Genomic DNA, 124,640 nt, shown 5'->3' with positions numbered 1-124,640 from the left:
AAATAAATAAATAAATAAATAAATAAATAAATAAATAAATAAATAAATAAAGTCTTAGGAAAAAAACATTTGTTGTATGTATGGATGAATGCAATGGAGCTAGAGAGAGAGGGAGAGAGAGAGAGAGAAACTGGAACCTTGAAAGAATGGGATTTGTGGGATGGTGATGACTATAAAACCATTTTATTTTGTCTTCCACTCTTTAAACCCACTCCAATGGACTTTGTACTTCATGAATTTTCTGGTCATTTTTAGGTAGCAACCAGTACTTATCAATTTGTTTTACTTTAATAATTAAACTGTCCAGATGATGAAATATTTTTTTAAACTTCAAACTTTAAAATTACGGTTTTTCCTATCTCTGAGCTTGGCCCTACTATAGGTGCCCATGTTTAGTGGGAAAAGGGGGTGAGGCTTAGTAGATGTCTATCTTTTCTCCCTTCCCCCACTTGCTAACCTTCTTTCTTTAGAGGTTGAGCAGGGTAGAAGGGGAAGAGATGAGGAAGGTTTTTTCCTTGACTAATACTACCACAAACTAGTTTTAGTGTTTGGCAGGTATCTAAATCTGACTCTCAAGGAGCTCTTTTGTAGGTTCTTCAGAGGTTCCTTCTCTACTGGTGGAGATATTTCTCCTATGCCTAGTTACTTTTTTTTTTTTTTTTAAGATTTTATTTATTTGACAGAGGGAAAACAAGCAGAGGGAGAGAGAGGGAGAAGCAGGCTCCCTGCTGAGGAGGGAGGCCGATGTGGGACTCGATCCCAGGACTCTGGGATCATGACCCGGGCCGAAGGCAGCCGCTTAACCAACTGAGCCACCCAGGCGTCCCTATGCTTAGTTACTTTAACGTTGGTGAATTCAGCTCTAGTTGGTCACTTACGACTCCTTTAGAAATCTCTAAGAATTAGGGGTGCCTGGGTGGCTCAATCGGTTGAGCGTCAGAGTCTTGATTTCTTCTCAGGTCATGACCTCAGGATCATGGGATCATTGGGCTCCACGCTCAGGGGGGTTAGTCTTCTTCTCTCCCTCTCCCTCTGCCCATCTCCCTGCTTGCACGAGTCTCTCTAAAATAAATACATGAATCTTTAAAAAAAATCTCTAAGAATAAAAAAAAAACTTACTGAAGTATAATTTATATACAATAAAATTCAGAGATACTAACTGTACAGTTTGATGAGTTTTGACAAATATATACACCCATGTAAATACTTCCAAAATCAAGATATAGAAAATTTACCTCATGCCTCTTCACAGGTAGTCAATCCCACCTTCAGGCAACCTTTTATCTAATCAGAAATCTCTAAGCATTTGACAGAGGATCTATTGCTTCCTTCTGCTGTGATCTCCTCAACTTTTCAGATGGTCTCTCTGACAGGATAAAGAAACCCTAACTAGGTGTGTTACACGGCCCATATATGGTCTATGGGGAGTTCCCATGCATCCTTTTGTCCTGAAACACAATGGGAATGTAGGCCAATCTCACCACAACCACCTCTTCTAGTTCTGCCATAAAAGGGATAGCTAATTGTTCTCCTGCTTTTTAGTTTTCCAGGTATGAGTTAGGTATGCATTCTCTGTATCCTCCAAACACATCATATCAGTCTCTCCAAATAATTTACTTAAAACCCTCTCAATTTGAACTGAACAGCAGGTGGGACTCAAAGCCCACTAGCGGGCGCCTGGGTGGCTCAGTCGTTAAGCGTCTGCCTTCGGCTCAGGTCATGATCCCAGGGTCCTGGGATCGAGCCCCACATCGGGTTCCCTGCTCCGCGGGGAGCCTGCTTCTCCCTCTCCCACTCCCCCTGCTTGTGTTCCCTCTCTCGCTGTGTCTCTCTCTGTCAAATAAATAAATAAAATCTTAAAAAAAAAAAAAACCAAAAAACTTCCTTTAAAAAAAAAAAAGCCCACTAGCAATTCTCTCCAAAGATCCGTTATCAATGTCTGAATTTCTGGCCCTTTTCTCAAGGTGGGTGAGGTGATTTAAAGTTGCATACTTGATATTACACTCCCGTTTTTCAAGTCTTGTGTGGTCATCTCACCCCTCAGTTTGGAATGTGGCATGTGCTGTCTTGGATCCTCAGCAGAGATAGAGACTCATATCTCCCAAGATGTACATAAACCACTAGGAGAGGATGCTGATTGTTCAGGAGCTTTGGGGGATACCATAGGTCCAAATTATTTTCTTACAAATGCCTTATAAGGGAGACCATGAGTGGCCATGTTTCATAAAAACAGACCCCGAAAGTATAACTGAGCATTAGATACCAAAGGATAAGATTCATTTTGAAAGGACAGGGTAAGAGGCAAGTTTAGGACAAATGAAAAGTAGTAGATTATATTAATTTACTCATTCACTGAAAAACATTAACAATCTAAGTGCTAGTACTTAATACAATAATGGAACAAAATTCTTCTCCTCAAGGAGATCACCATGGCCTAGTAGAGAAGACAGAGAAGTAAATCACAACTAAAATAGGCATGTGAGTGATAATACATTCAAATCTTGGGAACTGAAAATAAGAGAAATGTACAGGTGGTCTAATATAAGGAAGGTCTGGTGCAAGGAAGAGGCACCCAACTCAGAATAGGAGGTTGGGTGTCAGTGAAGGCTCGCAGAGGAATTGACCAAAGCTGAGAGTGAAGAGCAGTTAGACATTCACTAGACAAAGGAGGGAAGTTTATTCTAAGAGGAGAAAATACAAAGAGCCTAAGCATAGAGGCTTCTGAAGACAATGGAATCTTTGAGGAATTACAAATAGGTTGATATGGCAGAAATGAGAACATACAATGCAGAAAGTGGTGATAAAGCTGGAGAGGTAGGTAGCACCCAGGTAGAAAAGCTACAATGAGTCATTAAAGGATTTTAAACTGGCAAATGACATGATCTGATTTGTATTTGGAAAGGTCATTCTCTGTGGTATGGATAAAGGATTGGAAAGAAGCAGAGTCAGAGGCAGGGAGACCAAAGAGGCAGACGTTGCCATAATCTAGACAAGAAATGATGAAAGCAGTGGGACTGGGGATGAATAGTAAGGGACAGATTTGAAGACATTACTAAGATAGAGTATATGTAACTTGGTAAAGAATGGACTGGATAAGAAGGAAAGGGAGGAGTCCAGAAAGACTTCCAGGTTTCTGGTTTGAGCTAGTGGGTGGTGATGCTGTTCAGGAAAGAAGAAAACCAGGCAGAGAAGCAGATATGCTTTCATTTGTTCATTCATTCAACAGACATTTACTAAAGTCCTATTATATGCTGTGAATAGACAAGTATATCAATGGAATCAAGTATATTCCAATGCCTTGTGATTAAGTGTCACTGAGAGAGTTATGCACAGGGAAGCAAGTAAATAAATAGGACAGGTATATAAGTCACACTGAGGAATTAGGGGAAGCTCTTGGAAGAGACTGCCTAATCTGATCTTTCAAAAAAAAAAAAAATCGAGGGGAAATTCACATAAATACAATTCACCATTTTAAAGTATACAATTCAGTGGCATTTAGTACATTCATAATGTTTTTCAAGCATCACCTCTATCTAGTTCCAACTATTCTGAATTTTGAAGGGTGCCTAGGAGTTTGCTAGATGTAGAAAGGGGTGAGGGAAAACACTGTAGGATATAAGAGGGAAAACATTGTAGGATATAAACATAACATGTTTGATGACATGAAGACCAGAAGTGGCATGGCTGGAGTGAATACAGATAGGGCAGTAGTGGAAGGCAAGGCTAGAGAGGGTCCAATAATAAGATGTCCAAATTTTAAGTTTATACAGAAGGCATGGAAAGCCACTAAAGAGTGCAAAGCTGGGGTTTGACATGATCAATTCTGCTATTTACAAAGATTACTCTGGAAGTAGTATTGGTGATGCTTTAGATAGGGGAAAACGAGGAACGTGAGTTGGGAGATTTTATGCAGTAATTCAGATGAGAAATGATCAAAGTCTGAACAAGAGTAGTAATAATGGAGGGAACCAAAAACAAGAAATAATAAAGAGGGGCGCCTGGGTGGCTCAGTCGTTGAGCGTCTCCCTTCGGCTCAGGTCATGATCCCAGGTCCTGGGATCGAGTCCCGCATCGGGCTCCCTGCTCTGCGGGAAGCCTGCTTCTCCCTCTCCCACTCCCCCTGCTTGTGTTCCTGCTCTCACTATCTTTCTCTCTGTCAAATTAATAAATAAAATCTTTAAAAAAATAATAATAATAAAGAGGCAGAGTTTACATTACTTGATGACCTACTAGACATCAAACTAGAGGAAGAGTATAGGATGATTTCCATCACTGCCTTGGGTGACTGGGATGATGGTGACAGCATCCTGTGTGAAGTTTTGGGGGGAAATGATTAATACAGGTTGGTGGATTGAGTATGAATTTCCTAGGATTGAACTAAATGAAGGATTTCAAAATCAGTTTAATAAATGGATCTGGTTCTAAGAAAGATCTAAGAGAGTTTAGAATCTTCTTTCTGTTGGTAAATGAAGTCGTGCATTTGGATGAAGTCACTCAGGAAAATCATACTAAGAAAGATAAGTAGAGAACCTAGTACTAATCTTTGGGAACCAATATTTAAGGTGTGTAAAGGGGATAAAGCTATATGGTTAAAGGACGTGGTCATACTGAGGCCAAGATAGAGTTTAGCAACAAAGGGCAGAAAAGTGCAATGGAGCTGAAGAAGAAGAGAAAGAGGGTGGGGAGGGCAGTGGGGATCTGTGGGCCAACGATACTGCTTGGACGTTATTGTCACTGGGATCCAACAGATCATACACATCTCTCCACTCCAAAATAAGCAATTTATTACTCCATAAACTTCTCAAAAACAACTTCCCGAGTACATACAATTTCTTCTCAAAGTAATTTTATGGAATGAAGACAAATGTTCATCAATTGTGGCTTATACCCCCTCAAGAAAAGATTTTTAAACATCCCCGGCAGTCTCCCTCTCCCAGTTCTGAAGCCTGAAAAGGTGTCAGTTCTTGGGTAAAAGGGGTCAACGAGAGGGGAAGAAGGCAAAATCTTGAGCTGTCTTATCAAGGCAGGAACCAGCTCTCTTTTTTTTTTGTTCCAGAAACTCTCCTTCAGCTTTTTATGACCAATTTTTCATAGCTGCCTCCTTCTTTTGAGACACAGGGCCAGCAAAAGACTTACCCTGAATCCCCCAGATAAACCTGAGAAGGGTGTCTGGGTGGGATATGTTTGTGTGGGGCCCTGGCAAGGTTTATGGTTGCTCTGGGTGTGGGAAATAGGGCCCAAAGTAAGATTCTTAGGTCATATATTTTTTTTTCTCTTTCCCACATTGCCCCTCTTCACTCACCACTTCCATATTTGCTTGTCTGGATTAAAACTTGGAAGGGTTGGTGGAAGGGAGGCCTGACGTCACTTTTTCTTGAAATGCTGCAACTCTGACAGATATCTGGAGGCTCTTTCTTTACCTTTCCTTGCCTTACCTGGGCACAACCTTCTAGGGAACGAAGAGGCTGAGCCCCTGGAGTGATCGCAGAAGGGCAGGTTTATGTTAGTTTCCCCGGGGCTCTAAATCCATCCTTATTCAGTTGTGTAATACAAGGGAGGAAGAGCAATGACTGATTCCTTTGGGGTTTCCCTAAGGGCCTCTACTTTTTAAAAGGAAAGCTGTTTTTCTTGAATACCCTGTCCTTCATTGTTTTTCCTGAAGTGATGAGGGCCCCAAAGCCCTGTTTGTGGGAGAATGCATAGGCAGAACGACGAGCACTTGTGTGTTTCAGTTTGGTCCGGGTAGGGGGTGGCAGTGGAGGTCTTGTGCAAAGATGAATTCTGTCCATAATCTATAGTCAGAGCATGGAGGACAGGGTTTTTATCCACAGAGGCAAAGGCAAAGAGGGCCATGAATTATATCTGGGTAGATTCCTTGTTCCACTCACCTTGTCCACGTTGACAGGCCAGAATAGTGGCTTGAGAAATTGGTACCCAATCACAGGCAAAATACAGAGGACCACGCTGAGGATAATAATCAGCCACATTTGTGGCAGGTTCAGAGTGTTCCTGGCCACACCTGTAAACAATGAGGTGGGAGAGGGCGGCTGAACCAGAGCCTAGAGGAAGGGGACAGTCATCTAGAACTTAGATACCTCTCCATTCCAAAGAAGGAAATTATTGGTTTGGAGACCATTAAGTTTCCTAATAATATAAATGCAGGGGCACCTGGGTGGCTCAGGTGGTTGAGCGTCTGCCTTTGGCTCAGGTCCTGATCCCAGGGTCCTGGGATCGAGCCCCACATTGGGCTCCTGGATCAGCGGGGAGCCTGCTTCTCCCTCTCCCTTGTCTTGCCCCCTGCTTATGCTCTCTCTCTCTCTATTTCTGTGTCTCAAATGAATAAATAAAATCTTAAAAAAAAAAAATGAGGGAGAATTACAGTGAGGTCCTTTGTACCGCTAAAGTCACGGGGAATTCACATGCCTTTAAAGGCTGGGCTGGGCAGGAGAGTGTGGGTAGGTTATAGGAATCCTGGAACATTGGCCTGGACACAAAAATGGGATACAGCGTTTTGGAGGGGAAAAATGAGTGACTTGATGAGAGGTGAGAGGCAGCTACATCTATTATCTATCCTCTCTGTATTTTGTTCCCATCAAAGTAGAATGAAAGGTAGGGAAATTAATATGGGAGACAATAAGGCAGTATGCCACAGTAGAAAGGATACTAGACTGGGAACCAGGAGAGCTAGATTTTTTAATTTTAATTTTAATTTTTTTAAAGATTTTATTTATTTATTTGAGAGAGAGAGAATGAGAGAGAGCACATGAGAGAGGGGAGGGTCAGAGGGAGAAGGAGACTCCCTGCCGAGCAGGAAGCCCGATGCCGGACTCGATCCAGGGACTCCAGGATCATGACCTGAGCCGAAGGCAGTCGCTTAACCAACTGAGCCACCCAGGCGCCCTGGGAGAGCTAGATTTGAGTAATTTAATTTTTAAAAACCTTCAGTCTCTAAAATGGTGCTAATAATTCTTGCCCTTTCTACCTCATAGGATGCTTGCAAAGATTAAGTTAGATAAGAAATTTGAAAATATCTTAGAAAATCTAATAGGGTAAAATATTTCCCTAGCTACATTTTTTTTATTTATTTGAGAGAGAGAATGAGATAGAGAGAACATGAGAGGGGGGAGGGTCAGAGGTAGAAGAAGACTCCCTGCTGAGCAGGGAGCCCGATGCGGGACTCGATCCCGGGACTACAGGATCATGACCTGAGCCGAAGGCAGTCGCTTAACCAACTGAGCCACCCAGGCGCCCCTCTAGTTAGATTTTGAGTCCTTTTAGGGCAGAGACCATGTCTTATTCCTCTCTATATTCACAGAGCCTAGTACATAGTAATAACTGCTTAGTGAACATTTATTAAACAAATGTACTTGGTTCACACTTCCAACCCTATCCCCACCTCCTTGCCACACACTGGGTGGGCATAGCCTTACCTAGGAATTGGAAGACGTTGGGGAACGTTAGGCACAAGCCATCACTGTACAGGAAGATTAAGATGCAAAAGTAGAAACCCAGGCTACCCCAGGTGAAGATGTGGCTTATCACCGTCCAGTAGGTTGTATCCAGGGCAATCTGAAAAGCACTCTTTTATGTGCAATACTCTACAACCTCGGACGTATCAGCCACCTCCCTTCTCCAGTCCGCAGTGGAGAATGATCCCTTCCCGCTTTCCCTCCCACCTTCTTTCCCTTTCTTCCAGACAGGCTCCCCACCCAATCCTCCCCCCCACCCCCTCCCCCCGCTCCCCCAGCCACACCTGCGTTGTGACCACGCACAGCAAGGCAGTCTGAACTATCAGGGAGAAGGACTGGTAGTCGGAGATCTCTTTCCCATCACTGCGCACTGAGTTGTGAATGGTCCTCATAGGGATAAAGAACAGCACGAAGGAACTATAGATCCCACGCACTAAACACTTCACAAATTCCTTCTTGTTGAAATAGAGGTTGTGCTGGCCTGGATCATACAGCTCTGGGAAGCGTAGACTCCATGTTTCATTCACATCCTGGAAGTACCAGAGGGTAAGGAGGAAGGCTCAGGGTCTCTCCATAGAAGGTCCCATCTCCATCAGAGTAGAAGTTTCTCTCCTCACTGTATCTGCTGACAGGCTGCCTAGGAGCTTCCTCATGGATTACTTCAGAAGTAGAACCAGAGAACAGAGCAGTGACCACAGACCCTTCCTGAAGTCCTATATATACTCTAGGCAAGGGATCTAGGTAGTGGAAGAAAGCTAGGAGAAGGTCAAGGTGATGGTAAGGACCTGGAAGCAGTTAGGATAGGGGAGATGGGGGTAATTAGGGTTGGAGGTAGCTGGAAGGGAGGATGGGAGCTTGGGATGGGGGGCAGTTGGTACATGAGTCCCCAGTTTTAAGTGTTCCTTTAGTTGAATATTTTTTGTGTGTCAAAAGCCAATAAAAGGAGAGGGGGAAGCCAATGGGGACCAGCTAGTCACATGGAGGTTTCCATGTTCTGTGATGCTCTTCCCATTCCCATAGCTACCGGTGAACTCAGGTGACAGGATTCTCTGTGTGAGTGCCACTGGATCATCTTCATCTCCTAAATCTGAAACTTTGGATAACAAAGCTTGGGGCTTGTTTTTGAGAGGTTGTGGATCCCTAGAATTAGCCAGTTGAAGCTTCACAGGACACAACTCATCTCTCTTGTTGCTCTGTGGCTAGCAGCTACCTTGTGGAGAATTTTACTTCCCACCCTGATGGAGACCAGGAGCCATGATCCCATGATGTCCTCTTTCGGCTATTTTATTCCTTTTTGGAGGCTTCTTTCCCATTTATTGTCCCCAAGACTAGAGGCTGGGATAGAAGAGGAGGAGAGGTGTACTAGGATCCCCAATGCCCAGGAAATTTCTGACAGGGACAGATGATATCCCATAGGCTGACCTCCTATGACTCAAAACACTATACCCACATTCTCGTGCTCGGCATTCAGGACTCTCAACGAGGCCACCCTGCACTGGATCATTATCTCTGTACGGGTCTCTCCTTTCTTGAAGCCCCTTGCTTTACCTAGTCTTTCTCCAATAACTCTATTTCCTTTCCTTTTACCTTTTATACACACTCAATTTACTATAAAGCACAATTTCTATGTTTCTCTCTATAAAAATAAAATTGACACAGGAAAACTTGGATTTCTAAAACTGATGATTATTCCCTGTAGAGGAAGATTCTTTACTTCATCCATGATACCTCTCCAGGTGATGAGCTCCCTTCCTTGTTCTAGACATTATTCCATTTACAACTGACTTAGTAGAACTCAGGTCTTGTCCTCCCCACTCTTGGGAATACTCCTCAAGGGCCCAGGGGCTTTAGCCCTGACTAAGAGGCTTGCTGCTGGTCTTACCTGGTCAAACAGACTCAAGCCCAGGACAGGGAGGGAGGTGTAGACCAGGTTGTAGAAAGTGATAAACCAGGTATCATAAACAGTCTAGGAGAATACCAAGGAGATTTCTTAGATTCCTCTCTTTTCTAAAGTCCCAGCTCTACCTCCCAGGTTCAGGAGAGGCCCTTCTGGCCCCCACCTACCCATCACTACACTAACCTAGGGCAGGATTTGGATTTCAGAAATTTGACAGAGAAGGCTGACCCCCATCTCTATTTGGTCCTATTCTAGTTAGAACCCTGGGTCCCAGGCTGGGGCAAGGCCACATCAAGCTTGTTTGTGGCCAACCCTACAAGGTTGATTTGGACCAACCCTACCATGACCTGCACTGCTCATCCTTGCACAGAAAAGATCCAGAGTGCCTGCTAGGGAATGCTAGCTGTAGCCCTGCACTCTCAGGCGTGTAAGCCTCTGGGTTCTTTTATCTGATTTATGGCATTTAGTAGCTTCTATAACACTGGACATTTTCTAACATTGGTAAGTAGAATAGACTCAATGACCCTTTCCTAGCTGGGTGCTCCATCCTGGGGCCCACAGAGGGCTCCTTTACTAGCCACAAGGGGTCAGCAAAACACACACATATGCATACACCTCTCACAAACTAAAATGGCTTTGTTACACACTGGGGGTATATCAGTCTACTACTTTCCGCTGCACAGTCTGTTTCCCCCAGAGCCCAAGGCAACAAAAGTAGTAGGTATTTCCCAATATAATCATTCCTGAGGTTGTTTTTCTTGGGAATCTGAGAACCCTGAAAAACTTCTCATAGGAAAAGGGATTCCTCGTAGAACATCAAAATCCAGGTGCCACTTTTTCCCACTACTGTCGGGGAGATTTCATACTCAAATGTGGAATTAATTCATTAGAGCAACAACAGTGTATGTTTGGGGCAGGGAGAAGGGGTGTTGGGGTGGGGAAGTAGAAGTAAGGAAAACTGTGTCTGAAGTATGGCTACAGGTAAACACCATAGCTAGCCTGTCTGGCAAAACTCAGAGGCCCCTTGAGGCTTAGCCTGCTCCATAAAAATTGTTTTGGATGCTAAAAAAACCTCCCAGGTCCAAGCATTTCCCCATATTATTTATGTTTGGAAACTAGGTCTCCATGTCAGGTAAAAAGTGAAAATAATCTTATGGGAGAGTTTTGGAGGTAGGAGTCAAGTTCAAGTCAGAGCCAAGGCAGAAAAGTTAGGGTTTGGAAATCTAAGGTTAAATGTAAGGTTAGGAGATGGGATCAGCATGGGTGAGGACCTTTATGCTTAACCGACTGAGCAACCCAGGTGCCCCCATGTGAGGAGCTTTATGGATGGATGGCAATATGTCATACACTGGTCTCTAGAAAAGAAAAAGGGTCTGAGATGGCTGAAGTGGGGGTGAGTAAAGAAGACCCAGCTGACCAGAGTGCGGAATACCACCTGATCTCCTACCTGTGCAGAGAACCCACTGAAGAAGGCATACCAGAAATGCACCAGGGTGAAGGCAAAGTTTTTGTAAAAGAAGTAGCTGAGAAACTTGCACATGCGATTATAGGACCAGCGGCCATGGACCAAGAGTAGACGCTGAAGATAGTGGAACTGGGAGAAGGCGTAGTCACTGTTGAGCATGGCCTGCATTCCCTCCTGGCCGCTGATGCCAACCCCAATGTGGGCAGCTGCAAAGAAATCCCAGAAGCTTCTCAACCACAGAGCTTGTCTGCTGGGCTCCCAGCCTGGGAAGTGTAAAAGAAAGGCTGAGATCAGGTTGTACAAACCCCTTATTCTACATTGGGAAACACTGCCCAGCTCAAAATGGCATACACTTAGTGGAGCCTTTTCTCTTTAGTGGATTGCCCTTTTCCTTAGTGGATTGTCAGAAAACAGCTCCTTCATCTGCACTTTTTTTTGGATGCTGCCACTCTGGAATGCCTGTCATGGCTAGTACTAGAAAGCTATCCTGGATGGTCTTTGTACCTACTATAGCCATCTAGGCTCTTTCCTGCTCTCTAGATGCTGAGGTAAAAATTTCTTGTTATCTTTTGAAGCCACTTACATCAATTAAAGATGCAGGATGGATGTCAATCTAACATAATATTTAATTACCGAAGTTTATCTAAAGAGCTAAAATCCAACTGTTTAGGAGGAAATAAGTGATGTACATACTTTGTTAGTGAGAAGCAAGTTCTTCAAGAGGCCTAACATGACTTTTTCTGGATAAAACAAGGATTATACTTGATGGAAAGTAAGACCGAAGTTCCTAAATGTTTTAATTAGTCTGTTGTAGTATACGGTAAATTCATTGATCTTCTGGTATATACCTATTGCAATGCTTAATGGAATAGTTGAAACGTCTAAGGCCCTAAAAACCAGAGAAGTTCTAGAAAGTGAGGAAAAGAGCAAGAACACTTTCTACTATTAAAGCCGAGGGTAGAATGTCTGCTAGTGTTTCCTGGATGGGGAGAGAGGTTGGACTACAGGACCTCTAGATGTTGTCCATATTTCATAGAACCACAAGTTGCTGGAAGCTAACAACATTCAGCTGAAATTAAAACTAGTTTCAGCCATTTGCTTCTATTGGTCCAAAGCATTAGTAAGTTGGCTATTCTCCTCCAGCCAGGGGAGTCAGGGCAAGTTCTCATGAACACTGCCTCAGGGGAGAAGAGATCCTTACATTGTGCCTCACAGCTAATTCCCCGGTTGAGCAGTCCTGTCTTCTGCCTAACATTGCTCAGGCATACAGTCTTCAAAAAAGGAAGAGACTATGACTCTTGCCCAGGGGTTTTTTACGTAGGCTTCGATACCATCTTGGAAAGATGGTATGGTAGTTGCATGGCCTGTTCTGTGAATATATGCATATGTTCTTATTCCCATAAGAATAAGGCATATTTGTGTGTGTGTGTGTGTTAAGTGCATGAAGTTGAATTGTGTGTCTGCATAGGGACTGATGTACACAGGTGTAAATAAGTGGGAATGCAGGTATAGAGGAGCATGAATGAGGTTGTAAAACATTATAAATGTACAATACATATGATATGCAGGAGTGTGAACCAACAACACAGTGCCACCCAGGTTGGTTTTTGCCCATGGAGGAAGGAAAGGGCAAGCCTTTGGTTGGAGGTTACTGTCCCCCATCCCTCACATGCCTTTGATCATGCTGACGTCATTGGCCCCATCCCCGATGGCCAATGTCACCACCTTCTTGTACCTCTTCACCAGCTCTACCACTTGGGCCTTCTGAAGGGGTGTCATTCGGCAGCAGATTACCCCCTTGCACATGCACGCTGTTCGCAGCAGTTCCAACTCCAGGTTCCCTTCTAGAGCATAGGCCTGCAGTACCAGGACACACCCACATTTCAGGTTGCCCAAAAAGGCTCTCAGGACAGGATCTTCCTAGGCCCTTCCCCATATCCATACTCTCCTGTACTATATAGGTCAGGCAGTGGCTCCCAGGTGCTCCACTCCCAAGGGAGGCTAAGTCCCCAAGTCAGTGCTAGGCATCCTCATATCTGATCCAGCCTCCAATGGGAAACTGGTCAGCCTCTCTCACTGGGTCAAATAAGTTAACTGGGCTATAACGCCAAGTGACTTTTTAGAGGACCCGGTTCTGTTTGCTTTCCCTCTTCCCCTAACTGATAGGCCACATCAGTAGTGAAGAATTTGGATAAGGAAGGAACATGCCCTTGGCTTCTCTTTCCTCGTTATTCCTGCCTAGAGAAAGGTAGGGAGAAGTGTCTGTCAGGAAAGGGCACCAGAAGAGAGGGGGAAAAGGTGACTCATGAAATAGACAAGGGGTCTTAAAATTTCCCTGAAGCGGGCTGGACCTAGGAAAAAAATTCCTTGGGAGAAAAGAATAGAGTTGTAGCTCTGTGTTGCCCACCAGACTGTAGCCATTGATGATCAAGCCATAGTTGCCATTGGGCACCTCCTCAGGCACTCTGAAGGGCATATGGGGCTTCGTGGTGAGGTAAGTGTTTACTGGGTCTGATTCCAGTAGAGACTCAGGTTTCATCTTGACCCTTGCTGACCTGAAAGCCAAGAGTAGTAGTTAGCGTCTGACTGAAAGCCCCAGAGCTTAGGAAAGTAAAAGTGTCCCAGAATGAAAGTGGGCAAGGTAGACACAGAGCCTCTACAAAGCCCCAGCCAGCATCTCAAACTCGGCTGCCTCCTGAGAAATGCCATTGTCTCAGGTCCCTGACCGTCCACACACCACACTTCTCCAACTCCTTGAGCCCTAAAGCTTCTTCACAAAATTATCTCAAATATTTTAGGTTTTTTTGTTTTCCCCTTCTGCATTTCTTCTTTGTTCCTTCTGACAGTGTGGGGGTCATACTAAATGAAGAGCTGTGGCAGTTCTTCCATCTGTACCTGAGTTCTTGCCGAACAGTCTCATCATTCTTGCCTTCCACGATGAACATCCCATCCATTTCATCCTCAAATATGTTGCAGGCATAGGCAATGTTTACAGCAGTCTCTGCAGGGAAGGGGGAACACTGGCCACATTTTGGCTGGGACAGGGTCTTTACAAAAGTGTATACATACATAGGCACTAAGGGTGGGCGGCAGAGCCCATCTGTCCACACTGGCCATGGATGCGGTCAAAGTATGTTTTTCATGAGTCAGTGGAGACCATATTCAAACACACAGGAACGGTCAGCCTAGTACAGACTTGTGAGTTACTTATCAATAACTAGGATCATTCTGGCTTCGTCTTTCTTTTTCTTTCATTTTTTAACATGGAACACTTCACGAATTTGCATGGCATCCTTGTGCAGGGGCCATGCTAACCTTCTGCGTATCATTCCAATTTTACTATATGTGCCGCTGAAGCCCGCACCATTCTGCTGTAGCCTTCCAACAGGGCCTTCCCCTATTTCCTAAAACAACTCCACTCTGTATCCACTTCTCCAAACAGTCAGCATGTATTTCCCTGTGCCTGCTTTTATGCCAGATTTTATGGGGGACTGGGATATGTTTTGGTCATGGTCTTTTCTTTACCTCAAGAACTCTGGAATTTGGACTAAATTCATACTAAGGAAAAAAAATTTACAAAAATTAAATCCTGAACCCTACTGCAAGTGGTATCAAAATTCAGAGGAGAGATTGCATAGAAAGTCATAGAAACTTTCTTGGGAGAAGACTCTGAAGGATGAGTAAGACTCGTTTAGGGGAAGGAAAAAACATTGCAAATGGGTAAACAACCCAAACAGAGGCCCTAGAGTAGGAACTGGATTGTTTGGGACACTAAAGATAACGGTCACATCAGGATGCTATATGTAGGTAGCAACAGATTATCAAGAACTCAGACAGTGGAGTCTGACTTTACCACATAAAGTGTCTGAAGGTTTCTGAGCAGAGGAATAACATATAAAAGTAGTATATTTTAGTAAGATTAAGCTGATGGTTGTAAGTAGGCTATACTGAAATCAATAAGGACAAGAGACAGCGATCAGAAGTTTTTTGCAGAAGTACAATCAACAGGGGACAAAGGTTGAACTAGGGTGGTGGCATAGTCAAGGGCATCTTCAGAAGACTTGGTGGGACATGGTGAGATATGAATCTTTGGGACAACAGAGAGGGTATAGTCAAAGGTAATTCCAAAGTTTTTAGCTTGTGGGTTCCTGGATGACAGGGGTCATGTCTGATTGAATCATCTCTGTGTCCCCACTGCCTAATATAGAATCCAGCATAAAGTATACTCTTAGAAAACTGTGTACAAGACTAGGAGTGAAGGTGTCCTGTAAGGACTTGACCTGGATTATAGGTATTTGTCAAATAAATGGCTAAGGAAAAAAGAAGATGCAAAATAAAAGAAATGGCTAAGGTGGACAGAGAAGAGGACTGGTCAAGTGAGGAGCTCCCCCTTACCTTGCTTATCTCCAGTTAAGACCCACATCTTAATTTTGGCTTTGTTCAGGGTGGTGATTGTCTCAGGTACACCATCCTGCAGCTTGTCTTCTATGGCTGTGGCCCCTAACAGCTTTGAACAGAGAGAGCAGTGAGTGAGGAACAAGGGGAATGTCACAGCATTTAGTGCTACCCAACAGCTCAATGGGCACCTCATCAGCCTCTTTAGCAAGCTGGCTCTGTCCTGACATGAGGATCCAACTGGTATAAAATTCAGCACCCTCTGCCTCTCAACAGATGCAGGTTTTCAACCACATAAATCAAATTTAGACACAGAATGTTAGGGATCAAAGAGGGAAAAGACTTGCCCAAGTCATACATGAAGCTGTGTGCCACTTCTAAACCATCTGTTTCTCAACATACTTTCACTGCTCTTTTGCTTCACAGCACACTTCCTGGCTTTCCAGTGCTGACCATAGGGATGGGCACCAGGACTCAGTCTGAGGAACTGACAGATGGACAAACAATTGGCTGATTTCTGCTAGGCCTCCAGAAGGACAGACTAGAAATACTAACCACAGAACTGATGATGGAAGGAGATGTGTGACCTTTGGAATCTCTGTTTTCCCATTTGGTATCAGCAATGTCTCTTTTAATAGCGGAGCCAGCCTGTGTCAGTCTGATCAAAAACTTTGGGGTCATTCTTAACTTCTCTTTCTCTCATATCCTATAATCTAATATATTAGCAAATTCTGTTGGCTCTACCTTTAAAAAATGTACAGAATTTGACGACTCCTCACCACTTCCACTACTTCTATCTGGTCCAAGCCATCATCATCTCTCACCGGCACTATTACAACTATCTTCTAATTTGTCTCCCTGGGTCTGTCCTTGCTCCCCTATAGTATAATCTCAACACAGCAGCCGGAGTGATTGTTTTAAAAGCCATCACATCAGGGTGCCTGGGTGGCCCAGTCGGTTGGGCGTCTGACTCTTGATTTTGGCTCAGGTCGTGATCACAGGGTCCTGGGATCGAGCCCCACATCTGGCTTTGCACTCAGAGCAGAGTCTGCTTGTCCTTCTCCCTCTGCTCCTTCCCCTACTCGCACTCTCTCTCTCTCAAATAAATAAATAATAAACAAACAAACAAGTAAGGCTTTTTTAAAAGAGCTATCATATCACTTCTTTGGTTGAATTCTTCAATGGCTTTCCATATCTCATTGTAAGTACTTATACTGGCTTATGAGGGCACTCTACTACTTCTCTGTCTCATGTCCTTTTATTCTCTCCTCCTCACTTACACTGTATCAGCCACACTAGCTGACTTGCTGTTCAACTAACAAGTTAGGCCTACTCCTGTTTCAGGGCTTCCACTCATGCCATTCCCTCTGTCTGGAAAGTTAATTCCCCAGAGATCTGTTTGGCTTGCCACCTTCTTCAGGTTTCTGCTCAGACTAAGTGAAGACTAAGTACCCTATGTAAAATAGTAACTATACTCTGCCCTCTCCAAAACATTCATGCATATGCTGGTAACTCCTTAGCTTTCTCCCTGGCTTTATTTTCTCCCATAGCACTTTCATTATCTAACATACTATATATGTTACTTTTTTGTCTGTTTTGTCTGCTGCTACATGCTCAGGGCTTAATACATGCCTGGCACATAGAAGGCACTTAATAAATATGTTGAATAAATGAGTGAATATTTCCATCAATTAGTTCTGGATTATCTAATCTGTGTATTATTCAGATCCTCATTTTTCCCAGATTACTTAGCTTCTGTGAGAGCTTTGGGATAAAATTTATAACTAGTGCATTCCCCCCCGCCCCCCATGATTTATGGATTTCAAAGATCCAGGACATCCTGAATCAGCTTGGATTCCAGTATCCTGTATCCGGAGAGCCTGAACCTATTGATTTGCTGGAAGCCACTTTCAGAGACCTTGCTCAGTCTGCTGACTGCAACCCCCAATCCTGCCCCCAGTCTGTTCCTGGCTTCCTCACACTAACCATCAAGTCTTTTTCTATCTCTTCATAGACATCTGACATTTTATCTTCCCGATTTTCCAAAGACAGGCAGGCTTCACTGTGCTTCTTGCTCCAGGCCTGGTAGAATGCATTATCCAGTTCTCGGTAGGCCACCATGAGGGTGCGGAGGCCTTCAACAGCAAAATCCTGGAAGACATGTGTGTACACTGAGTAGGCCTGGGCTGGGTGAGGGCTGAGTTTAGGAAGGGGCAGACTGACCCCACCGACCCATTTGCCTGCAAAATAGGATTTAATGATTAGTACCATGGGGCTAGTACCTAGCTTAACCACAAAACAACCATCGAGCTTTCTCAGCAAAATGTCCTAAAGGTGGGGCCAGCATAGCTGAGGACACAGTTTGAAAGTACTTCTGAAATATAGAAAGTTCTAGCTTTTACCTGTAGTTAGATAATTTGCTGTGTGACCCTGGGAAAAATTAAGGCTTCTAGATTTCTTTGTTGTAAAATTGGGATAATAATTCACTGCTTACAGAGAGGATAATGATGTCTGTAATATGAGAATGGAATACTAAAGTAAAAAGGAGTTGTTATAAAACATAATCAAAGGACTTCCCATTTTCTACAAGCATACATTCATTTTTTAAAAAAGATTTTATTTATTTATTTGATAGAGAGAGAGATAGCAAGAGCAGGAACACAAGCAGGGGGAGCAGGAGAGGGAGAAGCAGACTCCCCCGCTGAACAGGGAGCCTGACCAGGACCCTGGGATCATGACCAGAGCCGAAGGCAGACACTTAACTGACTGAGCCACCCAGGCGCCCCATATATTCATTTTATTTTCCTCTTTCCCTACCTTCCTTCAAGCAACCAACAGGCCCCTCAAAAGCACACACACTTGTATATTTGTCTACAGCTGATTGGCTCAGTTGATTAGCCACAGCCAACTGTGTTAGTGAGGCACTGCGGAAATGCTCTCTGGATGAGCTAGCATCTTTTTGCTCTGTGACCACCAGTATATCCCAACTAACCACAGTTAACTATCTTGTAAAGTATACTCTTGGTCATAAGGAGAGCTGGGTGAGAGTGTGGGTAGTTTAGGGCAGAACTCATATCCAACTGAGGGTGAGTTAGAAGATTTTATGTCCTGAGAACTGCACATGAATAAATATTCTACATGATCACTGTTATAGTGAGCTTCAAAATAATTCACTTTGGCATTATAAGAGCAAAGAGAAAAAGAATTTTATCATCCTGATATTCTGCTCTTAGCTCCCTGTGAAACTCCTCAGTGTTTGACATTAGTTGTCAGGTGAAATGAAAATAAAACAATATATGTATGGAATGCCATCTCTTAAAACTCTGTACTGTTAGCAGATGAAGCTATGAAAAGAAGCCTGAGAGACGATCTCAGAGACTTCTTTTTTTTTTTTTAAAGATTTTATTTATTTATTTGAGAGAGAGAGAATGAGAGAGAGCACATGAGAGGGGGGAGGGTCAGAGGGAGAAGCAGACTCCCTGCCGAGCAGGGAGCCCGATGCGGGACTCAATCCAGGGACCCCAGGATCACGACCTGAGCCGAAGGCAGTCGCTTAACCGACTGAGCCACCCAGGCGCCCGATCTCAGAGACTTCTTAGAAAGAAGAGATATGACAGAAACTGATCTTGCATAGGATATTAAACAAGGTTTAACACACTGACAGATTCTTAATTCATTCAACAAATAATTTAGCAGTCTGTGGTTGAAGTTATTTCTTACTTACCCCTTACTTGTGTTTTTTTCTTTTCTATTGTGGTGAGCAAATCCTGACTGCTGCTTGTTTTTATATGACCTGTTTGCTGATTCCTGTCTTAGAGGGCCCGGAGCTGTGCTTTTGTAAGAGTTTTTGAATCTTGACTCCTGAGTGTAAGTTTCACTCTTACAAGTTTATCATCTGTGGTTAACAGATTGTAGTGTAGTCAGGCTTTATTATGGGTGGCTGTTAAGGTGGGTAGCAGGACACAGGTCAAAAGATCTGAAACAATTTTATGACCCCTTTGGAGCCAGCCTGTGGAAATGCTCTCTGAGAAGATACCCTAATTCATGTGTTCTGGAAGGTTAAAAGGTAAGTTTTTCAGGGGCGCCTAGGTGGCTCAGTCGTTAAGTGTCTGTCTTTGGCTCAGGTCATGGTCCCAGGGTCCTGGGATGGAGCCCCACATCGGGCTCCCTGCTCAGCGGAAAGCCTGCTTCTCCCTCTCCCACTCCCCTTGCTTGTGTTCCCTCTCTCACTGTATCTCTCTGTCAAATAAATAAATAATATCTTAAAAAAAAAAGATAAGTTTTTCAGACTAACCCATAAAAAATACCGTGGCCTCTGGGAAACACTATAGGACATAAGAACTGTCCTGTGTGGGATACTTCACGGATTTTTTTTTGAAAACCTGAAATATAATGTATAGATCATAAAATTCACACTTTTACAGTATACAAATCAGTGGTTAAAAAAATTATACTCTTAAAGTTGTGCATCCATCACTACTAATTCCAGAACATTTTCATCACTCCCAAAGGAAACCCTGTACCCATTAGCAGTCATTCCCATTCTCTTTTCCCCTAGCCCTTGGCAACCACTAACCTACTTGTTTCTACTGATTTGCTTATTCTGGATATTTCACATAAATGAAATTATACAATATGTGGCCTTTTGTGACTGGCTTCTTTCACTTAACATAATGTTTTCAAGGCTCATCTGCATGTATCAGTATGTCATTCCTTTTTGGGACTGAATAATATTTGTTGTTTAGATATACCACACTTTATTTATCTATTCATCTATGCCATTCTTGATGGGCATTTGGGTTTTGCTACTTTTTCACTATTATAGATAATGTTGCTATAAACATTTGTGTACAAGTTTTTGTGAGGATGTATATTTTCATTTCTCTTGGGAATATACCTAGGAGTGGAATTGCTGGGTCATATGATAGCTCTACACTTAACTTTTTCAGGAACTGCCAGACTGTTTTCTAAAATGACTGCATCAGGGGGTGCCTGGGTGGCTCAATCCCTTAGACTGACTGCATCATTTTACATTTCTATCAGCAATGTATGAAGGTTACAATTTCTCTATACCTTTGCCATTACTTATTATTATCTGATCACCTAGCTATCCTGGTGGTGTGAAGTAGTATCTTGAAGTTTTGATTTGCATTTTCCTAAAAGCTAATGAAACTGAATATCTTTTCATGTGCTTATTGACTATCTGTTCTCTGACGTGATTATGTGTTAATGTGGGTCAAACCAAAATGGCTTAATAAAATAGCATTTTCTCCAACCTATTTCTTCTTTAAAATATTTTTTTCTGATCTGCCCCTCTCCCATCCCATCTTCTGTCCTATTCCCTCAACCCTTTATATATCTAGGTTTATGAGTAGAAATCCTGGGGAGCATAGATTTGGTTTTCCTTTTCAGCGCCAGAAGGCTGGATCCATTCTCTTTCAGATCCATCTCAAATCCTAGAGGGTAGAAGTAGGGTGGGTAGGCAGGGAGGAAGGTACCCCTGGGGATTCTAATCTTGTGATAACAGAGGATGGTAACATACAACAGTCTCATAAATATCCCAAGCCTGGTGCTTTCTCCTCCATACCTTCAAAGCTGCACGGTCTCATCATGGCTGGTGAAGTAGCGCCTCCCATACCAGCAGGCCCAATGCTGAAGCAAATTCTAGGTCTGACATGGGACCTCCTGAGCCAGGAATCACAGAGAGAACCATTTTGATTGTGGTAAGGCTCCCACAGACACAACCCTCATTATGCTTTTGGGATCCTTTGCCATCTAGCTTCTTGCCACAGAAGTTGGCAACGCAGTCAGTAGGAATGCCACACAATGAGGTAGTTTCTATTCTTCCATCAATTAAAGAGACACAGACACTAATATACACCCATACAGAAACACATGGACACAAAGACATATGTGTGGATCCTAATCCGTGTACAAAGACCACCCACAGCTTCCCTGCCCTGCAACCTATACACTTACATCTAAATGTTCCATGGTCACATCTCTGAGGGATCTACAGGACGGATGGAGCCGCCGACAGAGGACGGTGTCTGCACCTTTGCAGAATAACATTACTCGATCTTCAGGTGTCCTCACTAAGGATAAACAAATTGGGCAGAGTAACCATATAGGCGCATTGTTACAAGAACTTGTCTGGGCCACTGAGGGATGGCATGAGGCTGTTCCCGTGACATTTGTTTCCGATGCTCTTGGGGGCAAAGCACTCATTGAGTGGTCACAGAGGATAAATGATGCAGTTAGTAAAGGCTGGTGGAAGTGGGAGGAGACCTTATGCAACCAGTTCTTCCACGGGTTCAATCTCATCTTGGAAGACTCTGATGCGGAATCACATTTAGCTCCCCAAGTCCAAGTTCCAGACCAAGGCCCATACCTAGTAAGGACCAAGAATGAAGAATGACCTTCTTCCTCTTCAGTCTGAGGCTTAAACTAATTGAGAATAAGATAGTACGAATTTCCCTTGTCTGCCCCTATCTCTTACTCCAGGTTCAGGCTTTATGGGTTTATTCTCTGTTCTTATCTTGGCTCTGGGGGTTCAGACAAGCCACTATCCAGGAACACTAAAGAAGTATATGGTAGCAAGCTCCCAAAGAGAAAATATATAGGGTATGTGAGGGAGAAAGTAGGAATGGCTATGTATTGTATTTGAGGTACGACACCTTTGAGAAGGCATGTGAGTGGGAGAAAACATTTGTGTGTATATAAAAGAGAAAGTCAATGTGTGAATGTGTATGAAAGACAAATAAGGGGAGAGGACTGACTAAGAGGGGCACCTACCAATAACAGACATCCTCTTGCGTACATTGTTGAAGTCCAAAATAGCCAGCAGTTGGTAGACTTTGGTCTCACCCATTTCAACTACCACGATCGTCTCAGATGTGCGGGATCGGAACACAAAGCCGAAGTTCCTGGCAGCAGTGACGAGGGCACCTTCATCCGGGGACTGAGCCTGGTACATCAGCTTACCTGGCAGGAGAGAGGAGCACACAGAGATGTGCAGCTGAAGTCAACCGGGCTTATGTGAAGATAGAGCCCAAGAGGGAACATTTTTCTTCAAACTTCCTCACAAGTTTGGCTCTAAAAAGCTAGGTTGCATACGGGTCAGTTTTTTTTTTTCCTTTCCAATATTTCCAACTTATTTCACAGACCTGAGTTACTATTATAGAGGCACATGGTACAGGCAATATACACAAATGAACAAAACATAGTTCACTCTCTGATTTTGGTGGGTAAAGATGGGTCAGAGGGCTTGTTAAAAATGCAGGTTCCTGGGCCCCACTCAAACTTACTGAATCCAGAATCACAAAATACTGGAGGAGGGCTCAGGAAATTGAATTTTTAACAAATCTCCTGGGTGAGTTTCATGCAGGTTGTTCTGGGTAAACTGCTCCTATATAAGATGGGCTATACTTTTTTTTTTATTTTTAAGATTTTATTTATTTATTTGACAGAGAGAGACAGAGCAAGAGAAGGAACACAAGCAGGGGGAGTGGGAGAGGGAGAAGCAGGCTTCCCGCTGAGCAGGGAGCCCGATATGGGGCTCGATCCCGGGACCCTGGGATCATGACCCGAGTCAAAGGCAGACGCTTAACGACTGAGCCACCCAGGCATCCCAAGACTGGCTATACTTTGATGAACACTCCTATAAGATAGGACAATAAGGATAGGACATATAGAACAGGATAATAGGATTGATGATAATAAGACTGATGATTTAATAAACAATTAAAAAAATATATATATATAAATGAATATTGTCACCTTTGAAACTCTCATCCTGGGAAGCTTAATGATTCACTCTGTTGAATCAGTCTGTCAATCTTACATTACTCAAGACATTTCTGTAACTCCTCTTGAATTTTTTTTACAGCAGAGTAAAATAAAATTTATTCTTTTCCATTTTGCCATTATAAGATAATTTTAACTCATAGTTTTCAGTGTCCACTATTGAAAAAATACTTTCCTAGATTGTGAAGAAACACTTCAGAAAGTTAACAACAAAAACCTTTGAGGGGGGGCGCCTGGGTGGCTCAGTTGGTTAAGCGACTGCCTTCGGCTCAGGTCATGATCCTGGAGTCCCAGGATTGAGTCCCGCATCAGGCTCCCTGCTCAGCGGGGAGTCTGCTTCTCCCTCTGGCCCTCCCCCTCTCATGTGCTCTCTCTCTCTCTCTCTCTCAAATAAATAAATAAAATCTTTAAAAAAAAAAACAAAAAACCTTTGAGGGGTGCCTGGGTGGCTCAGTCCGTTAAGCATCTGCCTTTGGCTCAGGTCATAATCTCAGGGTGCTGGGACTGAGCCCCGCGTTGGGCTTCCTGCTCAGTGTGGCGTCTGCTTCTCCCTCTCCCTCTACCCCTCTCCCTGCTTGTGTGCCCACGCTCTCTCTCAAATAAATAAAACCTTAAAAAAAGAAAAACCTTGAATTCAATCCTCAGTTGTGACATCTATTATTTTTTTCTCATCATGAACTACTGTATTCTAATAACTGCTTGAAATTATTTTGGTCATAAAGAGAATGGAACAAAAAACTGCACTGATGAATGCAAACACTGTAGCACTGAAAAATGCATAACTCCTCTTTTACAATATCACCACAACCTGAGGTATATTTTGGATTATTTCTCTTTTGAAGGTCAATTTGATTTTTAAAAACAGTTATGCATCATCAGAGTCTTATACTTGTGAATAAGGCACATGGGACATATAATTTTAGGTCAGATTAAAGTTGTATCTATGGGACAGTAAGACTATTTTCTTGTTTCCTACCTTGTCACTTAAGGCAATAAACAAAGACAATTCCAAATATGCTTCAAATAATAGCAACTTGTTAGAATGTCAGGTCTGGAGACACCTGTGGTGGCGTAGGATCTCACGGCACCAGGAGACATGAGATTTGGGTTCTTTTTATTATTTTTATTACTATTATTATTATTATTATTTATTTATTTTTTTGTGGTGGGCAGCAAAGTAAAGTTTGTTCAGAGTAATACAAAGCTCCCGAAGAGAGAGGGGACCTGAGATGGGTTCTTATCTCTGCTTTCTTAACTATAAGATTTTAGGCAAGTCATTTAATCTCTTTTAGCTTCAGTTTCCCTTTCTATAAAACTGGGGTCATTTTTCTTGTTCTGCTTACTTAAGAGGGCTGTTGTGAAGATTGTGGGAGATGATATAAATGTAAGCAATTTGGGGTGCATGGGTGGCTCAGTCAGTTAAGTGGCAGCCTTTGGCTCAGGTTGTGATCTTGGGGTCTTGGGATGGAGCTCTGCGTCTGGCTCCCTGCTCAGCGGGGAGTCTGCTTCTCCCTCTTCCTCTGACCCTCCCCCCTCCTCATGCTCTCACTCTCTCAAATGAATAAATTTTTAAAAATCTTAAAAAAAATAAATGCGGGCGCCTGGGTGGCTCAGTTGGTTAAGCGACTGCCTTCGGCTCAGGTCATGATCCTGGAGTCCCTGGATCGAGTCCCGCATCGGGCTCCCTGCTTGGCAGGGAGTCTGCTTCTCCCTCTAACCCTCCCCCCTCTCATGCTCTCTCTATCTCATTCTCTCTCAAATGAATAAATAAAATCTTTAAAAAAAAAATAAACGCAAGCAATTTGTAAAACTGTAAAGTGATATACAAATACAAGGTGCTATTAAGGGTAGTATTATATTAAAGGTACATTAATTTTAAAGGATATGATTTATTTGGTTGCCTAAACTCTTGTTACCAAAAAAAAAAAAACCAAAACCTTCTTAATATTTTTTTAAAGTAGGGTCCATGCCTAGCGTGGAGCCCAACGTGGGGCCTGAACCCACGACCCTGAGATCAATACCAGAGCTGAGACCAAGAATCAGATGCTCAACCGACTGAGTCACCCAAATGCTCCAAAAGCCTTCTTAATTTTTAATCAGTCATTTCTCATTCATTGTTTCTAAAAGAGGTTTAAGTAAATTCATGGATGTCCCAGTCGTATTTGGTTACTAAAGAAACTAGGATATGTGGGGATACCATGAAATTGTGAAGCAACAAGAGGACAACTCAACTCATCCTTCAGGAAGTCTTGTCAGAGATAATGGGGCTGATCTTGGGGACAATTCAGATAGACTCTGCGACCAAACATTGCTGAATCTCAGTATCAGAAGCCCCCTAGATAGCATCAAGTTTGACCCCTTTCCAATGACTGAATCTTCTTTAAGACTAAGAGGTTGTCTTCTACTTGAGTATCTCCAGTGACTATCCATCACACAGGATACTTGCCCATCCATCCCACTGCTGGACAACGCTCCCTATTAGAAAGCTCTTAGATTAAGCCATTACAAATGATACCAAACCAACCCCACCTGTAGCCATCCTAGATTCTATGACATATTCTCAGTCAATGAGTCCTCGGGCCCCTCCTCACCTTCCACTTTCTCTTCTGACATCACAGTATGACACAATGAGAGTGAGAGGAAAAACAAGTGCACCCAGTGATCTCCCTTTTTCACTGCTTCCACCAAAGTCTCGTCATAAAATGAAAACTTAGGATCAGCCAGTTTGTTGTAGGAGAAGTCGACCTTTTCTGTTTCCTGGAACACATAAACCAGAACAAACTTCTCAGTGGCAGCCTGACACTTTACAGAAGGTCTATTTGGGGACAACTTCTGGAATGTGATGAGAACTCTTAGGAGGACGATGGGAAGAGAAAATCAAGATAAATGGAGGAGACTCTGGCTGGTTTCTAAGGCCTCTGTAGCTCTGGACCATCCATTCACTTGGGCCAGAAAAGATCTATCCCACAGGAGACAAGCTGAGCACTGGCTGGCAGACCCTTCTTGCCCCCTTTCTTCCCCAGCTACCCTGAATTATCAATGGCCATCTTCAGGCTCTACTCTTCCAAGTCCCAAATCCATGGTAATCAAACTTGAGGATATGAGGGGGTAATTGCTCCATAATAGTAAATGGTGTCTGGAAAAAATTTTGTCTCTGGCCGTCCTCTGTCTGATTTGGGGGCTGGGAAGGGAACTGAGCCCTAAGTACAGTGATATCACTGTGTTGCACTACTTCTATTTAACCCCACAGGTGTCTAGAGAGGAATACTGCCAGATAGAGGCAAGGCTGTATAACAAGGAAGCTTCAGTACATACCTGTTGATCACAGACTTAATTTTGAGCCATTTTACTTGACCTGTCAGCATACCTGGTTCCTTCCTGCCTCTAACCTTCATGGACCTAATATTCACTAACATTTTCCTGGCTCCTTCAGATATTGACTCTCATTCTCCATTTCAGCTAGGTTTTTAGTGACCATCTTGGGTAAACATGACTCAATTTGGCCCTGAGACTCTATTGTCCCCATTCTGGAGTGTCATGTTAATAACAGACTTCTCCAATCCATACCAGAACTCTCAAGGATATTTCTCCAGCTCTTTGTAGTTGTGGTGCTACGTGTGCTGGGTGCCAGTATGTCAAGTATAGACATAACTCTCCTGGTTGGTGCTATGTCTGGAAAAGGTAAGTTTGTAGTGAGTTATATTGGCTCTTCTCTTTTTTTAAGATTTTATTTATTTACTTGAGAGAGAGAGTGAGAGAGAGAGAAGAAGCAGGAGGAGAGGGAGAAGCAGACTCCCCGCTGAGTGGAGAGCCCAATGCAGGGCTTGATCCTGGGACGCTGGGATCATGACCTGAGCCAAAGGCAGATGCTTAACCGACTGAGCTACCCAGGTGCCCCTATATTGGCTCTTTTCTATATCCCATCTAGAAGGAGTTTTGTCATAGCAGTGAGGAAGTATGGTTGGGTCCAGAACCAAGCCCCAGACCTGGCCAACCACAGAACTGTGGGCTCTGGAAAGTTTGTGGGTTCAGTAATTTAAGAGAATTCATTATGTAGCATCTCCTGAGGCTTTTCTAGAACTGGGCTCTTACACTGGCACAGTCTTTGAAATTGGAAGCTGGTGAGTGATGAGAGAAAAGTTGGAGAGGTAGGCATGAGGTGGATCCTGCGTTACCATCTTTTTTTTTTTTTTTTTTGCGAAGATACTTGAAATATGTTTAATAATAAAAGGCCACCAACATTCTCTTTTTATTTTTATTTGCATTTATTCTGCAGAATTTACTCCTGGGCCATAAGTTTTTGTTTCTTCAGTTTCTTCTGGGATATCTTTTTCTTCTGTGCAACCTCCTCTTCTGGTTTAGGAACAATCTGCTCTTTTTCAGTCAGGGTCATCTCAATGTGGCAGGGAGAGCTCATGTATGGATTAATCCGACCCTGAGCCCTGTACATTCTACGCCGCATCTTGGGGGTTTGTTCACCTGGATGTGCTCAATGACCAGAGAATCAACATCTAAACCCTTAAGTTCAGCATTACTCTCTGCATTTTTAAGCATGTGCAGTAAAAATTCAGCACTCTTCTTGGGCCACCGACCCTGTGTCCAGCCCCACTGTTTGGCCTGGGCACACCTACCAACTCCACCATTGTAGCAATGGAATGGCACACACTGCTTCTGTAAAGTGACGTCTTTCAGATACTTGGTGGCTTTTCGGATATGCATACGCTTGATGGCCTGGGCAGTTTCTTAAGTTCTTAAAGTGAACACGAAGATTTGAACCTCTTGATTTACATGATTTCGTAGGGTTTTCTGGGTCAAGCGAATAGCGAACCATTTTCAGAGGTCACTTCAGGCTGCTTAGGGGAAGAGAGCCCTGCGTTACCATCTTATATGCAATAGGGAGTCATAGCAATTTTTTTGCTGGAAGTGATGTGTAAATAGATTTGTGTCAGAGAAAGTCCTCTGGTAGCAGCAGAATATACTAGAACTAGCAAGATGAGAAGCACAGAGACCAGTTAGGAGGCTATTCAGTAATTCACAAGAGAAATGATGTAGTGACAATAAATATTAAATTAAGGGAATGGTTTGAAAATATAGGGAGCTAGGGGGCGCCTGGGTGGCACAGATGGTTAGGCGTCTGCCTTCGGCTCAGGTCATGATCCCAGATCCCAGGGTCCTGGGATCGAGCCCTGCATCGGGCTTCCTGCTCGGCAGGAAGTCTGCTTCTCCCTCTCCCAATCCCCCTGCTTGTGTTCCTGCTCTCACTATCTCTCTCTCTGTCAAATAAATAAATAAAATCTTTAAAAAAAAAAAAAAAAAAAAAAGAAAATATAGGGAGCCAGAATTGATACATGATATGAGGGGTGACAGAGGGAAAGAGTTAAGAATAATTTTATATTTCCTAACTGGGGCCCTGGATAGATGGTAAGATCATTCACTGAGATAAGATACCTGTCAGGAGGAAGTTTTTAACCGGCTGAATTGGAGATACTTGAAGGACTTACAGGTAGTAATGAAAGCAGGCATATATAGTTTTGAGTAAGAGATCTGAGCTATGTTCTAATCTCCCCTTCCAGACAAGTAATGTTTGAGAACATTGGACCTGGCTGCATACAGGAGTGAGGCAGGGCAGGCTTGGAGCTGCAGTACAGCATTATCTGAGAGGCAGCATTCATGGAAAATTCTGAAACCGAAAGCCAAACAACCAGTTAAGTAAGGTTGAAAGGCAAACCCAGGTACTAGACAAAAGGATGGAAACTGGGGATATCAGGTGAGAGGAAGGGGATTCAGAATGGAGGGTAGAGGTGGTAACTGAGGAAACTCCTTGAGATGCTATGACATAGCTATAGATAGTTTTTATAAAATATCTTTATTCTTGGCCAAGGGTGGGAGGGAGCTACAAAGGATTCCTTGGATAGATGGATTCGGAGGTCATCGGTAAGTAGGTGGTAGTTAAAGCCATGTAAATACATGAGATTATTCAGGGAGACTATTCAGATGGGGAAGAGTTCAATAAGAGAGCCTTGAAGAACATCAGCCCCTATGGCCAAGTTGATGAGAAAAAGCAATTAGACAGGAAGAAAAAACAAGAAGAGAGTTATTTAAAAGAAGCCAACAGACAAGAAAACTTTAAGAAAAAGTGGAGTTTACGTGTTGAAATCTGCAGAGAAGTTGGGTAAGGACTTAACAGCAAGTAGTCATTAATGACCTTGGCTAGGATAGTTTCAGTGGATATGACAGGACAGAGTCTGATTACTACTAGTCTGATTACTACAGTAGACTGAAGAATGAAAGAAAGGTGAGGAGTTAGAGACCTCTGTAATTGCCTGTTTACTTAACAGGACTTAACAGCAAATAGTCATTAATGACCTTGGCTAGGTTAGTTTCCGTGGATATGATAGGACAGAGTCTGATTACAGAGAGTAGACCGAAGAATGAAAGAAAGGTGAGGAGTTAGAGACCTCTGTAATCACCTGTTTACTTATGTCTGCCAACTCTTTGAAGGTAGGGAACATGTCTCTCTTGTTTTTCTCCAACCTTTAGCATTTACTCAAAGTCTGACATATGGTTGATACTCAGTATTTTGGACTGATGGAGACAGATAATGGCTAGAGGGTAATGCAAGAGTGGTTCTAAGTGCTTTTAAAAAAAATAAAAATAAAATATAAAAATTTATTATTAGTGGTTACGTCTGGTTAATGGGCTAAGGGTTATTTTACTATTTTATTTATTCTAACTATGTATTTTATTTTATTTTAAATTAATGCTCTTTTTTTAGAATAGTCTTAGGTTTACAGAAAAATTGAGCAGAAGTACAGGAAGTCCCCATATGCTCTCTCTCTCTCCTTTCTACTCTGGTTTCTTCTATTAACAAACATCTTACATTAGTGTAGTTCATTTGTTATAATCGAGGATCCAATATTGATACATTATTATGAACAAAAGTCTGTAGTTTACATTAGAATTCAGTCTGCATTGTACAGTTCTATGGGTTTTGAAACATGCATATTGTAATGAATCCACCATGACAGCATCACACAGAATAGTTGCACTGCCCTAAAAATCTCCTGTGCTCCACTCTTCATCTCTCTCTCCACCTCTTCCCAAACCCCTGGCAACCACTGATCTTTTTACCGTCTTTACTGTTTTGCCTTTTCCAGAATGTCATATAGTTGGAATCATACAGTATATGCCTTTTCAGATTGGCTTCTTTCACTTAGCAATATGCATTTAAAGTTCTTCCCTGGGGCACCTGGGTGGCTCAGTCAGTTAAGCAGCTGCCTTCAGCTCAGGTCATGATCTCAGGGTCCTGGGATCAGCCTTGCATCTGGCTCCCTGCTCAGTGGGGAGTCTGTTTCTCCCTCTCCCTTCACCCGCTTGTGCGCTCTCTCTCTCTCACAAATAAATAAATAAAATATTTTTAAGAAGTTTTTCTTTGTGTGTGTGTGGCTTGACAGCTCATGTCTTTTTACTGCTGTATAACATTCCATTGTATGGATGTATTAAGTATTTTTTTAAAGAAAAGGAAAACTTGAGTTGAGGGGAAAGAATCACATAAGATAAGTTTCAGATATTAAGAGAGAACACAGGATTGACTGAGGTTCCTGAAGTAGGAAGGATATGGGAAAAAAATAATTCCCATATACTTTGGTGGGATTATAAATTGATACAATCTATCTAGAGAGCAATATGGCAATATTAAATTCATTAAAAATGTGGCTACCCTTTGACCAGACAATTTCATTTCTAGGACTTTATTCTAAGGAAATAATTATCAGAAGAAGAGACAAAAATGTATGTACCAGGGTGCTTACCACAATGCTATTTATAATAGCAAAAGAAAATGGAATAAAAATAGGGGATTGGTTAAATAAATTAAGGTATACCAATACAACTGGATATGCCACTAATTCAAAATGATCATGTAGACCTAAATTTACTGACATGGAAAGAAGCCAACAATGTATGTCAAGTGAATAAAAAGGAAGCTGAAAATAGCATACATGCTATAATGCTTCCTCTTTCCTTCCTTTTCTTTCTTTCTTTCCTTATTTTCTTTCTTCTCCTTCCTCCCTCCCTCCCTTCCATCCATCCATTCATATGTCTATCATCAGATCTTGATGTATATGTGTGTGCATATACACACATGAAAAACATCTGAAAGAGTATACCCCTAAATTTTACACTGGTTTTCTACAAGGGATTGAGTGGTTTTAACTTTCTTCTTCATGTATTTCTGTATTGTTTGGATTTTTTTTTATAGTGAGTGTAGATTATTTTTTAAACAGAAAGAAACAAGAAAGGTATTTTCATTTTAAAATACAGATTTAAAAAAAGAATTAATCAACAAATGGGAGTTGAGCTATAAAATATGAATATTTAAAATGTGAGGAATTCATGGGGTGCCTGGGTGGCTCAGTCAGGTAAGCGTCTGCCTTCAGCTCAGGTCAGGACCCCAGGGTCCTGGGATCGACCCCTGCATCAGGCTCCTTGCTCAGCAGGGAGTCTGCGTCTCCCTCTGTCCCCTGCTTGTGTTCTCTCTCTCTCTGACAAATAAATAAAATCTTTTTATAAAAAAAAAAATAAAACACAAACCCAAATCCCCTCAAATAAACGTAGGCCATTTCTATAATGCTTTCTGATATTATAAGGCCAATAGAAGCTTTACTATTTCAGGAGCTAAGGGACTCCCAATTTGTGTCAAAGATGCTGCTGTGCAGCACAGCTTCAGCGCCCACATGCATTTCACAGGGAGCTGTAATCACTCACCTCAGAGACGTCTACCCTCTGTCCATGCTTGTCATAGACACCACCTGTTGGTAAGGGAACAGAGCAGAGACTTGGCAAGGGTTTTAAAGAAAGGTTTAAATTTTTTTGTTGTAGTAAAATACATGTAACATAAAATGTTAACCATTATTGAGTGTACAATTCAGTGGCATTAATTACATTCCTTTGATGACTTCTCTCAAGACTGCTTATTGGTCTGAAGGGGAACCAGGAGATTAGCAGCTTCAACAACATGCTGGTTTCTCTGTTTGATTTAATATGAGAGTGAACTGACACTCTCAAGACATCGGGAATTCCTCGAGGACAGAGATTAAGTCTTGTACATCTAGGTATTTCCAATGTCCAACACAATGGATTACCTCTATAAGGTGTTAAATAAATGCTTTTTGGTAAGCAACTAAATGGAGTAGGGGACCTTTGCCTAGTGAATAGAGAAGGCTGGAAAATAAGAGGTAAATGTGAATTTCAGAGGCATATAGATTTAGAGGGAGATTACTCTCGAAAACAATCTGCAAGGTAGAATTTCCCTAGGACTCAGGGAAAGCAGGAAAGCATGCATACCATAGAATATCCCATTAATAGAACACTTGTTGAAAATCATGATGTTCTGAGTCAGGGTTCCTGTTTTGTCAGAGAACACATATTTGACCTGGCCGAGCTCCTCATTAAGGGTGGTGGTTCGAGCCTGTGCTGGCGTGTTCTTTGGTGCACAAAACATCTTCCGATCCCAGTTGATATAGTAACTGTTGCCCAATCTTATTATCTCAACACTATGAAGAAAGCAAGAAAAGAAGGGTCCTGGGTCAGAACAGATCAAATACATCATCGTGGTTTCCTTCTTAACAGTCCTGTGATAGGTCAGAGTGAGCACCTGAAAATCAGAATATCTTCCTTGGGAACCTACCATGGATTTTGAAGGACGCTTCCCACCAGCCAACCCTATGTAATTCTGATTTTGACCATTATCATTCAGGGCTTTACCACCTGAGACATACTTGATTAATTTTGCTGAGGCATAGCCCCCTTTCATTCTTTCTTCTTCCAAAACATACCCAGAAAAAGTAAAATATTTTGAATTTCTGTAGTAATGCAAGGCCTGACAGAATTAAGAACTAACTAATAAAAGGCTGCCCAGGTTTAATTAGAGGATTACTGTGGCTGTCATGTAAATCCACTGGTGAGGAAGAGAGAAATTTGAAACACTCAGAAGCTTCTTTGTTTCAGAAAAGGGAAAGATGTGTGAAAATCAGAAACAGCTTATAGAAGCTGACCTGATAAATGTCCTGGCAGACCCAATCTGCCTGTGGGGTAGCTTCTCCCTCACCCCCACCCCCAATAGTGTCCTCTTCACTTTATCTGAATTTTCCCTATTGCCTTTGTCACATTCCTCTTCTGTTACAAGTAAGATACATTATAGATTCTTTATGGTTAACAAGCATCTTCATGTTAACACGGTAAGATTTTTAAGGGGCCTCCTTCCTATCATCATTCATGCTTAATGTGTGTTAGTTTAGGTTGCTTCTAAGAGACCGCTGCATTGAGCAACATGGATTTTTTTATTTCAGGTAAGGTCGGAGGGCTCTAGCCCACATTAATTTTTTTTTTTAAAGATTTTATTTATCCATCTGAGAGAGAGAATGAGATAGAGAGAGCATGAGAGGGGGGAGGGTCAGAGGGAGAAGCAGACTCCCTGCCGAGCAGGGAGCCCCATGCGGGACTCGATCCCGGGACTTCAGGATCATGACCTGAGCCGAAGGCAGTCGCTTAACCAACTGAGCCACCCAGGTGCCCCTCTAGCCCACATTATTGACTACTAGACCTCATGCATTGAATCTTGATCCCTCCCTTCCTTTGCCATACTAACCAACATAGCAATTTCTCTAAACCCAAACATTTAGTCATATTATTTCTATCCTTAGGAAGGTCTTTCCTGCTTTTAGGATAAAATCCAAACTGCTTGGCCTGGCATTTAAGGCTCTACTGGATCTGATGCTAAATTACCATCCAACACTTTGCCCTAGGCTACTCACTGTTCTCTGACCAGATCAAGCTTTTAAAAAACACCAAACCTTCATACATGCTGATCTTTCTGTTTGCAATATTGTTTTGCTATTTTGTACTTGGTGAATTTTACTCTTTTCTCAAATACCAGTTTGATTATTACTTTTTCTGTAAATCCCCAAGGCGCTTCAGGTAGAATCAACCCATTCTTTTTCTAGTCTCCCATAGCATTCCCATATATATTCCTATTACATCATTTTCCATATTGTACCATAATTATTTAAGTATCTGTTTCCATGGCATGTTATAAGCTTATCTAGAGAAACAGCTGTCTTGTTATTCATGTTTCTATTTCTAGCACCTAATATAGTGCTTGGCACATAGTAGGTGCCCAATAAATATTAAATTAATAAAATAATTTAGTCACTTAGGGTGCTTTTCAAGTTGGACTGTCTCAGTGCAGGGTTTAGGAAACTTGGGAAGAAGGATGCGAAAATGTGTCTGGGTGTGCATGTGTGAAAGGGAATGATGAAAACAAAAAGGAGAGCAAAGATTTATTTTACCTATTTCAAATTTTTGTCCATGCAAAGAGGAGGAAACATCTTTTTCTTCGCCAACTTTTAGAAACCAGAACTTAGGTCATAATTATACCTACCTACCATTTGCCACATTGTTTCTATGGGAAAACAAATTGTGAGTTCTGATTAACTGATTTACAAATGAATGTTTGGAACCTATCTGTTTAATTAACTAGGGGCTGCCTGGCTTGAGCTTCAGCATCACCAAATTTGTGTGCATTTTTTCTAATTATTGCATGTGTTTAATATGTCTTATTTAGTCATTTACATTAAAAGCCATTTGAGGGAAGGGATGATTTTCTTTTTGTATAACTCACATAGTATCTAGCACAGTATTCTGGATATGGAAAGCACTTACACAATCTCTAGGCATTTCTTTTTTTTTGTTTTTAAACACTTGGACAAGAAGTTTGGCAGTTTCTTATCCTTTTTTTTTTTTTTTAAGATTTATTTATTTATTTGAGAGAGAGAGAACGCACAAGAGCAAGAACAAGTGGGAGGGTCAGAGGGAGAGGGAAAGAGAGAATCCCAAGTGTACTCTGCGCTGAGTGCAGAGCCAGATGCAGGGCTCAATCTTGGGACCGTGAGATCATGACCTGAGCTGAAACCAAGAGTTGGACACTTAACTGACTGCATCACCCAGGCACCCCTATCTCTAGACATTTCTCAGAGTGTTTTGTACACTGGGCACTGTGGGAAGTAAAGAGTTGAAGAGCACACAATCTATGCTTTCTAAACATTCACACTCTATTTGGGGAGTTAAGCAGGAAGTATAAAGTCAGTTCCTCCCCCTATAACACAAAGTGGTCAAAAAAGCCTACCTGACATAAAGGGAAATGGGCACCATAGTGTTGAGAATAATGAAGTAGGACCAGAATACGAGGATAGCAGAGACAACTGATGAAGACACATATTCTTTCCATGGCAGAAAATCCTGGAAGTAGTAGCCTTTCTTGTTCTCCCAAATGCCATGCCCAATTGCTAGGATAAAACACATGCTGCCTAAAAACAGGAAAATCTGAAAATCAAAAAAAGAATTAAATTAACATTTCATCCAAGGCATGTGCTGCTTCAGATCTACCTTTTGGAGACTTATCTCTCAACAAACTTCTCTCTGTTCTTGGAGGTCAGGGGGGCCCTATAGTTCATAGGCTCTAAACAGTACTACACAGACAGGAAAAAAAAAAAAGCCCAGCAGGAGCCATCCTTGGGATTTTGAAGGAAAATAAAAGTAACTAAACTATATTAAATACTAATTATCAGGAACTGTGCTAAGTACTTTACATATGTTATTTAATTTAATAGTTATAAAACCTCTCTTTTAGTAATAGATGAGGAAATTGATATTAAGAGTAGAAAAGTATTTTGCCTCAAGTCACTTAGCTACTAACTAGCATGGAGCCCAATGTGGGGCTCAATCTCATGACCGTGAGATCATGACCTGAGCCAAAACCAAGTTAGGTGCTTAACTGACTGTACCACCCAGTTGCCCCTAAAGATACCTTCTTACTCAAGATGATGGTTCCAGATAATCTCAACCTGCCATCAGGTTGAGAGAGAAAAGGACATAGAGGGACAAGGAAGCAAAAAAGACAAATTTGAGAATGATGTTTAGAAAAGAAGTTTGGGAAGAGGAGATAATCTTCCTGAACTCATTTTACAAGGCCAACATCACCCTGGTAGCAAAGCCAGACAAGGACACTACAAGAAAAGAAAACAATAAGCCAATATCCTTGATGAATATAGATGCAAAACTTCTCAACAAAATACTAGCAAACCAAATTCAACAACACATTGAAAGGATTATACACTGTGATCAGTTGGGATTTAGATATTAATGAAAGAAAGTGGAGACACAAATAAATGGAAAGATGTTCTATGTTCATGGATTGGAGCAGTAAACATTGTTAAATGCCTATACTACCCAAAGCTATCTATAGATTCAATGTAATCCCTATCAAGATTCCAATGGCATTTTATTTTTTTTTGCAGAAATAGAAAGAATAATCCTAAAATTTCTATGGAACCCTGAAAAACCTTGAATAGCCAAAGTAATCTTGAGAAAGGAAACAAAGCTGGATGCATCACATGTCCTCATTTCAAACTATATTACAAAGCTATACTAATCAAAACAGTATGGGGGCGCCTGGGTGGCTCAGTCAGTAAAGCGGCTGCCTTTGGCTCAGGTCATGATCCCAGGGTCCTGGGATTGAGCCCCACATCGGGCTCCTTGCTCAGTGGGGAGCCTGCTTCTCTCCTGCCTGTCACTTGCCCTGCTTGTGCTTGCTCTCTCCCTCTCTCTCTCTGTGTCAAATAAATAAAATCTTAAAACAAAAACAGTATGATACTGTCATAAACACAGACATATACACCAGTGGAACAGAATCAAGAGTCCAGAGATAAACCCATGCACATATGGCCAACTGATACTGGGCAAGGGAGGCAAGAATACTCAATGGAGAAAAGACAGACTCTTCAATAAATGGTGCTGGAAAAACTAGATACTCATATGCAAAAGAATGAAACTGGATCCCTATCTTATACCTCTCACAAAAATTTATTCAAAATGGATTAAAGACTTAAATGTAAAACCTGAAACCATAAAACTCCTAGGAAAAAAAAAACAGAGAAAAAGCTCTTTGACAACAGTTTGGCAATGATTTTATGGATGTGACAACCAAAAAGCACAAGCAACAAAAGCAAAAATAAACAAGTGGGATTACATCAAATTAAAGGCTTCTGCACAACAAAAGAAATAATCAACAAATAAAAAGGCAACCTATGGAGTGAGAGAAGATATTTGCAAACCATTTATCTGACAAGAGGTTAATATCTAAAATACATATGGGGCGCCTGGGTGGCTCAGTCGTTAAGCGTCTGCCTTTGGCTCAGGTCATGATCCCAGGGTCCTGGGATCAAGTCCCACATCGGGCTCCCTGCTCGGCAGGAAGCCTGCTTCTCGCTCTCCCACTCCCCCTGCTTGTGTTCCTGCTCTCGCTATCTCTCTCTCTGTCAAATAAATAAATAAAATCTTAAAAAAAAAAATACATATGGAAGTCATGCAACTCAATAGCAAATAGCAAAAAAGCAAATAATTTGATTAAAAAATGGGCAAAGGACCTAAAGAGATAATAGGATTTTTTTAAATTAAAAAAAATTTTTTTTAAAGATTTTATTTATCTATGTGAGAGAGACAGTGCACACTCACAAGTGGCAGGGGGTGAGGAGCAGAGGGAGAGGGAGAAGCAGACTTCCCACTGAGCAGAGAGCCTGAAGCAGGGCTCCATCCCAGAACCCTGAGATCATGACCTGTGCTGAAGGTAGCCACTTAACTGACTGAGCCATCCAGGCACCCTGATAATAGGTTTCAAATATTTATTTCATATTTAGATTTCAAATGCCCAAAAGGTGCGTGAAAAGATACTCAACATCACTAATTATCAGGGAAATGCAAATCAAAACCACAATGAGATGTCACCTTAGAAAGGCTATAATTGGCACATACACACACGTACTGCACAGATTTCCAGTATCAACGCGTCTTGATAGAAATGAAGGACTCCAAGAAATGAGAGAAGAGTGTGAGTCATGGACAACAGGTCTTTAATAGATTATTGAAACTACAAACTCACATCCACAGTGGTTTCATGTTGACATTTCATATTTTGAAAGCTTGAGATATTTTATAATGAAACATGCCATGTGGAAACTTTGAAGCACAGAATTCTGCCAAACACCTGAATAAAGAATTCCTCACCTGGTATGTACCACCATGACAAACCAGGAGAAGTGGGCCCACCTTAGTCCCTCAGAATTTTCCCAACTTCAGAAATACGCTGAGTGTTTAATCTAGCCTTCAAGCTCTGTCACACAGGGATCTGTCACACTATTTGGTTAAGAAGTAAATTATACTGAACGGGGGGCGGAGCAAGATGGCGGAGGAGTAGGAGACCTGGATTTCGTCTGGTCCCAGGAATTCAGCTGGATAGGGATCAAACCATTCTGAACACCTATGAACTCAACAGGAGATCGAAGAAAAGAATAGCAACAACTCTCTGAACAGAAAAGTGACCACTTTCTGGAAGGTAGGACGTGCGGAGAAGTGAATCGGAGGCGATATTCGGGAGGATAGATGGCGGGGGAGGGGCCTCCGTCAGCCACTTACCGACAAGTGATAGAGCTGCGGAGCACAAAATCGGAACTTTTAGAAGTCGGCTCCACTGAGGGACGTCGCTCCAGTGGCTAAGCGGGGCGTGGAACCCTCGTGGGACAGTGTGGTCTCAGGACCCTCGGGGTCACAGAAAGACCGGGGGTGCCTGAGTGCAGCAGAGCTCCCAGGTATCGGAGCAGGGAAGCCGGCTGCAGAGGCGGAGCCCAGGCGCGGGCTCTCAGCTCAGGGTTGCCATAAACCGTGATCCGCGGCACAGTCGGGCCCCTCCTCCTCCAGCAGGGACCCAACAAGCAGCAGATCCGGGGAGACTCACCTTCCTCCCCCAGGAGGAGCAGCACCAGAGCACACCGCAGGGATCTGCTGGGTTTGGAGACTCCACACCGAGTCAGGTGCCAGAGATAGAAACGCTCGGTCACAGGCCGGATGAGCAAGGAGTGCGGCCGGAGACCAGGGAGATGGGAGTGATTGACTGCTTTACTCTGGGGGCTCACTGAGGAGTGGGACCCCGAGTTCTTGGCTCCTCCGGGGCAGAGATTGGGAGGCTGCCATTTTCACTCTCGTCCTCCAAAGCTGTATGGAAAGCTTGCAGGGAACAAAAGCTCCCGAGAGCAAACCTGAGCAGATTACTTAGCCTGGAGCCGGCAAGTGCGGGACAATTCCGCCTCCGGCAAAGACATTTGGGAACCACGGCAACAGGACCCTCCCCCAGAAGATCAGCAAGAACAGCCAGCCAAGACCAAGTTTACCCATCAATGAGAACGGCAGAACTCCAGCGCTAGGGGAATACTGCACACAGAATTCATGGCTTTTTTACCATGATTCTTTAGTCTTTCAAAGTTCATTTTTTTTTTGAATTTTTCTTTTTCCCTTTTTCAACCAACATCTTATCAATCCCCTTTTTTAAAAAAACATTTTTATTTTTCATTTTTAGAGTCATATTCTATCCCTTCATAGTAGTTACCCTTACTTTTGGCATATATATATAAGTTGTTCTCTCTTTAAAATTTTGAGATACAGTTTCTTCTAACAGATCCAAATATACCCTAAATCTCTAGTGTATGGCTTTGTTCTAGTCTCCTGCCTGATCACATTCTCTCCCTTTTTTTAAAAAATCCTCTTCTTTCTTTTTTCAAACAACTTATCAATTCCTTTTATAAAATCTTTTATAATTTTCATCTTTACAGTCATATTCCATCCCTTCATCGTATTAACCCTTATTTTTGTACATATATAAGTTTATCTTTCTTTAAAATTTTGGGAGGCACTTCTAACAGACCAAAATACACCCAAAATCTAGTGTGTGGCACTGATCTATGCACCAGCCTGATCATATTTGATCATATTCTTTTTGTTTTGTTTTGTTCTGTTTTTGTTTCTTTTTATCTTTTTCTTTTTGTTTTTTCTTTCTTTCCTTCTTTTCCCCCGGTTTCAGGTCTTTTCTGATTTGTTTAGAGTATATTTTCTGGGGACGTTGTTACCCTGTTAGCATTTTTTTTTGTGTGTGTGTGTGTCCTGTTAGCATTTTGTTCTCTCATTCATCTATTCTCCTCTGGACAAAATGACAAGATGGAAAAAATCACCTCAACAGAAAGAACAAGAGGCAGTACTGACTGCCAGGGACCTACTCAATATGGACATTAATACGATGTCGGAACTAGAGTTCAGAATGATGATTTTAAAGATACTAGCTGGGCTTGAAAAAAACATGGAAGTTATTAGAGAAACCCTTCCTGGAGAAATAAAAGAACTAAAATTTAACCAAGTTGAAATCAAAAAGGCTATTAATGAGGTGCAATCAAATATGGGGGCACTAACTGCTAGGATAAATGAGGCAGAAGAGAGAATCAGTGATATAGAAGACCAAATGGTGGAAAATAAAGAAGCTGGGAAAAAGAGAGATAAACAACTACTGGGTCATGAGGGCAGAATTCGAGAGACAAGCGATACCATAAGACAAAACAACATGAGAATAATTGGGATCCCAGAAGAAGAAGAAAGAGAGAGGGGGGCAGAAGGTATATTGGAGCAAATTATAGCAGAGAATTTCCCTAATTTGGGGAAGGAAACAAGCATCAAAATCCAGGAGGCACAGAGAACCCCTCTCAAAACCAATAAAAATAGGTCAACACCCCAACATCTAATAGTAAAACTTACGAGTCTCAGAGACAAAGAGAAAATTCTGAAAGCAGCTCAGGAGAAGAGATATGTAACCTACAATGGTAGAAACATTAGATTGGCAACAGACCTATCCACAGAGACCTGGCAGGTCAGAAAGGACTGGCATGATACATTCAGAGCACTAAATGAGAAAAATATGCAGGCAAGAATACTATATCCAGGTAGGCTGTCATTGAAAATAGAAGGAGAGATAAAAAGCTTCCAGGACAAACAAAAACTAAAGGAATTTGCAAACACAAAACCAGCCCTACAAGAAATATTGAAAGGGGTCCTCTAAGCAAAGAGAGAGCCTAAAAGCAACATAGACCAGAAAGGAACACAGACAATATACAGTAACAGTCACCTTACAGGCAATACAATGGCACTCAATTCGTATCTTTCAATAGTTACCCTGAATGTAAACGGACTAAATGCCCCAATCAAAAGACACAGGCTATCGGATTGGATAAAAAAAACAGAGCCATCAATATGCTGTCTGCAAGAGACTCATTTTAGACCCAAAGACATCCCCAGATTGAAAGTGAAGGGGTGGAAAACCATTTACCATGCTAATGGACACCAAAAGAAACCTGGGGTGGCAATCCTTATATCAGACAAATTAGATTTTAAACCAAAGACTGTAATAAGAGATGAGGAAGGACACTATATCATACTTAAAGGGTCTAGCCAACAAGAAGATCTAACAATTGTAAATATCTATGCCCCTAACATGGGAGTGGCCAATTATATAAGCAATTAATAACAAAAGCAAAGAAACACATCGACAACAATACAATAATAGTAGGGGACTTTAACACCCCCCTCACTGAAATGGACAGATCATCTAAGCAAAAGATCAATAAGGAAATAAAGACTTTAAATAACATACTGGACCAAATGAACCTCACAGATCTATTCAGAACATTCCATCCCAAAGCAACAGAATACACATTCTTCTCTAGTGTCCATGGAACATTCTCCAGAATAGATCACATCCTAGGTCACAAATCAGGTCTCAACTGGTACCAAAAGATTGGGATCACTCCCTGCATATTTTCAGACCATAGTGCTTTGAAACTAGAACTCAATCACAAGAGGAAAGTTGGAAAGAACTCAAATACATGGAGGCTAAAGAGCATCCTACTAAAGAATGAATGGGTCAACCAGGAAATTAAAGAAGAATTTAAAAAATTCAAGGAAACAAATAAAAATGAAAACACAACTGTTCAAAATCTTTGGGATACAGCAAAGGCAGTCCTAAGAAGAAAGTATATAGCAATATAAGCCTTTCTCAAGAAACAAGAAAGGTCTCAAATACACAACCTAACCCTAAACCTAAAGGAGCTGGAGAAAGAACAGCAAATAAAGCCTAAACCCAGCAGGAGAAGAGAAATAATAAAGACCAGAGCAGAAATCAATGAAATAGAAACCAAAAGAACAGTAGAACAGATCAACGAAAGTAGGAGCTGGTTCTTTGAAAGAATTAACAAGAGGGATAAACCCCTGGCCAGACTTATCAAAAAGAAAAGAGAAATGGCCCAAATCAACAAAATCATGAATGAAAGAGGAGAGATCACAAGCAACACCAAAGAAATACAAACAATTTTAAGAACATATTATGAGCAACTATATGCCAGCAAATTAGATAATCTGGAAGAAATGGATGCATTCCTAGAGATGTATCAACTACCAAAACTGAACCAGGAAGAAATAGAAAACCCGAACAGACCTATAACCACTAAGGAAATTGAAGCAGTAATAAAAAATCTCCCAACAAACAAAAGCCCAGGGCCAGATGGCTTCAAGGGGAATTTTACCAAACATTTAAAGAAGAATTAATACCTATTCCTCTGAAACTGTTCCAAAAAATAGAAATGGAAGGAAAACTTCCAAACTCGTTTTATGAGGCCACCATTACCTTGATCCCCAAACCAAACAAAGACCCCATCAAAAAGGGGAATTACAGACCAATATCCTTGATGAACACAGATGGAAAAATTCTCACCAAAATACTAGCCAATAGGATCCAACAGTACATTAAAAGGATTATTCACCATGACCAAGTGGATTTATCCCTGGGCTGCAAGTTTGGTTCAACATCTGCAAATCAATCAATGTAATACAATACATTAATAAAAGAATGAACAATAACCATATGATCCTCTCAATAGATGCAGGAAAAGCATTTGACAAAAGTACAGCAACCTTTCTTGATCAAAACTCTTCAGAGTATAGGCATAGAGGGTACATACCTCAATAACATAAAAGCCATCTATGAAAAACCCACAGCGAATATCATTCTCAATGGGGAAAACCTGAGAGCTTTCCCCCTAAGGTCAGGAACATGGCAGGGACGTCCACTATCACCACTGCTATTCAACATAGTATTAGAAGTCCTAGCCACAGCAATAAGAGAACAAAAAGAAATAAAAGGCATCCAAACTGGCAAAGAAGAAGGTCAAACTCTCACTGTTTGCAGATGATATGATACTTTATGTGGAAAACCCAAAAGACTCCACCCCAAAACTGCTAGAACTCATACAGGAATTGAGTAAAGTGGCAGGATATAAAATCAAGGCACAGAAATCAGTGGCATTCCTATACACCAACAAGAAGACAGACAAAAGAGAAATTAAGGAGTTGATCCCATTTACAATTGCACCCAAAACCATAAGATACCTAGGAATAAATCTAAACAAAGAGGCAAAGAATCTGTACTCAGGAAACTATAAAATACTCATGAAAGAAACTGAGGAAGACACAAAGACATGGAAAAACGTTCCATGCTCATGGATTGGAAGAACAAATATTGTGAAAATGTCTATGCTACCTAGAGCAATCTACACATTCAATGCAATCCCCATCAAAACACCATCCACTTTTTTCAAAGAAATGGAACAAAGAATCCTAAAATTTGTATGGAACCAGAAAAGACCTCAAATAGCCAGAGGAATGTTGAAAAAGAAAAGCAAAGTTGGCGGCATCACAATTCCGGACTTCAAGCTCTATTACAAAGCTGTCATCATCAAGACAGTATGGTACTGGCACAAAAACAGACACATAGATCAATGGAACAGAATAGAGAGCCCAGAAATGGACCCTCAGCTCTATGGTCAACTCATCTTCGACAAAGCAGGAAAGAATGTCCAGTGGAAAAAAGACAGTCTCTTCAACAAATGGTGTTGGGAAAATTGGACAGCCACATGCAGAAGAATGAAACTGAACCATTTCCTTACACCACACACAAAAATAGACTCAAAATGGTTGAAAGATCTAAATGTGAGACAGGAGTCCATCAACATCCTAAAGGAGAACACAGGCAGCAACCTCTTTGACCTCAGCCACAGCAACTTCCTCCTAGAAACATTGCCAAAAGCAAGGGAAGCAAGGGCAAAAATGAACTATTGGGACCTCATCAAGATAAAAAGCTTTTGCACAGCAAAAGAAACAGTCAACAAAACCAAAAGACAACCGACAGAATGGGAGAAGATATTTGCAAATGACATATCAGATAATGGGCTAGTATCCAAAATCTATAAAGAACTTCTTAAACTCAACACCCAAAGAACAAATGATCCAATCAAGAAATGGGCAGAAGACATGAACAGACATTTTTCCAAAGAAGACATCCAAACGGCCAACAGACACATGAAAAAGTGCTCAACATCGCTCGGCATCAGGTAAATCCAAATCAAAACCTCAGTGAGATATCACCTCACACCAGTCAGAATGGCTAAAATTAACAAGTCAGGAAATGACAGATGTTGGCGGGGATGCGGAGAAAGGGAAACTCTCCTACACTGTTGGTGGGAATGCAAGCTGGTGCAGCCACTCTGGAAAACAGTATGGAGGTTCTTCAAAAAGTTGAAAATAGAGCTACCATACGATCCAGCAATTGCACTACTGGGTATTTACCCCAAAGATACAAATGTAGGGATCTGAAGGCATACATGCACCCCAATGTTTATAGCAGCAATGTCCACAATAACCAAATTGTGGAAAGAGCCAAGATGTCCATCAATAGATGAATGGATAAAGAAGATGTGGTATATATACACAATGGAATATTATGCAGCCATCAAAAAGAATGAAATCTTGCCATCTGCAATGACGTGGATGGAACTGGAGGTATTTTGCTGAGCGAAATAAGTCAATCAGAGAAAGACATGTATCATATGACCTCACTGACATGAGGAATTCTTAATCTCAGGAAACAAACTGAGGGTTGCTGGAGTGGTGGGGGGTGGGAGGGATGGGATGGCTGGGTGATAGACATTGGGGAGGGTATGTGCTATGGTGAGCGCTGTGAATTGTGTAAGACTGATGAATCACAGACCTGTACCTCTGAAGCAAATAATACATATGTTAAAAAAAAAAAAAGAAGAAGATAGCAGGAGGGGAAGAATGAAGGGAGGGAAATCGGAGGGGGAGACGAACCATGAGAGATGATGGACTCTGAAAAACAAACTGAGAGTTCTAGAGGGGAGAGGGGGTGGGAGGATGGGTTAGCCTGGTGGTGGGTATTGAGGAGGGCACGTTCTGCATGGAGCACTGGGTGTTATATGCAAACAATGAATCATGGAACACTACATCAAAAACTAATGATGTAATGTATGGTGATTAACATAACATAATAAAAAAAAGGCTATAATCAAAAAATGTTAGAATGGCTGTAATAAAAAAAAAAAAAAAAGAAAAACAAGTACTAGGGAAAACGTAAACTGTTGGTGGGAAGGTAAATTAGTTTAGCCACTATGAAAACAGTATGGATGTTCCTGAGAAAATTAAAACTAGAACTACCATATGATCTAGTAATTCCACTTCTGAGTATATATCTGAAGGAAATAAAATCACTATCTTGAGGAGTTATCCGTACCCCCATGTTCACTGCGCCATTATTTACAACACCAAGACATGGAAATCACCTAAGTGTCTACTGACAGGTGAATGGATAAAGAAAATGTGATACACACACACACAGACACACAGACACACACACACAGGAATATTAGTCAGCCATAAAAAAGAAGAAAATTCTGCTATTTGTGACAACATGGATGAACCTTGATGGCATTATGCTAAGTGAAATAAGTCAGAGAAAGACAAATACTCTGATACTCTATATGTGGAATCTAAAACAAAAACAAAACCTCCTAAAAACAGACAGCAGATTGGTGGTTGCCAGGGGCCAAGGATAGGTGAAGAGGTGAAGAGGAGTGGGGTGAAGGTGGTCAAATAGTACAAAGTTCCAGTTATAAGATAATTAAGTTCTGGAGATGTAATGAACAGCATGGTGACTATGCCTAAGAATCCTGTATTGTATATTGGAAGTCACTGAGAGAGGAGATCTTAAAAGTTCTTACCACCAAACTAACAAAAGAACTGTAACTCTGTGAGGTGATGGATGTGTTAACTATCCTTATTGTGGTAATCATTTCACTATATATTTGATATATACATATATATACATATATCAAAACACTGTATGGTACACCTTAAATGTATACAATGTTATACGTCAATTATATCTTAAAGATGAAAAAAATAAAATACCGAAAAATTTTATATGAATGGATTCATATAGTATATGCTCTTTTTTTGATGGGCTTCTTTTGTCCAGCATGATTATTTTGGGATTCAGTTATGTTTTTGCATCTACTGATGATTATTTACTTTTATTGCTGAGTAGTATTTTATTGTATGGATACTGCACAATCTGTTTACTAATTTGTTGGACTTTTGAGTTTTTCCAGTTTATGGCTATTGCAAACAGCTGCACCAAACACATATGTACAAGATTTTGCATGGATATATGCTTTCATTTCCTTAGTAAATATCTAGAAGTGGAATTGCTGGATCCTACAGTAAATTTATATTTAACTTTTTAGGAAACTGACAAATGCTTTCCAAAGTGGTTGTACAATTTTATGTTCCACTTACATTATATGCCCACATACCTCTGGAGCAGACAGATATGATGTTACTGTTGAACTACTTCTAAGTCTACTCAGTGGTTTTCACACCTGTGCCCTTTGTCACAAAGTGTGACTAGCTCAAAGCAACACATCCCCACTGCTAAATGATTGGAATTCTAATCTTTGAATCACTGATGGGAAAAGTGTGTGTTTGTTTTTGACGGGAAAGTGTTTGAAGACAAGAGTATAAAAGGCAGGAGGAGTAGGTCTAACTGAGACCATTCACAAAAAATGAGATTTTAGAGGCACCTGGGTGACTCAGTCGTTAAGCGTCTGCCTTCAGTTCAGGTCATGATCCCAGAGTCCTGGGATTGAGCCCTGCATCGGGCTCCCTGCTCCGCGGGAAGCCTGCTTCTCCCTCTCCCACTCCCCCTGCTTGTGTTCCCTCTCTCGCTGTGTCTCTCTGTCAAATAAACAAATTTTAAAAAATGAGAGTTTAGAAAACTTTTTATCATGAAAAATTTCAAACACATATTAAGTTATATAAATAGTATAATGAATCCCTATGTACCCATCACTCAGTTTCAACAACTCTCAATTCATGGCCAGTCTTATTTCATCTAAACCCCCGCTTCCTCCCCCCACATTTTTTTTAAGATCCTAGGGTCTTGGTCGATCCCAAGACCCTGGGATCATGACCTGAGCTGAAGGCAGAGGCTTAACGACTGAGTCACCCAGGTGCCCCCCTTCCCCTTTGAAGCAAATTTCTCACATTAAATAATCTTATCTGTAAACTGTTTAATATATACCTTTAAAGGCTATTATTTAAACATATAACCATAATACCTTTATCACTTAAAAAATTAAAAATAAATCCTTAGTATCATTCAATATTTAAGGTTTGAGTATTGAGTGAGTAACGGGATGGGGGAGAACAAAACAAAGGAGGATTGAGAAAAAACAGTAAAACCTGCTTTTATTTCTAGACAAATGCAGATTCATACTGACTAGTTCAGCTCTTTGTGATGGTCTCTCTGGGGCCATAAAACCCTTTTTTCTCAATCTTATTCCCATTTCTTTATCCTTCTCTTCAATGAGCCATGTGAAAGCAAGGCTATCCTCATTATTCAGATCAAACCTCAATGAATTCCATTGATCCTGCCTTCCTTTTTGGATAGTCTATGTGGCCAGCATTAAATTGGGGTCCATATTCTTCTACCTGCCCCTTTTCCAGGCCCTATTTCATCAGCTCCAGTGGGAAAAAATGGGGAAGGTAAAATGATTAGAATAAATTTTTATTTATAAACAGAAATGTATTTATAATTTATTTATTTGTGATAAATTATTAAAATAAATTACTTATTTCAAAGCTGTGGGAAAATATTACAGACCTTCAACCTGCTCCATCTCTGTTGCCTGGATAACTGAGAATTACCCATGATTTCCAGTGATGTGTCCTGCCTCTACTGTTAGACTATGAGTCCCCCAGGACCAGATCTTTCTGCTCAGATTAAGCCACCAGAAAGGAAAATTACCTCTATCAGACCAAATCCCCTAGGTCAGGGCGTCCCCCTCAATGTGAGGCCTGCAGGGTCAGGACACAGTCTGCTCTTTGCTCATTCCCAGAACTTCCCTGCCATCCCAAGGCTTTCTAAGCCCTTGCAGATGTTCTATGTCTCTTATTGTGATGGAGTTTATTGGTACATAGTCGCTAAAGCTTCACCTTGCTTCTTTTCTACCCTAAGAAACAAATAAGAAATTGGTTGTGGCTACAAACTCCCAGGTTGCTTGTTTATTATCAGAGCCAGTCAGACCCAAGAAGAGCAAACAGCCTTCCATTTTGCAAAAAGTGGTACCAATAAATGCTCAAAGAGATACTCAATTTTGTCACTGTTGACAAAACCCACAGAGAACTACTAAGGCTGTCACTGTCACAGGGGAGCTCCCAGGCTTCATAGGCAGCCTGTAAAAAGAAAGTACTCCTGGGTCCTTTGACCTTCACATCTGTGCTTTTCATTGTTCCTTACCACAAAAGTATATACCACTCAAATTTCAAACACTCTGTTTCTTTGCCCAACAGACACACTCTTACTTAATAGAATAGGGTTCGCTGTGAGCTCTGATCACTGGGGAGAGAGAGGGGATCAAACTCCAGCTCAGCTGTGGGCTTGTCAGAAAGCAGCTTTGCTAAACATGCTTCTTATATCTGCCAGATTTTCCCCTAAGAAACATTTCCAAAAATGCAGAAAAATGAAGTGTTTAAACCAGGAAAGATTTGTGCTGCAGCTTCAAGAAATGAGAGTGCATTACATCTAACTACATTAACAATGTCCTGGCAAAAAATACCATATAAACAAAACTACAGTGCTGATAAGAACCTAGCTAATTCAAGAACATTTCCTCATTTAAAAACCATTCAAAAGATATTTCTTGAGCATTATTTTGTGCAAGGCACTTCCAAGAATATAGAGATGAATATGACCTAATTTCTACCTTAGAGGTTCATAATTTGGTAGCTCAGATATTCATTCACTTTTTTTCACTAACTCAACAAATAATAGTAAAGCTCTGTTATGTATCAGGCATAGTCCTAGGGACTGAAGATAAAGTGGTAAAAAAAAAAAAAGACAATGTCCTTAATCTCAAAGAGTTTACACTGCTGTGGAGGTAAGTGGCCAAGAGGTAAGAAAAAAAATATATATATATATAATTTAACTAGTGCTGTGATGAAAATAAAACAGGTTAACAGAATAAAGAAGGTCTTGGTGGGGGTGGCTACTTTATACAGAAAAGAGGCTGCTTTGAAAAGGTGGCATTGAATGATGAACAAGAAGCAAGCCATGCAAAGACCTGGGGCACGCCTTGACAGCAAGGGTAAAGGTCTTAAGATAGGAACAAGTTTGGGGCGCCTGGGTGGCTCAGTTGGTTAAGCGACTGCCTTCGGCTCAGGTCATGATCCTGGAGTCCCGGGATCGAGTCCCGCATCGGGCTCCCTGCTCGGCAGGGAGCCTGCTTCTCCCTCTGACCCTTCCCCCTCTCATGTGCTCTCTGTCTCTCTCATTCTCTCTGTCTCAAATAAATAAATAAAATCTTTAAAAAAAAAAAAAAGATAGGAACAAGTTTGCTTTTTCACTTGATTTGTAGTTTTCCTGGGTATAGATTTCTAGGTCAAAATAACTTTCACTAAGAACTTTGAAGGGATGACCCTACTAATTTCTAGGACCCAGTTGTGTGGGTAAGAAATCTGGTGCCAACCTAATTCTCAATATTTTCTGTTCATATCTTATTCTTATCCCTGTGAAAATTTTGAGGGACTTCTCTATACCCTTGAAGCTCTAAAATTCATGATGCTTATTGGATGATTTAGATCTGAAACTCATATCCTTCTTGAATTCTAGGAAATATTCTTCTATTATTTCTTTGACAATGTCGTCCCCTCCATTTTCTCTTCCTGATACTCCTAGTAGTTGAATTTGGGGGCTCCTGGTTTGGTTCTCTATTAAAAAGAAGTATTTATCTCATATATTTTATCTATCTTTTTATTAGAGAGTTCTTTAAGTCTTTATTTCAGCCCTTTTATTGGCTTTTTATTTTATTTTTAAAAATATTTTATTTATTTGACAGAGAGAGAGAGATAGCAAGAGAGGGAACACAAGCAGGGGGAGTGGGAGAGGGAGAAGCAGGCTTCCCGCTGAGCAGGGAGCCTGATGTGGGGCTCAATCCCAGGAGCCTGATGTGGGGCTCGATCCCAGGACCCTGGGATCATGACCTGAGCCGAAGGCAGACGCTTAACGACTGAGCCACCCAGGCGCACCTTTATTGGCTTTTTAAATTTCAGCTATCTTTACTTCCCGAAATTCTTTTCTGTTGCTCTTAGATTGCTTTTTTCTTTTTCCATTTTTAGCAACCCTATTCTTACTTTATTTATGCAATTGTGTCTTCTAAGAATAGTAATAAGAATTTTTGGAAGTTCTTTTCTCTTCCCTGAATTATGTTTTTTCCAGGGTCCAGTTATTCTATTCATCCTCATCCTCCTCTTTTGTGTTCCTGGTTTCCCTCTAGTCCACTTAAAAATATGAGTAAAAGAGTAGTTTAATCATTATACGTTGGTTTGGTTTCCTTTCGTTAATTTTGTTTCCCCAATAGGCCGCTCTCCTGAAGGGGAACATGGGAGCATGCATTCTGTGTGGGTAGGCAGTATGTGTTATTTGACAGATCTCACCTTCAGGTGCACAAGGAGCATGCAAGCACATTTGAGCCCCATAACTAACTAACTAACTAACTAACTAACTAACTAACTAACTAACTAACTAAGTTATGTTATGTTATTTATTTGAGAGAGGAAGAGAGAGTGCCCGTGAATGCTTTGGGGAGGATCAAGGGGAGAGAGAGAGAATCCCAAGCGGACTCCCCGCTAAGTGCGGAGCCTGATGCGGGGCTGGAGGAGCCTGATGCAGGGCTTGATCCCAGGACCCATGAGATCATGACCTGAGCCAAAATCACCAGTCCAACACTCAACCAACTGAGCCACCCAGGTGCCCTGCTCCTTAAATTTAAAATAAAATGGGTTTGGGCGCCTGGGTGGCTCAGTTGGTCAAGCGGCTGCCTTCGGCTCAGGTCATGATCCCGGAGTCCCGGGATCGAGTCCCGCGTCGGGCTCCCTGCTCGGCGGGGAGTCTGCTTCTCCCTCTGACCCTCCCCCGTCTCACGCTCTCTCTCTATCTCATTCTCTCTCTCAAATAAATAAAATCTTTAAAAAAAATAAATAAACTAAAATAAAATGGGTTTTACACTGAAGTGATGACACCAACATTAGAAGCCCTAGCCCTCTGAAAAAGGTGGTTAAATTTCTTTAGAAAGCAGCTCTCTTGTTTGAGACTGGAAAGCAAATACATTTGCTATTGTTATATGCATGCTATAGGGGTGGCAGGGTGGTACAGAGGGCCAAAAAATTGTTGCCCATGTTGTTTCATGGGCAGTTTTAAAATTAATTATCCTAATTGTTTTCCCACCTACCATTTCTGCTCTCCATACCTGCTGATGCTAGCTTGGAGCTATTACTGAGCTCTACCAAGAAGAATGCATTTGCACTGAAGCTTTCACTACTCTAGTTTATCTATCAATATAATCTATCTATTTTCTGCCTTCCAAAAACTCATCAACATCTTGGGTCTGCTGCTGGTTCATCCTCTGTCAGGGCTGTTAGGTATTTATTTCCTGTTTGTACTTCTTTTTTTTTTTTTTTTTTAAGATTTTATTTATTTATTTGACAGAGAGAGAGACACAGCGAGAAAGGGAACACAAGCAGGGGGAGTGGGAGAGGGAGAAGCCGGCTTCCCGCTGAGCAGGGAGCCCCATGCGGGACTCTATCCCAGAACCCTGGGATCTTAACGCTTAATGACTGAGCCACCCAGGCGTCCCCTGTTTGTACTTCTTTATAGTCATTTCATTAAGCTTCTCAGTGTTCTTCTTAAACTGGATGCCCAAAAGTGAACACAGTACCCCAGATAATATTTCATACAAAGATTGCATGAATAACCATAGAAATACAGGAATTTATAGCAACTACTCTGCCAGCTTAGCTGCCCCCAGCATTTGCACTGACTCTCTGTTGCCTCTGTCTTGTGAGAACCTGAGCAGAGAACTACATTCTCTCTCTGGAGACCCCGCTGCAGGTACCTCTATGTTCCTGCTCTAATCTGCACTGGAGTTCTCTAGGCCTGCTATTCAGCGATCTTTCTAGGACTTCCTTTCACTTGTCCCCTTGTTTCCTGGCTTCTGTAATCTTCTTTCTTAGTTTACTTTCTTGTTTTGTCTAAGTATACACACTAGGAGCTTCCTAAGAGGGGAGACATGATGAATAAATTTTTTTGAGTCTTTATGCATACGGATATTTCTTTATACTTGAATTTTATTGATAGTTTCACTAGATTTAGAATTATAGGCTACAAATAATTTTCTCACACACTTTTTTTTTTTTCACACACTTTTGAAGGCATTGAGGTTTACCTTCTGCTGTTGCTGTTGAGAAGTCTAATGCTATTCTAATTTTTGATCCTGGTATATGACCTTCTATTCTTCTCTGGAAGCTTGTGGGATTTTCTTTTTAGTTTTTTAATTTCTTCATATGTTGGCCAATCTGCCTTTTAAACAGGACTTGTCATGTGTTTTAATTTTGTCCCCCCAGGAGACAGCAAGTATAGCAGAAAGAGCACTGACTCTGAAAAGTTATGCCTAGATGGATAGATGTGATAATTAAATAAAATGATATATGTAAAGCATGTGACACATATTGCTGCCCTGCCCCCTTTATACACTTGGGGGCTGCACCCAGATCATATACATCTTGATGATTCTCACAACATCAGGCACATCTGGGCACATAATAGATTCTCAATAAATATGAATTGATGAGTCATTGCCATTATTTTTGGTAGGATTTATTGTTTATTATTTATTTTATATTGTCCTACAATTTTTTGTAGGACATTATTATTATAATGTCTTTGCCATTATTTTTTTGTAGGATTTTACTTATGATATTTATCTTTATTGTGTCTCAGTTTGCATATTTGTCAAATGAGGAAATATTTCATGACTTGTTTATTGTCATGGATGTAGTGAGGCTCCAGTAAGTGAATGATGAAATCACTCTAACAGATGTCAAGTGTTGTCACTGACCTTCACTAAGTAGGTGAACCTTCCTGGGCACATGGGAGACATTCTGTTTTGAAAATAAGCCTAGGCTAAATGACCTAACTTAGTGCCTAATGATATATGTTCCCAATACTGTCAGAGGCATATTTACCTATGTCACCTCCCTGAATTCTCAAATGTGATTGTCTTCCTCATTAAGAAACCAGGAAATGTTACTTTGTTTCAGTTGCTGAAAGCTACGCAGACAGTAGTAGAAAGAGTGGATACCAGCTTCTAGTCTCAAAGCTGAATGAACTTTCCTAATTTTCTAAAACCCCATTTCCTAAATCCAGAGGATTTAGGAAAGAAACAGTGATATTTCCAGGGCACCTGGGTGGCTCAGATGGTTGAGCACCTGCCTTTGGCTCAAGTCATGATCTCCAGGTCCTGGAATCGAGCCCCACGTTGGGCTCCCAGCTCAGCGAGGAGTCTCCTTCTCCCTCTCCCTCTGCCTCTCTCCCTGCTTGTGCTCTCTCTGCCTCTCTCTCTCTCAAATGAATAAATAAAATCTTTAAAAAAAAAGAACAGTGATATTTCCCATAATTAATAAGGGAGATGAGGCAGTTTATAATTCAGATATTAATGAGAGATATACAGAAAGAAAAGGCACTTTAAAATTTTCAGAGTCTAAGCAATAGAGTAAAAATAAAAATGAAGTCATTGAATTAAGTATAGGCACCACTGAAATTGCTTAGTTGTGCAAACAAGTCTACATCTAACAAGAAGAAGATTCTGTATAGGATAGCATGGAAATAAATCTTCAGTTTAAACTTCTATTATCAAAGCTATTACCGTCTATTGTGTGCTTTTCAAATTTCATTTCTTAGCAGCAGAATCTCTTTTTTCCAACTGAAATCTTACAGAACAGACAAATGTCAAGATGCTCTTCTTGAAGTAAGAACATCAGAATGATGGGGCCAGAATAAAACTCACTTGATCTTTTCTATTCCCCCTGTGGCCGACCTTAGACTCCTCTAAGGAAACAGTTTGAAAATCATCCAGTGTAAGTAAGGTGTTCTATTAGTCTAAGTAATGTTTTACTAAAGTGCTCATGAGTAAAACAGGCTATGAGGAAATAAAAATGGTCAGTTTCTAAAGCCGGGTCCTTGATCCATCCCAGTATCACTAATCAGAGCATGAAATCTTAAACTGTGACTGTCCTCTACAACAGAGGTGTAAACTAGAGAGAGACTCCCTTGTCAATCAGCTCTGTTCTTTTCTGCTTCTGGCTTTAGTAAACAGCGTACCATGAGTTTTTCAAACAACTAAATTCCAGGTCGGAAATGCCAGCTACAGCCACGGAAGGGAGAAAAGCATGTCTATTTGTAAAGAAGAAAAAAATGTCTTTAACTTACCCAGAGCACAAGGACATTCAAGAGATGGTCCATGTGTGTCCGCTTAAAGGTAGACTTTCCACAGTTCTGCATTAATTTGGTGTCTGGCCCTAAGTGAAACAGGGAGACCAGCTCTTAGAATCATTGAATACACTCAGAGGATTGAAAATGGATTGAAATACACCTTTATGATCACCTAATCAAACCTCTCACCAGTGCCAGGGGATAAAGCTCTGGAGAAAGGCTCGTAGTTGGTGCCAATAACTAAAAAAAATACACATTTTATTTCTAAGGATAATCCCAAGTATTTCTGCAAAGTACATTGATGCTGACCTCTCTTTTTGCAGCACCTTAGACTGTCTAATCTTCCACAGATAAGTCAGAATAGGAGCCACAAGCTTTCTTTTTTTTTTTTAAGTTTTAATTTTAATCCCAGTAAGTTAACAAGCAGTGTTATATTAATTTCAGGTGTACAATATAGTAATTCAACACTAGTAGCCACAAGCTTCTTTCTCATCATCATCTGATTTATTTAGCTTAGAAAAGAGATTTTTTGATAAAGAGATCTCCACCTTCTTTTGAGGAAACCCTCTGCTGGGCCAGATTCTATTTCAAGTTTCTAAGTGGGAAAAGGCAATAGCAGTGATTTCTTCTGAGGTGGAAGCTGGGCTTTTCTGGGGCTGAGAGACAGACTGTATTTCTTCACAACAGGGCAGATGGTAAGTAGAAGTAAAGAGTTTTTAGTGGCCAATGGGACTAGAGTTGGGTATTACTGACCAGAAATATGGTTGCAGAGAAAATGTAAGAGGTTTAGAAGAAAGTGTAAGTAGCAATTTCTCTGGTTTTTACCACCTGATTGTTATTCTTACATGCACTCTAATGAAGGAATTTCATTAATGTTTACACATGAGGGAGGTGGAACTTCCCTGATAATGTGGGCAGACACTGAGAATACAGGGCATAAACTATACTATTCTTTCCTTCTAAGGCATTTCACGAAGGGCCTGAAGTCATGAGAAGTTTGTCTCAGAGCCTGGAAGCTACAAGGGACAGAATCTTCAAAGGGTCCTTAGAAAGAATGACTCTAACTCACATTTCAAGAAGGATGTGGAGATCATGGTAGAACCTGGGCATCATGTAGCAGGAATAGCAACTAAATTCTGCACTGAATACTTCAAGATGCTCTTAAGGGTATCAGTTCTCTTCTGCTCTAAGTTTCCCAAAGCCCCAAAAGATTTCACTACCATGTAAACCAAGAGTCAGAGAGCAACCTTAGCTAAATTTGTGCTGGTTGGCAACCTCACTGCCATTGCTTTAGAGAGAAACCCTTTCCTGAAAAATGAGCTTTTTCTGAAAGGCAATGTGTAGGGGTAGCTGCTGAAGTACAGTGAAGAAAATAAGTGTACTTCAAATCTTTTGGGTTTGGGATTAGTCAGCTTAGAAGCTGTCACTATAGTTCAAGAACTGATGAAAAAGTTTCCACCAAGGCCTCCCTGGACTCTTAAGCTTCTCTCTAGGGTTTGGATCTCATTATTTCCCATAGAAGTGAGGCATCTAAGATCCCCATGTCTAGGGTGAATTCTTGAGAAGGGGAGCTCTGAGCTGAATAGTATTCACCGTGGTAAATCTTCCTTGATGCTTTCTTCAGTGTTCCCCATCCTCTTGCTATGGTTGTTGTCATCAATGCCCATTGTCACCAAGGGCAAAGCGTGGTATAGAAGCTTCTTCCATCTTCCCAAACACATCATAACCCCCCCAAAAAACCTTCACTAAGCATAAGGGATTACGGTTCTAAATGATGTCTCAAGAGGGGCCACTGCTAATGATTCCCATGTGCCTTCACTGTGGCATGAATCTCTCACATTTTATAATCTTCTCCATAGTGAGCACTGTGTGTGTTCTCTCCTGGGAGTAATCCCCATATATATATACATATATATACTCCCCTTTCAGATGTTCCCCCTCTCACATGTTAATTCCATGGGTACTCTTTCGATACGTATACCTTCTCCTGTGTCCAGATATGACTGGGAAGACTCATAAGTGCCCTGTGGTCTTGGACCACAAAGACTTCTTGCTCTGGGAAAAATGTCTTTTTTTTTTTTTTTTCTAAGAAGAAAGGTTTTTCTTAAATCTTCCATCCATCCATCTATCCATCTATCTACTTCCCTTTCTGTCTGTCTCAAAGCCATGGTGTATGTATATCTGGGTGGCCTATCTACATCCTGGAAACTGAGTACCCATAAATTGATCATGAATGGAATCTAGCAGATTGGGGGCCTGACTGTGACTCTCAGGAGACATACCGGTATAAATCACCAAGCCATAGCACCAATCTGTATTCCTGATGATGCAGCCTCGGAGTAGCAGCTTGTCATGGTCCAGGATGTAGTTTTTTCCCTTATAATTCAGTATTCCTGTGAATTTGTCCAACTTGTTATTGGGAGACTCACACCTCACTTTTCCTGAAGAAAAATGAAGGAGTAAGAGTCCTGGCTCTGCAATCTTAGGCCTTTCCTAACAGGAGGCTTAACAGAAAAGAGGAAAGAACATCCCTCTTTCAAAATACATACACTTCTTTTTCCTATCCTCTCTCAGCTGCTGCCTATTTCTCACCAGCTCCTTTTAAAAAGGCAGACAAAGGTTTCTGAACATTAAAGGAGAGTAATTCTGTATGTGACATGGGTCATCCAGAGAGATAAAAACCCACATGATAACTTTTCACCATCAGTACTGCCAGATCATATGAGCTCTGAATCTGAAGAAATTAAAAAACTACTTAACTTAAAGCAAATTTCGTATTTTTTTCAAAATGGAAATAATTTGGTTTTTTTCCTGATTACTAAAGTAAAATATGTCCTTTGTAAATACATATACAATACTAAGAGGAGGGGGGCGCCTGGGTGGCTCAGTTGGTTAAGCGACTGCCTTCGGCTCAGGTCATGATCCTGGAGTCCCGGGATCGAGTCCCGCATCGGGCTCCCTGCTCGGCGGGGGGTCTGCTTCTCCCTCTGACCCTCCCCCCTCTCATGTGCTCTCCCTCATTCTCTCTCAAATAAATAAATAAAATCTTTAAAAAAAAAAAAACAATACTAAGAGGAGAAAGGAGAAAGTAAAATTGCCTAGAGGTAAGTGCTATTAATCTTTTGAAGTACATCCTTCCAAGTTTCCTATACATGTACTTGTTTTTTTTTAAATTTTTTATTGTTATGTTAGTCACCATACATTACATCGTTAGTTTTAGATGCAGTGTTCCATGATTCATTGTTTGCGTATAACACCCAGTGCTCCATGCAATACGTGCCCTCCTTAATACCCACCACCGGGCTAACCCATCCTCCCACCCCCCTATTTAACCAGTCCTCTACTGATAAACATGTTTGTGGGCAAACCTACTTCCTAACTCACCATCAAAGGCAGACAGTAGCCCGAGGTTATCTTCCAGGTCACTGGTAACTGAGATGGCCTGCTTCACTTTCAGGTTGGTTTCACTAAGGCAAAGGGCACAGAGTCACCAGAGCACAGGACACATGCACAACAGCAGCAGAGGTCCCGTTTCTCCCACTTCGTCATGGGATTTTAGAATATAGATACTGCCAATAGAGCTTGGGCTACAGTTTTGAGCTGTAAGAGTCACCTCCGCTGTTCTCTCTCAAGGACAGTATTGAGGTAGATGGCTCCACAAGGAAGCCGAGCGTTAGCCCGCTCACTCTCCTGGCTCCCTGCAACACACCATCTCTACTTTAACCAATCCACGAAATCTTGCTGGTCAGGTGCTCTAGATGAAGCTGAAGAGACATCACAAAACAACCTGAAGGTGGCACTGCTCCCTTCAAGAACAAGGAGCAGGTCTTGGTAAGAACGTTGCACACACTTCCAATTAAACATACTCCTCACTTCATAAATTGTTATAGGACCCATGAAGGAACCCCAGTTAACCATGTGCTGATACTGGAATGCACAGAGACAGAAACAAAAATGGAAGCCGCATTTCAAAAAGCTTGTGGGCACCAAGAGGAATAGAATGTAATCAATAGAAAACCCCATAGGACAAGCTCTCTGAAGATGGCCTCTATCCTCCTAAGACCTTAGCTTTTGCATGTTAATGAATTTCTACCTTAAATCCTTTATAGAACATGGTATTTTATCAGTAAATAATTACCTCCATACTCATCCTCCCCACTCCAAACTTCGGAACTCTATTCTGAAATTTTACAGTTCTATTAACCTCTTACCTATCATTCAGCATTAGTGAATACAACAAGAGTGTCTCCAGTTTAGAGATGGAGAATATGGAGTTTATTTGTCCAGATTCTGCACCCAGTGGATGCTTATTGTTGCTAAGAGCTCAGTCTTAGACTTGAGGTCCCAAGGGCCTGGCCTCCTCTTTTTGCTTACCTGGATATTTCTAGCATCTTGGGCACTTCCATCTGAGAAGTGCATCATGCTCTCCCTCAGTGAGAAATTAAGGTGGCTCGATTGTCTTAAATGACTATCAGGAAGGAACACTTACCCATCCAGTTCTGCTGTTTCTATATATGTCAGACCGCAGGGCTCACTGCTAGAGAGTAATAGCATATCAGCCTGTGGTCAAAAAAGTCAGAGAAGATAAGGAAAGCAGGAAGGCAGACTTTTAATATTACAGTGTAACAAAAGCAGTTACCTCAGGAACAGATGTTCATCCTAAGAATTTTACAGATATTTGGTTTACTCTCTTTGTCTAGGACCCACTGCTGCTACCACACACAGCCCCTCCTGAAACTAGTCATACTTTATCTGTAGCTATGATGAGAGACAGACAAAAACAAGCTTCTTACCACAGGAGCTGTTAATCTCTGGATGCAAAGTGAGGCAGACAGAGGTCACCAAAAGCAGTGGCAGCAGAAGTGCTAAAAGGGTTCCTTTGTACACACTCAAGCCAAAAAAGAAAAAGCCACAGCCCAAAGAGGTACTCACCGTGACAGACTGATTATTTTTTAGTTTTATTATATCTCCCACTTGAATATTCATCCATTTGTCCTCCTTTATCCTGTAAGAAAATGAGCCTTGAATGCCTGCTCTGAGAATTTCCCCACAGTCCTGCTTTGACAATCAAGAGAAGAAATAAAAAGTGAAAGAAAAAAGCTGAGATGAAATCAAGACTTATAGGAGAACCAAACTGGTTTGTGATGCATGCTTGCTATAATCAAGAATGGGGCCCATTTTTCTTCACTTAAGGTTATAAGGGTTTTCTAAAACTCCTTAAAGGCATATGTAGTCATACATGCACATCATTCTTTCACTAAAAGTAATATAGGCATATGGTAAAAAAATAATCCAAATAATAAAGAAGTATATAAAAGGAAAAATTCTCCTCTCTTCCCAGATTTTAGTTTTGCTTCTCAAGGTAGCAACTGTGAGTAACTTTTTATATTTCTTTCTAGAAAATATCAATCCAAATAAAACAACACATACATTTAAAAGTTACACATTAGATAGATAATTTGCTACACTTGCATTTTTCATGTAATAACATGTCTTGCAGAGCACTTACAGAAGATGTAGCTCATTCTTTTTGATAGATAAAAATGCATTCTATCATACGGCTGCACCAATTTTATTTACTTATGTTAAAATTGGATTATTTTTTTTTTTAATTCAAGTTAGTTAACATACAGTGTATTATTAGTTTCAGGGTAGAGTTTAGTGATTCATCAGCTGCATATAATGCCCAGGGCTCATGACATCAAGTGCCCTCAAAATTGGATTATTTTTGACCTCTCAAATCCTCACTTCCCACAAAAGGCAGCTTGCAGTAAGAGCAGATTCTACAACAATACTGGTTCTCTTCCTTTCTCTTTTTTTAAAGATTTTATTTATTTATTTTTTAGAGAGCGAGCGAGAGAGAAACAGCATGAGAGGGGAGAGGGTCAGAGGGAGAAGCAGACTCCCCGCTGAGCAGGGAGCCCGATGCGGGACTCGATCCCGGGACTCCAGGATCATGACCTGAGCCGAAGGCAGTCGCTTAACCATCTGAGCCACCCAGGCGCCCCCTTTCTCTTTTTTGTATCTGAATTTCCCCAATTGCATACAGGCCATAAATCTTTCCTTTCTGATAAGGGACTAAGCAAGATATACACAGTGCCACGAGCATTTTGGAATTATGAGCTACCTCTTTGCAACAATTCTATTATGCTAAGCACCCAAAGAGCTGATAAAGGGCAGGCACACCTGGATGCCATTGCTTGTTTCACCTTTGAATGAAGCCTTGTTATCTGTAGGCATGACATACATCATCACTTTGCTGGAGACACAAAGGCATGGGTTTTCTCACGCCTTTTCTGGGAAGACAGCTTCTTTCAGAAGGGCCAAATTTCTTTTATCCACCCCCCCCCCAAAAATTTCTTTTATATAAATCCATTCTTTCTTTTAGATAATTTCCTTCCAATGCCTGGGTTACATTTCTTTAAATCTTATTACAAATTCAATTTTCTCTGCCTGTTATTATTTTTTTCAAAGATTATTTATTTTTCAGGGGAGAAGGGCAGAGGGAGAGGGAGAGAGATCTTAAGCACTCTCACAACCCTGAGACCGTGACCAGAACCAAACCAAGAGTTGGAGGCCCAACCAACTTCACCATCCCTCTTTGCTATAATACATTGCAGTATAGCAAAAAATTTGCTATAATACTTTGCTCTGTTATAATACAAATGTAAGACTTTGTTATAAAACCACTATTTATATATCCTTGTATCTCCTTCCCTTGGTTTCAAGTGTCATTTCAATGCAGATAAAATCTAATACATTTACTAATTTTGTTACTAATTTTCAAATCTGCTTTATAGTACTGAAAGGGAGTAGCTATAAGACTTGGAGAAAAATATCTGAATGTCTGTTTTGCTTTGTTTTGATCCCATGTTCACTTTTGCTAGTTCTCTCGCATTCTGTCTGCCATGATTTTCACCAGTAAATTTGGCAAGAAGGGCTACACCATTCTGGCTTTTCCTAAAGATTTAAAAGCTTATATTTTATTACATAGGAGCTGTCAAACTACTACCAATTTTTTCCTGGACATTATAACACTCATGTGTCCCAGATTTAGGAGAGGGGAAGATATTCCCTTCTGACTTAAAATATTCAATCCTGTTATGCCATAAGCACATTTTGAATTTCCAGGCATTGCATTCTAACTTTTGGTTTAGAAAATATGATCCAAGAGCTAGAGAAGGCAGTGCTTTGACTCCAGAGGAGACCATTCACATTATATTCTCTGTTTTTTATGAGTGGTACCTCCTGGAGTTCTGTAACATACTGGTACTTTTTCTACTACAAACATTTAGAAATGCTAGATATGCTAAGGCAAACATTCTTTCAAAAGTAAAGATATGCTTACCATGAAGTAAGGAGCCAGGAGGAAAAAAAAAAAAAAAGGTCTGAAATCCAGAAGAGTCAGTATGCTCTAAAGCTGTTCTTGCTCTAAGTGAAGTAAGGAATTGCCAATCTTAATAATTAGTGACTTGAGTTTTAATTTAGCCCACTGAGGGACAGGACATGAAGCCTTAGGATCTTGAGAAGCAGTGAGTTGGAACTAAGAACCCCTCATAAAGCCAGGACTCTGAAAGGGCAACACCATTAGGGAAAAGGTGGTCTAAAAAAAATTAACCAGGAGGCGTCTGGGTGTCTCAGTGGTTAAGCATCTGCCTTTGGCTTAGGTCATGATCCCAGGGATTGAGATTGAGCCCCACATCGGGCTCCCTGCTCAGCGGGAAGCCTGCTTCTCCCTCTCCCACTCCCCCTGCTTGTGTTCCCTCTCTCGCTGTGTCTCTATCTGTCAACTAAATAAATAAAATCTAAAAAAAAAAAAAATTAACCCACTGGCAAGAAAGTTTGTCTATCTTACTCTGGAGGGTTGGGGGTTAGACAGTAAAGAACTCTCCCTTAAGAATTTATAACCTTGTGAGGTATGGGATTCAAATGTATAACTCCTCAAAATAGGTCTCAGTAGATGATATCCTTGAGTTACCTGGCAGAAGCAAACACAAACCCCTCAAAAGGGATACAACCTCAACTCAGGGCATTTAGAATTCTCATAAAGAAAATTCCACTAATGATGTGCTGGTAACCAAAATTATTGAGAAATGAAAATGACAGAAATCACAACTTGCAAAACAGGCAAACTTTATCAATAGTAGCTCTACTCAAAACCATGTGTTCTAGAAAAAGAAAGCCACTTTCTGGAATACAGACTATTTCAACAACCAGCTTCACTGAGTGTTAAATTAAACACTGGCTTATAAAGTCTAACCAGGGCCCTATTTTTGACCTCCCACCCTAAAACCACTCTATGACAAATTCTTTTCCAATAGCCTTTCAAAACCTAAGTGCTCAAACTACTTGAGGAGTTCATTTGACTAAATCCATTTGGTCAGTAATTCCCTAGCCTTGCAAATTTCTAATATACTGAGTTTTGTCTTTTTTTTTTTCTTTTCTTTTTTTTTCTTTCTTTCTTTTAAGTTTTCTTTTTAATCACAACTGACTTTTTTTGGTGGTATCTTATGAGAGGCTTCAACAGACCAAAACACTTGAGGAAATAATCCACCACGAGTAAGAATCAGCAGTCACAATAAATAACAGGATTAGATGCCCAAGAACTTCACATAAAAGAATTATATGATTAAAATTACAGCTCCTGGGGGTTCTGTAAGGCCACTGTGAACAAAGACTGGACTTCAATTTTTAATTCTTTCAGGTTTGTACTTATTAACAATCATGTTACTGCACACACTGGTCATTTTTCCTGTTTTACAATCTCTATTTGTTGAATTCTTCCCCATCCCTTAAGGCCTAGCACAGACGTTAGCTCTTCCAGAAAGTCTTCCTTGATTCCTTTAACCAGCTATGATTCCTCATTTTTATTAATTCCTATAATAATTTTTTGTATCTCATATAATAGTCTCCATATTTTATTTTATATATGAATTACATCTGCCTCCCTATATTCCTTACAAAGGTAAATTGCTCAGATTTTGTACAGCATCATCAAATATAAACACAGACCCACTGACAACACTTTAGACAGCTATGACCAAACACCACAGCAATAGGTCAACACCAATACTTTATTTTATTATTATTATTATTTTTAAGCCAATACTTTCTTTAGATTGTTAACAAAAAGATGACCTGATCAAAGGTTCTATAGTAGAATGGCCAATAAGCCATGCCAGAATCCACTGATGTTCTAAAGACACATATCTCCATGCTGACCACTGCATTAATAATAATTGCTTGTATGTCATAAATTGTTAATTACCTTAATATATATTATTTCATTTTCATTTTTGCAACATCCTCCAAGGTAGAGAATATTATCTTCCTTTACAGATAATATGAGGCCCAGAGAAGTCTGAGGTCACACAGCAAATTCAGGGTATGCTAGATCTAGAAACAAATTCTTTTGTTCAACCTTAGGTTCTTTTCACTGTCCTACCTTTCCAAAGTACCCAACACCATCAAGCTTTAGCAAAGACAACCCTCTCCCAGAGTTGGTCCTACCTAAACTGGTTTCCTTATGACTTACCTGCCATTCATCACCACCAGAACACAACGGTTGTTGACTTGATTGTCATTTTGGTGTCTTTTCTAAAATTACACAAGAAAATGTTCAGGAAATAGGCATAGAGCAAATTGCATGTAGAAGGTTAGTATTCTGAAATACTACCCAATGTGGTTCTCCTTATTTATAATTTTCCTTTACCTCCCAAGCCTAACTACCATTAAAACCAGGGTAAGAGGCTGATTGTCTCAGAGAAGCTGGGAAAAGAGGTCAGAAAAAGAACCAAAAGAAAAGAAAGAGACAAAATCTTGGTTTTAAATATCAAAAGCCAAAGCCTGTGGGAATGAAAACAAACAACTTAGTCAAAGCCACAGAGGAGAGAATGAAAAATGATGGACAGGACTAGAGTCCCTATGAACACCTTGGTAGCAGCAGGAAAAGTTAAGAATTCTCAAGCCTATCCCCACCACAGTCAACACACAGAAGCTTCTACAGTAGATGCATTAAGGAAAGACAACAGAGGTCTTCTATTCAAAGAGCAAATAGAAGGGGGACAAATACAGGGTATGTCCTGATGCTCACATGAATCTTCTACTTCCAGTTGAGATTTCTCCCTGGGAAAAAGGCAGGACTATGAAGAGGGCAGAGAGAATCTTGAATTTGTCAGCATGCTTATCCTAAAGAAACTAAGTTCTAACCCAGAAGTAACTGGGTTATCCTGAATTGGCAAATTTAGCTTTCAGCTCTCATTAAAAAGGTTTGGGATGGTGGGGTGGTAGTTGTGAGACATACTGAGTTTAGTTATAGAGAAATAAAGTCAAATTTTTGCACATCTGAGTTTTGACTAAAATTTCAACCACTACATGGCTAATTATGGATTTAAAAGAGTTGCAGAGTTAAAAAGCTAGAGTAACATCAAGCTCAAAAACTTTGGTCTAAAAATCTATCCTGGCAAAATCAGAAGGACTCTCTTAGGGAAGCTGGAGGCAGGTCAACATGTCTGACTTCCCAAATCCCACTAGCAGGCTTGGTACTGGGGCCTCATTCTCACGGTTCTATGTCAGGCCTGCTGTAAGGAGCAAAGAGGATGCCAAGCAGCACTCACTGCGAGCCAGTTTCTCCCTCCAAGACCAGGAAAGGAGTTGGCCTCTGTTTATGTCCTAAGGTATTCTAAACCCAGGGGGTTCCTAGCTGTATATACCTTATGGAAGTGAAAGTTGGAATGGAAAATAGGGAGAGCTAGAGAGGAGAAGGGGAATGTGGAAAGGGGAGGAGAAAATTAGAACAGGACAAAGAGGGAGGAGGGGACAGAGGGAGGAAAGGAACAGGAATATAACAATGGGAGAAGGGGAATGGAGGAAGAAAGATGAGCACAAACTTGGAGAAAGCCAAGTGAATGAAGAAGTGAGAAAGCCAAGTGAAGGAAGAGGTGGGTTATTAAAAAGGAGCTGGAAGAAAGCCTGGAAGAGGGCTAAATGGTGGCAGTGGAAGACAGAGAAAGGCCTTGCACTGTCCCTTTCTGGCCATGCATAGACCACCAATCTTGAGGCTAAGGGAATTACATTTTCTTCTGGGATGGATAAAGAAGCAAGGAAAGGAAACATCTCTTTCCATTCAGTGCTTCTTCCTCGCACTAGGTAATTTTGGGAAGTCTTTTTTGCCCCCCAACCAGACTAGGTACAGTGAAGGACTAGCAGCCCAGGAAGTCACTTCACCATGTCATCGATGGCATCCTTCACTGCTGTTATGGACAGCACCACCATCAGGGGTATCACAGTTGTGTACCATGCCAAGGAGGAGATCTGGGGAATCAACTGTGAGAGGGAAAAGGGAAAAACTTGGCTCAGAAAGCTTAAAGACAATATATTTCCTACCAGCAACCCCCCCCGCATCTTTCACCTCTACACGTTCATAATAAATTCAACTATCCCAGTTGCTTTCCACTGTTTTGGAAATATAAGTAATATAAGTAAATATAGATGTTAATATAAGTAAACATTGCCAAGAAAGGACGAAAGAATAGGAGATGGTAAGCTGCCACCTATCTGTCCCAAACTCCACTACAATAGTCTTGATGGGCTATTTCTCCTCTGATGATGAAGGTTCTGGTGAGAGGTAGGGGGAACTGGGAGATAAGAGTGGACATTGGAAAACCACATCCCCTCCCTTATCCCTCAGCATAAGGGGAAATGAAACAATCTGTCCCTCTCTCCCCAGTTTGGGCTGACCCTGCCCTGCTTCCTTGCCCTGTGCTGGTATTCTTATGTTCTAAACCATTCTCTTTCTCAGAATTCCTGCATGGTAACTTTCTGTCAGGGAGGCTGGGACAATGAATGAGAAATGGAGTTGTAGTTGTGGTTGGGGTGAAGAGTCTGTGACCTCCTGTGGTCAAGCTGAACTGTGGCCATGCAGACATGATGAGGGAGCTCCCCTTCCTTGGGATTCAGTGACCTTGTGTCCTTCCTTTTGCAGAGATTTGTTTCATCCCACCTAATTCTGACAACAGCTACTCTATAGGACTGGCCTGACATCCCCAGGCCATCCATTTGCCTGTTATCTAGAGAGACATTTCTCAGTTTAGGGAGGAGAAGAACTGATTACACAATCAGATCACAGAGATATTGATAAAATGCTCTGTGGAAAAGATCCCAAAAGTCAATACCTGTAGGAATAGCAAAATGAGGAAATATGCATTTGCAAGTCTCTGGAATTGTTCAAATAGGTTCAGGGGCAAGAAGTTAAAGACACTGTATCTTGAGGTCTTGATGGTATTGTTCTGTGAGTAAAAGCAAACAAGCACAATTAGAGGAACTAAAGACCCCACCTCCCAGTCTTAACAAAAAGCACCAAGACCACTCCTCAAAACAGGAAAAAGCCATAGTTCCTCCACCATGGGGTGAGGGGGAGGGAGGGAAGAAGTTTTTGTCTCCCACTTTTCTTGGAGACCTAGAGAATGCAAAGAATGCAAGGCTGATCAATATGGGACTTTTTTGAGGCATAGAATTCTTTGTTTATTGATGCTATTAATAATAATGTTAATAAAATCAACAATAAAAGCTTACATTTATTGAATATTAACTACATGCAAGGCACTGTTCTAAGCATTTTATATGTAGCAGCTTATTTATTCCTCACAATAACCCTATGAGGAGAGGGCGATATGATCACTTTTTGAGGATGAGGAAATTGAGGCACTGAGGTTATTTGCCGAAGACCACAGAGTCAGTTGCAGAGTTGGGGCTGTGCTGTCCCCTGAGTCCCAGTTCACTTGTGTAGCTATCCAAGTGCCTTCTTTTTATCGAATCAGAGATCCTTCAGAGTCATCTTACCTCTCACCCACTAGTCCATCTCAGCCCTAAATAGTAGGCAAGTCTGCCATTTGTATTAGCTCTACTGCAGAGCTCTCAAATGAAGTTATTCTAAGCCTGGCAAATTCAGTTTGGTGTGCCTTTATATACTGCTTTCTTTTCTTTTCTTTTTTTTTTTTTATTCATTTGAGACAGAGAGATACAGAGAGACAGAGAGAGCATGAGCAGGGGGAGGTGCAGAGGCAGAGGGAGAAGCAGGCTCTCCGCTGAGCAGGGAGCCAGATGTGGGACTCGATCCCAGGACCCTGGGATCACGACCTGAGCAGAAGGCAGAGGCTTAACCATCTGAGCCACCCAGGCGCCCCTATATACTGCTTTTAATGCTGAAGGATGTCAGATGCCAAAAGCAAATTACTCTTTCAACCCTAGCCCACTGAAGGTTCCTACACTGGTCCCTGTCAGCATTGGGAAGTCACTTGCCTTTTAATTGTCTTGAGAGAGTCTGAATAGTTTTGGTTTACATCTGAGCTATGATTTTGCTGAGTGAAAATGGGAACTTGCTAACTCTTCAATCCTGATCTCAAGATGCTGACAGGAGCATCTTACTTTCTACCTTGGGGTCTTCAATCATTTGACTTAAGATGTCAGAGCTTGAATATAAGATCTCAAGAAAAGCAAAAGAATAACAATTTTTTTTAAAAAGATTTTATTTATTTATTTGAGACAGAGAGTGAGAGGGAGGAGGGTCAGAGGGAGAAGCAGACTCCCCGCCGAGCAGGGAGCCCGATGCGGGACTCGATCCCGGGACTCCAGGATCATGACCTGAGCCGAAGGCAGTCGCCCAACCAACTGAGCCACCCAGGCGCCCCAGGCAAAAGAATAACAATTTAAACCAAACAATTTCCTCAGGACAGGGCTTCTCCCCTACCTTCTCCATGTAGAAGGCCAAAACAAGAGAAAAGACCCACATGCAGTCCTGGAGTATAGATATTGCTCAAGTTGAAGAATCTTGCCGGACTCTGCCTTGGGAAAGCATCAGAGACCTTCTCTTGGAAAACCAAAACCATTCAGTCCTAAGGCTAAAACTTGCCCAGGAGGGCTAGATAGGCTCTTCAGTCAAGACATGCTTGTCTATTTCCCTAGGGAAGAGAAGCTGGTCATAGAGCTTAGGAGTTTAGAGATCTAAGCTACAACTAAGATTTCCTGGGTGTTTTCTCTATGATTTTCTAGTTAATAATCAATCAAACACTATAGATTTCTCAAGGCTTGCTCTGTTCATAGCCCTATTCTGGGCTATACTAGTAGGCTGAAAAAAATTAAACAAGATCTATCCCAGAGAAGCTCATAGGTCTGTCTTGAATGAAGTTCTAACTAAATGATCACTATTGGCCCTTCTAACCCTGAGAAAATGTTATTCTAACAAAGAAATAGCTTTCTTTGATCATGAGATACTCTGAATTTCTCAGTGTCTAAGTCCAGATGGTTCTGAAACTTGGAACCAAAGACCTTTTCTGATCTTTAGCCTTACTGAAGCAGCAGGCCTTCACTACTGATTTTCCATTTGATTTTATAACTAATTATCATATTTCAGGTTTCTACCCACTTGTTAGCATTTATTTAGCAAACAAAGACAAAAGCCTTGCTGATTCTATCTCAGGACAGAAATATCAGTACTTCTTTACTAACTTGGCAACCAGAGTGTTCTGTTCTACTCTTTTTTTTTTTTTTTAAAGATTTTATTTATTTGAGAGAGAGAATGAGATAGAGAGAACATGAGAGGGGGGAGGGTCAGAGGGAGAAGCAGACTCCCCGCTGAGCAGGGAGCCCGATGCAGGGCTCGATCCCGGGACTCCAGGATCATGATCTGGGCCGAAGGCAGTCGCCCAACCAACTGAGCCACCCAGGCGCTCCCTGTTCTACTCTTAAACGTCAAACCAGAAGCAATATCTAAAGAATGTAGAACATCTGTTTAACTATGAATTTCTTCAGTGTTTAGTTCTTTTTTGGCAGAGGTGATAAAATTTAAGCGTGCTAGAGGTGATGGATTTTGGTTTGGGCTGTTTATTTATTTAGGTAGTGAAACCTGATGTTGGCTAAATGAAGGAATAGAGGAGAACATAAGGCCAAGGCCATAATGGGATTCAGAAGCTACAGGTTGGGAAGAAGAAAAGGAGTAGGACTGGAAAAGAGTAGAGAATAGGAGAAAAATCAGCCATGGGCCATGGAAATGAAATGGTTGTTAGATACATAAGAAAAGGTATTTATTCAGCATATATTTATCAAATGCAGTTTATGTGCCAAATATTGTGATGTAAACTATGGATACAGAGATGAAAGAGACTTGTACTCTTTCTTCAAGAGGCAATGGTTTCTTGCAGAAAGAGAGCTAACATTATTCACAACTATATCTAACTCCCAAAACCACCATGTAAGGTGAGTTAGGCCCTTTTTATAGATGAGGAAACTAAAGATCAGAGAGGTTAAAAAACATGCCTAAAGATGCAAAGTTAGTAAGGAGTAGAGCTGTGCTCAAACTCAGGTCTGTTTGATGTCAAAACCTAGTTTTATTGCATTATAGTGCCTCTCATACATGTCTAGAAGATAGAAAGGGGGAAGAAAATCTGCTTGCATGGCCACACCCTGAACACTGTTACTGTCCAGAACCTCTCTAACTCAGAAATCATAAACTAATGTCCTACAGAGACTACAAATATGTATGGCTATATATGTATTTATATGCCTATAGCTATAGATAGATAGATAGATAGATAGATAGATAGATAGATACAGCTGCACATACACAAAATAACATGTATAAAAACATTACTTGTAACTGTAAGTGACTGGAAACAACCCAAATGTCAATTTTAAGAAACTAGTTACATAAATTATGCTAAATATACATAGGAAATACTATGCAGGTAAAAAAAGAAAAGAAGGAAAAAGCTATTATGAAAACATCTCCAGGACATATTTTTAAAGTTCAGAACAGTTTAAGAAAGTGGCTTTGCTTTATTTACACAAAGAAGCACTGATGAATATACAAGAAAGTAACAAGAGTAATTCCCTATAGGGAGCAGAGGTTGGCAAGGATGGGTGCTGGAGTATGAATTTTAAATATATATCTTTTATGAGTTATTAATAAATAAGTGAAAAATGAACAATCTAATAGAAAATGGGCAAAGAGGTATTTTCCATAAAAAGAAATACAAAAGGTTAATTAACATGAAAAGATTATTGAACTCACTTGAAATTAAGGAAAGATAGATAACAAAATACCATTTTTCATTCAAGAGCCTGGCAAAGAGGAAAAAGATTGATAATACCTAGTCTGGCAGCAATATGGAAAAAATAGCAGTCTCTACTGTAGGTAGAAATATAAATGGATATAATCTTTTTAGACGGAAGTCTGGCAATATGCATCACAATTTTTAATGTGTTTTCCCTTTGACCCAACCGATTCACTTCTAGGAAATTCTCGTAAGATATATTCACACAAGAGGCACCTTGGTAGCTCAGTCGGTTAAGCGTCCGGCTCTTGATTTCTGCTCCGGTCATGATCTCAGGGTCCTGAGATAGAACCCTGCGTTGGGTTCCCTGCCCAGCAGGGAGTCTGCTTCAACCCCCGCCCCGTCCCCTCCTCCCACTCTTGCACTCTTTCTCTCTCTCTCTAAAATAAAAATATCTTTTAAAAAAAGATATATTCACACAAATCTGATAAAATTTATGATTAATGGTGTTCATTCAGAACCATTTATCATAGCAAAACACTGGAGACTATTTGTTTTTTTGGAGGGGGCACCTGGATATGAATGGAAGCATTTTATTTTTTATTAAGGCTTATTTATTTATTTTAGAGAGAGAGTGTGTGTGTGCGTGTGTGAGCCAGGGGAGGGGCAGAGAGGGAGGGAGAGAGAAAATCTCAAGCAGACTCTGCCCGGATGTGGAAATCAACCTCATGACACCAAGATCATGACCTGAGCCAAAACCAAAAGTCGGACACTTAACTGACTGAGCCACCCAGGCGCCCCTGAATGGACACAATTTAAATGTTCATCAATAGGAGAATAGTAAAATAAATGAAGGTATATTGAAAACAGTGGAAAACCATGCCACTGTTAGGGCTGTATGTATTGCCACAGATGTCGAAGTGGAAAAATAATTGTTGGACTATGACTTCTTTTGTGCAAGAAAAAGCTACAGTATCTCTTTTCCAGAAGTTATATATGAAACCCAAAATCTGAGATATATTCTCTCCTGAGCCTAGGTCACTAGAATTAATTTTGGTTTCTGAGCCCTCACTATACCAGCCCTCATTGTATAGGAGCTTGAAAGAAAGTAGAACCTATGTTGTAGGATCTTCATCTACAATGAATTCCTGCCCCCCTCACAAAGGGGAATATTAGAGGAGAATAATAGCCTCTTTCCGAAGTAACTAGAGGCCTAATACTCACAGGATACCCAAATGTAGAGTTGAGTTCTCTGCTGTTGGCTTGCAGATATCTCACTTGTTCTGGAAAAGAGGAAAGAAATGAGAAGGATAACCCTCTATAGAGAAATGATGAGAAGGATAACCCTCTATAGAGAAATGATGAGAAGGATAACCCTCTATAGAGAAATGATGAGAAGGATAACCCTCTATAGATCAGCCTGGGATGCTGGCTGCTAGTGAAGACTTCACTAGATCTTCACACTTTCTCACTGAGGAGTATTATGTCTACAAATGGGATTTTCAAAGAATCAAGACAATAAAAATGGAAATCCTCAAGCGTTAAAGCTTTCTGGAGGCAAAAGGGCAAGAAACTTTTTTTTTTAGTATTTTATTTATTTATTTGACAGAGAGAGACACAGCGAGAGAAGGAACACAAGCAGGGCGAGTGGGAGAGGGAGAAGCAGGCTTCCCGCCGAGCAGGGAGCCCAATGCAGGGCTCGGCAGACACTTAACGACTGAGCCACCCAGGCGCCCCAGGACAAGAAACTTTTGAGGAGTTTTGTATCATGAATGTCTCTTAGTAATCCTAGATTATGTCTCCACAGACAACAGGATGGCTGTACCAACATACTGCTAAACACACAACCCCAGCCCTCTCCAGTTAGTCAATCCCAGCACCTTATTTTAAGGTATCTGAGGGTCTTGCCAAGGCAGCTTTTCCTAAACTTGCTTAATGAAATTTAAACCAATAAATCATTAGGCATCTATTGTACAAAGGCTAGTGTGTTTGATCTTGTGGGGGGATTAAAAAGATGAGTAAGACATAGCCCCTGACTTCAAGGGACCTGAAGTTTAGTAGTAGTGAGCCTGATAACTATAACACATGACAAAACCATCACATCAAAGCACATAGGTGTTATGAACTGTTACAAATAGTGAGCCCATTATTGTGTTATGAAAAATATTTTTTGAGTGTATTTATATTTTATATTTTTATTTTTTAAAATATTTTTAAATTTAAATACATTTAACATATAATGTATGATTGGTTTCAGAGGTACAGGCCTATGATTCATCAGTTTTATGTAATACCCAGTGCTCATTACATCACATGCACTCCTTAATGCCCATCACCCAGTTACCCCATCCCTCCACCCCACCCTCCCCTCCAGCAACTCTGTTTGTTTCCTATGACTGAGAGTCTCTTATGGTTTGTCTCCCTCTCTGGTTTCATCTTGTTTTATTATTTCCTCTCTTCCCCTATGATCCTCTGTTTTGTTTCTTAAATCCCACATAATGACTTATTTCACTTGGCCTAATGCCCTCTAGTTCCATCCCTATCATTGCAAATGGCAAGATTTCATTTTTTTGATGGCTATGTAATATTCCATTATATGCATATACCACAGCTTCTTTATCCACTCATCTGTCAATGGACATCTGGGCTCTTTCCATAGTTTGGCTATTGTGGACATTGCTGCTATAAACATTGGGGTGCAGGTGCCCCTTTGGGTCCTGATATTTATATCCTTTGGATAAATACCTAGTAGTGCAATTCCTGGGTCGGAGATTAGTTTACTTTTAACTTTTTGAGGAACCTCCATACTGTTTTCCAGAGTGGATGCACCAGCTTGCATTCCTACCAACAGTGTGAGAGGGTTCCCCTTTCTCCACATCCTCGCCAATATTCTTTGTTTGCTGAGTTATTAATTTTAGCCATTCTGACCAGTGTGAGGTTGTATCTCATCGTGGTTTTGATTTGTATTTCCCTGATGCCAAATGATGTTGAGCATTTTTTCATGTTTCTTTTTTTTTTAGATTATTTATTTATTTATTTATTTGACAGAGAGAGAGACAAAGCAAGAGAGGAAACACAAGCAGGGAGAGTGGGAGAGGGAGAAGCAGGCTTCCTGCTGAGCAGGGAGCCTGATGCAGGACTCGATCCCAGGACATCGGGATCATGACCTGAGCCGAAGGCAGGTGCTTAATGACTGAGCCACCCAGGTGCCCCATTTTTTCGTGTTTCTATTGTCTTCTTTGGAGAAATGTCTGTTCATGTCTTCTGCCCATTTCTTAACTGGATTTTTTTGTTTTTTGGGTGTTGAGTTTGATAAGTTCTTTATAGATTTGGATACTAGCCCTTTATCTGACAAGTCATTTACAAATATCTTCTCCCATCTTACAGGCTGCCTTTTAGTTTTGTTGACTGTGCAGCAAAAAGTTTTTTATCCTGATGAAGTTCCAATAGTTCCTTTTTGCTTTTTTCCCCTTGCCTTTGGAGATGTGTCTATCAAGGAATCAAGGAGTTGAAGTGGCCGAGGTCACAGAAGTTGTTGCCTGTGTTCTCCAACAGGATTTGATGGTTTCCTGTCTCACATTTAGGGCTTATCATCCATTTTGAGTCTGTTTTTGTGTGTGGTGTAAGGGAAAGATCCAGTTTCATTCTTCTGCATGTGGCTGTCCCATTTTCCCCAACACCATTTGTTGAAGAGACTATCTTTTTTCCATTGGATATTCTTTTTTTTTTTTTTTTAAATATGTTCTTCTTCTTCTTTTTTTTTTTTTTAAAGATTTTTGTTTATTTATTGGACAGAGAGAGACATAGCGAGAGCAGGAACACAAGCAGGGGGAGTGGGAGAGGGAGAAGCAGGCTTCCCGCAGAGCAGGGAGCCCGATGTGGGACTCGATCCCAGGACCCTGGGACCATGACCTGAGCCGAAGGCAGACGCTTAACGACTGAGCCACCCAGGCGCCCTCCATTGGATATTCTTTCCTGCTTTGTCGAAGATTAGTTGACATAGAGTTGAGGGTCCATTTCTGGGTTCTCTATTCTGTTCCATTGATCTATGTGTCTGTTTTTGTGCCAGTACCATACTGTCTTGATGATTACAGCTTTGTAATAGACCTTGATGTCTGCAATTGTGATGTCTCCAGGTTTGGTTTTCCTTTTCAACAATCCTTTGGCTATTCAGGGTCTTTTCTGGTTCCAAACAAATTTTAGGATTGTTTGTTCCAGCTCTGTAAAAATGCTGATGGTATTTTGACAGGGATTGCACTGAATGTACAGATTGCTTTGGGTAGCATAGACATTTTAACAATATTTGTTCTTCCTATCCATGAGTTTTTCCATTTCTTTGTGTCTTCCTTAATTTCTTTCTTAAGCGTTCTATAGTTTTCAGAGTACAAATCCTTTACCTCTTTGGTTAGGTTTATTCCTAGGTATCGTATGGTTTTTGGTGCAATTGTAAATGGGGTTGATCCCTTGATTTCTCTTTCTTCTGTCTCATTGTTAGCGTATAGAAATGCACCTGACTTCTGTGCATTGATTTTATATCCTGTGACTTTGCCGAATTCCTGTATCAGTTCTAGCAAATTTTTGGTGGCGTCTTTTGGGTTTTCTACATAGAGTATCATGTCATCTGCAAAGCATGAAAATTTGACCTCTTCTTTGCCTATTTGGATGTCTTTTATTTCTTTTGGTTGTCTGATTGCTGAGGCTATGATTTCCAGTATTTGTTGAAATACAGTGGGGAGAGTGGACATCCCTGTCATGTTCCTGATCTTGGGGGAAAAGGTCTCAGTTTTCCCCCATTAAGGATGATATTCGGTGTGGGTCTTTCGTATATGGCTTTTATGATATTGAAGTATGTTCCCTCTACTTCTGCACAATGGAGAGTTTTTATCAAGAAAGGATGTTTATTTTGTCAAATGCATTTTCTGCATCTATTGAGAGGATTATATGGCTCTTGTTCTTCCTTTTATTAATGTGGCGTTTCACACTGATTGATTTGCAAATGTTGAACCACCCCTGTAGCCCAGGAATAAATCCTGCTTGGTCATGGTGAATAATCCTTTTAATGTACTGTTGGATCCTATTAACTAGTATCTTGGTAAGACTTTTTGCATTCATGTTTATCAGGGATATTGGTCTGTAATTCTCCTTTTTAGTGGGGTCTTTTTCTGGTTTTGGGATCAAGATAATGCTGGCCTCACAGAATGAGTTTGGAAGTTTTCTTTCCATTTTTATTTTCTGGAACAGTTTCAGAAGAATAGGTATTAATTCTTCTTTAAATGTTTGGTAGAATTCCTCTGGGAAGCCCTGGGAATCTGGCCCTGGACTCTTGTTTGTTGAGAGATTTTTGATTACTGATTCAATTTCTTTGCTGGTTATGGGTCTGTTCAGCTTTTTTACTTCCTCCTGTTTCAGTTTTGGTAGTTTATATGTTTCTAGGGATTTATCCATTCTTCCAGATTGGCAGATAGTTGCTCATAATATGTTCTTATAATTGTTTGTATATCTTCAGTGTAGGTTGTGATCTCTCCTCTTTCATTCATGATTTTATTTATTTGGGTCCTTTCTTTGTTCTTTTTGATAAATCTGACAAGGGGTTTATTAATCTTATTAATTATTTCAAAGAACCAACTCCTAGTTTCATTGATCTGTTCTACTGTTCTTTTTATTTCTGTATCATTGGTTTCCGCTCTAATCTTTATCATTTTTCTTCTCCTGCTGGATTTAGGCTTTATTTGCTGTTCTTTCTCCAGCTCCTTTAGGGGTAATTTAGGTTGTGTATTTGAGACTTTTCTTGTTTCTTGAGGAAGGCCTGTCTTGCTATATACTACCCTCTTAGGACTGCCTTTGCTGCATCCCAAAGGTTTTGAACAGTTGTGTTTTCATTTTCATTTGCTTCCATGTATTTTTATTTTTTTAATTTTTAAAAAAGATTGTATTTATTTATTTGACAGAGAGAGAACACAAGCAGGGGGAGCAGCAGGCAAGGGAGAGGGAGAAGCAGGCTCCCCGCTGAGCAAGGAGTCCAATGTGGAGCTTGATACCAGGACCCTGGGATCATGACCTGAGCCGAAGGCAGCCACTTAACCGACTGAGCCACCCAGGCATCCCAAGCTTCCATGTATTTTTAAAATTCTTTATTTTCCTAGTTGACCCATTCATTCTTTAGTAGGATTTTCTTTAACCTCCACATATTTGTAATCCTTCCCAATTTTTTCTTGTGGTTGACTTCAAGTTTTATAGCACTGTGGTCTGAAAATATGCATGGTATGATCTCAATCTTTCTGTACAAGTTGAGACCTGATCTGTGACCTAGTATGTGATCTAATCTGGAAAATGTTCCACGTGCATTCGAGAAGAATGTGTATTCTGCTGCTTTAGTATGAAATGCTTTGAATATATCTGTTAAGTCCATCTGGTTCAGTGTGTCATTCAAAGCCCCTGTTTCCCTGTTGATCTTCTGCTTAGATGACCTGTTCATTGCTGTGAGTGGAGTATAAAAGTCCCCTACTATTATTGTATTATTATCAATGAGTTTCTTTAATTTTGTTATGAATTGGTTTATATATTTGGCTGCTCTCAAGTTAGGGGCATAAATATTTACAATTGTTAGAGCTTCTTGTTGGATAGACCCTTTTATTATGATATAGTGTCCTTCTTCATCTCTTATTACAATCTTTGGTTTAAAATCTAGCTTGTCTGATATAAAGATGGCTACTCTAGCTTTCCTTTGATGTTCATTAACATAATAAATGGTTCTCCATGCCCTCACTTTCAATCTGGAGGTATCTTTGGGTCTAAAATGAGTCTCTTGTAGGCAGCACGTTGATGGGTCTTCTTTTGTTTCATTTTTTTTTTTTAATCTATTCTTACACCCTACGTCTTTTGATTGAAGCATTTAGTCCATTTACATTCAGAGTAATTATTGAAAGATATGAATTTAGTGCCATTGTATTCCCTGTAAAGTTGCTGTTCCTGTAGACAGTCTCTGTTCCTTTCTGGTCTTTGTTACTTTTGGGCTCTCGCTCCACTTAAAGGATCCTTTTTTATGTATCTTGCAGGGTTGGTTTAGTGTTCACAAATTCCTTTAGTTTTTGTTTGTCCTGGAAACTCTTTCTCTCTCTCCTATTCTGAAAGACAGCCTTGCTGGATAAAGTATTCTTGGCTGCATATTTTTCCCATTTAGCAATTTGAATATATCATGCCAGTCCTTTCTGGCCTGCCAGGTCTCTGTAGACAGGTCTGTTGCCAGCCTTATGTGTCTACCCTTGTAGGTTAAAGATCTCTTGTCCTGAGCTGCTTTCAGGATTTTCTCTTTAACTTCAAAATTGGCAAGCTTCACTATAATATGTCAAGGTGTTAACTTATTTTTATTGATGTTGAGGGGGGGTTCTCTGTGCCTCCTGGACTTGAATGCCTGTTTCCTTCCCAGATTAGGGAAGTTCTCAGCTATAATTTCTTCAAATAAACCTTCTGCCCCTTTCTCCTGTTTATCATCTTCTGGGACACCTATAATATGGATGGATATTATTTTGCTTTATGGTATCACTGAGTTCTCTAAGTCTCCTTTGTGATCTAATAGTTTTCTTTCTTCTTTTCAGCTTCCTTATTTTCCATCATTTTATCTTCTATATCACTGATTTGTTCTTCGGATTCATTCATCTTCACTTTTATGGCCTGCACTTGGGACTGCATCTCAGTAATAGCATTTTTAATTTTACCCTGACTAGATTTTAGTACTTTTATTTCTACAGTAAGGGATTCTCTAGTGTCTTTTCTATGCTTTTTTCAAGCCCAGCTAGTATCTTTATAATCATTGTTTTAAATTCTAGTTCAGACATCTTACTTACATCCATATTGATTAAATCCCTGGCAGTGAGTTCTACCTCCTGTTCTTTCTTTTGGGGTGAATTTCTCTGTCTCATAATTCTGTCCAGAAAAGAAGAAGGAGAAAAAACAACAACAGAAAAACAAAACAGAAAACTAGATCCTGGGTGTGTTTTGGTCTGCTTGTTAAAAGAAACTAGATCCCTCCCCCCCTGCCCCCCAGGAGCTTTGTACTATCAGTTTGCTATCACTCAATAAACCTTGCTTTGCTGCCCACCAAAAGAAGAAAGAAAGAAAGAAAGAAAGAATCTAGATTCCAAAATAAGAAAGTAAAAAATAAAAAAAATGTTATATAAAAATAATTACAAAAGAATAAAAAAATTATTGAATAAATAACAAAATAACAACAACAACAAAAAAACTGCAAGACTAAAGAATAGAAATACAAAGAATACCATATACTGTTTTCCCCAAGAGCTGAAGCTTTGCAGCCTTCTGTGATCAGTAAACTTGGTGTGATCCAGTTGTTTGTGCTGGTCTTCTGACAGAGGAGCCTGTTGCACTGATTCTCAGGTGGACTTGTCCTATTGAAAATGTACTTCCCTTGCACAGAGGCTTGGCTCAGTGTAAGCGGCTCCAGATTCCACTGTGTAGCACTCTTTGGCTCCCTGCAGGATTTCAGCACTGATGGGCAGGATGAATATGGTGGCGCCCTATTCTCTAGCCCCGAGCTGAAAATTTGCACCCCCCATTCTTCAGTGAGCCCTCACAGAAAAGCAATCACTCTTGTCTCCCTGGTTTCCATCAGAACTGTGTTCACCTGACCTGTGACTGACTGTTTTTATCTCAGGCATGTGATTGAATTTCAAAACCCCAAATTTTATGGATTCCTGCAGCGCAGACTGGGGGAGGGAGGAGGGTCTCACCACCTTCTGCCTTTTGCTGGACCCCTCCCAGGAAAGTGGTTGCACGACCATGCAGCAGTTCACAGTTTATGGCAACATAGAGCAGAAAGCCAGCACCTAGACTTGCTGTTTTCAACCGGCTTCCCCACTCCTACGTCTGGGAATTCTGCCCCACTGAGGCACCCCCCATTCTTCTTCTGACCCTGGGGATCCTGAGACCATGCTGTCACACTTGGGATACTGCCCTGCTTCACCACCTAAGCACCTTTAAGCCAGGACGTCCCCCACTGTAGCAGATTTCTAAGAGTTCCAATTTTGCACTCCACTGTTTATAATACTTTGCAGTAGCCTCCATAAGCAGACTCCCTCCTCCCTGCCATATCCTCAGCTATATCACGACCCTGATTCAAGTCTCTGCACTTCCCACCTTCCAAAAGGTGGTCGCTTTTCTACGTGTTGATTTGCAGCATTTCTTTTCTCAGATCTCTGATTGATTTCTCAGGTGTTCAGAATGATTTGATAACTATCTAGCTGTGTTCGAGGGATGAGACTTAGGGTCTCCTACTCCTCGGCTATCTTAACTCCTCCTCTCCCCTTTTTTTTTTTTAAGAGATGGAGGTGGGGAGAGGATCTTAAGCAGGGTCTACACCTAGCATGGAGCCCAATGCCGGGCTTGATCTCACAACCCATGACCTGAGCTGATATCAAGAGTCAGATGCTTAACCAACTGGGCCAGCCAGGTGCCACTAAATCATGTAATTTTTATTTTTATTTTTATTTTTTTTAAAGATTTTATTTATTTATTTGAGACAGAGAGAATGAGAGAGAGCACATGAGACGGGGGAGGGTCAGAGGGAGAAGCAGACTCCCTGCCAAGCAGGGAGCCCGATGCGGGACTCGATCCAGGGACTCCAGGATCATGACCTGAGCCGAAGGCAGTCACTTAACCAACTGAGCCACCCAGGCGCCCCAAATCATGTAATTTTTAATACAGGATAGTAAGTCTTCTTTTTAAAAGTCTTCTTGGCTCTTCTTGTTTATTTTCTCTTCTAGGTAAACTTCAGAATAATTTTGTCCAGCTTCCTCAAGATTGAGAGTCAGAGCTACCTCCCATGAGAGAAACAGTCAGGTCTGGAAAACTACATTGCATTTCTCAGGAGGATAAGATCATAGACTTTTTAAAAAAGTTTTAATTTTAATTCTAGTTAGTTAACATGCAGTGTTATATTAGTTTCAGGTGTACAATATAGTGATTAAACAATTCCATACATCACCCAATGCTCATCACAACAAGTGCACTCCTTAATCCCCATCACCAATTTTACCCATATCCCTACCCACCTCCCCTCTGGTAACTATCAGTTTGTTCCCTATAGTTAAGAGTCTTTTGCTTGGTTTCTCTCTCTTTTCCCCTTTGCTCATTTGTTTTGTTTCTTAAATTCCATATATGAGTGAAATCACATGGTATTTGTCTATCTCTGACTTATTTTACCTAGCATCTCTGGCTCCATCCATGTCATTGCAAATGGCAAAGATTTCACTGGTTTTTTTTTTTTTAAGATTTTTTATTTATTTATTTGACAGAGAGACACAGTGAGAGAGGGAACACAAGCAGGGGCAGAGGAAGAGGGAGAAGCAGGCTTCCCACCGAGCAGGAAGCCTGATGCGGGGCTTGATCCCAGAACCCTGGGATCATGACCTGAGCTGAAGGCAGACACTTAACGACTGAGTCAACCAGGTGCCCTGATTTCATTGTTTTTTATGGCTGAATAATATTCCATTGTATATGTATACATCTTCTTTATCTATTCATCAATCTATGGACACTTGGGCTGCTTCCATATCTTGGCTATTGTAAATAATGCTGCTATAAACACAGGGGTGCATGTATCCCTTTGGATTGGTGTTTGGTGTTTGTGTATTCTTTGGGTTAATAGCCAGTACTGCAATTGCTGGATTGTAGGATAGTTCTATTTCCCACCCCCCCCCTTTTTTAAGTAGGTTCCACGTCCAGCGGAGAGCCCAGTGCAGGGCTTTAACTCACGACCCTGAGATCAAAACCTGAGCCGAGATCAAGAGCTGGACACTTAACTGACTGAGCCACCTAGATGCCCCAGGGTAAGTTCTGTTTTTGACTTTGAGGAACCTCTGTACTCTTCTAGAGTGATTGGACCAGTTTGCATTCCTACCAACAGTGCACGAGGATTCCTTTTTCTCCACATCCTCACCAACACCTGTTGTTTAGATCACAGACTTTTAAAAAATAGCTGAGGAGATGATAACACAATGATAAGGCAGGGATTTTATGGTTCTTCATGTAATCTCTGTTCCTCCTCTGCCCATCAGCAAAAATTGCTAAACATCATGAAGTTATAACATGAGTAAATTTCTTTTTTTTTTTTTTAAGATTTTATTTATTTATTTGTCAGAGAGAGAGAAACAGCAAGCACAAGCAGAGGGAGGGGGAGGGGGAGGGGCAGAGGGAGAAGGAGACTCCCCGCTGAACAGGGAGCCCGATGCGGGACTCCATCCCAGGACCCTGGGATCATGACCTGAGCTGAAGGCAGACACTTAACTGACTGAGCCACCCAGGCGCCCTGTTTTTATTTATTTTTTTAAAGATTTTATTTATTTATTTGACAGAGACCCAGTGAGAGAGGAAACACAAGCAGAGGGAGCGGGAGAGGGAGAAGCAGGCTTTCCACTGAGCAGGGAGCCCGATGCGGGGCTCCATCCCGGGACCCTGGGATCACGACCTGAGCCGAAGGCAGACGCTTAACCGACTGAGCCACCCAGGCATCCCTAACATGAGTAAATTTCTTACAGAAAATACCTAAGGGGCCAAAATCTGCACATTGGGCAGTACAAAAATAGAATTATGAGGAAGTTCAGGTATCTGCACAAATTATAGGAAAGGTGAAACTGGGATGTTTAGTTACTTTCACTCCAGGATTTGAGAGATTATACAGATTAAGTGGGATGGAGTGACATTTTTGCACTATTAGTCCCCCACTTAGTGACATACTATATATCCCTGTGAGGAAGATAGAGAGTTGTTGGTGTATCCCTGGGAAGCCACTCTTTTGTGCATTATTACGATCATGTCTGTATAGTTACTTTGCTAGCAATACATATGAATCTTCCTTGGGCTAGGTTTATGATCCAGCTATGCACCTTCTAGTGTGTTCTACCAAACTAGTGCATTTCTTTCACATTGTTTCATTCTAGTGATTACTAGGATTACGTGAATAAAGGTGGGGAAAGTTGAAAGGAACTGATAGGATCTTTTGTTGTGCCTTGTTTTGACTAGTTAGTGGCTTATTTACAACCTTGTGATACAAGAACTTCAGCTAACCATTGTAGCTTAGGTTATCCAAAGAAGTGGAACATGTATGGCTCAGATAATTTAGCTGCATCTAGGATTTAGAGCTGCTAGTTGGCCTATGCTATTTGTGCAGGGGCTTTTTCAGGGGCCCAGATAGCTGCCTGATTATGGCAGAGTATCAGGGCAGTGTTGGTATTTCTACCAGTGTTGAGGTTATTCAATCCATGAGTAGGCTAATCTACTATGTTCATACTCAATAAGCTTAGGCAATGATAAGTAAAATCAGTCTCTCCCATGCCATTTGACCCTCTAATCATACCCAACCAACCAGCACAGCCTCTCCATTTATTAAAAAATATTATTTTATAACTCTTCATAAAGTTCTAATATTTTCTTATTGAATCTTACATTGCTTATTAAATTTAATCCTAGATATTACTATTTTTTAGTTTACTAAAGGTCTAACAGGTTTTTCCAGCAACTCATCTGGGTGCAGCAGGCTATTCGTTCTAAGCCCATCAGTCCCAAGATATACATGGAGTCCAGGCTCTGTACAACAACTTAATACATACCTCCCTCTTTGAGTTTAAGAGTAAAGTAAAGCAGGGGTGCCTGGGTGGCTCAGTTGGTTAAGCGGCTGCCTTCAGCCCAGGTCATGATTCCAGGGTCCTGGGATCGAGCCCCACGTCAGGCTCCCTGCTGAGCGGAGAGCCTGCTTCTTCCTCTCCCTCTACCTGCCGCTCCCCCTGCTTGTACTCTCTCCAATAAAAAATAAAAAATCTTTAAAAAAAAAAAAAAAAAGAGTAAAGTAAAGCAGGTAGATCCCAAAGTTCAGAGCCTGAGTTGGTGGAGACAGACTGAGACTCCAAAGTGGGGGCAGAAGTAACCTTCACCTAGTTCTGGCTCTTTGATATCACATCTTTCATGAAAGAAGAGAAAGGAGAAAAGAAAGTAGGATTTCCAATAGGAAGGGAAGAGAAATTGAGGGCTAGAAAGTCAGATTTCAGAAGATGCCTCTAAAAAAGGAAAGCAGGAATGATGAGAAAAGTGGTTAAAATGTCAGTTGGCACAACCATCTAGGAGAAGAAACTCAAAGTCTGAGAGAGACAGAAGACAAGCCTAAGGAAAGAAAGAAGCCAGTCATGTTTGAGACAATAAAGGCAGGCAGGCAGTTAGTTTTCAGACTGGATAATAAAAGATTAATTCAAGATTCACCAAAATGACAACAACAACAACAACAAAACCAATTTGCTAGGGCTTGTGACTACTGTTGAGAAAAGACTGGGATGACTGATTGTTTACCCCATTACTTGTTAATTCAAACTTTATTTCTGTTTGGCTGAAACAAGAGTGACAAAATGTGAATTATGGATGAGAGATTAGAACTATAGAAGACTAAAAATTAGATTAGACAAGGAGAGTCTAGAAGACAGTCTAGTTGAAAAGGTCCTGACTACAGAATTCAAGGGCATAAACACCTAGCTTAGCCTCTGGTGACTGGAAAATGCATCCATCTTTGGTAACTAAGGGTTGAGTCTACAGCCTGTTGAATGAAGGCCTGGTTTCAAAGGGACCTGTGTTGAGATCAGAGCTAGACTGTGGGTGGTAAAATAATTGAATTGAAAGGGCCATTTTGGTGAAGCAAGGCAACGTGGTATTATGAAATGTGCAGTGGACTTAGAGTTTAAAATTATGGTAGCCTCCAACAGTGGTTAATAACATGAGCAACTGAGTCAGGCTGCCAGGATTCAAATCTCAGTTCTCCACTTACCAGCTATGTAGCCTTGAGGGAGTTACTTAACCTCTATGAGACTCATTTCCTTCATCTATAAAATTGAAATGATAATACCTATTCATAAGGTTATTGTGAGGATTAAAAAATTAAGGCATAGAAAGCACCGTTTTAGAACAATTCTTTTTTTTTTTAAAGATTTTATTTATTCATTTGACAGAGAGAGAGCACACGCAGGGGGAACAGCAGGCAGAGGGAGAGGAAGAAGCAGACTCCCCGCTGAACAGGGAGCCCCACGCTCCCTTTTGAACTTTCAGCTATCTCCTGTGGATGTACAAAGCTAATCTGGTCAGTAGAGAAGGAAGGGTACAAAAGCCACAGTCGAGTGAGGGGAACTCTACTCAAGCCCTTGGTGGGATGGTAGTAGAAGAGAAGTGTCAAAATAGGAGAAGCCTCTGTCTAACAGTGTTCTTAGTGTTTTGATTCAAATGCCAGGGTGAAAAATTTAGCTCTTATGCAATCTGGATATAATCCAATCTCAGGTTTTAAAGGTTAAAGCTACGGAAGATTGGAGATTAGCCTAGACAAGGAAATGGCAGAAATTAAAAAGGAAAATGAGCTCTGTAAGAGGGAACTAGAGAAAGAGGCACACTGAAAAATAAGTAACCAAGAGGAAGGAGGAAGAAGGGAGAAAAAGGGAAGGCCGTTGGTCAGGTGGCAATTAGGCTTAGGAGGATTTCAGCAAATATCTCCTTGCTCATAGTGGGAACTCAATCACAAATGGAATTTTCCAGCTAAGAAAGAAAAGCAGTGAGATGATTTTAGGAATACAAGTCTCTAGTAGATTAGTCAGGCCCTCTCTCCTTACACCACCAGACTCCCAACTCAATTAAGCCCACGTGCTAGTGGGAGAAACTCAGCAATGATCCCTTGTTATTATTCTAGATCAACAGGCCTAGGTGATTTCACTCAAGTCATCTAATGCCTGTGGCTAAAATTTTCCCATCTCTAAAAAGTGAGGATAGCTGCCAGAGGAAGGATAACTGGCTAATTTCTGTAATTTCTGGTCAGATTAGTTGGCATCAGTTTACTTTAGGAATACTGGAATTTCTTGGGGGCACCTGGGTGGCTCAGTTGTTAAGCATCTGCCTTCAGCTCAGGTCATGATCCCAGGGTCCTAGGATCGAGCCCCGAGTCGGGAACTCTGCTCAGCAGGAAGCCTGCTTCTCCCTCTCCCACTCTGCCCTGCTTGTGTTCCCTCTCTTGCTGTGTCTCCTTCTGTCAAACAAACAAACAAACAAACAAATAAAATCTTAAAAAAAAAAGGAATACTGGAATTTCTTAGATTCCAAATGATGGCAATTTATCCCTTTGTAGTCAAATAGTATAATCTGAAACATGATAGCTACCAGTAAATTCAGCTAACCATATGACTTCCAGTCTTGGGTACACACAAAAAAATTTCTATTTCCTTTCCCCAGACTACATCTCTAAGATATCAACAAATGATATTTCCATCTAAAGAATGGTAAGTAGAATACCTAAATGACATGGAAGAGAGTCACCACAAGAAAGGCCAGGGCCTGTGGTCCCACAGATAAACAGTAACTCATTTGTTTTCTCATCACCACTTCATTATGTTTCAGGTTTAGTCTGCCCACTGCTATGTCTCATGGTTTACATTTAGCTCACTTACATATTTATTCATAATACCATCTTCTCCCACTAAACAAAGAGCTACTTAAAGGTAGAGACCCTATCTTTCCTTTTTTTCTTTTCTTTAAATCTCTGTATCCTACTACTTAGTTCAGCATTAGGTCTTGGATTTAATAAAGATTCATGGAATGAACAAGCACACAAGTAAATGTTTAAAAACATGTTTTGTTAAATTGTGCCCAGATTTCTGTTTAAACCCTCCAATGGAGGATAATCACCTCCTTGTGGGAGTTTCTACATAATCACAGAACAGCTGGGCTGAAAGAGAAATGTCAGCTAATTCTTTGTTGATCTTTTTTTAAAATCTTTTTTTTTAAAGATTTTATTTATTTATTTGACAGAGAGAGACACAGTAAGAGAAGGAACACAAGCAGGGGGAGTGGGAGAGGGAGAAGCAGGCCTCCCACAGAGCAGGGAGCCGGATGCAGGGCTTGATGCAGGGCTCGATCCCAGGACCTTGGGATCATGACCGGAGCCGAAGGCAGATGCTTAATGATTGAGCTACTCAGGTGCCCCTCTTTCTTTCTTTCTTTTTTTAAAAGATTTTATTTATTTGAGAGAGACAGAGATAGCGAGAGAAAGCATCTTTTTTTTTTTAAGATTTTATTTATTTATTTGAGAGAGAGAATGACAAAGATAGCGAGAGAAAGCACGAGTGTAGAGGAAAGGGAGAAGAAGGCTCCCTGCTGAGAAGGGAGCCCAACTTGGGGCTTGATCCTAGGACCCTGGGATCATGACCTGAGCCAAAGGTAGATGCTTAACTGACTGAACCACCCAGGTGCCCCTTTTGTTGATCTTTCTATGCCAAGGTCAGCAAACAGGAGGATATTCAGCATGGTTGAAGAGGGTGGGTAGAGTGTAGTGTCAAAAAGAACCTGGAGACTTATTCAACCATAACAGGAAGCTTGTATTTCCTGAAAAAGTCATGGGAATAAAAGGCACAGCATCAACAATATAGTCAATAATATTTTAATAGCGATATACTGATGTATCAGGATAGATGCAAGCTACACTTGTAAACATAGCATAATGCATAAACTTGTCCAATCACTATGTTGTACACCTGAAGCTAATGTAATATTATGTGTCAACTATACTCAAATTAAAAAGAAAGAAAGTAAAAAAGAAAAAAAAAAAGAGGTAAAAATGTTGAAGACATGAAAGGCAGGGAAAAACAGAGAAGTTTCACACTGGAGGAGGCTAAAGAGGAGCATGTGTTACCGAAAGGGATAGCATAGAAAGGAAGAAGAGACATTGTTAGGGAAGTTGGTGAAATTTAAATGGAGGTGACATGGGGGGTACAAGAGTCTATTACTTGAATGATAGTTTTGTATTAATGCTGACTTCCTAACTTGGATGGTTATATGGTAAAGTAGCAAAATGTCCTCAATGTGGAGAAATATACACCCAATTATTTAGGGGTGAAGAGACATCATGTTTGCAACTTGTTCTCAAAAGGCTCAGAAAATGGGATGCTTGGGTGGCTCAGTCGTTAAGCGTCTGCCTTTGGCTCAGGTCATGATCTCAGGGTCCTGGGATCGAGCCCCGCATCAGGCTCCCTGCTGGGTGGGGAGTCTGCTTCTCCCTCTGACCCTCCTTCTGCTTGTGTTCCCTCTCTCACTGTGTCTCTCTCTGTCAAATAAATAAATAAAATCTTTAAAAAAATAAAATAAGGGGCGCCTGGGTGGCTCAGTCGTTAAGCGTCTGCCTTCGACTCAGGTCATGATCCCAGGGTCCTGGGATCGAGCCCCGCATCGGGCTCCCTGCTCAGTGGGGAGCCTGCTTCTCCCTCTCCCACTCCCCCTGCTTGTGTTCCCTCTCTTGCTGTCTCTCTCTCTCTGTCAAATAAATAAATAAAATCTTTAAAAAAAGGCTCAGAAAACAACTAATTATTATATATATAATAAATATGTTATATATAAACATAATATGTATAGTAGGTACACACACACATATAGAGATGAAGCAAATGTGATAAGATATTAGCAATTAGGCATCTGGGTGAGGAGATTATGGATATTTGTGCTGTACTTGTAATTTTTTGAAAGTTTAAAAATTACATATATTTTCAATTAAAAAAAATAAAAGAGGGGCGCCTGGTGGCTCAGTCGTTAAGCGTCTGCCTTCGGCTCAGGTCGTGATCCCAGGGTCCTGGGATCGAGCCCCGCATCGGGCTCCCTGCTCCGCGGGAGGCCTGCCTCTCCCCCCTCCACTCCCCCTGCCTGTGCTCCTCTCTCACTGTGTCTCTCTCTGTCAAATAAAAAAATAAAATCTTTAAAAAAGAATTAAAAAAAAAGAATCTGGAGAGGAAGCTCACTAAAGTCTTGAATGTCATGAAAAGTCCAATTCTTGAGCTACTAGCTCTTCTGTTACCTCTGCCTCTGCCCATTCCCTCCATAACTTCACTAACTTTCCTGTCCAAGCTGAGCAGAAATAAGAGTAGAATTACTCAAAGGACAATCAAAATGGTAATAAAAGAAAATAAAATAGTAATAAATCAAATAGAAAATCAAAATAGTAATAAAAGCAAACAAAACAAAACAAAACACCCAGCAAATCCTAATTTAGTAATAGGGTGACACAGAAGATTGGTCAGCTGGCACAGTTCAGGACATGATCAGAACTAAAGGGGGGCTCCTGGGTGGCTAAGTCAGTTAGGCGTCCGACTCTTTCGGCTCAGGTCATGATCTCTGGGTCATGAAATCAAGCCCCATGCTGGGCTCCGTGCTCAGCAAGGAGTCTGTTTGAAATTCTCTCTCTTCCTCTCCCTTTCCCTTTGCCCCTTCCCCACTCATGCTCTCTCAATCTCTAAAATAAATAAATCTTTTAAAAAGCCAAAAAACAAAACTAAATGCCCTACCCACTATTCCTGTTGGAGACCTTTGGTTTCTTCCCTCTTCTCTCAAGGAAAAAGCTGACAGGAATATCATTCATATCACTCCATATAGAGCGAAGTTGGGAGTGGTGCTTTGCCATTCTGACATCATTTGGAAAGTAGAGCCAATGATTTTTTATCAATGTGGTAAAGGTAAAATTAATCACGTTTGATTGAGCTGCTAGATATCACTTTCAGGGTTTCCCAGTCATGAAACCTTCCTTGGGATAGGAGATGAGAGGTTGGAAAACTTATAATAAAGGCCATCATTTAGAAACAAAATGCCATTCACACAAAGCTGGATCTAATAGTAAATCCTAGTGATACTAAAGAAGCAATTTCACTCTAAGAGATTCAAAACTTAATTCCCTTTGTTTAGGGTTGCCAGATTTAGCAAATAAAAATACAAAGACAAGTATGTCCCAAATATTTACGTGGGACATATTTATACTAAAAAATTATTCATTATTTATTGAGATTCAAATTTAATTGGGAATCGTGTATTTTATCTTGCTACCCTGCTCCTGTTACTGAGGTCAGGAAAAGTTCCTATAAATTAGTTCAATTGTTGCTTTATATTTTCTAAAGAAACATAATTCTAGAAACTAACTCTAAAAACTGTAGATGTCTTTTTTATCCTAAATAACTTTATTGAGATATACATACCATATAATTCACCTATTTAAAATAAAATGTACAATTCAATGGTTTGTAGTATGTTCACACAGAGTTATGCAATATACATGGTCTATTTTTTGTTTTTAAGTGTGGTATTGTGTAGGATTCTATTACTAAAGTTCTGATTAATTTTCTGCTCTAAATGCCACAATATCTATGCCCTTCCTCCTTCCTATTGTTTTCCTTTTTTTCCTTTTTCTGTCCTTTCCTTTTAGTTTCTCCAACTTCCTTCCCTTTGTGATTACACTTTTTTCTTTAATGATATTTCAAATAACCCAAAGTAACACATAAATATATTTTAACTGTAAAAGACCTAAAATCAGAAATATAAAGAAAGAAAGTTTCCTTTCCCCTCTTTCTCCCTTTCTCCCAGACAATTTAGTAGAACCACTAACAGACTCGTGTATATCCTTTGTGTCCCTTCCTCTTCAGGGCATTTACATATAAATGTATACATATATACTTTCCAGAACAGAGGAAACTCTGTAGGCACTGTGCTAGGCAGACAATTTAGTAGAATCATACAAGATATATCCAAAACAGCAAAGCAACAATTCAATATAGGATATAAGTAAGACTTAAAATTAATTGTACATTCAAGAGAATTGAAATGATATGTTCACACAAAAGCTTATACATGAATGGCTATAGCAGTATTGTTCATAATAGCCCCAAAGTGGAAACAACCCAAATGTCTATCTACTGGTGAATGGATAAATTGTGGTGTATACATACATTGGAATGGTATTCAGCCTTACAAAGGAATGGAGTACTGATACATACTACAACATGAACCTTGAAAATATTAAGTGAGGGCGCCTGGGTGGCTCAGTTGGTTAAGCGACTGCCTTCGGCTCAGGTCATGATCCTGGAGTCCCGGGATCGAGTCCCGCATCGGGCTCCCTGCTCCGCGGGGAGCCTGCTTCTCCCTCTGACCCTCCCCCATCTCGTGCTCGCTCTCTCTGTCTCATTCTCTCTCTCAAATAAATAAATAAAATCTTTAAAAAAAAAAAAAAAAAGAAAATATTAAGTGAAAGAAGCCAGTCACAAAAGGCCAGATATTTTATGATTCTATTTATGTCATGTCCAGTATAGGCAAATCAACAGAGATAGAAAGTAAATTAGTGGTTGCTAGAGGGTGGGGAAGGCAGGAATTGGGAGTGACTGCTAATGGGTACGGGTTTTTTTGGGGGGTGATGAAAATGTTCTAAAATTAAATTATAGTCACAGTGGCACAGTTCTATTAATATATTTTAACAATCACTAAATTGTATGCTTTAAAAGGGTAATTCAATGGCATGTAAGTTATGGCTCAATAAGACTATTTTTTTTAAAGATTTTATTTATTTATTTGAGAGAGAGAGTGAGAGAGAGAGAGAGAGCATGAGAAGGGGAAGGGTCAGAGGGAGAAGCAGACTCCCTGCTGAGCAGGGAGCCTGATGCGGGACTCGATCCCCGGGCTCCAGGATCATGACCTGAGCCGAAGGCAGTCGCTTAACCAACTGAGCCACTCAGGCGCCCCTCAATAAGGCTATTATTTTTAAAAACTCCAGAAGCCAAGCACTGTAAGAATTCAAGATGGAAAGATAATGCAGGGGAGGGGACAGGGGAGGTTGGTGGCTGGAATTGCTGGAGAAGGCTTCATGGAGAAAAACTTGCACTAAACCTAAACGATGAATATCGGTTCAATATAAATATAGGAGACAGGTATGTAAGCAGGAAGAAGAACCTAATGAAAAGTTTGGCACTGAGACTGGACAAGTTGTATGATATTACAGAGGTAAGAAGAGTCTGAAGGAGGCAGGAAACAAGACTATAAAGTCAGGGCTTTAATGTTAGGCTGATGACCTTAAAATTATTAGTAGCTGACAAGGAATCCCAGAAAGACTTTGAGCAGGGAAAAACACGATAAAACTGGAATTTCGGAAGATTAATATGATGGATAGAATGGAGAGGGCAGATAAGCAAGACACTAGAACCAGTCAATATTCACTCTATGTACTCTAAGTTTTCCAACCAGAATAGGTTGATAGCCTAGAAAAGGGCAGAAGCCAAATTACTGGGTTTGCCACTGTTATTTTGTTGACTCAAGCTAAGAGGCCAACATCTTGGAAGGACCAGTATTAATTGCTCACTGCTGAAAACAGCACAAGCAATAACTCTACCGTAGTAGGTAGGCCTCGCCTACTTAAAGGGGTTTAGGCCAGGAAAAGTGGTTTCAATTATTTTTCACTGGCAAAACTTTGGACTTTTGAAATAACCCCCATTTATAAATGTTCAAGTTCTTAGTTATCTTCCCGAACAACAACAACAAAAAAATCAGAGCTCCTATAGATTAAGTATTTTTTTTTACATATTTACCTAGTGTTTACCATGTACCAGATACTGTCCTAAGTGCTTTACAAATATTTCTTCATTCAATCCTCACAACATACTTATGAGGTAGCACTGTTATTAGCCTGATTTCATAGATGAGAAACTGTAGCATAGAGAAATTAAGAGACTTGCCCAAGATAACATAGTAAGTGGCAGAGCTTGGATTCAAACCTAAACAGTATGGCTCCAGAAGCCATGCTCTTAACCACAATGCCCCCATATGATCTTACTTCACAGCATTTATTTTAGATATAATTTGATATTTCTCTGTGCTATTATTTGATGTGTTACTACTTAATTAAAGGTTGTCCTTCACTAAGCTGTAATTTCTGTGAGAGCAGGGATTCTGTGTAGGTTTGTCGCCATTGTATTACCAGCATGTAGCACAGTGGCCAGCATTCATTTGGTGATCAATAAATATTTGTTGAATAAGTAAATCAGTCTTTACTGATGATTGCCACATCGTTCTTTTACCTTGAATTTACTGTTCCCTAAAGTATTCTCCTCTCCCATATTTTCTGTTCATAAGAAGATGCGGGAGAAATTGGTCAGTTAACTTGTTTTTCCCCAGCCTTCTTTCCTTTAGCAGTTCTGAGAGTAGGAAAGGACTCCCTGGTTTTTCCCTCAGTTGGGAGGTCCCTGACTTCCTCTTCCTGGAACTAAAGCCTGTGCCCTTGGGATGGAATTCTTCTTTATGGAACTATGTGCCCTTGAAATGAGTTCCCTCCAGGAGTCAGACAACTGCACAATGACAGAAAATAAAGGTTTAGTGTGACCTGAAATCAGTGACCTAATTTCATTCTCTGCACCTTCTTCATTCCTAAAAGGAAGCCTAAATATAGAACTATATTCTGGCTTGCTTTTCAAAATTTTATGTCAAAAAAAAATTTTTTTTCATGTCAGGCAGTTCTAAATATAGAACTACATTCTGGCTTCCTTTTTGAAAATTTTATGTCAGAAAAATTTTTTTTCTCGTGTCAGGCTTGGGTGTGATTACCCCAGCTCCCTTTAGTACTTGGATTCACCACAGGAGAGCATGGAAGTGGTATGGAAATCCTCCCTAATACCATAGCCAGATCTATTTGCTCTGTCCACAAAGAGTCTGCAAAGGATGACCTTATCTGTTTCAGCAGGCTCTTTTCACACTGAACACTTCTTTTTAGCAGGAGGCCGTTGTGAAGGATGGGGAGAGGAAAAGGAACACAGGCTTTTCTGGTGAACTTCCAAATAAAAGTACAAAATAAAATAGAAATAGAAATAAAAGTACAAGAGACTGGAACTACTCACATCAGAATTCTCAGATAACCAAACAGTGGAGTTTGTACTTGTAAGGACAAAGTATTTACTTCTGCAAAGTATATTTCCTTTCCTGGTCAGTTGTTTGGTAGATTGGTGGTTTGAGTGATAGACTGGCCAGTCTATTTGTCTGTCCTATGTACATTAGCACGTGTACTCAATGCACACACACTTACTTTTAGAGGCAATAATAATGACATAGAGACTTAGATATTTACTGAGTTCACCTACCTTCACTTTGTCTGTCCTCACTTTGGCTTTCAATTAGAGACATTGCAGAATAGTACCAACTATAATTCCATGGAATTTCTGCAAAGGAAATAAAAAGATTCAGTATAAGAATTTCTCATGCCAATACCATTTCACTTAAACATGTGCTTAAGAAACATGTGCTTAAGAAACATGTGCTTAAGAAACTTGGAACTTGTTCCCTGAATTCCAAAATAATCTACCTCTAAGATACATATGCTAAATTTTAGAATTCATTTCATATGTCCTCATCATAAAGTTGTATTTTCAAAGCTTGGCAAACAGATTCCACTTTCTGGCAATCAAGTCTAGGCTGATGACTATACTTTGTCAGAAAAATTATCTGTAACAGATCATTGGAAACAGACAAAGAATTATTGGGTGATCTCTTAGTGCAGTTCTGGATTGACATCTTTAATTTTCTATTGATGGGACTATTCTATAATTCTGTAGGCAGGGGTTAACTTGTAGATTTTTATCCCATAGAAATAAAAATATTTTATGTTCGGTGAAAAAGATAACTCCAAAGGTTATGACGTGTGCACTTTAGGAATTCAATTAGTTTTATGTATAAATCAGAAATCTTATCTTAACCTTTATTAAATTTCCTGTAAATACTTAGCTCCTACATTTTCATTTGAACTGGTCTTAACTTATTACTGATTACCTCACTAATTAATGAGTTAAATAAGATATTTGACACCTACAAATAAAATATTTGTATTTATATGAGAGTCATATTTTTTAACTTTTTGAAAATTATACTTTATGAAACCCCATGAGTTTGCTACACAGAAAAACTCTTCTTTCTCTTCATCCTTAACCCAACCCAGAAAAGGCCAATAAAGTATATTTATTTTAAACAATTTCTTTCAGGTGTCCCAAGCCACTAAGTGTGGATAAGCCAAGACTAGAAAACTTTATAGGTATTTTCATCTTAATCACCCCAAACAGGATCAGATGGGGAAAAAATTCATATCTTTAGGGAAATGTAAAGTCTAAATAAAAGGATATTTCCAGCCAAGAGATGTTCAGCTATCAGAAAAAAACAACAACAACAACATAAACCAAACCAAAAAAAACACAACTAGCTGGAAAACTGTGATTTGGAATAACAATGTATCTTCCAGTTCTGCTGTGAGGCCCAAGTGACCTCATTAAGGATAAAATGCATATTTCAGTAATCTAGGCAGAGTTGCATCAAATAACTCAAATAGGAGCCAGGAAGTTAACAGCAGTTAGATATAAAACAATAGGAAATGAAATGCTGGGTACTGGGACAAATTGGAGAGTGCATGCTTCCTATAAAAGTATCCAAATGAAAAAGAAAGAAAATTAAATATTGTGCAGGCCAAACAAAATTATTTGTGCTTGTTGGCTACAAGGTTTGTATCCCAACCTAATGTCTGTTTCTTCTGTCAACGGAATCTGTGTTTTCCTAAATAATTTTAGCAGTTCTAATATCACCATTCTCTAGGAACCCAATCCTACTTAAGTTGCCTACATCTTCACAGTAGGCTTGGGGTTTCTACAGCTGCCAAGAAAGAAGAGCCAAGGATGGGATGTCCTGAAGTTCTGGCTTCTCTCCATCCCCTGCAGGGCCATCAGCAGCTCTCAGAGGGTAGTCTGGCCAAATCCACACAAGGAGTATAGCTAGGAATGTGAAATGGTTATAAGGGACTTAATGGCCAGCCAGGGGCCTGAGTAATGACTGTTTAGCTAGAATCAGGAACTCACCCAATCTGGTGATGTTCTCTGCACACACATCACATTACAAAGCAGCCATCTGGAAAGTATATTTAAGCTGTTAAACTCAGAGGAAGAAAAGGAAAACAAACAAACAAAAACCTCAGAGAGGAAGAATGTGAGGGAAGGGAGGAAGAAATGGAATGTGGGAGGAAAAAGGGAAGAGAGAGAGAAAAAAAAGAGAAAAGAAAAAGATTGGGAGCTAGGGAACCAGGTTTAATTTCAGTCTGCTACTAAAAATGACAATGTGAGCTGGGGTAAATTATTAACCACTTAGAAACCAGAGAGACTTCCCTCAAATTTTTTCTAAACTGAGATTTAAAAAAAAGAAACAGGAAATAAATTAGGGAGATACAAGATGGAGAAAGACCCACTAAAGAATAAATTTGTCAGAGAGAGAGTTAGGGGTAATTATGTATTACAAACTAAGTACAACATTTGTGTCTATTACGGGACAGAGAAGAGTTATGAGAGGATTAAGTTAAATAAGGTATGAAAATGTCTGCCATAGTGCTTGATTCAGAGTAGACAATAAACGGCAATGTTTTAAAATTTTAATATACATACCCACTAAATTGGTAAAAAAGTTTTAAGTCTAATAATACTGTGCTAGAGAAAAAGTGGAACCAGTGGAACACTTACATACTGTTGATGGTCTTAAAAATTGAACAACCACTTTGGGAAACAATTTGGCTTTATCTTATAGAGTTGATGGGGCATTTATCCTATAATTCAGTCAGTCCATTTTATGTATACACCCTATGGAGACTCTCATAATATGTCATATACAGGATGTGTATGGTAGCATTCTTCATAACAGCAAAATTGGAAACCAACCAAATAGCTGTTAATGGTAAAATAGAGAAGTAACCTGTGGTATGTTCGTACAACGGAAAGCTACATAGCAGTGAAAATGAATGAACTACAGTTAAGCACATTAACATGATTAAATCTCAGGAATATAATATTTAGGGGGAAAATTGCAAAAGAATACATACGATGTTCCACTTACATAAAGTTAAAAATCATGCAAAACTCTATCATTAGGAACACATACTTTCAAGGTAAACCTATAAAGAGAAACGAGAGAATGAAAGTACAAAATTCAGGATAAAGGTTAGGGAGAGAGTGGGGAGGATGGAAAAGCCATATATACTGAGAGCTTCAAGCTACACTTGTGTTTATGTTATTGTTACTCTTTACAACTTACACATTTGTTATAAACTTTACATCTATTCAACACATAATAACAAAAGAACTAAAAAATTAAAGTTAAATTAAAAAAAATAACAAAAGAACTAAAAAATTAAATATACCAATCATATGAAATACCTTTCCTATCTTATTCAGGAGAGTAATTTTTTAATAACCCTTATTGAAAGAATAGGCCAATTTGGGTCACCACATTTAAAAGAAAAACATTTTATTTTGAGATAATTTTAAACTTACAGAAGAGTTGCAAAAATAGTATAGAGAATTTCCATATACCCTTCACACACTGTATTCTTTTTTTTTTTTTAAGATTTTATTTATTTATTTGACAGTAAGAGAGATAGCGGAGAGGGAACACAAACAGGGGGAATGGGAGAGGGGAGAGGCAGGCCTCCCGCTGAGCAGGGAGCCCAATGGGGGACTCCATCCCAGGACCCTGAGACCATGACCTGAGCCGAAGGCAGACGCTTAACGACTGAGCCACCCAGGCGCCCCCAGAAATTATTTTTTACCAATGCTTTCCACTAATGTCCTTTTTTTTTTTTTTTGGCTCTAGGACCCAATCCAGTATCCTACATTGCATTTAGCTGCATGTCTTCAACTTGTCAATATTCCCAATTCTTTGTTTTTCATGACCTTGACACTTTTGAAAGGTACTGACCAATTGTTTTGTACAGTGTGCCTCAACTTGTGTTTGTCTGATGTGCCCTTCTCAGGGCATCCGATCAGGGGATACATGCTGTCATGTGTATTCCTGGTGATACGAACCTAGATTGCTTGGTTAAGATGGTGTCTGCCAGAATTCTCCACTGTAAACTTACTAGTTTTCCCTTTGTAATTACTAAATATTTGGGGGGGGGGACTCATTACATTTTTTTTTTAAAGATTTTTTTTAAAGGTTTATTTATTTATTTGAGAGAGCGAGAATGAGAGAGAGAGAGTACATGAGAGGTGGGAGGGTTAGAGGGAGAAGCAGGCTCCCTGCCGAGCAGGGAGCCCGATGCGGGACTCGATCCAGGGACTCCAGGATCATGACCTGAGCTGAAGGCAGTCGCTTAACCAACTGAGCCACCCAGGCGCCCATATTTTTTATTTTTATTTTTTAAGATTTTATTTATTTATTTGAGAGAGAGAATGGGAGACAGAGAGCACAGGAGGGAAGAGAGTCAGAGGGAGAAGCAGACCCCCCGCCGAGCAGGGAGCCCGATGCGGGACTCGATCCCGGGTCTCCAGGATCATGACCTGAGCCGAAGGCAGTCGCTTAACCAACTGAGCCACCCAGGCACCCAACTCATTACATTTTTAAAAGAAGGTTGAAAAACACTAGAGTCATAAGAAGAGGCATCGAAGAGAAGTCAAGGAATAGCACCAGCTTCTGTAAGACATGGGGCACCTGGGTGGCTCAGTCTGTTAAGCGTCCAACTCTTGATTTCAGCTCAGGTCATGATCTCAGCATTGTGGGATCAAGTCCCTGTCGGGCTCCGAGCTGAGCGTAGACACTGCTTAACATTCTCCCTCTCCCTCTCCCTCTGCTCCTCCCCTACCACCACCCTTACATGTGTGCACATGTTCTTTCTCTCTCTCAAAAAAAAAAAAAAAAAAGACATGGTTATAGGATCTAAAACTCTTTCATTTAGATATGAGAATCAAAGGTAGAAATAACAGGTCCCATCTTCAGCTGATAATCTCTAAGCTGCCTTGACCTTGAACTGAATCATGTAACATAAAGACAACCTTACTGAAACTTGGGGTTGGGGGTGGAATATTGATCTACCAGTTTGCAGTCTTCCAATTGGCAAATAGTGCAAACCAGCTTCGAGTTCCTCCAAGCCCTAGCTGTGATTCTGTGCTCAGCATCCTGCATCCACCCCACCCAGTTATTATACACAAAAAACTAGTAAATTCACTAAGTATAAAGGTTTGGAGAAAGTCTTCAAGTTTATATTTAGCTCCATCTGAAAGCTACATAAACTACAATAAACAATGAAGTCTGGCAGCGGCATAGCTGATGACTCTCAGTACTAGAATGTCATCGACTGCATGCATACAAGTCATAATTGGCTCTTAATGAACAAATCTGTCTTTCAGAGAATAGATTTTTCATCAACAAAGGAACAAACTTCTGCATGTCAGAATCTGAGGATAGGATTCTCACACAGAAGCAGATATGCCCATCATCCCCTGACTACAACTAAGAGCTACATTTCCCCCAGACTGTCATATAAAATCATGAAAGCTTTCAGACCATTCTATTAAGGTTTCCCAGAGTTCGCTATTATATCCAATGCACAAATCCCTAGTTACTCCAGAAATCAGGTTCTCCCATCCCAATTCGTATCACATGAATCTCGGCAAAGCTAACAAAAGTTTGTTTTTTTAAAGCAACAGAAGCACATATATAATTAAAAAGCAAGTTTACCCCAAAATGCTTTCAAGCACAGTCCCAAACCCACCAGCACTCCACATTCTCCCTTTCTTCTCAGTTACAGTCCCCACTTCATGTCCTTATTTCAATCACAACTACTTTCTGACAGGAAAACACAGATCTTCTTTAAAATTCTGGGAGGGGTGGGAGTATGTTGAAACATCTATTTGTCTATGAGGTCATTTAGATGACAAAATTTCCTTCCATTTTCAACTTTTTTTTTTTTTAAGATTTTATTTTTTTTTTATTTATTCATGAGAGACAGAGAGAGAGACAGAGGTAGAGGGAGAAGCAGGCTCCCCGCGGAGCAGGGAGCCCGATGCGGGACTCAATCCCAGGACCCTGGGATCATGACCTGAGCCGAAGGCAGACGCTTAACCGACTGAGCCACCCAGGCGTCCCGCATTTTCTACTTCTAACAGCATCTTGGCTTTTGGGAAATTGCCACATTCCTTTTTTGTGGATTTTTTTTTCTTTTTCCTCTAGATAGGGAAAGTGAAGTGAGTCTCAGTACCCCAATTTTCAACCTGCTTCTTCCAAAGGTGATTCATAGACTTCGAATAACCTTTCAATTAACTTGGATTTAGTTTCAGGAGGTTTAAAACAAAAAAGCTAAAGATTAATATAAACTTCAAATACAAAATGGGTGGAAAGGAACACACAAACTACTACAGTTTCTTAGCTACTGCTTCTATTTTCAAACTCGGAGTCTTCCTCAGGAGTTATCTGCTTCATCTAGAAGGCAGATTTTATAAAGCAGTTGTGTGTTACAAAAACCCCTCTTGTCTGCCTAGAGCTTTAAATTGGGTCTGACCAAATAATCTTCTGGTGTTTGTAATTTTGCAGTCTCACAAAGTAAGCTCCTTATTAAGTAGTAAAATATGTTTTTGGGTAGTTTATTTTCTTTTTCTTTTAGTCTATAAAAGTAAGTCAACGTTTACTTAGTCTTAACTGTTTTGCACGTATAGGTAGTTAACAAATGTCTGTTGAATGAAATCTTAGAAAGCAAATGTTACATTTCTTTTTAAACAAATAAAATTTGAGTCAAGGGCCAGAAAGAACACTGACTAATGGGGAGTTTGGAAACCTCTGTTCTATTCTCAGCTGGATTCCTCAATTATTTGTACCTAAAGCAAATGACTTTTACCTTCAGTTTTCTAGCTTTTCTTACCTATAATAATAATCACTTCCCTTTCTCACTGAAAAAAAAGGAAAAATACACCAGGGTTTTCAAATGGTGTTATGTAAAGCAGGCAGGTTTCTCAGGGCCTGAAATACAGTTCAGGGTAGAGAGGAGCAAGGAGGAGGTAGACAGCACTTCCTTTCTCTCAACTTGAATAACTCCACTTTTATCTGGTATGTTCCTATATTTTAAGTTTAAAAAAGTAGTTTCTCCTGCTAAAAAGAAGGTTGGAAAGTCATCTGGATGCTTCTGGGATAAGTGTTTGAGTAAGTTAAAATGTACAATTGTAGATGGAACTCAACCTCCAGCTAGGCCAAGCACAGTTCAAGGTCCCTACATAGCCTTTCTTGATGTCCCTAAGCCTGGCATCTATATGGCTTTGGCACCAATTCCCAACAAAAGCTGGAGCTACTAGGAACCATTTGAAGACATTTCACCTCCTTACCTCAGTCTTTTCTATCCCGTGGCCCCCATATAGTTCATTAAGATACTTGGTCTTTTCTTCCCTTGTTCTCATGATAATTCATTTCCCTCATTTTTCTTCCCCTACCTCTTTGATTGCTTTGCAATGTGATGTAGCAGTTAGGCTGACCTAAAGTTAAACGCTGGAGCCAACACTTATTAAAGTGTAACCTTGGGGTAATGAGATAATCACTCTGAACTTCAGTCTTTCGTCTCTCACATGAAGATAATTGCTTCACCTTGGTTGCAAAGATTATATAAAGTATATCAAGCATTTTCTACAGTGCCTTGCACATGGGCTATTCCCCAAAGCATTGTTCTCCCTGTTGTCTCTGTGTGTTTTCCTTGAATTATGATATCAAATCCTCTCATTGCATCTCTGCCCCTGGCTCCTAAAACCATCTTTAATCCCAAATGTTGGACATTTCCTCTTACCTGCTCACTAGCATCTCAAGATAATCATGTTCCAAAATGATATTTCTTACCTTCTCTGATTTTTAACATATCTGTTTCTCTGTCTTACTATTCTTTTTTTTTTTTAAGATTTTATTTATTTATTTGACAGAGAGAAACACAGCAAGAGAGGGAACACAAGCAGGGGGAGTGGGAGAGGGAGAAGCAGGCTTCCTGCTGAGCAGGGAGCCTGATGTGGGACTCGATCCCAGGACCCTGGGATCAGGACCTGAGCCGAAGGCGGACGCTAAATGACTGAACAATCCAGGCACCCCTCTGTCTTACTATTCTAACTTGTTCATGAAATCCAAGAATCACCTTCAGTTCCCCCTCTGATTACCTGCCAGGTCCTATATATTCTATCTGAAGATCTCTTGAAGCTATTACTTCCTTTCTAATCCCACGACTATCATCTCAGATTCCTTTTACTTTCCTTCTGGATTCAGTATCCTGCTTCTGACTTTTACACACTATCCACTGCTGCCCTAAAGCAGAACACTGATCATGTCTTCTTCCTGACAGGTCAAAACCCGCAGTGGCTCCCCAAGGATTACTGAATGAAGTCCAGATATCAGCCACACATTCAAGATGCTCCCATTTGAACCCTAACTATTCTTTCACCTTTCTTTCCCACTATTTATCTTTATTCAAACTGGCCTATGAACAATTCCCTAAAAATGGCCCAGACTTCCCTGCATCTATGCCACCACTCACGCTGTCCCTTCCAAGGGTAAAGCCCTTGCTCTGTATCAGTCAAAATCCTTCAAAGGCTATCTTAACAAAGGCAAGCTCAAATTCCATGAATCCAATGTAGTTTCTCCCCTTCTCTGATCCAGAAATAATTCCCCCACCTCTCCAAACTGCTATATTACTTCATCGGTATTATTCTCCTAATCATTTGTTCTTCCTTATGTTATAATTATTTTTTGAATTTTATCTCCTCTATCAGATTGGCTAGTGTGAGCATGTCTAATTAATTTCTGTGTCTTCTAAAGCCCTTGCACAGAGCCTGGCTTCTAAGTAGGGAATTGGAAAAAAAAAAAAAAAAGAACGAAGATAAGCAGTAGGTAAAATTATTAAGAACATTAGCCCTTCTGAAAAATACAAGTTATAAGATGTCCCTTCATCAAGACAAGTGCTATAAAGAATACAAACACTTTGTCAGGTGATGTTTAAAATCAGCTCTGGGATCTGTACACCTCTTAGTTAAAATCAATCCAAAGACACATTAGCTTAGCTTAATTACCTTAGCTGCCCTACTTTATTAGATACAAATGTGGCAGCCATGAAGTGGGGAGGGTCTGTGACTCACAGAATCCAAAATCATAAGTTGTGAGGAATTTTCTGGGCCCCATATGTCAGTTCTCTGCTAGTGATCTGTGCTCTACTACTCTACTTCACAGCAGAAGGCAGAATATTCCTAATGCTACCAGGTCAACAAGCTGTGGGAGTTTAAGTCACTCCAGTATTAATTAGGCTCCCTGCTATGTCCCCAGGAAATGCTGGCTTTGAGACTAAACTGGGAACATCCCTGGATCACAGTGCCAAATGGAGCTGTCAAGTGGTTTTCTCATATCATAAGGGGTTTTATTGGGTCTAAGGAGAGTCACTGAACGACCAGGGTGAACTAAATTAAACTAAGCCCAAGTAAAAATAATTACTTTCAGAATTGCCCTCCACTCCCACCAGGAAGGTCTGTGCTGGGGGCCACCCTGGATCTTGGATAACCTCCCAGAGTTGCTCTGATCCTGGAAATTACAGAATTTCACAACTAGAACGGGACTGGGAGATCCTTAATCCATCCTCCCATCCAGAGCAGTCATTCCCTGTGTTTAGCAACCCTGGCTGCCTCACGTAAATACTTCAAGTACAGAAGAAATCACTCTCAAGATGGTCTCTACATTTTCAGACAGCTCTATTTATAAATTCCTTTATTCATTAAATTTCTCCTGAGTCCTGTAAGCCCTGGAGGCAAGCAAGAGCCAAAAGAAAAGCCTGCGTAAGTTCCATCCTTATCTCTTCCCAGCTGGTGAGTACTGAGATAAACCCCAAGTTCTTGAGTGTGCTACTTAATATAGTACCATCCTTACCTTCCAGCGTAGGGTAACTGTGGTAACTGCACTGGGTATTCAGGGGCCTGAGGCCTAAAATCTGGCTGATCCACTTACTTACTGAATGAGCAGCAGCCAATAAAATGAATTAGGAGCACTTTACTAGTTTCTCAGCATAGATCTAGGACATCTCAGCTTTGCTGCTTAAATGGGCTTATCCACTCCACTCCAAGCTTATCCAACCTCAAACCGTGTCAGGGATTTCAATTCTCCAATTTATCTTTCAGAGATTTCCAATACCATTACTGACATTCAGGGTACATATTTTCATTCTAGTCCAACAATTCCAAATCACACAGTAGCCTGGTCAGTTGGGCCCACCCAGATAAATGCCACCTAAAGCAACAGTAACAGTTCTGACAAAAGATTGAGCAGGTGGGCAACTCCACCTAACAGAGAATCCTGACAATCCCTGAATTTCAATAACTACTGATGGGTCATGCTTAGTGGCCAGTTTTATAGTTGATCTCAAGAAGCTGTGTTATGTTTGATAGGGAAGGTATAGGACCAAAAAAGGTATATATAGAATTTGGGGACCAGATTTTAAACATACCTACTATACCCTTGAAAGGCAGTTAACAAGTATCAACATTCATAAACGTTTAACCCATCTATGGAAATATTCCTGAAGTAATCTGCTTAAAAGATGATAGGGGCACCGGGGTGGTTCAGTTGGTTGGATATGTGACTCTTGATTTTTGTTCAGGTCATGATGTCAGGGCTGGTTGTGCTCCGCACTGAGTGTGGAGTACCGAGCCTGCTTCGGATTCTCTCTCTCCCTCTTCCTCTGCCCCGCCCCCATAAATAAATAAATAAATAAATAAGCAAGCTGGTAAGATTAAAGTACAGCCTAAATACATTTCAGCATGGAACTTAGGGTTCTTCTCTAGAAAGGAAGCCATGGAGTTAAAATAGAGCTAATCTAAGAGAAGCTCTACTCTTTTAAAACTAACATGTTGGTCACGAGAGAGCGAAGGAATGACGGTTTTTAGAAGAGAAAATACTGAAACATTTATCACTGTTTCAGCCATTGCCTAGGGAAAGTTTTCTCTCACTATAACGCCTATCAGAGTTATTTGGAAAGAAACATCATTGGACATTTATCTAATATCATGATTAAAACAGAAAAGAATATCAGAGTACCATATCTTAATGTAAATACCACATAAAAACATCCCGTTCTCTTTGCTGTGATTCTGGGATCTCTAATTTGCTCTCCTGAGTAGAGCTGGCCATGAGAAGATAATGCCCTGGATGTTATTAGATTTTCCATGTTAAACTGCAACTTAGCTGTCTTGTTGATAAATTTTTCTTGCCAGATGGGCGCCTGGGTGGCTCAGTTGGTTGAGCGACTGCCTTCGGCTCAGGTCATGATCCTGGAGTCCCTGGATCGAGTCCCGCATCGGGCTCCCTGCTCGGCGGGGAGTCTGCTTCTCCCTCTCCCACTCCCCCTGCTTGTGTTCCCTCTCTCGCTGTGTCTTTCTCTGTCAAATAAATAAATAAAATCTTAAAAAAAAAAAAAAAAAAAAAAAAAAAAATTTTTCTTGCCAGAAAGAAAGGAGTGAATTGATCTCCTGAGACCGGATCACTCCTAAGACAAGCTGTACATTGAATTTCTGAATTTGTAAAGCTTGGATTGGTGATGACCACATCAAGATACAGATTTAAGAGGTCCAACCTTAGCAGTCTGTTGTCTCAATCTTGCTCCCTTGCCTCTTTACAATATTTTGTCAAACTCAATGACTAGAGATTCATGAGATCTAAGATTTCAATCAAACCTGTTTGGACTACTCTGAGTCTTATCTGTACATGAGAAGGTTGGACAAGAAAATTTCCACTGCCCCTCCTTTCCAATCTTAGGACTACTCCATGACTCTAGAAATTAGAGAAATAACAAGATTTTGGTAAGGTGCCCAGTCACAAAATAAATTTACAATGAAATAGCCTTTCTAGATACTTATAATAATCAGAAAAAATAATGGAAAAAGTACCACTTAAATAACAACAAAATTTAAAATATCTATGAATAAAGCTAACAATAAATGTATGGGTCTAGGGGCGCCTGGGTGGCTCAGTCGTTAAGTGTTTGCCTTTGGCTCAGGTCATGATCCCAGGGTCCTGGAATCGAGCCCCACATCAGGCTCCCTGCCTGGCGGGAAGCCTGCTTCTCCCTCTCCCACTCCCCCTGCTTGTGTTCCCTCTCTTGCTGTGTCTCTCTCTGTCAAATAAATAAAATCTTTAAAAAATAAATAAATAAATGTATGGGTCTATATGAAAAGATACAAAATTTTACTGAGGGCCACAGAAGAAGACCTGAATTAATAGAGAAATTGAGAGAAATTGAGTCTCCTGGATAAGGAGACTCAATACTGCAAAAAATACAAATTATCCCCCAGATTAATCTATAAATCTAAAGCAATCACAGTCATTATCCAATAATTAAAAATGTATCTGTAAAGAGACCATTCATTCACTACCTCTTCGAAATAGGATTTCCTAGAGGAGGTGGAAATTCATGAGTCCTTTGAATAAAGGGAAACATCTGTATACTTTTTGAGGTCAAAACCCATAACTTACATTGTTTAATACATCATCAAGCCTAGCATATATATGTGGTACTGCAGACCTGGCATTCTCAGATTCAATATTTGTATAACTTTCATGAGCAACCTTGAAAGCTCACAAGACCTTGAAAATCCCCATAGAGTGATTTTACTGAAGCATAAATCTCAATTGGATGCTCTGTGTGGTATGCAGTACTCATTAAGGTAGTGGGTGAACCTAGCCAACTGCTTAGGATTTTCATCTCAAAGATTTTTTTTTTTTGTCTACTTGCTATCGTTTATGTAGTAATTTTAAGAGCCAGAGGTAACCTACATTTTCAGTTACATTTTATTTAAACTATTTTTATTCAATCATATTGTATTCTATGGGAGGAATTATATATATATATATTTTAATAAATGACAAGATTCTGTTAGAATCTTGAAATCTCTCTCTTTCTCTTTTTTTTAAAGATTTTATTTATTTATTTATTTATTAAAGATTTTATTTATTTATTTGACAGAGAGAGAGGGAACACAAGCAGGGGGAGTGGGAGAGGGAGAAGCAGGCTCCCCGCAGAGCAGGGAGCTCGATGCGGGACTCGATCCCAGGACCCTGGGATCATGACCTGAGCCGAAGGCAGTCGCTCAACCAACTGAGCCACCCAGGTGCCCTAAGATTTTATTTATTTATTTGACAGAGAGAGAGAGAGAGACAGCGAGAGAGGGAACACAAGCAGGGGAGTGGGAGAGGGAGAAGCGGGCTTCCCAGTAAGCAGGGAGTCTGATGTGGGGGCTTAATCCCAGGACCCTGGGATCATGACCCGAGCCGAAGGCAGACGCTTAACAACTGAGCCACCCAGGCGCCCTATGAGGAATTATATCTTAAAATGATATTTCACAAACTTGTGATACCTGACAATCTCCTTAATGGACACACGTGCACACACACATGGTACTTTGTTGGTCATATGGCTCTGAAGAAACAGCAACAGTGTGACAAGTTCAAAGTGGGGAAAAAAGTAACTAGGGATAAATGTTCAGATTGGAAGAGATGAAAGGAGATGCAGAAGCTTGTTGAAGTTTAAATGAAATGAATAAAGTTATAAGAGAGGTTCTTAAATTCATTTAACAGATCAAGTATTATATTAAGAGCTAGGGAATATAGAAAAGATTCAGACAATATCCCTATCACTGCCATGAAGAAATTCACTGTCCAGTAGGGGAGACATATGAGTAAACAATTGCTCTATAGTGTAGTGGATAGTATGATAGAGGTAAGGACAGGATGTCATGGAAGTGCAAAAGAGGAATATCTAAACCAAATTGTGGGGGTCAGTTAAAGTTTCTTGGAGCAGATCTGGTGCTGAGTCTTAAAGCATTAAAATAAGTTAGCATAATGAATATGGGAGACAGAATTTTCCAGGCAGGGCTGAGGAACAAGATATGAAAGGTAATGGAATGGAGGACATTGCAGAATACCATTAAATACTTTAAAAGTTAACGTAATGAAACTTATGTTTTGGGTGCCTGGGTGGCTCAGTTGGTTGGGCAACTGCCTTCAGCTCAGGTCATGATCCTGGAGTCCCAGGATCGAGTCCCGCATTGGGCTCCCTGCTCAGCGAGGAGCCTGCTTCTCCCTCTGACCCTCCCCCCTCTCATGTACTCTCTCTCATTCTCGCTCTCTCAAATAAATAAATAAATCTTTAAAAAAAAAAAAAAAGAAACTTATGTTTTATTTTTATTTTATTTTTTTTTTTAAGATTTTATTTATTTATTTGAGAGAGAGAGTGAGAGAGAGAAAGAGCACAAGAGGGGGGAGCGGGAGAGGGAGAAGCAGACTCCCTGCTGAGCAGGGAGCCCGATGCGGGACTCGATCCAGGGACTCCAGGATCATGACCTGAGCCGAAGGCAGTCACTTAACCAACTGAGCCACCCAGGCGCCCAAAACTTATGTTTTAAAGATACATCAGTGTGCAGTGTATTCTGACTGATGGCCAGAAAATGAGTTGAGATGCTATTATTTTATTTTATTTTATTTTTATTTTTATTTTTATTTTTTTTAAAGATTTTATTTATTTATTTGTGAGAGAGAGAATGACAGAGAGCACATGAGAGGGGGGAGGGTCAGAGGGAGAAGCAGACTCCCTGCCGAGCAGGGAGCCCGATGCGGGACTCGATCCAGGGACTCTGGGATCATGACCTGAGCCGAAGGCAGTCGCTTAACCAACTGAGCCACCCAGGCGCCCCGAGATGCTATTATTTTAATCCAGAGGAAAAATAATAAGTAGGTGAATTAAGGCAATGGCAATGGGGAGGATGTGAAGGGGTTACATTTGACAATTATATGAGGTAAAATTCAACAAAGTGGAATTTATCTTGTTGAATTCACTGAAGTCCAGGATCTGGACTTCAATTTTTAGGCTCAGAAACTTGTTTTTGGCTCTTTACTAAGATAGAACCTACAATTCAAACTAACATTAAAAAGGGGTCAGAGGCTGATGTAAAACCAGAATGGTAAATGATTCTTTTCAATGAAATAGATTAACTGTCATAGTGATGATAATATTTGCTTTGGCATGAAGTTCATTTTCTCCTTGTAGAAAGATACACATAAGAAACGAGTCATAATCGGAAAGAAAGTTGCTTGATGAACTTGGAATTTGAGGTAGGGAAATTAAATTGCATGTTTCAAAGGTTTAATAGCATCAGGCCACAGATGGGAGATAGGAATGTTCAAGCTGGTTGGCTACATTCTCTCCCTTGGACAGTAAGGCACAACCTGAGTATGCCTCTCGCTGACCTGTTTCTATGTTGCCACTGCTAACCAACAGTGCTTCAGTGAATGTTCTTTAGATAAATATCTTTAATCAAGTCTTAATTTGTCCAGTTTTCCTTTTTAAGATGATTTTTGATAACTTTGCCTTGATATATGTTAATGCTAAAATTTAATTCTCAGTCATAAGTCTAACTTCCCTTATTTCCAAGTTCTTAGAGATGGTGGTGGAGTAACAACTGACCTCTCAGTCACTATTTACTTCCTACAAACTCCAGGTGAAAGATGAAAGACAATGAGATAGAGAAATGGGTAGGATCCAAACAAAATGTGGTTTACAAAGAGAAGGCCCTTAAAGGTGCCTGGCTGGCTCAATAGATACAGCATGCAACTCTTGATCTCAGGGTTGTGAGTTAAGCCCCACGTAGGCTGTAGAGATTACTTAAAACAAAACAAAACAAAATCCCAAAACAACAACAACAACAACAATTAAAGAAAAGGTTCTTAAGGGCAATTAACCATACCATAGGCTGAATACATAAAATTCATCATTTAATCAAATCCTGACATTTTACCACTAAGCCATCTGAAGAGATTGTCTTTGGTACAGTCATTTGGCCAGAATCCTTGTCAGAATATACTTTATTTATATTAATACATCTATCATTTATTTAATACCCACAATGTCCCAGTCCCAGAAACTATGGGGAAAGTGGAAATTACCAACACACAATCCCTATCCTTAAAGAGCTCACTATTTAGAAGGGAAGACAGACACATAAAAAAGTAATTACACAACAGCGGGATAATAGAAGTAGCTTCAATTGGAGCACAGAGAACACAGTAATCACTTCTGTTTGGGGAAAGGCAGGATGGGGACAGTAAAGTTATGTCACAAAAGACATAATGCCTGTGTGCTAACTTGTTATCACCAAAGTTAAACTTGGCAACTGGCTTATTGGAAAGATCTAACTGAATGGATACCTCCAACATAGCAGAAGGATTTAAAACACAACTTCTAACACTGGTCATAAAACACCTCAAATTGTTCTAGCTTCTTCTAAAATAATGAAGAGATCCTAAAAATTAAATCTATTAAAGTTCACTTTTTAGTTTATTAAAAACAATAGAAAAACAATAGTAGTCTTACAGTCATTTTAAGGAGCTTGATAAAGGGTACTGTAATATCAAAATCATAGTTATGGGATATCACAGCTGCAAAAATGATGGGAATCCCTGACACCTTATTTTCTTCATTTTCTAATTTAATCTTTAGTCTATTAAATGTTCACTTAGTACCTACTATGTGCATTTTGCAATATATATCATGTTGTACATCTTAAACTTACACAATATATGTCAATTATATCCCCTCAAAGCTGGGGACAAAAAAGAAAACAACCAAAAAACCTTACCATGTACATGTTACAGTGAGATACGAAAATGAAGACTGTGAATAGGGAAAGGAATTAGCTCTAATGGTACAAATAAATATAATGCAAATGGTAATTGCCTTAAGGGAACTTGGAGGAAGGGATAATAAACAAAGTACCAAAATGGTTTGGAGGGAAGATAGTTATTCTAGTCAGAGAAATCAAGAAAAGTTTAATGGGGAAAATGATATTTGATCTGTGTTTTACAACAGCAGTGAAAGTCTTGGTGAAGAATAGATCCAAATATTTTTTCCCGATAATCAAATAACCTTTTAAACAAAGATAGGTGTGTAAAGGAAAAACTTGAGCCTTCCTTCCTAGGTAGGGAAAACCCAGTCTTCCCTACTGTCTCTCCTTTGAGTCTCCTTTACTACTCATAGAGAACACTTCACTTCTGACACTTTTGGTCACCAAATGTATGAGACAGCGGGGGGGGGGGGGTGTCCTTACAATAAGCAAGTCTCTGACAACACCAGCTGGGTATCCTATAATTTAAGTCAGTTCTGACACTATCTACCCAGAGATAGCGTCAGATCTCAAGGTAAAAGTACAGCCTTATGAGAATCCCCCACTCCCCAATTTCAGATATTAATTGTAAGCTCAAGCTATTACCTGTGCTTCTGACCAACCAGCTGTAGATCAGAGGTTCCAATGACCCTCTTCTCAAGTTCAATTAATTTTCTAGAGCAGCTCACTTAGGGAAATATTTATCAGTTTATTAAAGGTTATGATAGAGGATACAGATGAATAGCCAGATGAAGAGATACATAGGGCGAGGTCTGAGAGGGTGCGAGTGCAGGAGCATCCGCTGCAGTGGAGTTGGGTTGCAAAACCAACTCCTCATGCGAATGTATTTGATAGCCTGAAAGCTCTCTGAACCCCGCACGGAATTTTATGGAGGCTTCCTCACATAGGCATGATCAATTATTAACTCCCTTTCCAGCCCCTCTCCACTCTCTGGAGGATGGGGGAGTGGTGTGGAGCTGAAATTCATGTAGGCCTTACAGAAAAGACGAGACTGAGCAAAAACTTGAAGTGGACAAGGGAGTTAGCCAAAGGCTTATCTGGAGGAAGAGTGTTGGCAATCAGAAGGAATAATGAGAACAAAGACTGTTTAAGGAAAAGCAGGAAAGCCAGAGTAGCTGCAGCAGCGAGGTGAGGAGCAGAGTGGTAGGAGAGATCAGGCAAGGTGGGGGCAGAATATTCACAATCTAAAAAGCCATTGCAAGGACCTCGACTTTTTTTTAAACTGAAGTATAATTAACATACAGTGTTGTATTAGTTTCAGGTGTACAATATAATGATTCAACAATTCTATACATTACTCAGTGTTCATTACAAAGTATACTCTTGATTCCCTTAATCTGTTTCACCCATCACCCCACCCACCTCCCCTCTGGCAGCCACCAGTTTGTTCTCTGTATTTAAGAGTCCTGGGGGTTTTGTTGTTGTTGTTGTTTGGTAAGGACCTTGGCTTTTACTCTGAGTGAAAACGGGAGCCACTGTATATCATTGAGGAACATGCCCTGTTTTGCCATTTATTCAGGCCATCTTTTTGTCCATCAGTAGTCTTAAAGTTTTCTTCATACAGGTTTTTGTGCATTTCTTTTTATGCTTAGTCTTAGATATTTTAAGGTTTTGTTTCTAATATGAATGGAAGGGAGGAGGGAAGAGGTAAGGAAAGAATCTCAAGCAGACACCTCGACCTGCTCGAACCCACAACCCTGAGGATCATGACCTGAGCCAAAACTAAGAGTCTGACGCTCAGCTGACTGAGCCACCCAGGTGCCCCTGCTCTATTCTCTTAACACCTCCCTCCCCGTACACTGGTGCCTTAAAAAGTTCTTAAAGTACTATAGTCTCAGGGTGTCTTTCCAAGTTTTTTGTCCCAAACCTGCTCCATTGCATCCATTAGGACGGCTACTATTAAAAAAATAATAACTATTGTCAAAGATGTGGAGAAATTAGAACTCTTGTGCACTATTGCTGGGAATGTAAAATGGTGTGGCTGTTATGAAAAACAGTATGGTGAGTCCTCAAAAAATTAAAAATAGAATTACCATACAATCTAGCAATTTCACCTCTAGGGACACACCCAAAAGAATCGAAAGCAGGGACTTGAAGAGATATTTGTACACTCATGTTCATGGCAGCACTATTCATAATAGTCAAGGAACAGAAGCAACCCAAATGTCCAACATATGAATGGACAAAATGTGGTATATATACATACACTGTAATATTCAATCTTAAAAAGGATATTATGACACATGCTACAACACAGATGAACACTGAGAACATTATGTTGAGTGAAATAAGCCAGTCACAGAAAAAACATACTATGAGATTCCACTTACATGAGGCACCTGTAGTAGTCAAATTCATAGAGACAAAAAGAAAAATGGTAATTGCCAAGAACCAGGGGTTGGAGGAATGGGAGTTAATGCTTAAGGGGTACAGAGTTTCAGTTTAATAAGACAAAAAGAGTTCTGAGATGAATGGTGGTAATGGTTGCCCAGCGGTGTGAATGGACTTAATGCCACTGAGCTGTACACTTAAAAATGGTTAAGATGGGGGTGCCTGGGTGGTTCATTCGTTAGGCATCTGCCTTTGGCTCAGGTCATGATCCCAGGGTCCTGGGATCGAGCCCTGCATCGGGCTCCCTGCTCTGTGGGAAGCATGCTTCTCCCTCTCCCACTCCCCCTGCTTGTGTTCCCTCTCTTGCTAGGTCTCTCTCTGTCAAAAAATAAATTAAAAATCTTAAAAAAAAATGGTTAAGATGGTAATATTATAGGGGTGCCTGGGTGGCTCAGTTGGTTGAGCGTCTGCCTTTGGCTCAGGTCATGATCCTGGGCTCTCTGCTCAGCGGGGAGCCTGCTTCTCACTCTCCCTCTGCCTGCCGCTTCCCCTACTTGTACGCTCTCTCTGTCAAATAAATAAAATCTTTTTTTTTTAAGATTTTATTTATTTATTTGAGATAGAGAGAGTGCACGAGAGGGGGTAGGGTCAGAGGGAGAAGCAGACTCCCCACTGAGCAGGGACCCCGATGCGGGACCCAATCCGGGGACTCCAGGATCATGACCTGAGCTGAAGGCAGTCGCTTAACCAACTGAGCCACCCAGGCGCCCGGGCCAATCTCACTTCTAAAGAAAGATCTGAGAAATAAAGCACACAATCGTAGAATACAGACTATCTGTACTCCAGGTATAACTATGAACTTAATGCTGTTTAATATAAATTAAGAGATCACATTTATGCAGAATTGCTTGAATGATATACTGTTTAGCCACCGCCTAGAAAGGGTTTGTTTGCTTGTTTTTGTTTTCTTTTTTTTTTAAGTTTATTTTTTTAGTAATCTCTACACCCAACTCACGACCCCAAGATCAAGAGTCATACGCTCTACTGACTGAGCCAGCCAGGCATCTGCTTTTGTTTTCTAAGCCAAGGCTCAAAAGAGGAGCTTCAGAAACTTTGTGAACCTCCTGAAATTGTCTGTAAAAACCTGTATGATTTTATATATATTCTAAAACTTGTTATTCCTTTGATTGAAACAGATCATCAAAGCCTTACCTCAACTGAAATGTTCTGCCCCAAGCCCAGAACGGGTTTCACTGAACAATGCTTTGACACTATATCAACAACCTGCATTGAAGGACATTAAAAAGAAACAGTCTCAGCTCTAAACATCTGTTTAGGGAACTACCATAAAAACAAAGAGAACAAGACAAAGATGGGCACAGGATCTGCCTGGATATCTCAAGATCTCAACCAGATACTATGGCTGTAAATGCAGAAATATGCTGATGCTATCATGAGACAAGAAGAGATTATGAACAAGGCCAAGGAGAATGAAATTCCCTATGTAAGAACTGAGTCAAATGTAATGGCAGCACTAAAGGTTCTTCCTTCATAAGCACAAGCATAGGATTTGGAGAGCTACCAATGCAGATAACAATGGCAATTTTCAGATAAATGTATGTAAGATTTTACACATGCATTGAGTATACCTAAGTTAAAGAAAGGTTCAAACTACAAAAGATGTCATGTGAGATTTTTAACAATTCTCCCTTCCCAATTTCAGGATAATTCTTTTTTTTTTTTTTTTAAAGATTTTATTTATTTATTTGAGAGAGAGAGAATGAGAGAGAGAGAGAGAGCATGAGGGGGGGAGGGTCAGAGGGAGAAGCAGACTCCCTGCTCAGCGGGGAGTTTGCTTCTCCCTCTCCCTCTGCCTGCCTTTCTGCCTACTTGTGCTCGCTCTCTCTGTGTCAAATAAATAAATAAAATCTATAATATATATATATATATATATTTTAAGGCTCCACACCCAGTGAGGGGCTCGAACTCACGACCCAGTAATTAAGAGTCTCATACTTTACTGACTGAGCCAGCTAGGTACCCTGTCAGCTTCTAAAATTATGACAACAAATGTAGTTCAAATAGAATTGCTTTTGTTTCACTAAACCGAAAACCACCCTCTCTCTTCCTCAAACACACACACTCATAGCTCTTTTACTATTTTTAAAATTTTTCAAAAGCATATCCACAAAGAACTATGACAAAAAGTTTTCCTTTTGTTGGAGGGAACCCTCTCAAATAGTCAACAGTCATTTGGTTGGAATTATGTGGAGAGTTTAGTTCCAGACATTGGTGGCAAGTCTAAGCTTTCTCCAAAATAGCCACAACAGAAACTGACTGATATTAATGAGGCAAACTGTGATACTAAGGATGCAAATTGTATGGTCTGGGATTGGAGAAATGAGTTATTAATTTAGATCTCTATAGAAAGGGAAACAAATTCAACAATATCCTTTTGATCATCTTAAGCTCACATGGAAAAAGGATGTCGAGTGTTCAAATCATGGTTCATCTTACTATAATATCAATAATTACAATTACATCAATGAGCCCAATGAAAGTTTCCGTTGGACTACTCCTATTTCCCTTTGAACGTACACAGATGAGAAACATTCACTCACCTTTACTTTTTGCTAAAGATACACCATGGTTATCACTGCAGACCTTTGGCTTTCTGTTTAAACACCTTCAAAATTAAATCACTTACCTGTCTGCCTCAAGGCTTTAGGTAGAACATTCCTCTCACTGCCCTCTAAACAAACAGTCAGGGGTGCCTGGGTGGCTCAGTCGTTAAGCGCCCCAGGGTCCTGGGATCGAGCCCTACATTGGGCTCCCTGCTCAGCGGGGAGCCTGCTTCTCCCTCTCCTACTCCTCCTGCTTGTGTTCCCTTTCTAGGCTGTCTTTCTCTCTGTGTCAAATAAATAAATAAAATCTTAAAAAAATTTAATTTAATTTTTAAAAAATTTAAAAATTAAAAAAAAACCACTTAAACATTACTCTCTATGTGAATTAATGTGAACTAGTATCATCAGTGGCTATAGCCAAAGAATTTCTACAATAACCTCAAGTTCAATTTTGTAATTTTTTTTCCTCCCACCTTTGCAGCAAAAATAGTCTCAAAGCCAGATCAGAGGAAAGTCAAGTCTGTGTCCTCCCCTAAGAAGTTTCTTAGAGATCCAAAATTGTAAGAAGCTTCTTAGTGGGATTTAGTTCAATCCTTTAATGAGTGCTCTGAGAGCATAGCAACCAATTTCCTGGCTTTGTGGGTAGAACATGGTACAGGAGAGTAGTAAGTAAGATGTTGAACTTGAGAACCTCAGCAGATATAAGATGAACACTTACCTGAAATAAAACGTTTTATGTATTTCATTTCAGAGAAACACCACCTAAGGATAAAACAAAAACTGATTATCAGTCCAGACTCTGCTGACATAATACTTACTATTTATCAAAATTTACTGTGTGCTGGAAACTTTACTGTGTGCTTTACAAAGATCATCTTGTTTAATTTTCATGAAAACCTGGGCCTAGAAAGAGGGTTTTATTCTTTCCTACAGATGAAAAACCTGGGCCTAAGATTAAGTGACTTGCTCAGAGTCATACAGAGAGCAGTTGAGTCACAGTGGTAGAGATCTGAAACCCTACTTGCCTGACTGCTCTTGACCACAATTCTTATCATCTCTCTTGCAGACTTGGCCACAGATGAAGAGATGACTGTCAGGTGCATTTCTAGGGCAGTAACTAATTACTGTAGTCAAGGGGCGCCTGGGTGGTTCAGTCGTTAGGTGTCTGCCTTCGGCTCGGGTCATGATCCCAAGTCCTGGGATCGAGCCCCGCCTCGGGCTCCCCGCTCTGAGGGGGGCCTGCTTCTCCCCCTCCCACTCTCCCTGCTTGTGTTCCCTCTCTCGCTGTGTCTCTCTCTGTCAAATAAACAAAATCTTTAAAAAAAAAAAAAAGAACTGTGGTCAAATACCATGGAATAGAATTTAAAGTCTTAAATGCCCACATGCTCCTCTTTGATAGATCTGGCACTGAGCTCAGGAGAAAATCCACTATTCCACTATGTCCCCACATTTCAGCATCCCTTATTTCTTTACTTTAGACTGAGATCATCTTAGAGCAATCATTCCCAAAAGCATGGTCCATGAACCAATTGTTTCAAAAACATGAAAAGTTGTTTGTGGAAAATACAGACAACCTGGCCCCCACTCAGGATGTACTGACTCAGAATCTCTGGGAGGGGTGGCAACAAGAAACCCAGGAGGTCTTTTTGCCTATTAAATTTTAGACTATTCATTGCCTTGCAGCAAAATAGTGAGCGTAATGCGTAATCAGCAGGAGGTAAATTGAAAGCCAGCCTCCAATAATCAGTCTGACACTGGGTCAGATTGGTATTAAGAAAAAGGACAGAGATCTTGTGAGAAGGCATAGGGTCCTAACATTGTTTTGGAGCTGGAAGAGATCTTGAAAATGGTCTATTCCAATGTTTTTCTAACAGTGTTCTATGAAGCCTTAGGAGTTCTAAAATGGGATATGAGAAAAAAGGATTGGCAGAGCTTAAAGTCCTAAAAAAATGACTGCAGAAGCTTCACTGGTAACCTGGAATTTTGTGTAAGATTGTATCTGAACAATGGTTTTGCTGATTTAAACAAACAAACAAAACAAACCTTGGCTGCAAAAGAGAAGAAAAAATTCTCAAGGTCTAGCATGCATCCCAAACCAATTAAATCAAACTTATGCTAGTTAGTTCCAGGCATCAGCATTTTCCAGTACCAGGTGATTTCAATGTATAACCAAGGGTGGGAACCACCATACCAATTTGCTCTGTGCTTCTCATTTGAGATAAAAGAAAATTAAGGCCCAACGAATTTAAAGGGGATCAGGATTAAAACCAGCATCTCAACTTCTAGCCCACTATACTATCTTGTCTCCACAGTCCAGAATGAACTAATTATTCATCTAAAATAGAGAGCATATAAATCAAGATTATTGTGTAACCTCATATTTACAGAGTTCTTTGGACTTTTAAAGAGTACTTTATATATATTCTCTTTTTAGATTCTTATAAAGATACTGGGAAGTAAGCAGGATAAAACTCTATCTGTCTCAGAATGAGGGAAACAGAGGTCAATTAAGTTAACTCAAAGTGGCTTAGAAGTAGAGCCAGAATTAAAACTCTTTATCTTCTAACTTTTGGATTAAGTAAATCTAATTTGGCAAGTGTTTGTGTGCCTAGTATGTGTTAGTTAAAACATGGTCAAAGATAAGACATCATCCATGCCTTCAATTAGTGTACAATCCTCTTAGAAAAACAGAAATAACTAAAATACAGTGCTGTCTGGCTTATTCCTTGAACTAGCAGAAGCTGAAAACACTCCCTGATTGGCCTTGATAACAAAGTCCAATTCTCTTCAAATTCAGTCTGTGGCTTCTACTTTTTTTCTGACTACGGCAACTAATGTTAGGGAACTCAAGGGACTTGTACATAGCTATTGCATCTCTAGGCAAGGCCACGTAGCTGAAAAATGTCTTGATAGGGGTAGAGAAGAGAGAAGAAGGGTGCAATTTCAGTGAGGTTCATTTCAAAATCTCTGAAGCCAAGGCTATGACTCAGAAGACTGGGAGATTCCAAAACAAAGGGCTGGATGGATAAGACAGAGTATTCACATAAATAATTATTTCCTTTTCCATGGCATTTTAATAACTTGACAGTTTGCAATTTATGTTGAAGATAAGTACTACACACCAAAGAAGAAAATAACATGTAGGGAATAGTATTTGTATCAGTAATTCAGAGTGGTGGAGAAGGTCACAAATAGACAAGAATGTTCAACTTTTTTCAAGAGGAACTCATCAGACATTGCAAAATGTTGCTATCCATATCTTACCAAATAAAAGTTAATGAAAGAACCAGGAAACCAGGTTTTACTTATGAACTGAAGCAAGTTGGCCAGGAATGGTCTATCTCAGTTGTTCTCAAACTTTAACTTACATCAGAATCACCTGAAAGGCTGGGTCCCGTGAGTTTCTGATTCAGCAGGTCTGTGGTAGGACCCAACAAATATTTCTTACAAATTCAGGTGATGCTGATGCTGTTGGTTCAGATCCCATACTTTGAGAACTACTGGTTTATCATAAAGTCCACAATATACTAGATACACACAGGCGTGCACACATGCTTGTTGCAAATTATGACAACTTAGTCAATTCTCTATTATTGACTTTGTAAATGATACTCTCCCCACCAACCTAATGGCCAAAAATAAGACTAAATCAGGAAGAAGTTATGGCTAGTCACTTAATTAGACCATCTATTCAAGAGCACAAATGAATGAGTTTATGAAATGAATGTTTGGGTCTTTGACAAAGGCAACCTGTGAGGTGTATCTAACAAGTAGGAAATGACATTGCCCTTTAAAAGCCTTTACTTATCTTGAAGCAGACATGAATTTTATTTCTTGTATTTAAGAGAACACCCTTTGGACCTCTTTATACCTTAAATGTTACCCAAGGTCCCATCCTCATTCTTTTCTCACTACTCACTTTCCCTGAGTTTTCTTAACCACTTCCCCCCACCCCCTCACCAGCTTCATTTACTATGAGCATCATTGATTAGTAACTTTGTTCAGGTTAAGAAATTCCTTTGAGAATCTGATTAATGCTCTTTCTTCATAAAAATAAACATACATACTGGGGCAACTGGTGGCTCAGTCGGTTAAGCATCTGCCTTCGGCTCAGGTCATGATCTCAAGGTCCTGGGACTTGAGTCCTGCTCAGTGGGGAGGCTGCTTCTCCCTCTGCTCCTCCCCCTCAACTTGTGTGCTCTCTCTCAAATAAATAAAATCTTAAAAAAAAAACAACATACACACCTATATACATTTTACATCCAATTCAAGACTGGGATTTTCACTCAGGTTCATGGGCCGCAGGTTAAGAGCTCCCTATCTATATGCTAATGATTCAAAAATCTATATCCTTCAGTCTGAATTTTTATTTTGAGCTTCAGTATTACATATCCAAATAGCTACTTAACATCTGTTTTTGGATGTCACACAAATGTCAAAATCTACAGGTACTGAGGAATGACTGACTGCTTAATATGGATGGGGTTTCCTTTCGGGGTGATGAAAAAGGTCTGGAATAAGTATTAGTGACAGTTGTACAACATTGTGAATAGACTTAATGCCACTGAATTGTGATTATATTTTTATATGGTTAAAGTAGTAAATTTCACATAATGTGTATTTTACCACAATTAAAAAAATCTACATTTACAAAACTGGAAGAATCTCTATTCCACATCTCTCACACACCCAAAATCTGTGCTTTCTCTTGTATTTCCTGTCTTTGAACATCAGTTACAAGTCTTACCATTCATCTAGTGGCCCAAGCCAGAAACCTAAGAGTCGTCTTTGACAATGCTTTCTTTCACTCTCCCATTTGTAATTAATTATTAAATTCTGTACATTTTCCCTCATTAATAAAGAGTTAACTTGGGGGCGCCTGGGTGGCTCAGTCGGTTAAGCGACTGCCTTCGGCTCGGGTCATGATCCTGGAGTCCCTGGATCGAGTCCCGCATCGGGCTCCCTGCTCGGCGGGGAGTCTGCTTCTCCCTCTGACCCTCCCCCCTCTCATGTGCTCTCTCTCTCATTCTCTCTCTCTCAAATAAATAAATAAAATCTTTAAAAAAAAAAAGAGTTAACTTGGAATAGTCATCTACTTCCTCTATCCCCAAAGCTTCTACCTAAGTTCAGGCCACCATCATTAACCTCAGAGTCTCCAGTTTTGTACCTTCCCACCCTCCATAGAATCCTCACAATCACCCTGGGACAAAAGCATTACTATCCCCATTTCACAGCTAAGGAGACTAAGCCTTAAGGTAGATTTTGAATTTATGAACTTAGGTAAAACTTTCTTGGTAAGAGTCCATAGTGGTGACTTTTCCTTGCCTAGATCCCTTTTATGCTGGTTATTCTGTGTGCTGTGCCTCCTCCCACCCAACTCCCTCTGCCCTATTCTGGGAAGCTGACCTCTATGAACTACATCACCCAAACCACCTTACCCTTAGGCTTCTGTTTGGATTTTGCCAATGGAAAGCATTAGCTGGAGACCTGAGAGCAGGAAGAGAGAGAGAAAGGTAAGAGCATCTATTTCTTGACTTCATTTCTGCTTATAGCAACTACTTAGCCCTTATGGCCATAGCTCTTGTCAGGCAGTCCTTCTTGCAGATTGTAGCTGTAAGTGGGCTCTGGTAACAACACTCCTTCCTCTTTCCCCTCAGGCCTAGGAGTCCTACTAACTTGCCACTGTTGATGTATTTCAACATTCCTTTCTAATTCCTGCGAATACTGATCATATTTCTGTAAACAACCCTTTGGTTAAACTCTCTTCAGTTAAACCTTTTTGAATGCACCAGCTGTTTTTCTGCAAGGATTCTGATAAGCTAGGAAAACAAACAAACAAAATGGCATGTTGTTGCAGTTCCATTCATTAAATTTCTAATATCTATAATAGACTCTCCTTCCTTCCCTCAGATCCAAAGTTTTCCATCCTTCTGGGACTCCCTGGTCTTCCAAGAAGCCTCTCTAAATACTGTTACCTACAGAAAAACACTGTTGTTACCACTACTGTGCTGTATCTAGTGTGACATTAGTACTCTATTGTCCTACAATTCTATGATCATTGTTTCATTAGTCTGATCATCCCTGCAAGGACAATAAGCTTTTAGCAGTAGGGAACTTCAGCAATTAGAATCTCTAATGACAAACGTATTTTAGAAGGAGAGCCTTAGTGGTTACCTTGTCTAACTTCCTTATTTTATAGATGCGGAGGTTTAGTTTTACACAGCTATAGAATAGTGGCAAACCTAAACCCATCATCTAGATTCTTCATATTGCTTCACCATGCTGTGATACTGCACTGGGTACTTAGTGGGCACTTAATATGCTAATGACTCACTCTTAAATTTATTCAGTTTTTGTTTTGTTCAATGCTAGGCCTTGGGCCTAGGTAGCTATCTGGCATATAGGATGTGCCCAGCAAAGATTTGCTCATTTTGAACCTGTGACGCAAGGCTAATTCCTTAGAAGTTAATCAGAACTCAGAGGATCATTTATAATAATAGTCCTTATAACCTAGAGAAAGTGTATAGTTTTCAAAGTGCTTTCACATTTAAATGAGCCCATTTGCTCCCTCTGAGGTACACATGGGAGGAATTATTAGTCTATTTTAACAGATGCAGGAAACTGAGCCTCTGAGAAGTTAAAAAGCAAGGTCCCTTTATTAGTACGTAGTAGAGCTGATACCAGTATTCATGTTTTTTGACTTCTACTTCAATACCATTTTCATTATTCCATGTGGCTTCTTCAGCTTTGCTGTTCTGCTTCTATAGCAGTTTCATTTAGGGAGTGAGTCTGAATATTCACAATGAATAGGTGGATCATACACTTGTGTTCAAAGAAGTGATTTTGCTCCTTTAAAAATCCACTATTGGGGCACCTGGGTGGTTGGTTAAGCAAAGAACTCTTGGTTTCTGCTCAGATTGTGATCTCAGGGTCATGAGATTGAGCCCCATGTGGGGCTCTGCTCTCAGCGCGGAGTCTGCTTGAGATTCTCTCTCCTTCTGCCCCTCCCGCTCGTGTTCTCTAAGATAAATCTTTTTTTTTTTTTTAAAGATTTTATTTATTTATTTGAGAGAGAGAGAATGAGAGAGAGCACATGAGAGAGGGGAGGGTCAGAGGGAGAAGGAGACTCCCTGCCGAGCAGGAAGCCTGATGCGGGACTCGATCAAGGGACTCCAGGATCATGACCTGAGCCGAAGGCAGTCGCTTAACCAACTGAGCCACCCAGGCGCCCAAGATAAATCTTTTTTAAAAAATCCATTATTAAAGGTACTTCTATTCTACTTCTGATTAGATATATCTTGCAGATTATCACCATTTTTTTTTAAAGATTTTCTTTATTTGAGGCACCTGGGGGGCTCAGTTGTTAAGCGTCTGCCTTCAGCTCAGGTCATGATCCCAGGACCGTGAGATCATGATCTAAGCTGAAGGCAGACACTTAACCGACTGAGTCACCCAGGCGCCCCAGATTATCACCATTCTTGATTATTATGAGGCCTGTTATTTTCCTGAGGGAGGAAGGAAGGTTACCATCCGTGTGTTTTGGAACAAGGGAGACAGCACTTTTGAGACATCACTTCCTGTACAGACCAGAGCCAGGCCCTTTACAAAACTAGGTCTTCAAAGAGAAACAAGTAACCTCTTGTCCTTGGCCTGACCTCACCAGAGAGGGGCTGGGCAAAACTGGCTTTCTTCAAGATCAAATGTACAAGAGAGCTACCTATAAGTATTTTGATTGAATTCTCTTACCACAAAGACTTTGGTACAGATTTCACCCTGGGTTTTAGCTATTAGGATGATTTCTGATCCTAATCAGAACACTGCAGAAACCAAAAAAATCTAAACATATTAGCCATCTCCTTTGGATTTCACTTTCCATTAAAAGCTCAAAGTGTTGGCTCAAAAAATGACCCCAACCAAAGTCCTACATAAGCGGCACAAACTCAAATGCCTACCAGATGCCAGGCAAATAAAGCAAAGCCCACTGTAAGTAAACAAGGAGTAATGGAGTCTGTAATGAACTATCGTAAATTAACAATTGCTTCTCAGTTCCAACCACCAGTTGCTTTGTGGGAATGTGAGTTAAAAGTTAACAGATCTGGGCGCCTGGGTGGCTCAGTCGTTAAGCGTTTGCCTTCGGCTCAGGTCATGATCCCACGGTCCTGGGATCGAGCCCCGCATCGGGCTCCCTGCTTGGCAGGAAGCCTGCTTCTCCCTCTCCCACTCCCCCTGCTTGTGTTCCCTCTCTCACTGTGTCTCTCTCTGTCAAATAAATAAATAAAATATTAAAAAAAAAAAAAGTTAACAGATCTTCCTGTAAAACAAAAAACAAAAAACTGGAAATCTGCATTTTTAAAATGTGAAATCTGGTTTTAAATAGCTAATAATTCAAACTTGCAAGGCTGTTGCAAACCATGGATACCCAGTCAGAGTTTGACTTTTCTTTATGGAGGTCTCCTGTGCCATATCAGAGAATGATAGCTAATTTGCCACTTTCAAGTCAAATGTGGTGGAAGATTTATGCTTTTTCTCCGTGAATCTGGATATTGCTGGAGAAGTGGAAAAACTCCATGAGTTAATATAATGTGCCTTAGCTAGGGGTTTGGGCTTATCTGTTTCAGAAGGTAACTGGATAAATGTTTCCCACTTTGGGAAGTATTTAGTGGGGAATAAATATCCCCTTTGCTAGGTATTTGGGCAAATAGATCTTCTCTTGAGGGTCTGGGAAACCCTTATGTATACTTCAAGTATGGGGAGGGGGCAATAACCTCGGGGAGTATCGGGAGAACTGTTTACAAGAAAGTATGAGGATAGACAGGTATTAGTGGGAAGTACACAGAGCTGTACGAATGTCAGGTAGTACGGGGTTAGTCTCTTCAGTGTTGGAAGGGAGAAGATGGCAATAACCTCTCCTCCGGCGCCACCTTCGGGCGCTTCTTGCTCACCATTGCCGTGCAGCCGTCAACTCCAGCGTTCTCCATCTTAACGCTTTCTGCGCAGGCGCCCTAGAGCCCCAGGTTTGGGCCTAGAGCAGAGCCCCGCCACTGACCACGCCCCTCCCCACAAGCCCACCTCCAACCACATCTCTCTCCTCAGGAGCCCGCCAACCGCCCCACCCTGCCTTGGTTTCCCGAAGGGGTCCTGCAGCTGTTGGCCTGGCTCTAAGTACCTGAGCGCCCTCTGTGCCGGCTGCTGGGGAACACAGATGAAATACTCAGACCCTGCCTTTGGGTGGATCACAGACTTTTGAGGAAGACAAACAAGTAAATTATAACTATGTAAAGTGCTGTTGTGAAGGGGTTCAGGGTTGGTTGGGTCCTAAAGGCTGCCAGTAAGTATCAGAACCTAGAAGGCCATGAAAAAGCCTGCAGGCCATTCCAGCAAGGGGGAACAGAATGTGCCAAGGCACAAAGGGGTAGGAGTGCACAGTGTGTGTATGGGGTTGTAACTTCAGGGAAGTGCTTTAGAATAGCTACAGGATGGTAGGGGGATGTCTGCACTGTCTTGGAGGGTCTTAGAATTTCAGCCCGAAGGCTATGATAGATAACCACTGAATAGTTTTAACAGGAGAGAGACTTACCAGAGTATGTGAGGAAGGCAGGG

The 124,640-nt window shown here is 40.6% G+C and overlaps 1 protein-coding gene, 1 non-coding gene and 1 pseudogene across 2 annotated transcripts; all 3 read right to left on the bottom strand.

Moving 5' to 3' along the window:
- Positions 1-5,600: 5,600 nt before the first annotated feature.
- On the bottom strand, positions 5,601-116,143 carry LOC110581735 (phospholipid-transporting ATPase FetA-like). Its single transcript, XM_021691636.2, has 30 exons — positions 116,066-116,143; positions 113,629-113,700; positions 96,518-96,530; positions 93,697-93,774; positions 71,966-72,024; positions 66,866-66,979; positions 65,919-66,017; positions 64,228-64,289; positions 59,625-59,697; positions 59,182-59,252; positions 58,077-58,159; positions 56,975-57,133; positions 54,690-54,778; positions 35,217-35,413; positions 32,378-32,586; positions 31,799-31,842; positions 25,624-25,789; positions 22,022-22,210; positions 21,206-21,321; positions 17,213-17,377; positions 15,227-15,338; positions 13,727-13,832; positions 13,239-13,386; positions 12,505-12,688; positions 10,814-11,037; positions 9,352-9,435; positions 7,754-7,999; positions 7,431-7,569; positions 5,889-6,019; positions 5,601-5,792 (listed from the first exon to the last, which is right to left on the bottom strand). Exons 1-30 carry the CDS (start codon positions 116,141-116,143, stop codon positions 5,601-5,603), a joined length of 3,702 nt encoding a protein of 1,233 aa, XP_021547311.2.
- LOC123326533 lies at positions 14,089-14,195 on the bottom strand. The gene has a single exon (XR_006541156.1). It is a non-coding gene; the product is annotated as a U6 spliceosomal RNA (small nuclear RNA).
- On the bottom strand, positions 27,312-27,877 carry LOC110581552 (annotated as a pseudogene).
- Positions 116,144-124,640: the final 8,497 nt, after the last annotated feature.

The sequence above is a fragment of the Neomonachus schauinslandi genome, chromosome 13 (assembly GCF_002201575.2).
Source record: "Neomonachus schauinslandi chromosome 13, ASM220157v2, whole genome shotgun sequence".
NCBI classification, from domain to species: domain Eukaryota; kingdom Metazoa; phylum Chordata; class Mammalia; order Carnivora; family Phocidae; genus Neomonachus; species Neomonachus schauinslandi.
Note: the sequence above shows the minus strand (reverse complement) of the source record. Positions and strands in the feature narration are given on the sequence as shown.

Bases quoted from the DNA above. Each gene is read 5' to 3' on its own strand.
- LOC110581735 (XM_021691636.2), bottom strand. From the start codon at position 116,143: ATGCACCTGACAGTCATCTCTTCATCTGTGGCCAAGTCTGCAAGAGAG. The intron at 8,000-9,351 runs GTAAGACCAGCA...TGGTACTTCCAG, and splicing joins GCTTGAGTCTGTTTGACCAG to GATGTGAATGAAACATGGAG. The intron at 5,793-5,888 runs GTGAGTGGAACA...CTCTGACTATAG, and splicing joins GGCCTGTCAACGTGGACAAG to ATTATGGACAGAATTCATCT.